The sequence below is a fragment of the Pomacea canaliculata genome, linkage group LG14, assembly GCF_003073045.1.
Source record: "Pomacea canaliculata isolate SZHN2017 linkage group LG14, ASM307304v1, whole genome shotgun sequence".
In the NCBI taxonomy this organism is placed as follows: Eukaryota; Metazoa; Mollusca; class Gastropoda; order Architaenioglossa; family Ampullariidae; genus Pomacea; species Pomacea canaliculata.
The window spans coordinates 10443662-10549088 of NC_037603.1; the positions used below are offsets into that span (position 1 = coordinate 10443662).

At 38.1% G+C, this 105427-nt stretch overlaps 4 protein-coding genes across 7 annotated transcripts; 3 read left to right on the forward strand and 1 right to left on the reverse strand.

Moving 5' to 3' along the window:
- The first annotated feature begins 21555 nt into the window (after positions 1–21555).
- LOC112555675 (FERM, ARHGEF and pleckstrin domain-containing protein 2-like) lies at positions 21556–77009 on the forward strand. Of its 2 annotated transcripts, XM_025224147.1 has the most exons (29): positions 21556–21745; positions 28865–29037; positions 34617–34721; positions 35193–35311; positions 35858–35955; positions 36135–36264; positions 36599–36686; positions 37537–37692; positions 38502–38555; positions 39695–39855; positions 40410–40484; positions 44841–45175; positions 60733–60958; positions 61275–61578; positions 61860–61949; positions 62631–62764; positions 63034–63118; positions 63677–63863; positions 64528–64578; positions 64982–65040; positions 66157–66228; positions 66789–66857; positions 67133–67222; positions 67503–67588; positions 67897–68006; positions 68291–68439; positions 68869–68976; positions 69726–69877; positions 70587–77009. In XM_025224147.1, exons 2-29 carry the CDS (start codon positions 28939–28941, stop codon positions 70669–70671), a joined length of 3477 nt encoding a protein of 1158 aa, XP_025079932.1. In that variant the 5' UTR covers positions 21556–21745; positions 28865–28938; the 3' UTR covers positions 70672–77009. The 2 variants fall into 2 exon arrangements, with proteins under 2 accessions (XP_025079932.1, XP_025079933.1); XM_025224148.1 differs by lacking the exon at positions 38502–38555.
- A 1104-nt stretch (positions 77010–78113) lies between these two features.
- LOC112555677 (putative tRNA pseudouridine synthase Pus10) lies at positions 78114–80337 on the reverse strand. The gene is made up of 2 exons (XM_025224151.1): positions 80207–80337; positions 78114–80099 (listed from the first exon to the last, which is right to left on the reverse strand). The coding sequence occupies exon 2, from the start codon at positions 80031–80033 to the stop codon at positions 78483–78485; it is 1551 nt and encodes a 516-aa protein (XP_025079936.1). The 5' UTR covers positions 80034–80099; positions 80207–80337; the 3' UTR covers positions 78114–78482.
- On the forward strand, positions 80203–96445 carry LOC112555676 (calpain-5-like). 2 transcript variants are annotated; one of them, XM_025224149.1, is made up of 13 exons: positions 80203–80331; positions 84057–84258; positions 85713–85844; positions 86954–87162; positions 87332–87524; positions 87808–88004; positions 88636–88713; positions 88877–89057; positions 89381–89494; positions 89771–89976; positions 90338–90453; positions 91190–91332; positions 91436–96445. In XM_025224149.1, the coding sequence occupies exons 2-13, from the start codon at positions 84088–84090 to the stop codon at positions 91616–91618; spliced, it is 1923 nt and encodes a 640-aa protein (XP_025079934.1). In that variant the 5' UTR covers positions 80203–80331; positions 84057–84087; the 3' UTR covers positions 91619–96445. The 2 variants fall into 2 exon arrangements, with proteins under 2 accessions (XP_025079934.1, XP_025079935.1); XM_025224150.1 differs by lacking the exon at positions 80203–80331 and adding an exon at positions 80353–80564.
- Positions 96446–96970: 525 nt separating this feature from the next.
- On the forward strand, positions 96971–102028 carry LOC112555678 (NKAP-like protein). 2 transcript variants are annotated; one of them, XM_025224152.1, is made up of 8 exons: positions 96971–97942; positions 98254–98331; positions 98742–98821; positions 99403–99460; positions 100320–100408; positions 100715–100790; positions 101221–101370; positions 101558–102028. In XM_025224152.1, exons 1-8 carry the CDS (start codon positions 97899–97901, stop codon positions 101721–101723), a joined length of 741 nt encoding a protein of 246 aa, XP_025079937.1. In that variant the 5' UTR covers positions 96971–97898; the 3' UTR covers positions 101724–102028. The 2 variants fall into 2 exon arrangements, with proteins under 2 accessions (XP_025079937.1, XP_025079938.1); XM_025224153.1 differs by having other exon boundaries at positions 96972–97942; positions 98735–98821.
- The last annotated feature ends 3399 nt before the right edge of the window (positions 102029–105427 follow it).

Genomic DNA, 105427 nt, shown 5'->3' on the forward strand with positions numbered 1-105427 from the left:
AAGTCTGTCACTTGTTCACTGTCCAGGTCTTTCTCTCTCTCTTCAGCCACTTTTCCTCCAATTCGTCTTTCGCCCGGATTAATTCCCAGACGACTTGTCTCAGTTTCTGAGAACAGATACTGTACTATTCTTCAGCTACCAAATCACATCATGCCGTCTGCTGGATAATCGGCACAGGATGCTCTGGGTAACATCGCAGTCTCCACTAATATCCGGTGTCTCCATGGCATGCGATGCATGTCATTGCTGCTGGTTGAATCGCACAAACTGACAACTGCGTCTGGACCTTGCACGAAGATAACTAAATTTTAATTCTGGACAACCGAATCTCTGCATCAGCAACTTGAAACTTAATTTTAACTTGCAGCAGTTTCGCTAACAGAACTTGTCTTGGAAGAAGATCTAGTCCAGCAGGGCAACATCATTTTTGAGGAAAGACGAGGACAGAAAACGAACTCATGAGTTTGCTGTGTGGTGAAAAAAAATTCTCCACTCTAGCTGGTTGTTGCATGATCTCTACATCCTCGTCCTTACCCTAAACTTATCCTACCAAGACTTCTAGTTGCTCGAGCGCCAACGAGAATACACAAAGATGGCAGCATCTCATGGGCCAGCTCCTCATCGCCTGACACCCGCTACTGCATCTCAGAATAACACAAATAATAAACATATAAACACAAACAGGAGCACGTGATTTATGTATGTCGGGCCGCAAACGATTGACGTCTTTTGGATCGTGATTCGCTATCTTGCCTGCGAGTAAATATGCATTGGGTCGGTGTGTGTGCAAGTGTCTACACTGGAATTGGAGCAAAGCCCATGTTTCAGGACCTCAGTCCTTTGCCCTTATATACAGCGCGAGATGGAGGCAAGGGGAGGGAAACAGGAGAGGAGATAATCAAAAGCCGTGTTTAAAAAAGGGATGTGAAATGTCGCAATAATTTGTCCTTAGCGCCAGTTACCCTCATCCGTCCATCGCCAGCCCAGCAACAATCGTTTGAGGAAGGAGCGAGGTTGGACAGCTGTGAGAACTGTATCTGTCCTACTTTCACTCTTGCTCAGTGACCCAGTCCTGTGCACCTGATGTCAGCGTTTTATTCCTCCCTTTTTATCAGATCACTCATCGGCTGCAAGGCAGAGAACTCGAGGACTTGTTATCTTAGCGATTTTACAGTCGTCACTGAAGACGATGTATAGCGAGTTACCACACCATCCCCTGAAACTATTTTGATTTCCCAATTTTTTTTTTCTAAACTGTTCTTCGCATAGGAATGAGAATGTATCGGGGGTTGGAGGGGAGAACTTATCCGAGCTGTGCAGTTTGCATTGATCTTTGCACTTTGCATTATTGCAGTTCTTCTAAACGAAGTGTTGCTGGGTATTTGCAGTGAATGCCACATAATGAAAATCGCTTAAAGAATGTTTGTGTCCAGGAAATGTTTCCCGTTGTGATCTTGAGGTCCATGGCAAGCTCAGCAACTTCAAGGCACAGAACAAAAGCGACTTGTTCGTCCACGTTGTCTCAAGGCCTTCTTTTGTTGTTCAAGAATGTCTGTGAATGATGCTGCGTGGTGTGGAAATGGTCTTTTCTTGTTCGGCATAAGCCTTCCTCGCTTTTCAAAGTGTTTTCGATTTAATGATTATCGCTAGTCTTCTCTTTCTCTCACTCTCTCTCTTTCTTTCGTGAATCACGAGTCCTCGTGTGTGTGTGAGAGAGAGAGAGCGGAGTGAACAACGGAGGAGACAAATGTACATGTACATCTTGAGGGTGCGCGCGCTCGGCTCACTTCGTTTTACAAAACTGACTTCCAGCTTTCCAAAGTGAAAAATGTCTTATTTGCTTTTCCCCACCTTCACACTCACACAACATACACACAGATCCCCCAGCGCGCACACACACACATACACACATGTACATTCACCACAAACATTTCCACCGTCAAAGAAAAGGAATGATGGAAGACAAGACAGACGTAGTAAGCACACAGTATGTGTGTATATATATAATTAAGAGAAGGGAGGCAAAAGATCAAGCTTGACAGGCTCTGTCCAAAGAAAGATAACCCTCCAGTGCAGCCTGGTTCCCTGATCACAGTCGCCATTTGTATTTCTATGGCAATCTCTCTCAAGTCGATACCCGGAGTGAGCCATCACGTGATGACTTGAGTCAGGGGACCAAATGCCGTGCATCTCCATGGTTTCTGAAATGCTTCAGATTGTGTTATTGTGTCTTGTGAGTGCTGGCCATGTGTCTGGAAGAAACAACAGCTATGCCAGAGGCTCGCCCCTCCCTCAACCCCAAGCATCTTTACATTCAGCAAGACAAGGTTTCGTATTTGTTCTAGGATATTTGTGTACACTGAGTTCCTGTTATTGTAGTTTGTGTGAGTTTAGCTGTAATATTATTCACTGCTATGTATGAAAAACTTTCTTCGTTTATTTACTTTTTCCTACTTTCCTTTGTTTTCTTGCGCCTATGAAAGCGCGATTCCCTACAACACAAGCCACAAGCATCTAAACAAAAACAGTCGATGACAGATTGGTAGGACAAAGGTCGACACAACATGCGACAGTAACCAGCTCTTTGCTCTCTGTCACGTGACATAGATACAATGGTGTAGAGACCACAGGTCACAGTAACCAGCTCTTTGTTCTCTGTCCCAGTACATTGATACAATGATACACAGACCACAGGTCACAGTAACCAGCTCTTTGTTCTCTGTCCCAGCACATAAATACAATTATGCACAGACCACAGGTCACAGTGACCAGCTCCTTGTCCTCCGTCCCAAAGGTAGCGGTGAAAGAAAGAAGTCGTCAAACATCTTTTCTTCTTTACTTCAGCCACCGGCAGGCAAATTGATTTCCCTCTATAATTAGCCAGAAAGCTTTTTCCTTTGTTTCCTTTTTTAAATTTTTATTTGCGTTGTTTTCGCTCCATGGTTTCTTTTTTCTTACACTCCTGTCGTCTAACATCGAAAGCTTTTTTCTTTCTTTGCGCTTCTTAGCTTCTAGCCTGTTACTTTGACTGTCGATTCTTCTTTCAAATAACTTTTAATATCTTCTTGAATGCTCATCTTTTATTTACAGTTACATTTTCTTCGATATTGCACTTACCTGTCAAGTCTTATATTGAAATGCAGATAAATGACATACTGTTTCACATTTCATTATTGTTTTGCAGTATACAAGCATCTCTCACTCGCATGTATCAAAGGTCAAAGGGTAAGTGCATCGTCTGTTGGAAGGTATATCGTAGTTATCTTTACACCCGACATCAGTACTCCGATATTAGAGAACTCGTGCATGCTCAAAGATAGGAAACAGAATTTGAATATTCGTATCCAAAATTCTTCAACGGGTAGATGAAATTCGTCAGTAATCGAAGGCATTCTCAGATGGCTGTGAACATTCTCGGGTGACTGAAGACATTTCTGGGTGGCTGAAAGCATTCTCAGTTGGCTATATATATTCTCGTGTGGTTTAAGGTTCTGTCAGATGGATAAAAGCGTTCTCGGGTGGCTGAGGGTCGTTTCAGATGACTTTCAGACATTGTCATCCAGGTGGCTGTAGTCGTTGTACCTCAAATGACTGAAGATGCTGAAGTGGTATTAGAAGCCTTGAAGATAAGGATTTTCCGCCCCAAGCGACATAATTCTCGAATTCTCTGACTGCGGTTTCCATTCACTGTCAAAAAAAAACCCAAATGTGGCTTCATTCTTTAACGGTTTCTCCAGTCACTTACGAGAATAGGTTACAGATGTGAACCTTGACACCCGGTCCTGAATGTACAGACAACGGAAACAACCACGTGACCGCGCCTTGTAGCACCAAGACAGATGGACAAGACCCCCGATGACATCAACATCATCTCCTAACCGTCTTTCAACGTGCGACTGCACAGTGCATTGTTCACAATATTTTTGTCACCTCAGAAGGAACTGCTCAGTTAAAAGTTACGGACATGAAATGCTCCCTACAGAAGGAAAGGACAGCACGCGATTCTATAAATTCTCTATAACTGCCCCCAAAATATCGAACAAAAATTCCGCACACAGAAGCATATTTTCTAGGGTTTTTTTGGATTGGCAGCGCTGCTGAAGCCTGATAGTTTCATTAACTTGTCTCTTCGATTGAACGTGGCTGACGAATCCGTCTACACTACTCCAGCCATTGAACACGAGTCTCCCCGGCACGCAGCCACAACTGGACGTCCACACACACAGAAATGAATTGATGGAAAATAATTGAAGCTCGAGCCCAGCCAAGAGACCTGTTGACCTCCGGTAAGTATGGGAAAGCAGCAGATGAGTTTTAAAATGGCAAGTCTGCGCCCCACCTCTTGGCGATTGCTTATTGATTGCATGGTGGTTCCGTTGTACCACTCAGCTGACCGAATTCTCTTTTTTTTCTTTTGATCTCTGTGTGTGTGTTTTGGCACCTATCTGTTCCTATATTTTTCTCTCTCTGTCTTTCTGTCTAGCTGTCTGTTTCTTTCTTCCTAACTCCCTCCCAGTACACTGGAGCCATGAAGTCCAAATTTACAATATATTAAGAGGACAAGACCGTGTAAGGCACTTTCTATCGACATCCAAACAGCTGTCAACTTCCTGTGACCTGTCGACCATAGACTTCTAAAATAGCAACCCTTTTCGAAACAAACATAATACATAATATTCATGATACATCATTAATTAAAATAGCTATACACTGTCTGGCCACACATTCAAGACTGCAGATGGCCGAGACCCTATGATGTCCTACTACATGGCCGACAGTCTGAACAATGTTCTTGCTTTGTTGCCGACGCGATACTTCGAGGGTAAAATTCCCCACAGTGTTTGTGGCTTAATGACTTTGTCTTCCTGGCTGTAACAAAGAAAAGACACAAGGCTTTTGAAATGCCAAAGGTAAGGTACATCTGACTTTCAGTCTTTCTTTTCGTATTTGCTGTTAACACTTCGATTTTTCACCTGTCCCTGGTTATTTGAATTCACACTTTTCTCTCTTTTATTTTTTTTTCAGCGGTTTTGCTCCGTGATTACACAATGCTTGGTTCCTATTTCGTTACTGTGGTAACCTTCATCCCTCAGGGGTACCTTCTCCCAGGAAAGGTTACCCGAACACTTGTTGATTCCTTCTGTACCTCGTCCGGGATTTATACGTGTTCACATCTTGCACATATCCCCCACATGTAGCCCACCCTAGGGGCTGGAGGCATGACAGTTCTTAACTCCTTCTCTGCCCTTCAAGTGCTTCAATAGACCTTTGACCCCTGCCCCTACCACAACATATTAATGGCCAAGCTACTCACCACTTATTCCGTACACAATGGGAGGGTCTCTGTGCTCTAGGACTTGTGAGAAACAAGCAGTTTTATATTATTTTGTGAAAATGTGTGTTCATTATTATACACTCTTCTGTGTGTTCTTATACTTCGCACAATTGTGAGATCCCTGAGACAAGGAGAACTTTTAATTGAAGTGAGAGGTTGCGTACTAAGATGGCGTCTGATTTGTTTGCTCACGGCTCCCACCGCTCGGTTTGCTCACAGGAAAGGCCTTAAAAATGCCCGTGCCACCATTATTGCTGTTGTTTTCTTTGGCCTCAGCGCAAGCAGTCTGGAAGTGAAGACTAACAATCATAAACTCTGGACCTGCAGGGCCCGTTCCCTTTATACCCGGCACCGCTGTGGGTGGTGATGACACTTCAGTCCCTCCACATGCACGGCACCGGGGTGCAGATCGTTTAGCTGATGTAACATCAAGTTTAGTCTTGTCCAAATAGTTTCTCTCGTTTTCCTCATAAACCACACATTCCCTGGGATTCTTGCCAACCTCTTAGCTGTAGTCGGGGGCGAAGGAGGAAGAAGAAGAAAATTGATGATGACGACAAGGTCTACGATGATCACCCTAGAGTTCTAATCACTTGAGCTGTTGTAATAATTTGTAATTATAATTAACAATTGTAATTGATGTAAATGTTCACACGGTGCAATGTCCTTTTTGACCATGTGTTCAGTTGTCCGAACTGCGTTTTATGTTCTCCTGTCCAGATTTGAGGGAGAAATATATTCTGTAAACAACCGTCTATATCCCTAAACTTTCTTGTTTTTAATAGCTATTAGTAATAAGAATATATAATATAATAACATTGTACCCTTTATAACATTGTACATATATGAAACTTTTGAGGTTCGTAAGTTGGATTAACAGTTGTCATTCGACACACTTGCTTAATTTTTTCTATGATTGTATTTGTGTGTAATTTATCAACAAGGTCAGTGGGGAGACAAACCGTAGGAGGTTGGCGAGACGAACTGGTGTAAGCTAAAAAAAAAAAAAACTAGTGGGGTCGTCAGAAGACAAACTGGTGTCATCGTCAGGGGACGAGCTGAGAGGCTATGAGGCAGAATTAAATATTCTCGTATGTTGTCACGCTAGCTCTGCCAGTACCATAGCAATCGATGTTTACCTGGACGCCACCTTCTTGCAGGTCATTGCAGGTCCTTTAATATTTAATAAATACAAGGTTCACCCTCTGTTGGACCACCACCGTGACGTGGTTAGGGCGCTGGTGTATCTCGATGATTCTTAGAACTATACCAACGGAGCACTAACTCCCGGCAAGGCCACCCATTTGGGAGAGATCAAGGGGTAGGAATCAAACTCAGTAGTCCATCGGTCCTCCAGGTTGCAGGGAATGGACTAATAATGCATTGTTGTAAAAACGAGATAGTTACAGAGACTAAAACTAGAGACAGCCCGTTAAACGGTGACAGTATCGAGATAGACCAGGTAACTGGAACTTTGATGGCTGGGGACCAAAGCCGCAAGGACGTGTCCGACCTGACAGCCGATCTGCTCTCACCCAAAAAACACATACTGTTGGTTGCTGGAATGTGAGAGCATTGAACCAAACAGGAAAGTTAGCACAGGCCGTCCATGAAATACCGATGATCTTCTTGAAATTACGGGAGCATGTTGAGACTTACCATTGTTCTTGATGACATCATCAGGCAAGAACAACCTCAAAAGGAAGGTCATGCAACGATCACATCTCCACCTTAAGACAGATCACAGAACAAACCACAGAATGGAACAGAACTCTTTACTGTGTTTATAGACTTTAAGAAAGCATTTGACAGCATACACCAAGACTGGAAAATCACGCGTCACTATAGAATACCACAGAAAATAGTAAATGTATTAAAAGTTTTGTATATACATTTTCATTGCCAGTGGGTTTGTAGCAACAACAAGCTAACGGAAAACTTCAACATTACCACTAGTGTCAAACAGGGATGGTTTCTGATACCGTTCCTATTTATACTGACTATGGACTGGCTTATGAAACAGAGAGCAGAAGACAACAAAGAGAAATCCGAAACTAGAGACCTTTCAAACCAAATGTCTGAGGAAAATTTTTAAGATATTCTGGCCTAACGTAATTACTAGCTAAGAAATCCTTACAAGAGCCAGCTGCACAAAAAAATGACAACCACAATCCAAAAAAAAAAAAAGGATTGAAATGGCTAAGGTATGTGTGCAGAATGAAACCAAAGGCTCCACACAAAATAGACCTTCACTGGACAGCTGATGGCAAGAGGAAGCATGGTCGGCCAAAAGAAACATGGCAAGAATTAAAGAACCAGAAACTGCCCTGAAATATCATGGCTAGACTTGCTACTGATAGACAAAATGGAGGTCTTTAGTGCATGCCTTATATACCCCTTTAGCTTTAGGGGTGAGGATAATGTGGTAGGGTGGTGAACGAAAATCGACTGATGTGAACTCAGAAATACAGGAGAGACAGTAAAGATTTCCTTTCAGACTATTTCTGATTGCAGACTGTTTATGTGATTTGAAATTTGGATCGTGCTTTCTGGACTTAATGCTAAGCGCGTAGCTTTTTCACCAGAAAAATGAAAAGGCAAAGGCAGCAGAGACAGGTTAAAGGTCAGACATAAAATCTGGTCAGGGTATTGGTCGCTAAATTAACAAGAATTTGTACTGTGATCTACAAAGACTGTTCAGTTCGACTGGAGTAAGAAGTGGGTACCTGACTGTGGAGGTTTAGGGAACTTATGCCTTTATCTCACCTCTTCACACACACGCGCATACACACTGTCACTTATGCAAGATCGCAGTCTTCATGAAATGTTCCTGAAGACAGGGCGACGATGCTTGTTTCATGGCAGACGAAGCAAATATGAAGTTACTCCTTGCAGGAAATATTGCAAAGACAATTCTGTGCATGACTAAACGAATTTATGCCTTCATGAGTTGGTGCAGACGAGGTGCACAGTTCCACGTCGGTTCTCTTCCTCTTTCACACCATCACTCGTCTGTCTTTGACCTTTCTCGGCTTTTTATCGCGGGAACGCTTAAAGTCAAACAGGAAGGTTAAAGTTCACACAGGTTTGAACCGTGAAACGAATTCAGTGGACCGCGTCGGAGTGCGAAGTGTAGTGAGAAGGCTACTCCTACGTCACCAGGCCTGCCTGAAGCTTGCACCGGAAGTAATCACTCTCATTTGAAGTGGTCTGCTTCCGGTACGTTTCAAGGCAGTGGAGAGAGCGATTGAGACCAGCCAGCGCGTGAAGCTCTTGTACTTTGCCTCTGTTCTCGGCGAGGACGTGGCGGAAGCTCAATCGATATCATGGAGGGTGGGACTTATTCCTCCTACCCTCCTTCATTCCGCGCACTGTCTTCGCTGGGCAAACCTTCGTTCCATTTGCGCACTGTGCTGGTAAATCTCTCACACCCTTGGTCGGTCGTCTCACCATTCCACTGACAGTTATCTCCTGGACACAAGATTTTCTCTCGGATTGGTGTAAATTGTGTGCAATTTTTTTGTCATGCAACCTTTTGAAAAGTGGAACAGACTTTGTACATCTTTTTCCATCTTTCCCATACCTTCATTTCTCCCTCCCAATCCTTCATTTTATCTTTTGTTCTGTTGCCTCTTGTTTCTCAAGACACCTTGTCAATCTGTTTCGGTCAAAAAAAGATCTGGCAATCATATGGTATCTATCGGCTGTCCAGGAACTGTCCCAAAATGAAACCCAAGGATTGCACACGTAAGTTATGACTGGTAGACTGAAAGGAATAAAACCACCCAGCTATTCACACAATACTGAAAATGAAGGACGCCAAAGTTGAGAGGTAGTATCCATAGTGACCACCTCCTTTCCACTTTCTTCCTCCAGTTTTGTTACCAATAAACCAGTCACAAGGGTTCTATTTTTTAAACCAATAAACCAGCCACAAGGGTTCCAATTTGTTACCAATAAACCAGTCACAAGCGGCGGTGTTTTGTTTCTATTGGCTCTAGTTAAGTGTGGAGTTATTATTATTTTTTTAAACAAATAATTCCAGTCATGAGTGTCTTTATTTTCTGCCATTAATACCAGTCACACGTACCGTTATTTAGCAACAGCTAATGTCAGCCTTGAGTGGCAGTTTTTGCTACAATTATTGCTGTTTATGTATGAGAGGTTTATTTTTGCTACAATTATTGCTATTTATGGGAGGTTTATTTGGAAGGCAGGGGTGGCATTACTGTCGATCATTAAGGACTAGTTTGCTACCATTAATAGCCTGTTTGAAATGCTAATGAGTCTCTCACCCCACACCCTGTGTGCGCGTGCTCACTTTGGTCCATTTATGCTGCAGATGACTGGGTTCTGTTTCTAATCGATTGTGGAATGTTCTGTTGAGGCAGGTTTTGTAGTTTCATCGCCCATGTTTTTTGTATATTTTTATCTACAGCAATTCATTCCACTTTCAGTTGGCTGCCCTGAGTTCATTTCTCGTCTCGGGCACGCTGATCTTTCTCTGCACGTGACATCTGTTTACAGGGCTGGCTGCTTGCCGTAATATAGCCTTAGTTGCTGACACGGCGTAAAACACCAATTCCCCCCCCCCTCATTCCACTTTCAGATACTTTCTGAAAATCTTGGGCTTTTCTTGTGTGTAGTTGATAAACTGGTCCACATTCAGACTCGTCCAAGCCAGTTTCTTTGAAATACCACGTTTACTTTGGTCATAAATCATGGTACCTGCAAGCCTCTCAGTGTCTTTGACTCTCTCTCTCTCTACACAGAAAAAAAGAGAGATGATCTGATCTTCAGCAAACGATGGGTTTGGGGTAGGAGAAAGAAAGAGACCACATCCCACCCCTCATACACTACACACAGCCAACCTTCAAGAAGAGACTGTTGCACTCCCCCACCATTGAGAATGCAGTAATGTGTGGAGTGAAGAACCAGATGTAACGCAATCAGTTAACCTAATAAGGAGCTGTACCTGCCGGGAGACGACTCTCTAGCCTCTAAACTTCTCACAGAGGGTGAAGACCCTAATCACGAAGATGTAGAGCGCGATGACACGACCGTTGGAGACACCAGTAGGTGGACAAACCTGACAACAGACGACCACGCAGTCTCGGCATCATTTCCTCATCACAGCAGATTGTAAGATGCTGTGGCGGGCTGAAGCTCAGGCAACGGTCGATTTTCCGTTAACTGGTGACGCAACCGACACCCTGCATCGTCACTAGCTCGGCACAGACCACGTGATACTCTTTTGAACGCTACCTTTACAGCGCATGCGCAAAGAAAGTTTACTTCCTGTGCAAGTCGTGATAGCGCTCAGAACAAATGTTCCCGCACGTGCACAGTACGTGATACATGTGATAAATATTATTATGTATTTGAATGTGTGAGTCTTTGGGAATAGGAAAATGGAAATTCTTTCCGATTTATATTGGAATAATCTGTACTCATACAAGTTTACATATTTATTTGTAGCTGAAAAATGTTTTAATGAAGCTAATAAAATTTATAAAAATAATAACTGCCAACCCCAAAGATAATAAGGAGCAAACAAAATTGAGATTAATGCTTTTATTGGTTACTTACTTATCTGAATTTACTTTCTATGTATTTTGTTTTCCATAGTTCGTTTTTCATTCTAGTTATTTATTGTGTATTGCAGCGTGTTTAAATGCCACCCAAGGGTTATAAATATACTTTATGGGATTGGTTTTAAAGTACTATTGAGGAACATTTACATTTACATATATATATACACACACAATGAGTGGCTGTGTTGACTGTGCCTGTTAAAGTGTATATCTGACTATGTGATAGTTAAATATACCTGTGAAAACGGATAGTAATTATACTTGAAATGTATAACTATACCAGTGAAAACATAGCTGACTATGCCTGTACAACCTAATTTTTTTTTCTTTGCTGGAAATTCTGTGTACAGAGGCAGGGCTTGCACTACCTGTGCCCCCGCTAACGGGGTAGGGGGTGAGGCAGGAAGGGGTGGAGCTGTGCAGTTACATGCAAACCATCAGCGATTATCACACGACTGCTGCACCAGCGCCAGCTTGATGGATGACATATCGTACATCATGCAAATTCACAGTAGTGGGCGAATTGATGATCTGAAGCCGGTGGTTTGAAACTACCTTTGACATTGTCCACATGCCCTTCTACAATATTCTGCATGCAGAATGCTAGTTTGCATTCAAAAACTCTGAGCTGCTCAAGTCACTGACTTGTGTCTGTTTGTAGATGACAGGATTTATACAAGGAGTTCTACAGATACCTCGTGTATTTAAACATTTGTGAGAAGTGACAAGTACTTGTAAGTAATGATAGTCATATTTTGTCAGTGTTAGCACCTGATTTGTTTCTGGGCTATCATTCATCACAAAACTTTTTCTTTAGAGCAGCTGCGGTTCTCACACTGAACAAGCACTTCCAACTGTTATTCTGATGATAAAGCCGTTGAGCCTGCTTTGAACCTCCTGCATCTGGACACCTGTACAATATCTTCACACTTTCGCACATATGTTATATTTAATCAATCACCGACATATCTAAGAGTATGTTTAGTCAACCTTTGATGTATTAACGAGAATATAATAATTATACCTGCAAGTACCGACACGCTCAATCACTTATCGAATACAAGCCTCGTCTTTTTTAATAACCCATGCTGGCAAGTTTTCCAACAACTTTTCTTTTCTTCATTAGTTACACTTCAAATGATGATGATGATGATGATGAGATGATGATGATACTCCCCGTAAAGGCGTCCTGTGACATCAGGACCTGAGTGGACCAACAATTTCTGATAACGACTCTTGTCGCCTTTGTTGTATATTCTTGCAGCTGCTTACTAAGGCAAAACTAAACGACGATGACCCATTTGTGACCTTTGATGGAAGTAAATCTCAACAGTGTTCCTTGATCCTGATACCTGATATTCGACAATTAAATTCTAAGTGAAGGAAGAACAATTTAGGTGGAGATCCCTGACTAGGCATACATAAAATGTCGTGACACTGACCGGAAGCCGTGGGGTAAGTGTGTCATGGTGTTCTCTCTGTTCAGGAAGCAAGCGACGTCGCCACCTTTGTTTCCCATCAGTGATGGGGCACTGTTTGAATAGTCCTGATCGTAACCATTGTCCATGTATACACTCGGCCCCTAGGTCGGGTCATGGACATGTATAGGTGGACGGCTGTCTGTCTGCCGAGACCAACGCTTGGTGCGAAGTTATCCGCTGTTAGTCTCGGCGACCCTCAACAATATGACTAAACCGGAAGCTTTGTAGTCTCATGCCTCGTTTTAGCAGTTAACTGAAAAAAAATCTTGTGCCAGCAGTCCACTTATACAAGTTCGTGGTCGGGTGAACCAAATGCAGGTTCCTTCAAGTCACATCGTTATATCCCAACAGGACAATGGGTCAATTAAACCAAGGCGTGGAGGTGTGCAGCAGTTTGTTTTACCGCTTATCTTGAAATTTGAGCAGTTTGCACGGGTGACTGATCAATACTAGACAGGTATCGATAGGTCGGTGTGAGCGTACACAACATGCCTCTTACTGAATGCATTTCATCAGCCGCGCAGAACTGCTGCTCGCCTCAGATTCTGCACACGTGTGTATAAAAATGTCCATGAGTGAATAATGTGGACACACACACAAACGAGAGGGGGAGAGAGAGGCCCTGGACAAGACAGCAAAACTGGGAGATCAAATGTGCAATTAATGGCAGGATAATTAGTCCCACGACAACGCCTGTGAAAGGGGGAGATAAGACCCCAGCGCCACAGGCCAGGCGAGGAGCGACAAGCCGCTGAGCAAACGGGACATCAACACTTTGCCGGAGCCTTTGAAGCTTTTGATGCTTAAATATTTGACGAAGCTAAATCTGTCCATACTTCGCCTCGTGAATAAGAAACTGGCGGCCATTTACACTCCCTGCACCCCGTCTAGACAGCTGTGCATCAACAGCTCATCGCAGCCGAAATTTCCAGGAAAGTGAAAGATAATATCTGAGAGATATTATTAAGCAAATTAAAGCTTAACTAAAAACAAAATAAACGATTCCATATGGAATGGTGTTGTTTAGTAAAAGACATGAAATATCTTTTTCTAAGCGATTTTTATCCAGCCTTTTGAAAGTGAAATATTGCTGACTGATTAGCACGTGGTCACAGAAGTATAGCTGACTGATTAGCACGAGGTCAAAGTTCACTCATTGGCAGCAGCCGTCAGCTCGCTCAAACAGTTGCTAAAAAGAATAGCAACAGATTCTGTGACAAACTATGTGCTATTTACTTTATCCGGATGATTGATTTTGCTCTTTGTCTTTTGTTTGCAGACAAACATTCCTTGTGTTTTCGCCAGTTATACATGAATAACAAAAGTTAAATATACATTACTTCAACACACGCGCGCACGCACGCACACACACTACTCAAACCAATTTAGAACTTTTTGAATAAAACATTTCAATCACAGTTAATTGATTTTCGTCGTTTTCTAGCAGGAAATTAGTTTAATGCTCAACTAACCAATTAATTAATTGATCTTTGTTGATCTTCATCTGGACAATTGACGCGCAAAGTTTTTAAAAGCTAAACATTGATGAATACACAATAATTAATACTTTATAAGACAATAATTAACATTCAAGTTAGAAGGCACTGTGAATGTTAAATTTCCATCTCATATTCTGAATCAGTGAATCCAGTCACCGACACAACACTTCAGGGAATCTCCACAAGAGGGAAGCTTTCCACAAAACTTGTATAAGGCGCTCTGCTGGGAAATGGAGTACATACATGTATATGCAATCAGAAAACAATGTCTTTCACTCAGCTGTTTGGTAAGCAGTTTAACAGTTTTCTGGTCCTAGTCCAGCCTATGAAAAAAAAAACAACAACAACAACAACAAAATCGAACTCCGTCGACACTAACTTCCCGGTTCGTCTGAACACTAACACATGATCGCCACTAATTATCTTGTCAACAAACTCAAGTGTCTTCTCGTGTTTTCTTTTGTCAGATTCCCCCTGTAGTCCCTGAAGCAAACATCACACAATTTCCACGGATAACCCCAAATATTCCACTCTTCTAATCTCAGGTAAAATATAATTTTTTTTTAAATATGTAATATGTGCTTATGAGAGAAAATAAAAAGTTATAACCGACTTTCTGTCTTCCTTTTGTTCCTTCTGGCCATTCTTCCTTTCTACAGTCGCCTGTATGAGGTCATTTTTCCCCTCGTGGGACAGCACAATGGCGAGGACTTAAATGTATTGCCTTGGAAACCGCTATAAATAAACGTTCTAGTTTTCACAAGCCATTTGCTGGCCCAGATTAGCCGATAAGCTGCGACATTTTGTGAGGAGAGCTTTGCGAGGGCGGGGCGGCGCTTGATTGTCCGGGCACAGTAAGGGTTAATGGTGGTTTAGCATGACAGTTTGTTTTATTTTATGATTGCTGTTGTTTTTTAAGCCATTTCGCTTACATTCTGGGCTAAACTAAATAGGTTATTGTGGAAAAATAGACGGAGAAACCGCACGATTTCTGTTCGGTATGGTCTTTATTTTTACTCAGAAACATGCATGTGGGGCTATTGTAACTCAAGATAGATGCTTTCATTTTTTATTTAACTTGGAAGAAAGTGAGTGTGGAATGAAGTCTTACACAGAAGTTGTTCAACATTTGCATTTAAAATGTTTTCAGTTATACGGTAAGCCGCTAAAAACTCTGTCATTTCAAAGTTATGTACAATGGTGAAGAATACATAATTGCAGCTCACTTAAATGCAGGCTTTGGTCTTTTAACTTTGATCGTTTTTATACATAACTTTGAAATGTCACAGTTTTAAGCTGCTTTCCGTGCAACTGCAAACCTTTAAAATGCAAATGTTGATGAACTTCTGTGTGAACATATAAATCATTCTCAATGATTTCAGGGATGTCATCAAGGTAAGTAACAGATAGGAAGGTAGGAAGTTTAGTTAAGACTGAGGGAAACCTAGTGAAGCACAAGTGTTAGAAAGAGGTGAGATGAAAGACTATCAACAATTATCAAAGTAATATTTGCATTAGTGCTTACATGGCTCTTACTTCTGACAGGGTTAGGGTTAGGGTGCTTTTCACAACTAACCGCCTCCTTCCACTATCTGTCTTTCTGTCTTAATGTCACTGCAGTTTTAATCGTATTGTCTTCGTCTTTATCCCTCGTAATGTCTTTGTCATTAACTTTTTTTAACTTAGTTGTCTCATTCTGTCGTCATGTCTTGAGGTAGTTGTTTTGTTCTATCGTATTGTCTTTCAATTCTCTTTTTCTCTTGTTTTGTCTTGAAGGTTTTGTCTTTTAAAGGTCAAGCGGGGTGCAAATAAAGATAAAGCTCAGATCAAGAAATTATTTCCCTACATATGGGTGACTACCCCTCTCACTCCTTTTGTTCTCGAAATACTTGCAGACATGGCCATTCACAGTGAGAGGTCTGCAACACAGAGGTCAGTGGACATGGACATTGTGAAGGTTTCATCAGTTGGAGAACTAGGGTTATATGCTAATTAGGCAGACTAACCCAAGATGCAACGAATTTGTTTTCTTATTGTTCAGTGGGATGCTTTGCATGTGTGTACATCGAAACAAAAGTTGGGTTTTCCTCCAGACTTGGCAAAATAGTATATGTTGCACTGGGCTTTATCTATAGGCATTAGAAAAAAAGTCTTCCCATTAGATCTTTAATTTCCCATGTTGCTCATTCGTTCAGTTCCTGGTCCTCTTTTCCTCTTCTTCTGTCTTTTGTGCTGTTTGTCCATCACTTCATCAGTCTGTCGGTCTGTTGTCTATGTTAAGGACAGACATTGCTATGTATTTTAAAGCTGTCACTCGTCCTGTCCTACTCCCGGACCGACTAGCGTGCAGGTGACTGGGCAGTCACGAGTCTCTAACTGGCAGCATTAATATTTCACACAGAAAGATAGTGTATCAACATACACGAACTTTATTGCACGGACATTTTATCAGCAAAACACTTTCCACAGTCCCTGCTATTCACCGCACGTGCGCTTTGTTTGTTGTGCTGTCGTGTGACCGTTGAACACGAAAATGCTGCTTTTGTCCTCAGTCTCTCATCACCTTTTCATTGAGAGACGGGAGTTGTAGCTCATGTTTGGAGTGAATGTTATGACTGAACAAAATAATGTTTTGGCAGTAAATGTTAGAGAGATTAGTAACTTGACACACGCCTGCGTAGTTTGGTAAGTCTAGTCATGGAGCCACGCTAAAGTTTGTTTTTACCAGCTGAATTTTTTTTTCTGCTTCTGGCTCCGAAGTTCTCGGTTACAGTTGTGCTGCTGGTGTTGCAGCTGCATCATTGGGGATTTACAACTCGATCATAGATGGGATCTCTTTCCACGCACACGCGATCTCTCTCTCTGACACTCACGGTCGCGCGCACTCTCTACAACGTGGACCCACGCAAACAAACACCTGCACATATTTATTATTTATTCTGGCTGCTAGCAGTGAAACGGGAGTCGAGAAAGTTTCCTAAACTACTTCTGGAAAAGCTGAGTTAGGAGACTTTGATGACGGCGGACGGATAAGATGACGGAAGTGCCCTGAGGCTGAGCGGAAATATTGAGTCACCATTTTGACTGGTGTTTCTGGGAAGGCTTCATAATTGCCATGACACCTAGACAGCGCCTATCATCGGTGCTGAGGAATTGCCTCCTTGGACGTCGTTCCCGACAGCAGGGAGTGCTTCAGCCATGGGTGCCGAGCGAATCAATACTTGCTGAAATCTGGGCGAAGACAGACCATCTCATTCATTGTCTAATCTCATTTACCTCGCACTAACGAGAGAGCTTTGTACACATCCTCAAGCTTACACCTCCACTAGGTTCCTCCTTCGTTTATCTTTCCTACCTCCGTTTCCGTTTTCATTGACTTTTGAATCGATTTTTGATCGATATTTATACTGATGGGCAAATAGTCATGCAGTACAAACAGGAGGCTGGGGATTCTGGTTTCATGAGCAGCGCAGTTTGCGTTCCTGAGGAAGGTTTGTCATGTGAAGGAGGGTAACGGAGGCCGATTAAAGGCATATGTACAGAGGAGTTCCTCATCGATTGAATGAAGCTTCCCGAGGGCCTTCAGCTGTGAGGCTGTGGGAAACACTGCAGTTATTCCACTTGTTTTGCTTGTCAGGGACGATCGTGTCAGTTAGAATTCCACGAACTTGACAGTTGTCTAGCTATCCCTTTTATGCCACAGACAGACAGATGGCAGGCAGGCAGACAGACAAACAGAAGGCCAGCAGACAGACAGGATAGAAGGTAAAAAAAAATGTGAAAAAATAAAATTATGAATGAGAAATAATAATCCAAACAGGCACATCAACCCGTGTATACCTTCATCACACATACGTGACGATTCCAACAAACAATTAAGGAGAGAGAACTTCAAACGCTAAACCTGGTTTGAGTGTGTGTGTGTGGAGGGGGGGGGAGGAGTGTACACGTGCGCGCAGGTATATCTGTAATAGAGGGAGAGAACTGAACCCCTTTACTGACGAAGCCATCGACCTGTTTAAGAGGTACACCTATACACAAGCATATAGCAAGGAATTAAAGTATCGACAGCATTGTAGTAACATGAAAGAGGAATACAAATTTTAAAACAAAAACCGTACTGTACGTTTCTGAATTCGTGACAAACACACCAAAGAAAACAAGCATGTGATAAATATCCAAAATACAAAATCAGCTTAAACCCACATTCGCTCTCAGAGAGAGAGAGAGAGATTTGGGGGTGGGTGGGTGTTCGGAAGGAAGGAGATTTATGGAGGCTCGTTAAGATATGAAAAAGTGCTTCCTTCACCTGATGGGTATTTATCCGTGTTGAGCCGGACATAACCAGCGACCGGCTGGCTGGGCATTATGGAGTGTTAGGGATGAGAAACAACCGCCTTGCACAGCTATACGTATATATATCACCAGACCACACCTTCACATTCTCCACGCCTAGTGGAGTTTTCTGCTCAAATACCCTCATCAACTTCAAAGCCAGTTATATGGCGCAGCAAGTGGAACTCCGATTACTTATCTGTAGGATGTTTTGCACTAAGTCATTATCTTTGAAATTTTATGCTAAAGAGCAGGATATCACATCAAGGTATATATATATACTTTCGCTACGTCTTGCTCAGAAAAAAAGGAATTTTGTGGTTGCTGACAGAAACACACAGGCCAGATGTGTGGGGGGGGGGGGGGGGGAGGAAGGTGTCGTGTGGCTTATCAGCTGTGTTCAATTTTGTGTTTCTTTGCTCAGATGATCAAGTAGTTAATGATTTTTTTTTATTCTTTGCTTTACTTTCGGAAACTGTTCTGGTTTTCATAGATTTTTGCTTGCAGTGCTTTAAATACCTTTTCTCTGATCGTTCGTGTGACATGATAGAATCAAAACCAGTTGTCGGAGCAGTAATCTGTATGTAAAATGTTGGCTTCTAAAATCTGTTTTCAAACCCGTTGCCTGTGTGACATCACTTCTTAAAAAACCTGGTCTCACCCCATTCACATTCTTTCGGTGATTCACAAAATTTTCTACCAACTCATAGTAACGCACGGTTTAGACATTTTTTAAAAGTCATTTACACTTCGACAGTTTCTTGCAAAGGTTCCATTTCAACATGGTTTACCTTTTTCACGGACAGTAACAGTGATTTTCTGTAACGCTTATGACCGGAAGTGGCGTGCTAGTGACGCAACGGCGGGTTCGTTTATAAAGCTTTGAAGCAGAGATGAAGCAACAACATTGTGGTGTCCCGTTGGCGGCTAGAAGATTCCAGCTTGTCTAGACTATAGACGTTTCATGTTGCGAACTGCGGACACAGCAGACTGCTTTTACGGGCTGTTAATGAATCGGTCCCCCAGGATGGATTCAGTTTCCTGTGTTATCAGTGGATGGCTCCGTTGTGTGCGTTTTGGTCGGAGGGCGGGATGAAAATCAGTACATCAAAGATCTGCAATAAAAAAAAGTGATGATGTGGTGACGAGATGAAGTGGTAATGTGGTGAAGTGATAATGTGATGTGGTGGTTGTGAGGGGTTGTGAGGGAAGGAGGTTTGTATTCTGTGTAAATGATTGAGACTGGTGGTATTCTTTATGAACAGGTCGATGATGATTGCGACACGGAAGTGGAACTCGAACAACTGTTCTCACACAACTGCCCGAAAATGTGCCTTTATGTGGAAGGAAAGCGCATTTGCTATATATTAAATTTCGAAATCGAAATATCGTCATTTGTGTGTTTTTCTTTTTGTGTAAACTCTGTTTGACATGGAGTTCACATACCAGCACTAGACATATAAACAGATTTATTTTGCAGCCTGTTGATGAACAGCTTAAGAAGGAATTATAAGCTTATAAGCAGAATGAATTTTTCGGGACTCTTAAGAGGCCGAGAAAACAATTTATGATTACATTTTGTATCTATATATATATATGCTGGATCGAATAAGTGGAATCCATCCTTCCAGTCTGCACGCGTTGCTGTGGTTCGGTTTCTCAGCCATGGTCATTGATTGGACATCATCGCCCAACTTGACTGGACATTGTCGAACACAGATTGGACAAAGTCCACCACTTGATTGGACAAACCTGCACACTTTGATTGACAGTGGCTACCGATCAAGTCCGACTGTGGTTTGCAAGAATTACTTCATTCCATTTTAATGGTCGATGCGTCTGTCCATCTTTATATAATCAGTGTTGTGGGTTTGACTGTTTTTTTGTGGGGGAATACAATAAAGGGTGATTAAAAACACACACACACACAGAGACTACAAAGGATGTTGCTAGCACATTTAAAACGAGTCTTGACAAGAATATGTCCATGCAGTTACAAAAGAAAGAAAACCGCTCACACAATCTTCCAGTCCATGGGTGCATTGATACTTCTTACTGACGGAAAAAGATCCAGCGACCTTTATACATGCTGGTTCAAATTACGAATAAAGGGGTATCGTTCTGAACTTTAAGAGAGTAATTAATGGTTATCCTGATAATTATTGGCCTGCGAAATCTTTATCCGCTTGTTTTATACAAATGGCGTTTCAAAATATTGTAAACATTGTGTTAATAACACTTACACTACAGGGCACCCTTAACTGGAGCAAGGCTATAATATGACCTTTGTCTTTACTCAAAATATCGAAGGTGTCCTTGTTCAAATTATCTTCTTCGGCTTCACCAATCGAGCACCAAGATCGTGGCGTATGCATTTGTTCGCAACAATACACTACCGAAGGTCAAATATGAATTCATTTTGCTTCCTTCCACCCGTCAACAGTGCAACGAGCTTCCTGGTAAGGTCTTTGGACAGAGGTCAGGAACAGGTCAAGATGATTTCCACCAGTGAGAATGCCAGTGATTCGCTTTCACGATGGAGAAGGAACTGAATAATGAATTGATGATTTCCGGTAAGCCAAGAGCAGTAGGCCTTCGTCATCAGACCCCATTATGATATGACACGTTTTGTTGATCAAAGTCTAACTATATATATATACCCAGTACTAATGCGCAATTACATTGTCCTTGATTATTGTCTGCAAGTGATCATCGTGTACATAAACTCTCTCAGCCGAAGACTCCCGGCCGCAAAGCGCTCGCATAAAGTCTCTTTTGTTATATATTTGCATAGAGGCTGGAAACTTTGAAAAGATTTTTACTGTGATACGTCCACACAATTAAATGTCTTAATTTCATAATGTGACAACATTTGTTAATTCATTGCTGTGATCAATTATAAAATTTAAGAAATCCTGTTGACATCTTTGGTGTCTTAACACACACACACGAACGTGGGCACACACACACACACATTTATGTACACTTTATTGACAAGTTCGCACGAGATTGAAATGAAAAACAACACCGTGTTTACCCGACTTACAGTGACTTAAATTCCATAAATAACACCAGTAAACAAAACATCACTGATGTGCATATAGTCCCGATTTCATTGCAGTGGACAGAGCGAAAATGTCTATTAAAATAACAAATGGTGAAAAATTGGATCAATGCGAGCTGTGTACAAGAGGAAGAAAAAACAAAGACCACGGGAACCCATCTACCCCGTCCCCCCTACCCCTTGATTCACAGACACACGCAGACACGCAGCACGCAAGCAGGGGTCAAGAAAAGGGGTCACAGAGTTCCCTCCCTTGAATTTCCCCACCGCTCGCGCAGAATTGTTCGAATGTGTGCGAGGCCTCGCGTATTCAGCTAAAGATCGCAGCTGTCGGGTGTAGCCTGTGCTTCATTTCATCGCATTCAACTGGGATTATTTCACGATGGATTAACTAGTTTGGATTAACGTATTTGTCGCTCCTTCTTCCTGCGATGAAGGTGAGTAGAAACTTCCGGACATGACCGGCCTCGCGGCGGTTGTAGCGAATGTAGTCCCACAGTTGTAGGCTGCTGTGGCGGTGGGAGTGTTTCGCAGCATTTCGCAGTTTCTCTTCCACTTGCCGACGGACACCAGCATGCATGCCAGCTTCATTTCCAAGCTTAGCTATTGAGTAACCCTGCCACGTTCATACACATCAACCCAGGCTTTGCTTTCCTTTTATCTTTCATCCCCAACTGGAGAGCCACGCCTGAGAGAGAGAGACGCAACGTATGGTGCAGTGGGGCAGCGAAGGGACTGGTGGTACCCCACTACTGCTACCCTTTACAACACATCTCGTGTAGCTGTGTTCTCCCACCAACATGGCCGCTAGGATTAAATACCTTTAGTGATGTAGAGTTGTGAGCGTGTGCTGTAAGGCGTTTTAATCTTGTCCTGACCGGAGATTCGGCCTGTTAGCCCGACAGCTTCCCTAGACATGAAAATGTCGTAAACTGTGATATCTGTGTGTGTGGATTAACCCGTTAATCTGATGCTAGGGCCGTGACGTAGCTTGTGTTCGAACTACCCTTCCACTCGTAGTTCTTACAGACCTAAATAGTAAACAAATGAAACGAAGACTTCAGTATCGCTGCGCTTTACTTATGTTATTAGGGTAGAAGTTGCAAACCTTATAATACAGCAAGGTTTAGTTTAAAAATAAATAAACTATTAAAGGTTTACAGTGTGTAATTATATGCTTGTTAAGTGTTTCAGAAATTGTACTTGCTGATTGAGAGATTTTTCGTTGCATCAGGCCATTTCTTTTACAGAATAGTGGAAGTTTTGGTATAATTTGAAGTCTTTCACTCCTCATAAAAGCAGGTGAAAGTGCTAACTTAAAGCTTAAAGGTACCTAGAGAGTCATATATCATCTACTGATCTAGTTAGAGTGGTCACTTGATAAGACAGTGGTCACATGTCCATTTTCATTGTTCACATGACAGTACACTGTATGTGGGGAAACATACTCTGTTATAGCGCAAGAAAGCTTTTGAAAAACATCAGATTTAGTAAGCATATAATGATATATTTTTATTTGAAATCCATATTTTTATTAACAAAAGTAAATGTCATTATGGATTATTAATATAAAAAGTGCAAACCATATCTTTCTACCTCTGTGTGAGTGTTCATATGTGTATGCACTTTTTTGTATAAGCAGTAGTATTTGCATCTTCATGAGTCTCATACTGCATTAATTCCTTCATATGCATAACCTAACTTGGCATGTCTATAAATGAGAAATGTTTAGAATAAAGCATGCTTCACTTAACTCAGACTAGTTTAGACAGCTGAAATAATGTTTTTAGACGTAGAATTTATTTTGAAATAGACTATCTTTAGATTGATAGGTAGAGTCCAATAAATGAGCAGTTAGTGTCTGTATTTGCTGATATTGTGGAGCTCCTCCTGTGTATGAACCTTAGCATAAAATAAGCTTAACATTTATGAGGTTTATTTAGATCATTTGGACAAAATGATTTTTCACTGTAGGACTGGGAGGCATATTTAGTTACTGACATTTTTAAAATAAAATCTGTGATGGGGCCTATTGCTTTGTTGTGGACTATTAACATAGCCTACTTATGCTTATCCTTGGGGTATAAGTCTGAGCCTGTAAAGGATGTATTTTAGATAGTGGTGTGGCCCATCCTTAAAATAGTTTCAAGGATAAACAACATTACCATTTCCTTGTCAACTTAGAGGGGGAATCATACACACAAATAAACTGTCCTGTTTATAAAAATTAAAAGAATACAGCATGCATGTCAGTGCTTAATTAATTAAAGATTATTGTTTATTATTTATTTTAGTATTTTGTAACCATAGACTAGAGACAAACCCATTTTAGAAATACCTGTACAAACTGGGGTATGTTGCACATTTCTAAGACCTAAAACTGTTCTAAAGAAGTAAACAGATTTTTTTAAAAATCGCTCCTGAGTCATTTAGATGTATTGCATGAGCATTTTAACATTTTCAAAGTAGTTTTTCCTCTTCTTAATTCAGAACTGGCTGAAGATTTAACAGTTATCATAGCTCTAGTGAATAACTCGAAAAATAAATGACAACAAACTGTTTCATTAGTTTGGATTTCGACAAACTGACACCACCAGAATTATTGCAGATTGTGATGACTACTGACAAAAGCACAGCTGAATACACCAGTTGTTATATTTTAAAAGTAAATTATATATATATAGTAATGTTTTGAAAGTTTGTCATTGACAGTCTTGTCTTAAATTTTTCATTTGCAAAGTATACCTTAACAAGTAATGTATTTACCTACATTTCCATGGTATTTTTTTCAAAAGTAGTACAGTCATTTCTTATTGTAATAACTGAGTTGACCTGTCAATTTATTTTCATTAACACTCTTCTGTTTTCATATCCCCTTTACTGATAGTGCTCGTCACATTGGCCATGCATGCAACTGTATTTGTTTTAAATTGAATGATTAGACAACCACTGTGTTTGAACAGTTTTCCTGTCATTGCTTTTCCATGGGACCAACCACTTTTACATTATCCTATTCTGATAGGAATAGAAATCCAGTTTAACAGTTTTATCTTTTTTTGAAAACAATTTTAGTTACAAAAGATCAAAATAAAAATTTTGTTGTGCACCACATTTAGGAACACTCTGTAAAATTGTTTTAACTAAATAGAGTTATGGCTAAACATGTTTAACATTAGAATTGTGTTGTGCGACTGCCTCCAGGGGTTAGGCTGAAAGGCTTTTGAGAAAAGTTGTCCAAGAGTAAAATCTTGTCTGTTGGCAGCTTAAAGAGATAATACTTTTATGTAATAGTGTAATAGATAATCTCTGGACACTTATTTAGTTATTAGGGTTTTAATCCATGATTAGCAGCAGATTTAACATGCTCAGAAAAATCTGCTCCTTGCTGTTTTCAAGTAAGTGATTAAAGCACATGGTCTGAACATACAGTAGTTGCATTGTTCAAAATATGTGAGTTTAGAATTACAGAAATAAAATAAAAAGTGAGCTGCCTGAGCAACATTGAACTCATACAAGGTTCAAAGGAGCTTGGCAAGCATCTAAACAGCAGTGAAAACATTTGCCATTTAACTGTGTTGCCAGTGCTGTGCTAATGGAGACTGTGTTTATATTTAAAAACTGCAGTTTTCAGAAACTATCTCATAATCCTATAATCCTAAAATTGAGGTCAAAAATAGGATAGAACTATAAACATGGGCCTGCTTTTAAGATAGCTTTAAAAAGCTTATACTTCAACCATTATGCTCTGATGAGAGAAAAAAAACCAAACTTGTTAGTGTTAGATGAAATCTTTATTAACAATGCTTTAATTCATTGTTTATCGCTGCTTTGAGCCAGCTTAGTTACTCTGTGTGACAGCAGCTCTTGAATGAAAAACATCTTTTTGCTGAATACCAGCTTTTAAAGTCTTGGGAGATAAATTTGTGATAAAATATTTTTTTACGACGTTTTTATTGTGTCTTTTCTATTTTCCATTGCTGTAATCATGTTTTCAGCATAAATATCATGGCATATATGGGGTAATAAAAAAGATGAAAGTTATTTCTCATCATAAGAAAACGATACATTTTATGCATATTCATTGAAAGTATACTTCCAGAAAAATGAATGTCTAAAACTATTACTAACACATTTTTAAGTTAGAATTTTTGAGTATTTTTGTATTACTGTATAGTTGAAAAAAAATTATGTGATTTTATGTAAATTTAAGACCTAATAATCAAATCAATAAATGGGGTACAAGGGACAGTACCTATAAGAAATAAAGGGAATGTTCAGAGATAGTATGAGAATACTTATCTTTTACATGTTATGTAGTATAAAGGAACAGTTGAAGTTGAAACACTTTCCTAAACCTATGGGGGCTTATCACTGCTTTTAACAAACCTTAATGATTACACTGTCACTATTAACAGCATGATGTTTCATATTGGCATGCAAGATGGCACATACATTCTTCACTTTGAGTCACACAAGTGGCACAAACGATCTGACATTATTTTCACTCCTATGTTTTTTTTTTTAACGGCAGAATGAAACTTCGTTGTAAGAACAGCAGAAAAGAATCACTTTGTTTTGTGGCTTTACTGATGTGAGTGCGTGTTTGTGTTTTCATTCTGATTACAACTGTTAGTTTTTCAGATATTGTTTTTTTTTTCGTTTAACTACATCTTTCAATGATACCAGTAGGTCTGTATAATACCAGTACGAGATGTATGAGATGTATGCGAGCTTTCTCAATTGAATGGGATGTTCTACAAGTAAGGACTTTGTTCTCATGCAAACAGTACTTTGTCATGTATGCTGTTAGTCTTATAACACTATCATGTTTATCAATGTTTCATCTCTCACAAGGACTGTAATTGTTAAGTAAGAAGTTACTTTTACCCCAAAGAGGGCAGAGGTCAAGAGTGGAGCTGCAAGAAGTGGGGAGGGTGTGAGGGAAGAAGGAGTTGTCAAAAGGTGATAGATTCAGTGTGGGAGAAGGAGAAACAGATGGAAGCAGGAGGTGCACATATGTATTGTACCTTTGTCTGTAGACCCCCCTCCCACTCCACTCCATATGTTTGTGAGGGGTATATATAGCACTGACCGTATGCCTTCAACACGTGGGAACAGAAAGACAGCTCAGCCTAGCTCAAAATAGATGGAATATGGTACTTGTGACTCTCTGTCTTTTCAAAGAGGGATAATAATAATAAATGCAAGATTTGTAAAGCGCATACTCACGCACCTAAGGAGTATGCTTTCAGTGCCTAAGAACAAGAACAAAACATGGACAATATACAAGGGACAGGAAAACAAATAACATATCAATTATAAAAGAATAAACAACAGTACTAACGAAGAATAAAATAAAATACAGAAAACACAAAGAGGAACCAAAGAACAAGAGCTGAGAGTAACATGATATTGCAAAGAGAAGATGTGCAGGGAAGGTTGTGACAAAGGACTAGCATAATGGGAAAGGCTTTTAGGAGTAATATTTATGGAAGAGGTGTGTTTTCAGTGCACGTTTAAAGGATTCAATAGTGGGTAGGTGGCGGATATGGAAAGGTAGAGAGTTCCATTGTTTTATAACTAAAAATACTGTGTCCATATGATGATAATCAGATGAGCAGAGTTGTCTAGCTGGGATGTAAGGGAAGAGCAGTTCAGAGAAATAATCAAGGCAGGGATAAAATGTGATGAGATGGCACTGATCTCTGTGAGCTAGTATTTCTTCATATATTCACAAATTGTTATCCACAAATCTCAGAAGGTTAATGTGCTTATGTTGAACTTAATGCATAGAATAAGCCATGAGTGGTAGTTTATAGAATCTACCTAAGGCTAAAGCCTCTTACAAATTATGGCAGAGAAGGGTGATGATCATATATAGTTGAAAGAAGAGTATCATTGTCACAAGTAATCTTGGACCTAATGTATGAAGCAAGACAATGGACGATGTGGGACACTACAAAAAGTGCCTTATCATTGCCATAAAGACTGTATGTATGAAGTGTCTTTGGGTTTATCCTATTTTTGGACTTCTGTGGTAGGGAAAATGTTGTACTGCCCAATCTCTATCTTATGGTATTTGGTCAGTGACATACAACATTCTGTTTAGTCTCTAACGTTGGCTATTGTCTCATTTCATATGTCAGGCCCCAGCCTGTTGTAACACATTTCCAAATTTTCAGTCTTTATGCTGTTTCATTTATTCATAATTTATTGTAACTACTCTCTGGTTCAGTAACAGCGCTTAGTATAAAAGATGAAACACAATAACATTTGGGTGCACACAACCATTATCTGCTGTCCAGATGGAAAAGTTAATGATGAGAAACTGTTTCTCATCTCTTCCTTATTCTCACAGAGGGTTTGTGTGTAACTTCTTGTGTCTTTGTGACAAGTATAGAAAGGTGCCACCTTTACCTCTAGGAGTGGGTAGGCAAAGGAGCTGAAAGCAGTGTGATCTCAGGGGAAATTGCTGTCTTGCACACCTTGACCTTTATGGCTTTGGTGTCACAAATGTGAAGAGTATTGACCCACATAGGAACAAAGTCATCATGGCATATTTTCTCCACTTTCTCCTAGAAAGAATCGTGAACACATCATTAGGTCACTGATTATGGCTACATAAAACAGAAGAAAGATTCTACAGAGAAGTCTTCTGATATGTTCAGTTCCAGCTGATATCTATACTTTGAGTTTTATTAGAACATTTTCAAGTGTTACCATAGAGGTAGTTTGATCACCTGTAAGTAAAGATGCCTGTTAGTGGCAGTGTGGAGTCAAGGTCTGTTATGTCAGATAAACACGAAGAGGTATTGGTAATTGTTACAACTAGAGCACTGGCATCCAAACCCTGACTAACCCTGATATTAAACAATTCTGTACTCCTTAATACTTGAGGATAAAGAGCATGAATGTGGTGACATATTTCATTTTCTCATTCTGTGAGAACAATAACTGAAAATTTCAGCTTCCTTGAAAGAAATTAAAATATTCAGGGTTTGCAACATTCTCAGAGAGAGGTGACAAAACAATATACCGTGCCTGAAGCTACCAGTTAGTGGTTGTGTTTGTTTAGTTTATTCCTTGTTGCTCCCTTGAGGAGCATAGGGTCGCGGGTTGTGTTTGTATTTTTGTGCATTTGATAAAATGGTATTACAAACAGTAAAATTAACAATGCACACCATCACCATCATTTTTACCTAGACCCAGATATGAGCAAATCCAATCACATGGTTTTATCCTTTGTCTTGTCATCCCCCTATGTGACTAGTACAATCATAGAACATGAATTGAATCAATGAAGTAGGTGCTCCTTTTAGAAGAATGTTTTATAATGTTGGATATGAACAATTGTAGGACACAAAGTAAGTCTTAATCAGTGCTAAAAATCCTGGGTTGGGGCAATATTCATAGTTTTAAATAGGCATGTATTATTAGATATTGTTGACTGAAATAAAGCTTAATAAATACTTCAAAATTTATGCTGTTAATGCTTTGTTGGGGCTGAAGATTTGGTATCTTAAACAGTTGTTAACAGGGGTTTGGTCGATTTTCAGGTCAAGGATATGGGTCCACTTTCATGAGACTGAGTCAATGCCAGTGAAGTAGACAAAAGTTATCAGTGGTCGCAATGGCCGACCCAAGATCACCCAAGTCACCTCGCAAAGGCAAGGTCATCAGCTTGCGTGTGAACTTTTTAAATGACACAGTTCATGCTTTCCAAGTACCTGTGAGTATTTTGTTTTTGTTATTGCATTGCTTCATTTAGTGTATTACCTCATATTTTATGTACTCCTGTCATATCATTGCATTAGTAATCTTTAATGCATCTTTAAGTGATGATATAAAGACCTATCTGAAAGCAAAATTCTTTAACTTTTAGTATTTAGTTTACTTTGCAAGACACTGATTTTTAGAACCTGAGCAAAACTTTTGAGAGACAAGTCTTCAGTCATTGTTATGCGCAAAAAGATGTCAGATTCACACCTTTATATTTAAACAGGCAGATGCTTAAATCTTTGGCCATCAGTGGCACAACAATTATCACCAGCTTAGTAAAGATTGGAGCTCCTTGTCTTAGCACAGTGTTCTTTCTCTGCTTGTGGTATTTGTTTACTGGGCCAGCTGTTTTGCCATGATATAGCCATAATTGCTGGCTCAACATAAAGCACTGTCCTCCCTTTCTCCACTGTCAAATTTACAACTATTTTAAGAAAAGAAAGAACTATTTATTAGACATGTCCAATCCAGAATTTCATCACAGACTTAATCTTCTGTGGCACACACATATATCAATTTTAAAAAGTCTTATAGACAAAAGGATATTGCTTGGATTTGAGAAATTTTTATTTTGCAAAGAATTAACCCCTTCACCTCTAGTCAAAAAATTTCAGTTAAGGTGGATTTTTAGCACTAGCACAGCAAAAAGCAACCAGTGTACACACTGGAAAAATGTGAGGAAGAAGGAATGGTGCTGGATGTATGAGTTGAAGCTTTTAACAAGCAACATTTATGTGCATCTAGTGGTAATTCCAGGAAATTAAGTTTGCCTGTGACAGTGGTCAAAGCAAAATTTAAAAAAAAAATGTTAAAGTTCGACCAATGAGTCATTACAGGCCAGTTCACTGTTGGATTTTAAATGAAGACTGAGTAACTCTAGGTCGCTTATACTCACAAATTATTTTAAAATAGATCTTTTTGATGCATGAGATGTGTCTTGAAAACTGTTTTGCTTAAAACCTCTTGTGAAGATTATGTCCAGATGAATGGCCCAGACAGCATCGTTAGTATTTTCCTGGTCCATTTCGGCCATTAGATTGATTTTTTTTATTCAGGAGCCATTAATGAACAGCAAAGAGTAATCTAAATTCATTTGCATGAGCTGCATGATCTAATCTCCTTAGTTCTGCAGTATACTGTAGTTTAGGTTGAACTTAAACATCGAAAAGTTTCAAAAATATATCTAAACTAGTATTATTATTATAATAATATTAATATGATAAAAATAAACCTTTCTTTCCTGACATGCAGCTGTAAAACTAAGCTTAGTCGAAAACAACAATCCCTGGTATTTATAAATATTAACAACAAACATTACAGCACCACTATAGGTCCAACATTTGTTCCAAGGAATTTTCATGATTAGAACATCCCCGCATTACATATTTTTACAGAAGCAGATAATGTATAATGAGTTTTGTTTGGTTTTCTTGGGGCTTTTTATTTATTAATTGTTGTTGTTGTTGTTGTTGTTGTTGTTGTTGTTGTTGTCTGTTTGCTTAGCAGAATTGTTGCAAGTGGTTTGTCATTAACTATATCGCTTAAAAATGAGTGGGTTGTTGAGGATTGTGGGTATGTGCATCTTTCATTGAGCATTGAAAGGAGCTCTTATTTGTGTGTTCTGTGTGTATTCGTGCTCAGGTGTGCTCAAAGACTTGCAACATTTTCTTACTTCAAATAAATGGTCTATTTGTTTTCATTAAAAAGTTTATCTTTGTCACATTTTTGATAAAAACCCATGAAGGAACAGAGCATACCATTTCTCTGAAGGTTCTTGGTCAACCTAAGATGGTCATTAGGTTATCAGGCAGTCTGTGTGGACAGAGGCTGCAAAGAATAATTATATCATTTCTTTGTCCCCTTTTGTAGTGATGGAGAGTGCAGTGAATTCTTGTGTAAATAGTGCTTTGTGTACACAGCAACGCAGGTTATGGCTCTTGACTTGCAGAAGTGACGTAATTTTTGCTGTTATTGGTAGTTGTCATGTCAGTGGGGATATAATATGTACTGTTGCTGTCTGACGAACACACATGTGCAGCACTTCTCACTGGGGTTAGAGTACAATAAACTAGGTAATAAGGGGACAATTGTCCTTCAAGAGTTGCAACCTCACTTTTTTGAATGTAATGCTTGTCATTATCTCTGCATTGGATTCTCCACTTTATCATGTGTGTGTCCTATCTGCCCTGTCTTTCAAGCTTTACAACTGCCAGGCCCTCAATAGAGATTTCACATTTTTCATTCTTCTCATTAATTTATAAGAATTATTGTGATGTTTGTATGATCCAAAAGTTCTCAGCTGCAGTATTCCAGAATTTGCAAGTCATAATTGTAATGATTTCATGTACACCTTTAGATTCTCGGTTGATTTTGGATTTAGCTATTTCCCTTTGTTGTTCTTTTGTACAATTGTTAGCCTTGAGTAAGGTATTTGGCATTCTGAAAGTGGAAAACCTTGGTAAAATTTATGCCTTTATGTTTAGGCAAGCTGTGTTTGTGCACCTGCAAGTATAACCCTATATTATTGGCTGTGAACAAATGGCAGCATTACTTAGATTGAAGCAGAGCACTTTGCCAAAGATAAGTTTTAGAGAGCAAGATGAGGATTGATCATTTCCTTTTAGTTTATATAACTGATAATCACCATTTAGATTCCTTACTGGTCTTAGACTTCAACTTTGAAGATAATGTCAGCCAGTAAATCAGAGAGACAGAGAAAGAAAGAAAGACAAAATAGAAGATTTGTTTTAGGCTGGATATCTTCTTCTTCTTCGTCGATCACTCAAATGGACACGCCTGCCTCCTGCACAAATGATGCTGTGCGCCGCAGGTCCTCCAGGCTGCCGTGTAGCTTCCTCAATACTGGCGTCTCATCAGTCCAAATGCGGTGCCTGAGTTCTTCGTGCATGGGACATTCTTGCAGTAGATGTGCTGTTGTCTGACTGCCTGTCTGGCACGGGCACTGGTCTGTCTGGCCGATCCGGAGCTTGGTGTAAAGGTGGTGATTGAGACGGTTGTGGCCTGTCCTCAGCCTGAAAATAATGACCTGCTCAGCTCTTGTAAGCAGGTAGTATGGGTCGTTTCGGTTGAAACGTGGGTGCTGCTGCAGCCACTTGTTGTGCTGTTTGGCCTTGATGATGGTTTTGACTTCACTGTAGGTGGTGGACCTGTCTTGCTGCTCTTTTGTGGATCCTTCCTTGGCAAGAGTGTCTGCGGCTTCGTTGCCAAAAACCCCACAGTGGGAGGGAATCCACTGTAAGACAACTGTGCAGTCTCCGCATAAGGAGGAGAGAGCAGTGGACAGGTCGTTCAATTTCTTGTCTCTGGCAGTCTGTAAGGCCTGCAGAACAGACAGTGCGTCCGTAAAGAAGACGACGTTGTTGGAGGTGTCTGGACTGTTTTCAACGTGGGTGGCACCGGTCTGAATGGCAACTGCTTCAGCCTTGAAGTTGGTGGAGTAGATGCCGGTTGCGAGAGAAAGACGGTCTTCTCTTCCTCCTGGGTACCGGATGTAAATTCCGGCGCCACCATTCTTCACGGCTTGTTCAGCTGACCCGTCAGTGAACACGTGAGTCCACTGATCTTGTGGGAAGTTGTTGTGGATATACTCCATAGTACAGGACTTCTTCACAGCATCTTGGGAGTCTTTCTTGCTGACACCAGGGATGCTGCAGTGAATCAGGGGGAAAGCAGTTTCATTCCATGCTGGGTTTGTCCGGCACAGGGGGATCTCTCTGAGGTCGTGTTCCAAGATGTCTCGGTGTTTTCGTTCAAGGATCCTAGCCTGGTGGATGAAACTTCCCCTTTTCAACCTTCCCTTCGTCGGCTGAGCCAGTCTGTTTCTCATGGGGTGATTTGGAAGTCTCTTGAACTTGGCGGCTTGGACGAGCATCTTTGTGTCACGTCGGTCCTCAAGTGATTCCAACCCTGTGATTGTCTCCAGTTCTTGTATGGGCGTAGACCTCATGGCTCCAGTGATGAGTCTGGCTGCTTGGTTCTGAACCTTGCTGACCTCAAAGTTGGATTTTGCTGCTGTGCCCCATGCTGTCATGCCATACTCTAGGACTGGTCTGACCCTTCCGGTGTACAGCTTCTTGAGGATTCTGTCATCCGCGCCCCAGTTCGTGCCAGCCAACTTCTTCATAATTGCAAGTCACACCTTGGCTCTGGCTTCGACCTAATGGGTCTGAGGCTTCCATGTAAGTCTCTTATCGAAGGTTACCCCAAGGTAGGTAAGGTTGTCCTCCAGTGGGAGAATCTGTCTATCGAACTTCAGAGTGGCCTTCTGTTCCCTAGTGGACAGACTAAAGATAGTGTAGGTGGTCTTTTTGGGGTTGACTTTGACAAGCCACCTTTTCGTCCAGTCCTGCAGGACATTAAGCGCCTCTTGGAGTCGGTAGTTGTCAGTTGTCAGGTGTTCTTCTGTGCACCAAAGGACCAGGTCATCTGCATAGATGGCTCCTTGGACATTTCGGGGGAGGTCCTTGATGATGTCGTTTATGAAGACAAGGAACAGGGTAGGACTGAGTACTCCCCCTTGAAGAACTTCTCTCAGCGTCTTCTTTCGGCTGTATGTTCCACCAACGTGGCCTTCCTATTTTTCAGGTATTGAGAGATCCACTGGTACATACAGCCGGTTACGCCACACTTCTGGAGTTTCAACCTCAGTCCATCTTTCCAGACCTTGTCGAAGGCCTTTTCCATGTCTATCCACACCGTCAGCGTGTGCTTCTTGTCCTGGTAACCATCTTCGATCTTCTGGGCGATGTATGCAACCTGGTCTTCAGTTGAGCGATGTTGTCTGAAGCCTGCTTGTTCTGGTGTAAGGATGTTGTTCTTTTCCAAGTGCCATGATAATCTGGTGTTGATGAGGCGCTCCATTAACTTGCCCACGCAACTGGTGAGGCTTATGGGTCTGTAACTGTCCACCTTCGCTCGGTCTTTGCCTTTCTTGTGGACGGGCACCATGTCTGCCTCTCGCCAGATTTGTGGTACATGGCCGCTGTTCCAGCTGTTGTTGAAGAGGTCGAGGAGTTTGGTCTTGGCTCGTGGGCCCAGGTGTTGCAGCATTTCATTGGTGACCTTATCTGGTCCAGGGGATTTCTTCTGACTTAGGGTAGGCTGGATATTACTGGTACTTTTATCTTGATAAGGTATGAAGAACTTTTTATGATCAGAGTTATTGCCAGTTCTCTCCCATTACCTTTTTCAGGTTGTTAGGGTTTCAGGTCTTAAAGACCTCACTTTTCTTAGGGTTAACTTGAGTGAAGGTGGTACCTAATTCCTCTCCTTTGCTGTGGTACCTTCCTCAACCCTCTTTGGAGTCAGGTACCCATTCCTGCCAGCGGGGCCCACTAGGAAGTGCTACAATGGTATCAAACTTGGTTTGGATGCCACTGAGCTAACGACTTGGCTATCCACTCCCCAACTGTTGTAAACAGTCATGTGAAAGATATTTGTTTTAAAATGTTTATGTGAAAATTGGGAATTTCTTGGAATTTAGTTTTGTTTTTGTTTGTTCTATTGCAGGTGAAAGCTGTGGGTCTTTTGTTATGGGATGCAGTTGTGAGTCACCTTCAGCTTTTGGAGTCGGATTACTTTGGCCTGGAGTACACCAATCACTATGAGGATGAGGTTTGTACAGCTTGATGCCTCTTTGTTCACGCTAATCTTTCATAAACTAACAGGTACAAATGTGTAAAATCAAAGAGTATGTAGCCTGCAATTCCTTGCATGATAAAATGTTATCAAAAGTATTTCTGAAAATCATGTTTGTAGGTATTGCTTTATCTATCGTGTCAACATATCTAGTCTTGGACATGACCTCCATAAATGTTTATGCTTTGATTCCACATTCAGTCTGCAGCAGTGCAACAAGTTAACAATGCATTCCTCTACCCATTCCGATTTATTCATTTTGCAGCAGACAAAATTTATTGTAGTGATAGCTGGAACCTGCTGGGTCATATTCATTTCAGAAAGAACTGTGCATAGTGCTTATAAATAGTGTTTGTTTAAACCCAACATCATACAGTCAGATGAGGCCAGTTTGGAGATCAAAGTTTAATTTTAATAAATTTGTTATTGTGCTTTTGTTGTTTGCAGAGCTGGCTAGACAACAATAAGCAGATTTTAAAACAGCTACCTTCTGCAGACACTCCACTGCGCTTTGGAGTCAAGTTCTACATGCCCGATCCCAGCATGTTAGAGGAGGAAATCACAAGGTATAAAACTTTATTACTGTGAAGAATTTACTACAATGACTCAGTGTGCACTATCATGATTGTTTGTATTAGTGTGTTCATATATTAGCATGTTTATATTTGCACTAAAACTTCTGTCTCATATTTATTTGTTTACACTTGCAAATACACTTGGGTACTTCTAAGTGCACAGAAAATCTTTAAAAGGAGCTTTAGAAGTATCAAAGCAAATTTCTCTAAAGTATAAGTGAAGATTTATTTATCCCAGAGGGCAATTTGGTCACTGTATAGTCATTGCTCTTAATACAAAAGAGACTTCTGTTTGTAAAACTGCAACACTTTAGCCCTTGGGCTTGTACTGTTTACAGGGCACATATCTGTGCTTTCTGCATAAGAATAATATGCAGAAAACATGTTATCAGTGATTGTATCTTTTCGTATGAAAGTCACAAATGTGCATAAATGCATATATTTACCTAGCAAACATGCATACATCTACAGATGAAATCTGCTGGAAGACTAATCTCTCTTTAATTATCAGATAACTTTGTACTGTTTCCAATTTAGGTACTTCTTTGCATTGCAAGTTCGTCGAGACTTGCTTTTAGGTGAACTACATTGTAGTGAAAACACTGCAGCTTTGTTGGCATCATACATTGTTCAAGGTACATTTATTGAAGCTTTTTTATGTTTTGAGAATGCTTTGCACATAAGTAGCATGGCTTACAAATTAGCATTGACCATATTAAAGTTTTACAGAAACTATAAGCTTTTTCTCTTGTTTGATAGAACTGTGAATAATAGATGGTCCAAAATATTGCTTCCATTATTGGTTACATTGCAGGAGAGATTGGTGACTTTCTTGTGGATGAATATAGAGACATTTCATATCTTTCTTCATTCAAGTTTGTTCCTCAGCGACAGCAAACAGTTGAGATGCTTCAGAAAGTCATGGAATACCATCGACAGCATGTGTATGTATTATCTTGACACTTTAAAACTTTATTTTTAAAGAATGAAAGCATTGAGACACTAATCGCAGAAATGTTTCAACTCAAGGCAGCACTGATCAATATCTTGCTTAATGCCAAAGGGAGTTCTTTACAATATTAAACAATAATATGACTACCACAAACTTTGAAACTAGATAATGAATAAACCGCTGTTTCAGGTGCTGAAATTTACGAAGTATATTTATATTATCTCTACCTACCAGAATCTGTTTATAACTCTGACTATTTGGGTAGGTCTTTAAGTTTGTGTTTCTGAAATTAAAGATGTTAGCTTTGTGATGGTGCCTGTGTGCAGAGGAGAATCCCCTTCAGAAGCAGACTCCAATCTCCTAGACACTGCTCGCAAAGTGGAGATGTATGGAATCAAATTTCATCCAGCCAAGGTACCTCAACTTCTTTATTCAGTTGGAGGTTTCATATTAACCAGAAAAAAGCATTTCAGGTCAAATAATTATTCTATTATGTTTTTTATAGGACAAACACTACCTGAGTTTTTCTTGCTTTATGAAGATAACTAACTTATGCAAAATGGTTCTTGTGAAGCAGATTTTGTAGGCCAGACAAATAAATTTGCATGAAACATATGCATTGCTGGTACCCTATCAAGGAAACCACAGATTTTCACTTAAGGGATAACATTACATTTATGGTTAACAGTGGTCAACAGTCTGATATGACAACTTCTGTTTGTTAATTACTCTGTAAGTTGCTAACCAGTTCCTGCTTAGCACTTGCACACATATGCTGTATACTGATGACTATGCTTACTTGTAAAAAGATATATTTGATATTTATTGTGAAAGTAATGCAGAGCATGTTGAAGGGAACACTGAAGAATAGAAGACAGCAAAATCAATAGGAATGTCACTCTTCCCTATCATGTTGAAACTATGAAAAGTGTGGCATTTGAACATTTTGATTTTGTAGCTGTTTCGTCTTCTTGATTAGAAAGCTTACTTTGTCAAAAGTGTTTCATTTAAATATGCTATTCTAGCCTATTAATCTTGCTGTGTTTTCGTTAGGCACTGTTTTAAAGACAGCATGAGAAGAAGATAACAAATACACAAAGAGAAAATGTAACAGCATTTTCCAAGATGACCTAGCAGTGACTAATGACATCTCAAGGCAGTCATGTGCCTGGAGACTGCACAAAATCTAAATCTCTTTTTGTGAAACTTAGGGTACTATTGCTCCTCTCATCATTTTATTCTCATTGTCTCATATTGTTTTCAGGACCATGAAGGTGTATCACTTAATCTGGCAGTGGCACACATGGGTGTGTTGGTATTCCAAGGAATGACAAAAATTAATACATTTTCCTGGGCAAAAGTGAGGAAACTCAGCTTTAAGCGCAAAAAATTCCTCATTAAGCTTCACCCAGAAAGCTATGTAAGTACTTGTTATTTTAAACATACATTGTGAGTGTCAGCTTTTGTTATTTAAATGGAATTCTTTATATCCAAAGTCTGTTGTATTTATTTCCCATATTCACAGCTTTTCTTGTGATATTAATGGCTGTGTGGGTATTTTGGGGAAAGTGGGGGAAGGAGTTTAAGCCAGAGAATGTGTGAGAGAGAATGTTTGCATACCTGAGTGAGTGACAGAGAGAAAGGTGTGCACATGTGCGTGCATCGTTGCATGCATGTGTGCAAGCCTGTTCTTTTTGTTGACCATTAGACATTGTCACGTTGTCTCTGGTGTGCAAGACTTTGTGGTAAATTCTCTTAGCTCTATGTTTGCAGCACAATTTTGGATAAAGGTTTATCATCTTGGAAAAATAGTCTTTAGAGATGGCATTTTCTGTCAAGCATTTGCATGTTATAAGCGAGAGATTTTTTTTCTCAACTTTGCATCTGCATCAGATATTTTGCACTTTTCATCCTGAGGTTGTTAGCATTGTCTTTTTTATGTCAGAAATTATAGGTGCTTTTTCTTTTTAAATGTTTTGTAGAGTTTGTACAACAGCACTTCTAAATCATATTGTAAAAAGCTTTTGTTTTTCTGACATTATGTGCTGTATGTTTGTGAATTACTAGTGGGACTTTACAAGAAGTATAAAAATGTAAATGATAACAAGATCTGTACACTTTCCAGTTAAGACTTTTTTATAGAGAGATTTTTCCATCGGAGCAGAATGTAGAATAGTGTTGTATTGATTGCTTTAAAACAATGGAAAAAGTTGCGTATTCTTTCTTCAGGCAGTGCGGAGAAGTGAAGTTTACCAACCCAATCCAGATGCTCCTCAGTGCTTGGTACTTGGCCTTTAACTCTGACCTTTGACCGACAGTGTTTTGCTGATTGTGACCATTTGTCTTGACTTTGATGTTGTGTCATGACATCTCAAGCATGGTGTTTTGTACAGGATGCACCAGTCCAAACAGTTACATCTTTAAGAAGTCCTTGCCCCAGTTAATATCTATTTTAGTTTACAGCATCCAATTAACTCATTCTCTCATGTAGAAATTTGCGTTTTCATAGCCATGTTTTCCCCAGTATGGGATTTGTAGTTACCCTGTAAATGGTCTGTGATGGAAATTAAGTTTGGGATTGTTGTTTGATGTCACATTTCTGTATGACTATGCTCTTATTATTTGCACCTCTGTTCAATAACAATAGAGGTATATTAAAATGCATATATATATAAACACATGACCTTAACCAAAATAATGTCTCAAAGGTACTGGTTATCTTTTAGCTCTTGCCAGCATTATGGTTATTGTTATTCAGTGCATGAGACTTCGCATGACAAACCCACTTTCAGAAAACATAATATAAGTGCATTTCTTCCAAGCATTTTTGATATTAACTTAATCATACTTGTTGCAATCAATAATGTCTGAATCATTCATGTAGGAGGACTGCTGGACAGGACTAAACTGAGACTTTAATTTTTGTGATTATTAATTATTGTGATAGTGCTTTGCATGCATTTGTAAATCCTTTTTGGAAAATACCAACAGTACCTGTGTATGAATGTTACTGTTGACCAAAGTTAAAGTGCTGTTATAGCTTAAGGAAAGTAAGCAAAGCTCATTATCAGACATTAATATAAAAGGTAATGTGTTGCTTTATACTGCCATGGCGAAGAAAAAGCTTTTGTTTATTAAAAACGACCTCTGTAAAGTGTTATATTCAAGTCAACTCTTTTCAACTTACTTTTTTGCCTTCTTAAGCCATGTTTTTGTTGCATATGCTTTTAATAATATACATAGTGATTCATATGAACAGAGTCAAAGCCCTTCACAAAAAAATGAGACATATTAATTACCATTTGCAGGTAATAGACACAAAAATAGCCAGTTCTAGAAAGTAATTATACAATGGTTCCAACATCCTTTGAATAATGCCTTAAAAAAAGAAGTTATGAGATTTTCATCAATTTCGTTTTCAGGGATATTACAAAGACACAGTGGAGTTTTTCTTTGATACACGAGACAGATGCAAATATTTCTGGAAAAAATGCATAGAACACCACAGCTTTTTTCGGTGCCAAACAATAAAAAAAATGCCCCGCAACAAGACGCGCGTCGTCAGTCGAGGATCCTCTTTCAGGTTAGTGTGTTTGGAATACAGCATGACAGCTGAATAATATTTTTCAATCTTTTGAAATATTCTCAGTAGGAGCTGGCTGGTGAACTGGTGTGGAAGTCTGTAAAAAAACAAATGCGTAACATTTCCTGAATAACTTTTAGAAGAAGAGACAAGAAGAAGAATTTATTTCATTAAGTGATATTTCACAATGAGCATGCTTTAATGAGGGCCAGTGCTTTGTGACAGTTGCCTATCACACACTACCAGTCACCACACACACACACTATTGACAACATTTACATTTTGCTATAGATTACATGCACATTTCACTGTAGACTTCACACACATTTCATGCCACTGCTTACACTGCTTTGCATTCCTTTACATTCACTGCTATTTTATTATAGTGGTTAATTGTCAAGTAATTGTTGTTTACCTTCTTTTATGTGGATCTGTTTGAATGAGACTTAGGTGTTATAAAGTGCATAATCATTAAATTCTTTTCCTTTTCTTTACTCATTTTCAAGATTTTTATTGATTCTTTATACTTTTCTTATGTTATTTTAAATGAACAGGTATAGCGGTAGAACTCAGAAGGAGCTGCAAGAATATGTACGAGAAAACATAGTCAAACGACCAATAATAGAAAGGTATGTTTTTTTGCATTTGATCTTTAGTTCTAATATTGATGGCTTCTAGTTCCAGCGTTGTTCCCATTTGCTGTCTAATTTTTGTAGTAATGTTGCAAAACTTCTTTTCACATATTTCATATCTTTTTTGTTTGCATGAATATTGATAAAGAAACATGTTAATGTGTTGACATTCACTCTTTTCAATGTGTTGAAATAAGGTTGAAGATTTTGTTTATTAACACACATGACTTAGATTTGCTATCATTGATGATATTGTTGATAAGTGCATCTTGTATCCTGTAACATACGATAACTTTGCTCTTTTTCTCTTTGGGTCATTTCACTTCTCATCTCTTCAGAGATACACATCAAAAAGATTGTCAAAAGATCCTTTTTGTTTTTCAAGTTGGCTAAAAGGACATTCTGCACCAAATCAGATTTATTTTGAAGTCTGATTCATTTCTAAACAGTCTTTAATACCTGCATGCTAATGCACCCATGCAAGCAAAATAATTAATAAGGACAAAAACAAAAAATGTTTAAAAGTTTCTTAACCTAGTGGTTATCTGACTAGTGAATGTTAAGTGCTTCACCATATCTGTCGATCTAATCCTCTCCTTTTGGCAACTTTACTTTCTGTGATAAATTAGGTACTTATGTCTGCAGGTCTTGAACTAGCAAACTTTGTTTTCCGTGATAAATTAGGTGCTTATTTCTGCTGATCTTCAACTAGCACACACAAACCATTGAGCTACAGAGGTTTCCCTTTGCTTCTTACTGTTTATACATACTGTGAACGTTGATCTACATTCAGTAACTAAATGAACTGTGAACATGGTTGCTGGGAAACAAAGAAAAAGGAGTGGGGATGGTTGCCCCTGTTGTCTTTTCTCAGTTGATATATGTTTTTGACCCTTTTTAGCAGGACCAGTAGCTTCATGACCACCAAAAAATAATAAAAGTAAAGGAGCTTTTAGTGCCCTGTTTCAAAAAGAATTAAAAACTGTTGTTTCCAAATATGAGTAAACTGCTGTATGTAATTGTATTTTCTGCATCCATATGTCCATATATGTCGGTCTGTGCATGTACAGGTCATTGGTTTTGATATCTATTGTTTTGTGGTGAGAGAGAGGCAACATTTGATTAACCCCACTCAGTAGGATATGGCTTGAGTGTGCATGTAATCATATTTATTTGTGTGATACAAGGTGAATTTTTGAGTTGATAACAGTGTATGTATTTTCAGATTATGAAGGAGAACTCTTTAGGGTTATTCACATTATTTCTATAATGGTAGTGACCTTTCATTTCCCCATTCACCCACCCCCCTCAAGTCATTCTTCCCTCCTCCCCTTTACTGCTAAATTCTTCTCCAATTTGCGACTTAAAAACCTGCTTAGCAAAGGAAGGTAGTTTGAAAAGGTTTAGAAAAATACAAATTAATGAGAAAGAATTTGTATTCCCAATAAAATGTAGGATTTGAACAGGCTTGAGGGTGTTGCAATGTGATACAAAACTACCACCTTGATTTCTTCACTATGTGCAGTAATGTACAACTGGAAAAAGTCTGTGCTGGTGAGAGAAAGGCTTATGCAGTCCATGTAATAAGAGCTTTTAAAATTGTGAATTGATTGACTAAGAGTAGGTGCAGTTGCACTTGTGGCTTCATAATTTTCTCTGCTTCAACAAGGCATTGTTAGATCTAGGCCATTCGACTGGCTGACCCAGACTGCCAGATGACCTGTGTCAAACAAATGTAAATTAAATATATTCCCTTGTGAGTGTGAGAACCTGCAATCATGTTTAGTTACACACACACACGTGCATGCACCCAAACATGGGCACCCTGTCACACACACGTGTATGTTCAGAATCCCTATTCCTCTTGTTCAGACGGAGAATGCGGGCAGCCTGCCATTCATGCTGTCTGTACCTGGCGGGGATGGATAGGCCTGGTTTCCATTAAGGTGGTGAAAGGATTAAATGTTCATTGTTTTTGCTTGTCATTGAGATAGAGGGCTTAATGTCTCTTCTCTCCCCCTTTTTTTTTTTACCTTCAAATAATATCAGCATTAGAAATAGCACAGTTGAGCATTGAAAGAAACCAGTAGTTCATTTGCCTTTGAAGTGAATGATATTTTCATTAAAATAACAGTTTTTGTCCAATAAAAATATCACTCGTGCAGTTGTATATATGGATGTAGGTTAACCTCTCTTAACCTTTGGGTGTATGTTTGTGGTGCATGCATGTAAGTGCTGCTGTTTCCCAATCATAAAATGCAAGGGGATTTCCGAGTCAAAATTGTTGGTTGTTGGTGTTATCTAGTTCCCTGCAGAAAACTATTGGGATTCTTATTGACCACAAGCTTTAAAAAAACCACACATGCACACACAAAGGCCATTGTGTTTTTCCCCTGATGTCTTGCTTTTATACATTTAACATTATTCCCTGACATTTGAAAACATACAGTGATGAAAATAAGCTTGCATGTCTGTTTGTTACATTCATGTTGCCATTTTCGATTTTCACAATACCAAATAATTTACATTTTCCTACTCATTTCACAACTGTTATTTGTGTTATTTAGAGCACTGTTACCTGACTACATACATTTCTGTGTGATCAGAAACGCGTGTGTGTGTGTGTGTGAGAGAGAGAGGAAGTGGGGATGGAGTAAGAGTAATTTGAACGAAGTAGATAAAGAATGAGAGACTGAGAAAGAAAAAGTAAGAGAATGAGAGAAAAAATTGCATTGCTCCGCAGTGTTTCTATTTTATTCTTTATTAATGTAATTTTTTGTTCACTTATGTTATTCTTGTCATCTTCCCCCAAACTAGGTCTTGCTCATATATAAAACTAAAGTAGATCTGAGAATGACTTAATGGTGATAAATTAAAACCAGGCATTATTTCCAACCCATTGCAATGCTATATAGGTGTTTGCATTTTATTGTTAAAGACCCATCAGGGTGATAATTTATTTCAAGTTAATTAGTGTTGTTCCAGCATTGATGTGTATGAAAAGAATTCAAAGAAAAACACCAACTTGTATAGATGAAGAGAACTCCTTATCCCTTTTAGAGTTGGGGAAACGACAACATCAAGAGGAGATGGGAACTGCCTTAATGGGAAAAAACTGATCCAAGATATATGCACTCTCTCTGCACTCCCCTTCGATCAAATGCTTATGTGACTAACTTTATTTTCTTTTATCTGGTAGTGAACTAATCTCATTAAAAAATAAGTCTCATTTTGGTGAGTCTTTAAGAGTTTTTGCAGATATGCTGGTTGCAGCATCTAGCAGGTCAACCAGTCACAGAAAACTGGATTTAACATAGCACTCAAGCGCCATTGTGTCCCTCTTAAAAGTCCATATAGCTAAGGGGGAAAATGATGTATTTGTGGGGTTTTTTTTCATCTGAAGCCTAAGTCTTGTTGGGCAGCTCATATTGCTGGACCTGCACTAGGTCAATGATGTTACAAGTATGCTCAGCAAGTTGATATCCTTGAAATAGCCATTGATTCTTCCCTCGAGATAATATTAGATATTTGCATAGCACTCATAATTTCACCATAATTATCACTTGGACTTCTCCAGTGAATCTCTCTCATCACACGCTGTGCAAGCACACACATATTTGTGAGGCATGTTAGAAGTTGGCATGAGAGAAGTAAGAGAGAGCAGATGAGTGCATTAGTTAATAAGAACTTGCATGCTTGCAACATTGTCTGCAATTAATTCTATGTACGGTGTGGAGGTAGTAAAATTGAACAACTACTCTGTGTGTAGAAAGAACTAAATTATTGGTAGCTGGTGAAAGGAGAGTTCATACTGTCATCTCATGTTCACTGTTATCACTTTTCGTTTGTAGTTTTTGCGTGTTGCAGTATATTACTGTCTTACATTTCATCCTGTTTTTGTTTTAAATTTCTGTCATTCATGCTTTCAAGGGCTAACAAAAAGTAAGTTCTGAAGCCAGTAAGATTTTTTTTCTTTTAAAATTATTTTGTTTTCATAATGTCTTGCCTTCAGTCATGTTACCTTTTGTGTTCACTTATTTACTCATGTTCCTGATTCCCATCAGTATTTCCTTGGCTCCATCTTTGCTGTCATACTGGAGGCTTTACATGTGAACTTAAGATGGCATTTAGGAACTATGGCAAGGATATGTGTAAGCAATTGTGACAAAACCAGTTCACACTCACATACAAATCCTGCTTTATTCTCTTGTCAGTCACAGCTAACTTGGCCAAACTATGGCTGGTTAGTAGCTGTGTTCATGGTTTTTGCTGCATGTCTTAAGATTTTGCACATGTAGAGATGATCACCCTCAAAGTTGTTAACACTTGAAATATTTTGTCTGTGTGCTTAAGGTCTGTCAGTGGCCGCATCTCCAGCCGCAGCACAAGTGTTACACCAAAAATTTCTGCAAAGCCTTCTGTGCACAACTCCTCAGATTTACACAACTCCACAGCATCAAGTGGCTCCCACATCTTGGAGACTTCATCCTCTGGGCTTCCTCCAATACCTCCAACAAGACTGGAGACTGCTGAGATCCATTCCGATTCCTCCATGTCAGGAAGTCGTTCACTTGGATCTCCACGTCTTGAACATGGACTGTCAGCAGATTCTGAAGGAGGAGAATTCATCAACCAGCCTGTGGATACTGCTGCAGTTGATGCTCGGCTGCCTCACTCCGACTCACCAGGTGCTGACTCAGATTTTGATAAGTTTGATGATATTCCTCTTTCTCTTTCTGACTCACAGCCCACTCTTGACTCTGTTTACGTTGATCAAAAGCCTGACTTTTCTGATTCACGTTTTTGTCACCAAGTGGCAGCCATTTGTGATGAGGACGTGAATGATGCTGATGTTGATGATGATGATGATGACGATAACAGAGTTCATAGGTTGTCTAACAACAAGTTGTCAGCCAATCAAAATGCAAATAACATTAAAGTGTCAGAACATATTGAACCATCTAATGCTGAGAACAGGATGGCAGGGAGTGAAGATGTGTGTGGCAGCAGGGTAGAGGAGTTAGCCGTAATTACTGACTCAAGCAATCAGACTGGTGTGGTAAGTCCAACAGGTGTGAGGAACATGGAAGAGGTCATGAGAAACATTGAAAAAAAAGGTAAGATTGTTACAAATGGTAGTGTTATCATTGATGTTCCATGCACAGACAGAACAGGTGTTACTGCTCAGGTGTGCTCTTCGTCATCTTCAGACGTCATCGTTGGGCAGCAGATGCCACTCCCATCACCACCACCACCCCCACAACCATCATCAGAAGTAGCAAGTGCAATATGTAACAGCAATCCATCTGTGTCAGTAACCCAGGCAGAGGTTCACACTGTACAGAGATCAGAAGTCAGTGGTCTGCGAGAAGCTCAGAAGAGCTCTGATTTGGAGACAACTCTTAGCAATACAACAGGCACTGTTTCTCATGTGGGGAGTGCTCCAGCCATCCAGACCAGAACACCAGTGGTAGTAAATGCTGATCTCATTGAGGATATCCCGTATGTTCTGCACCGTAGATCTTACATTGCAGCAGCTGATGAAAAGAAAGAGGAGGCTGCAGTGTCTCCTGCAGCGGATGGACCTTCAACCCGTCGCTCACGCAGCAAAAGCCCAAGAGTGCGGATGCTGCAGGAGGAGGGTGTTGGTGGGGAAAGTGCGCAGAGAGCCTACAAAGACAGGTCCCCATCGCTGACTCGCAGATTTGAGCTTGTACATTATAATAAACTCCCAGCCCGTGATAGCTACTCTTCTGTGGATGATACAACTAGTCCATCATCTGAACTAGACATCCTGAAGCAAATGGAGATGAAGAGTCCACAGTCTGGATCAGAGCAGCCAGTTGAGGCATCATGGGAGAAAGTGGGTGTAGATGTTAATGAATGTATCAGAACAGGCAGACAGATATCTGCCAGTGATGATGTTTGTATTTCTCAACAGCCAGTTGTAGAGAGTTTTGATGGAGATAAAAAAATGGTTAATATCAAGGTGGAGAGGGACTCAAAAGAGGAAATGGATGTTCTTCCGCTGTTGCCACCACAACCACCAATTCATATACCACCACAAACACCACCTCATATGCCACCTCCGCCACCAGTTCCTATGCCACCACAAACACAGCATCATATACCACCACAAACACATCATATGTCACCACAAACACCACCTCATATGCCACCTCCACCACCAGTTCCTATACCACCACAAACACAGCATATGTCACCACAAACACCACGTCATATGCCACCTCCACCACCAGTTCCTATGCCACCACAAACACAGCATCATATACCACCACAAACACATCCTATGTCACCACAACCACCACCTTATATGCCACCATCACGACCTCTTATGGCACCACCACCACCACCACCTCCTATAGTACCACAAACACCACCTCGTATGCCACAGCCACCACCTCGACCTCCCAATCCAACAGCTGAAGCAGAACCCCCACCAATGACTCCAATTTTGACAACAATCAGCACAAACACTGTGACTGTTACAAAGCCACTTGTTTCTCCCAAGCCACAGAAACCTCCTGTCATGCCTAAAACATTTCGCAAACCACCTGTTGCACCCAAGACCATGTCATCACTTAAACGAGACACCTCCCCAGGGACTGTGACATCAGTCACATCACTGAATGCACAACTACCACTGCCTCCTCCACCTCTGGTGACAGCAGTTGGTGTAACAATGGATCAGGAAGATTTCCCCCCACCGCCATGTGATTTGCTATTGCCACCTCCCTTGGGAGATAGTGATGTTGGTGGCATTGAAGAATCTGATTTAGATGCCTTTCCACCTCCTCCTTCAGAACTTCTCATGGAGTTGTCTCCCCAGTCGTCATTCATTATGTCATCAGAGTGCCCAGCAACTATGCCTTCCCCTCCGCCTGACACAATTGTTGCATCATTAGGTAGCTGTCAGTCCGCTGGACAGTGTCAGTGGCAAGAAGATCAGAGCACCAAATGCAATTCTGCACCCAACACTTGCACAGCTTTTAAAGTTCCAGCCACAGCAATAAACCCCTCAACAACTAGCCATAGAAAGGAAGAAATGAAAGACCAGCATATTAAACCAGGGTCAAATGATCAACCAAAGCCTACATTGCCAGATGACAATGACTCCCAGCTGCCTTTTGATTCGCATTCTGCAGCTGCAGCACTAATATATAGTGACACCGAAAGCCCTCCTTGTCAAGCTGAGCCAGTACTATCAGTGTTGACTTTTTCAACCTTCAGACCTGATCAATCTGAGGCTGAGACAGCTATTACCATGTTATCAACAGTAACAGCTGTGATGGGTGTTCCCACAACACTTGTAACAGACGACAGTGGAAACAGCTGCAAAGACCCACATAAACGTTGGTCATTGGAGAGGGTTGAAGAGGAACCTTCAGCAGAAGGTGGTGGACAAAAAGAAAAAATTGCTGCAAAGGCTGAGCCCAAGCGTGTCAGCTGGCATGAGGATACAGAAAGTACTCATAGTTTCCACAGTGATGTTAGCATGACAGTTATGCCTAGTCCTTTGGATGAAGGCCCATCATCCAGTCTTGGGGGCAGTTCTCACCCTGATGACATTGATTCAGGTGATATTCTGGAGACACTGGAGAATCTTCGGCATCAGGGTTCAGAAAGTGACATCACCTACTCAGGAAGCTCTGGGTCATCCTCCGACGAGGGTGATGTGGTCGATCACGGCACAGCAAAAGAAGTGTACCTGCAGTATGCAGCATCCAAGTGTTTGGCTGAAACAGGAAAGTTCAACACTATAGACTCTGGCATGGGCGAGATGAGTGAGGGTACCATGACAACAAATGCAAGTCACAATCGTGACACTTCCCCACTAGACACGCTCGAACGGCTGGAGTCTTTAGAAGGCAGCTTTGTAAGTGATGTTGGAAAAAGCAGCGTAATTGTTGAGGACTTTCCTCCCCCTCCCCTCTTTCTGCAGTGTGCAGGGAGCAGTAATTCATCTCTCTCCTCAGGGGAAATGACTGCGGGGGCGGTGGTGATAACTGGTGAAAAACGCCCTAGCGTAGACCCCTTGTTGAGCCTGGAGGGGCAAGACTTTGCAGACATTACCTACACAACAAGTGAAAGTGAGAGTGACTTTGATGAGGCCACCTACCTGCCAAAGAGGCAGCACCAAGTACCGGAAGTGGCCTTTGGTGATGGTGTGGGTGGTGGGACAGCTCCACCTGCATCGACAGCCAAGAGAAACTCTGACTTCCAGAATCAATGACGCTAATCTTATCAAGAAAACATTATCTCAGAAGATAGCAAGAAGTTGTGAATGGAGTTTTTCTTTTGTTTTTGATTTATAAGTGCTTGGTCAGCAGTGTAGTGCAGGTTTGATTCTAAGGTTACCAATGCCAGTACAATATACCCTCTGAAAGTGAACCTGTTATATGAGTTGTGACTGGGTTCTTTCAAGTGGATGTATCTTTAGATACCTCTGACAATATTTGAATGCAGTTTTGAAGTAAATTTGTGTTTGTGTTTAAAAAATATGTGATCCATTTGATGCAGCAGAGATGGTCTAGATCACTTATTCTTATTGATATCCCCTTATTTTAAATATTTAAAAAAAATGTTTCTTTGGTTGGGTTTTTTTTTAAATTTTTGCTTGCCGTCAGCAGTGTATAGACTTTTTTCATGTTACAACTTTGCTTTTGACAAATATGTTAAATCATTTTCATCGCTGAATTTGGTCAGTTGGTATAGAACAAGTGAATGGTATCTGGTAATAATCTGTTACCTTTCTTTTTTGTCTTGAAAACAGCGTCATGAGATAGATGATCCTTAAAATGTTGGGTTTTAATATTGTCATGTTATTAATGTATAATCTTTTTATTCCTTGTGTTAATGTGTTGCATATCTGCAAGCATGAAGTAGACAGTGCATGGTTGAAATGGGTACCAAAGGCTTTTTTATATGGTGGTGGGCTCTGGGTATTTATAAGTTACAAATATTTTTATTTCTTGCTCCAGATTTCATTGCACCCGTGATAATTTTTTGAAAAAAATGACACACAAATGAAGGTCATATTCAGTAAGCTTTAAAAGTTGCCTGATTCTGCACAGCTCAAGGCATATGAGCAGAGATTGCAGCTTTTATATGTGCACACGCTCTTGTTCATGCACGCACATGTATTCATATGTGTGTGTGTCCATTTTAAAAACACTTGATACTTCAGAAGGGGATGATTCTTAGTAAAATTTTTATTTGTAATTTTAAAATGCTCGTCAAATGGAAATTGTAGGTGTAGTTCTAAAAACTGTCATGTTTGACACAAGAGGGTGTCTAGAAATATCTGATACTATTAACTTCCCCTGAATTTTACTTCTTTTCTTGCCTCTGTGGCTCTAGTCTCCTGGTTGTTTCTCTGCCCCTGTCAGTCTGTTGTTATGCCTGCCTTTTCATACAAGAAATCATTCTAAAGTGTCAGCTGGGATGAGCAAGTTTAACTGGCAGACCCTTACTCTTCCATATTTCCCCCAAACTCAGCTCTGCAACTTAGAATGTGGGGAGGTAAGCGTGTGTTTATGTAGTGTTCTGTCAAGTCTTCACAACACTTACAACCAGCCTGGTAGTGTTGGGCTCCCATTTTAGAAGGTATAACTTTGGGGTGGTTTTTTTTTTAGATTTTAGATTAAACAACATAATCTGATTGAAGACAGATGATTTCTGGTTAGGGTATCTCTTTCTAAATTACATCAGAAGCAAAATTGAATTTTAAAACGTGCCTGACTTTCGAAGGAGTGCCCATGTTTTGGAGCTACGGCACATTTTTTTAAAAAATAAAACTCGACTGACTAATCTATGCTACAGGCAATATCTAGATAATAAATTCTATATTATATAATATACTTCAGATAGTCAAATTCCCTCTTTAGTCTTCCTGTTAGTTTTCATGGCTGTGAATAGACCTGGCGAAAAACATTTTAGCTGTTGGTTGTGATGACTGGAGGCTGTTCGGTCACTGGTTTCATTTGTTGTGGTTTCTTTTAATATGGTTGACATCCCTTCACCGACTTCTTTCACAATTGTTATCCCATCCTGTACTTGGTTATTATTTGAGTAAAATGTTGAAGAAGTGCTGAGCAGTATCCTTGTGGCTATGGTTTGTAAAATAGTTGATTTAGGGTTTGAATGAAATTGAGGAGTCTGAGCCAGGATGTTTTTTTCTAACTAGTGACCTACACTGTATAACAGGTACATGTTCATTTCACTTTGCTGATGTTCATTCGGTATGTGATGATCATGTTGTTTTTGGATTGTTAAGTTATTGTGATTTATTTTCCTTTTGTCTTTTTTCTTCTTTTTTTAACTATAGCTGCCAGTTAGTTTTCAGTCCTTGGATATTCTGGTTTGCCATTTTATTGTCTATTTTAGTTTTAATGTACTTTCCTTTTGAAAGCCTTTGATAGAGTGGCTTATTTTAGCACCTGTCTGGGGCTTATGGGACAGGTAAGCATATTTTTTCCTGCGAATGGATGCTGACATTATTTGATCATTCTTTGAACCCTTTTGCACTTCACAGAGGTTTGAGATTAACTTTTTGGTTTTGATTTTGTTGTATTGCTTGCAAAACAAGCATAAATGGAAACACGAAGTTTGTGTACTCGTATACACAGAAAAATGCAGAAATGTTTCTGGCAGAAGCAAATCATGTTACAGCTGTTATGGACTTGCAAACATAAACAGGAAAATCTTGCAGGCATCAGTTGTGATGGACAGATAATATACAAACTGATAAACCTTTTGTGGCCTTGTGCAATATCTGTTGATTCAAGTTTGAATTTTCCATCTGTCATTCATGAGATAATACGGTAGATGAGCACCATAACTAGTCATGTTCACAAGATGGACCATTCAGAAATTTACTGGCATAATATTTAAACCTGCCATAGACTTACAGAGCATTGCTACCTTCGCTATTTTTGTTTATTCAGAATAATCGCCTGTTTACTTGGCGAGCTTATGATGATTACCTTTCATCTTTATGGACTAGAGGCACGAAATAATCTCTTGAGTTTCAGTTCTATGTGACTTTTATTGTATTTATCTAAATACTTTGACTTCTTTGACTAATTTCCTTTTTTTAAGAAATACGGTACTATTCAAGCAATCAATTGCTATTTTGACTTTTTCAAGCTCCCTAATTATGCATGCATAATCTAGCTGACATTGCAGTCTGTTACTTATGCAAAGAGATCATAGAAGTCTTAGGGCTACATTCCTAAGTTATTAAATAAACTGTTTCTCTGTCTCGGGTGGTCAGTATTTCGTGCTTTGGCAGTTCTGATGGTTTTTATGAACTTCCTTTGCAAGAAAATCTCAGCGCACAGGTCTTGATTTACTAGGTAGGTTAATGTCCTTCTGTGTTGCCTGCACTCTCTCAGAACTGATGACAAAAAGGAAGAGGGTTTTCTGTTTGATGATAGCAGCAGATCAAATATTTTTTATTTTATTCCTTGGTAGCATTCTGCGATTCCACATTTTTCTTAAGGCAGGTTACTTTGCCAAACAATTAACTGTTACTATGGCATCTAAAATTGTAAAGTTGAAAATGATGCATTCTTAGGTGTGACCACTTTCAAATACAGTGGTTATGCATAATCATTATCCTCTGATTTCTAGCACATAATAAATTTCTATCATCTGTTCTAAAGGAAGCTGAGTTAGAAAGTAACTAGTATCAAAGAAAAGCTCTTTCATAAATATCTTTACAGTAATTACACAATTATTAATTAGATAAGGTGTTCAAGAGAATTTACAATGTAGACCACATTTTCACAAAGTCCATTTTCTTCCATGGAAGAAATAATTTAAAAAATGTATACTTACATTCTCACCCTTGATTTATCTCATTACATATTTATTTATAGCAGACATTCCATTTCACTTGTCTCAAGTCTGCTGATTCTATCAAGAATCACATAGAATCTTAGAAATTACAAAAAGTTGAGCATATTTTGATGGCTTTCGTTTTTAATATAATTTTCTTTAGGTAATAGATTTTTTATCTCTCATTATATATATTCACACATGTACCTGCACATATTTAAACTACTGTTAATGATTTAACCATGCCTTTTTGGAGGAGTAGTTGTAAGTTGCCTCTTATTCACTCCCTCCTATGAGTGATGGAGAAAGATCAGTAGATCAAAAACATTCTCACTGTGAAAATGTAGGGCACCATGCTTCAGACAGGACTGCAACTTGTGTTTGGTGTTGATTGAACACACACTCATACACCTCTATTGCTAAATATGTTGCTATTACTACCATTTGAGGACCTCTTAAGCAGATGGTTGTGAATATACAGTGTCTCACCTCTTGTCAAAAGTTTAACCATCCATAAAGGCTGTTTAGTGGTGTTTTATCAGTAAAAGTTATCTGTATGTGGTTGGGTTACCTCAGACCAAGAAAACACTTGAGAACTGACGAAAACAAGAGTACTGTGAGTTGAATTATAAGTGTGGTGCACATTTTTGTATGCGTTTGCTAATTACTCTTCTCAGCAGAACTTGTCATTTGTTATGAGGAAGTATCTACATAGCCTCATTATTTGAATTTAGTGTGATCCATTTAAATTGTGTTTCAGGCTTGTTGATTCCTATGGGTAGTTCAAAATGTACTGAAACAGAATTAATTTTTTCTTTGCTCTTTGTGTTAGGAAATGGAGTTAATTCAAAGGAGTATATGTTTTCTAAAAGTGCTTTCTGTTTCTATATCATTTACAAGCACAGCCAGACATTTGCATTTATGTTGGATCACTTTTCAATAACAAGTTTAGGAATAAAAAAAATGTAGGGGCAAAAATTGTCAGGTCAGGGCTCATGTCTTAGTCCCTTTAGCTTTGGAAAAGACTTCTTTACATCTTTATTTGAACTGAGGTTTTATTTTAGTCTGCACATTTATCAAGGCTGTTCATCGAATACTTCCTCCTCTTTTTTTAATCTTTTTTATCTTCATGTCCTGGAAACTGGTTAACAATAGGTATTTTGCACTTTTATGGTGAGCGACACGCCAGTTTGTAGAATACAGTCTTTTTTTTATAAGACGAATAAAATTTGTAATTAAATGTGATTTTATTTTTAACCTGCACTGACAGCTTTTAACATAAGATCTTAAAATAAAGACTTGTCCGAGTTTGTCGTGAGATTTTCTTGGGGATTACGTAAAGAGGCACTGTCCTTTTGTGTAATACTTGATGCCTTTTTTTAATGGATGCTAATTTACCCATGGAGTTTTTGTGTGCAGTGTAAATGTACCCATTATTATATTTCTTTAAAAAACTTAGATTTATATTTAATTCATTGTTAAAAGCCTTTATTGTGAACTACTTTAGATTACAAATTGCATTGCATTCAACCAGCCGTTGCAGTTTTTTATCTTCCACTACTTTTTAAATTTATTTATTATTTCCCAAGCATAATTGTTCATTTTTAAATAGTTACATTTGTCAACAAAGTATACATTTGGTAGAGTGAGTACATAGTACATGTTTATTTAGTGATGTTTGTCCCAGATTGTATATCTCAAGCAATATCAGTCTTCTTGTATAACAGCGAACTTAGTGATATTTGCGTGTATTCAACAAACATCTTCCACGTGTTCCTTTTGATGATGCTGATCAGTATTTTAAAAATACAGTTAATCTGTATTTCAAGTGTGAATGAAATTTCTGAGCAGCTGCTTTGAATCATAATAAGTATACAAAGTTTTATCTAAAATATAGAGTCTAAAGTTTATACATCGATTATTTTCAGTTTGTGGTTAAGCTGTAACTAGTTTTAATGATCACAAAAAAATATACAAATAAACAATATGCTCTTTTGTATGAACTGAACGGAGTTTTAACAAAGTCTTTATTTTTTTCTGCACATCAGAAACATTTGTCTGAAAAATAAGACCACCTTGACAGGCTTACCTTTCTTTGCTTCAAACAGAAGAAGGGAGATAATTACAACTTTTAACAAATTTTATGAATGTTGAAATATTCGCCTCATCTCATCGAAATAATAGAAGGTGGGCATTAAATGTCAGAAAGAAGATACAAAATATATGTATGCTTTTTGCTCTGTCCTGTGTTTTTGATAGTCAAAATGATGTGGACTGTTTCTTGGCTCATTTTTTTTTTAATACATTATGTTAATATTTTCAAAACAATTGTCTATAACTCAGACTAGTTCATCAAAGGAATAAAGGAATAGGGATAAAGATATTTGGTACTTGAAATGTGGAGAGAAAGATCCCATCAGGTTTTGAATTATCTCATGTTTCCCATTATCTTTTAAGGATAACAATACATTTATGTACGAGAAGAAACTAAATACATTAAAACAGTCAGCTGTTTTTGAAAGGAAAAGTGTCTTACATGTTGGCATAATTGTGAAGAAGACACTGGCCAACAGTTGGGTTTCCTCAAACTGCCACTACCTTTGCTGACCATAAAGTTTTATTTATTGAGACTTGCGAAGTTGTGAAATCACAAGTATCATTAATGGAGAAAGTACAATGAGGTAAATGTGCAGTGGTTGATTGGCTTTGATGAGTAATTGGCCCATTTGTTTTCATCAGTAATCAGTCCATTTGCTTTAGTCAATAATTAATCCATCTGTAGGAAGTCTTCTCCGTGTGGGTTCACCTAAATGAAGAAAGAAGGTATGTCTTGGGTTTGGTTTGCTTGATTTTCAGCATGGGCATGAGCTCTGCTCACTAGGCACTTCGGTGCTTATTTATTGACCAATTTCTTCAGCCTGTTTCCACCAGTACTTCTGAAATTTGGTGCCTTAGTGCGTCTGGTACTATTCTTTTAATGAGAAACAGTGACTGACATGGTTGACCAACTTAGAAATTAATTTTGAAGTGCAAAAGCTTAAAACCATTGAGAAAAAAATATTTTTCATCCTCTTTAAGAGCATAGATAATAACACCAGTTAAGACTGTCCCACTTGAACTTTTGCTGTAAGTCAAGACTTTAAATGCAGACAATTGCAGTTAGTGGTTTTCATAGAGAATGAGCGGGGAAACAAGCAATGCAGTGACTAAACTACAAACGGCCATATACATTGCAAAACAATCTTTTCCTAAGAATACAAATACACTCATATACTAATTATTAGAACACATGTATTAATCACTAGAGTAATAATTTGCTTTTAAGATTGACAGTAAAGAGATTTTAAGTCATTAGCTAGATGAATAAAACTTCACTTTAAAAAAAAGAGAAAGACATGAAATAGTTTAAAGGTATTTGCTTACATTAATGTACTCACCATCAGCTGTTTGTAACAGTCCTGCTTTAATTTCCAAATCAAACTTTTTGTGCAGAAAATGGCGGGATTGATTGCCGTGTGAATGAAATTGTGTCAGTTGTCTTAGTAGTGATAGTTTCTGCAGTATCTGTTGTCTTAAGGCATAGTTCAAAATGTAGATGGCCTGATATTTGTATTTCAGCACTTAGTGTGTCTTCATCGTTTAACCTAGATTGTAAACACTTTCACATTTGAATTCAAATGTGCTTAACATTTTCCATAAGTATTGCAGTTCTAATGACTGCTGAAAAGGAAAATTATTAAAACATGTAAAAGGTTGAAAATGTGTAAGAATAAATGAATGCATTCTCTCAAGACTAGTTGACTTTGTTGATCTGAGCACATAAGAAAAAAAAAATATGACGTGAAATCCCAACAGATTTTATGTCGTGTAGCTGATTATACTTTATCAACCAAATGTACAGACTACACAGTCTAACACTTGCACATAACATGCATACATGAATGATATGGATTCAAGTTGTCAAAATGTATTTCATAATCCCCCTAAAAAATATTTGCTAAAATAAAGGTCTATAGTAAAAGTTGTACCAAAAGTGAGTCAACTATATAATTTAGAGGAAGGAAAATGTCTCAGGATAAGCAACATGACTACAGTACTGTCGTATTTGTGGCCCTAAATACATGCACACTTGCACACAGACACACAATATGTACCTAAGAATCATGTGTGCAGTCCACTCTGTATGTGTGTGTGTGCACAAGCGCATGTGCACATGAGTGAGAAGGAGGAGATGGCTTTCAGATGTGAAATCCGCTTGGGCTTCAGTATCCAAAGTATTCAATATTTAGTTTAATTTTTTTTTGTTTTCTGTTATTTTATTTCTTGTTTGAGCATCAACATGTTCCATGTTTTGCTGTGCTGCAGGGCATCTTTTAATAACTTTTGCAAGCCCAGCTGCACTTATAATTTATCGGTTTTCATTAAATTTATATCACTTTTTCTCAGTATTTTTCACAATTCATTGAGTTCAAAAGTCTAAACTAAGTCATTTTTAGTCTATTTTTTCCTCATCCCCAATTATTTCATTAAAGTATTCTTTGGAATTTGGCAATAATACATTTTCCAAAAAAACTGCATGGATACAACTGTAATGTGTTTTGCCTTCTAAGAATCAATGTAGATTAAAAAAAAATTAGAAGTGTATGTTATCTGGCATCTTCATGATGAAAAGGTGTTTGCTTTTTAAATGTCAGTTATTTCAACAGCCATCTGTATCACTGTACAAGTAAACAAACTTCAGGCAGTGCATGTTTCAGATATTTTCATCAGGAGCTGAAACAGTTTGATAAAAATTACTGGCTGTAATTGCTGTTAACAGTCATAATTGGGAAACACAGATTTTTTCCTGAAAAACATTCATTGCAACTTTTGTATTTAACTCAAAATCCAACAAAATCTCATTCATATTTGATTTCCCAGCATTTTGGCTTTTATTAACACTGTAGTGTACAATTCTAAAACAATGATGTGAATGATTCTTTAAAAGGCTTTCTCATGTTTATGCAATAGACCATTTTCCAGAATGCTTTTGTAGAAAAATGATTGAATGCCAGCTTTGGTAGGTCACTTAATGTGATGTGTGCCTAGTTCTTATTGTTTTGTATTGTAATACTTTTTGTTTTAATGGCCAGTTTATGGTTGACATTCTTATGTTCTGCTTTTTTTTCAAGTCTCTTTGGAGTTTTTGTGGAGAATGGAAATTTTCTATTGTGAATGGTGATTGTAAGTAGCATCTCCTATCTGTTGTGACATTCACCAATGGTGACCAAATACTTTATTGTCACAATCATTTTGATTGGCTGAACAACATTTGTACTGCATGCAGCTGGTGTTTAATATTTTTTTTGTTTGATTGGGTTTTCTGGGTTTAGTTTTTTTCAAATTTTTCTTTGGTTCTATTATTTGTATTCTAGACCACACTTTTCTAATTGTTTGAATTTTAACTGCAGTCTGAAATTTTATCACTTGTGAAATCTTAGTGAGAAAAGAAAAAGAGTATATGAAATTATTTCATAGATAACATTAAATAATCATTTAATTCATTTTGTTTTCTGATAACAGTTGGAAAAAGTGTGGTCTTTTGGGTGTTTACCCTAGTGTTTATGGTGGGTTTAGTATAACTAGTAGTTGTACAGTTTTGTTATTTGGAAATGAAGCTTAAATTCATTTTTTTCCCCAGATTAATTTAAAGCAAAATGAATTTAAGATCTAGTAATAGTTATACACCTAACATGGTATTGCCCACTAAATTGTTGCCTAGAAGCTTGTGGCTGATAATTTCACATCATATTACCTTAAATCTCTTTTTATTTTGTGGGATTTCAAGCATATACCTCTGTTCATGCACACATACATTCTCTCTCACACACACTCTTGCTTTCTCTCTCTCATACACACATTCTTGCTCTCCACGCGAATCCTTTTCATACCATGGTTCTCTGGCTTGATAGTTTCACCTTGTACATTTTTCTCTCATGCACTCTTTCATTTTGTTTCAACCATCTTTCCACCTTCAGATTCTATGTCTCATATTTCATCATTTGCCAGTTTTGTTTTTATTTTGCTTCCAGCTCCTTTTGAGAACTTTTCAGAGATATATTTAGGAATCAGTTATCATTGCCCCTCAACATAGTGTCTTAACAAGTGATGAGACCCCAGCATCCACTTCTATTTTATGCAATTACCAGATTCACTTTCTCATCCATATGAACAGCCTTGCATCATGCACCGTGTCCTCTCAACCATGACATGTTGCCCTTAGAAGCACTGGCACCATTTGGTCTGACATTCTTATCTGTCTTTGACGTATACATCCCACCTATTGTCACATTCGTCAAATGTAGTAGGTCCCAGTTACAGCGACAGGGGGAAAATGTATTACATCCCAGATTAAAATTAAGGTTCCTGAAATAATATTGGATACACAGTCAAATCTACCACCTGACCAGATGCTTACAGAACAACTTTAACTCTTATACTCTTCCCATTTTCCAGAATAAAGACTTCAAGATTTTTTGTAATACTCCTATTGCATTGCTGTAAAATATTTTGGGAAATAAGAAGTTGTTAGCTTTAATTTCTTATGTAGTATCCCTGAAGATTTTTTTTTTTTTAAATAAATAAAACAAACAAGGTACATACCTTTTCTATCACCCCCTATCAATCTAATTGATTTTTCATTTATGCTTAGGGATAATATTGTTTGTCATACAAGGGAAAAACTTAAGTATGTTAGATTATATATCCCTTTCAGAAATGTATTTACAAAAAATTTTCAGTGAGTGTGTGGTTGACATTTGATCTATTGATGAAATTTAGAAGGCACTTTCAAGCAATATATGGTTTCAAATGTCATCATATTCATATGCGGTGAACCAGTGAACGCCAAAATATAAAGATGCAGAAATGCTCACAAAGACTAAAGGATGAGGCAAACACATGACACTAATTGCAAACAAAAATGTAAAAAATAGTATATTTAATTATAACTGCCTGGGAGGCTTTAGAAGGTTAACTTAAAAGTTCTTTAATATAAAATGGAAAGCTTTCAGAGCTAATGATGAGTTTTCACAAAAGATATCTGAGTCAAGGAATAGAAATTGATAAAGTTTGTGGCATCCATGGAACATAATGTCGATACACCACAAGAGCAAAGAAAAGTTTGATTCTTCTTATTGGCTGCCTTCTATGGGTCCTATCAGCTTGCTTGTTAAGGATTTTCTGCTACTTTGTTTACTACTAGGTGTCATTGGACCACACAGCATGTTATAATTAATAATAATAATTGAATCTGTAAGCCCATAACCCCATATGAAAGCAAACTCAACACTACAAACTAATTGACAGTCAACCATGCAAGAAATATAAGCATCAGCAAACAAATGACATCATGACAAAAACATGAAGTAAGTGCATGGATGAGGAACTTTTACCCAGACTTGCTAAATAAGGTCTGTACCCTAAACTCAAAGGCTGTCCTTGTACTTCTATTATGTTCTAGAATGTGTCAGCCTTAGGTAAACTGTATAATGGTCAGAACTTTGTACCAGAGCAGTTTGTTAACAACAAGAAGCAGGTACAAAAAGTAGATTTGTATCATCCATTGTTTCATGTCATCACTATATATTTTCTTGCCGTGCTTTTTCTTTTCTTCATCATCATCATTGTCATCATCATTCTCCCCCTGACCAACTTGTCATTCTGTCATTACTTCCTGTCTTATTAACATCTAAGCTTTTATAATTTGCGCAAACTATAAGGTCAGTGGATTGCTTCTTGGGTAGTTTGATTTATTTTGGTGCCTGTGGTGTTTCTAAATATGTGTTTTTGTGGAGTGTGCATGTTTATGTTCACACCTATGGTTTATACTCGGATGTACTTTTCTTAGTCTTCCTTGTGAAGGGAGGTAAGTTTGACACCTTTGCGTTGTTTGCATTAACTGACATTGTCAAACTTTTCTTCTTCAAGTTGAGAGAACTACTTTTCAATGAATCATATGTAATAGTAAGAGATACAAACAGCTTTCACATGCATATCTGCACGCTTGTCTGTACTGTGACATATTTCTTCTGTGATGCTCCATAGCTATGTCATTGTGACCTTACTACTAGTACCAGCTTTGTTAATTTCTTCATCATCACAGGTAGCTAAGCTCCATCTCATTAGCTCTTTGCTTTTTGACTCTGGCATCTTCCATTCACCTTTGTTGTTACAATATTTATGAAATTTTTATGTTATTTATTTATTGAGATTTTATCTGCCTTGTTTTTCATAATGAATCTCTCATCTTTCCGAATGTTGTGATTGGTGTTTAAAATGTATTAGAAAAAAAAGAAGTTTTGGGGGGGTTTTGACATTTTTTCTATTTCTCTTGGTCCTGCAGATCATCTTCATACAAACAATGTCAGTGCCACCTCAACTCCTAGGTTGTCAACTTCAGGGCTACAGGCCAAAGATAGGAAATTCTCTGCCCCTGTTTTTAGGTCAGATGAAGAGAAGCCTGACTGGGGGGATCATCGTCTTTCTCGAACCGCTGAAGTGGAAAACATTCCAGAAATAGTTGAGGAAGAGAAAAATGATGAAAATATTAACTCACCCAGCAGGAAAAGGTGAGATAATACACATATCTAAGATTTATTCTATGATTATTTTTAATTTTTGTATATGTTCAAATTTCTTGTGTAACTAGGTGAAGGCAGGAATGCCCAAGTCCCATTACAGCATGTTAAAAAACAATCTTCTGTGTAAGCTAACATTTTTTAAACATTTTGATCACTTTATTTGGCTTTTTTTTTTTTTTTTTTTTTGTAATGTCTTTTTTTTTTTTTTTTTGAGGTTCAGTCGCACTCACAATATCTGTTATGTACTTTAGCACACAGTGCAAGCATACATGTATGTGTGTTGATATACATGTGTATGTTTCAGTCTCACTCGCAGTGCAAGTGCAACTCCATGTGAATCCTTCAGGTATGATTTTGATGACCTACCCCCTCCTCCACCACCCCCTCCAGCTGATGTTGAGGAGGATGAGGGAAGAGATAGAATGATGGACTTGCGGGATGATGATGAGGAAGATGAGGATGAGGAGGGGGCACAGAGGAAGTACCTTGATGTTCCCTCAAGGAACCCAGCTGCTGATATTTCTGTCTCCAGTGCAGGATTTCCCAGCAACATGAGCAACATCTCTTCAGGTTTGGATCTGGAGGAGGACACCAAGCGACGTAGCAAGGCAAGAATTTGTGATGCGTTGCTGGAGGCATTGTGATATGTAATTAAGTCAAGGAATATTTTAGAAAATTTGAAGAAAAAACTACTTTATAAGGAACTTTTTATCATTGCGTGCAAAAACTGAAAGTACACAATACTTGTGAAAAGCACTTAAATGTGGCTTACATGAGAAAATCTTATTCGTGTACTCTGGTTATACTATTTTGTTTTAATTGTTGTACGTAACCAATATGATAAGTACTTGAGGCTTGCAGTGAGAGACAAGTTTGTAATTTTTAACAGCACCGACCTGCAGACACAGGATACTATATTGTGAAAGAACTCCTGATGACAGAAAGAACTTACAAAAAAGATCTGGAAGTGCTGGTTGTGGTAAGTTTATCTTTTTCTAAGCTACAGATTTTGAACCTCTCTAAACATCTTCATCTTACTTTCTTAGTCTTTTATAACCTTTTCTAAGTATATTGCAGAAAATTTACACCAGATGTTGTTGTTTTGTTTGATAGTGCAGCGTAACTGTCAAATTTTCTGGGGTGAAGTTAGTGTAAAAGTATTTTAAAGGAATGGTAATATTTAACAAAGACATTTACAAAGGAATCGAACAATGGCAGGTGTAATATGACAAACATACGCTTACCTTGCATGCGCACGACATATTACACACACACATAACACAAGGCTCGATGAGCCTCCTTCAGATGACAATAAGGATGAAGAGATTTGTAGGGGAATCCAATCAAAGAGGCACAAGTTTAGAGAAATGTCACGGAGAGAGTCATAAAGAAGATGGCAGAGAAGACTTATGTTTTCCCACTCACTTGGCCATTTTCAGAGCAACTCCTTTTCTCTTATATATGATGTATTTTTTCCCACTCTAAGTGACGTGAAACAAATGACCCACACAAGACGTCAGACACAAGACACCATTCATACACGAAACAAGACCTACCACAACTCATTACAGCAAACTTGTAAGTTATTTCATTGCTGGTTACTAACAATATCATCAAGATGACACTTACATAATAACCTCTTTTTTGTGAACTGTTATAGTGGTTCCGTCAAGCCATTAGTGGAGATGCGGATGCGCTGACTGCATTAGGAAAGTTAATATTCTCCATCTTGGATCCTATCTATGACTTTCATTGCATCTTGCTGAAGGAGATTGAGCAGAGACTATCCTTGTGGTGAATAATAATTACATTGTAGTATGCTTTTCTCTTATTCTTTAGATCTACTCTTAAACTGTCAATTGACATCCAGGCATAAAGCTATTTCATTGGTGTGAAGCCTTACGTGAACCATTAAGATATCAACTTCAAGTGTCATATATATTTTGTCATAAAGTTTGGTCAATGAAGTTGTAGTTTTTTGTTAACTTTATGATCTTGTAGTGATCTGTGTGGATCTTAAACTAAAATATTTAGTGTTTTGAATATTCTTTCTTTTTTTACAGGGAAGGTAAGGCCTCAGTGCCTATGAATGGTGATGGTCACTGCATTGGTGACCTCATGCTTCAAACTGTCAACAGCATTGAGCAGGTTTGTGTGGATACTTCAGTCCTGCTCACAGTGTAGTTGGCTTTGCATGTGATACAGGCTAAGGTGCAGATAAATGTTTACTGTGACATGCCTTCATTAGCATGATTTTGCATTCTCTAAAATGGACAAACTTGCTAATGTTTATGAAAATAAAAATTATATTTCTACATTTGTCAACTTAACTGCAGTTCATGTTCTGTAAACTCTCCATCGTAGCTCCCATGTATTTTTTTCTCCATTGTCCAGAAAATGAGACATTCAAATATTAACTAGGTTTCAGGCATTTACCCAAAAGCTTTGTAATGAGTTTTGAATTTGTTACCTGTCATTGTTAATCTGCTTTATAGGATTCATTTCAATCCTCCTTTTTAATTCAATTTGCCTGCCTGTAAAAAGTTGTATGAAATGAGATAATGGATAAGACATGAAAGCAAAAATCAAGTATTCTTGCAGTTTCATGTGTTGAACTGAAATAATTTTTTGTTGTTACTATTTTGACACAGAAGCATCACTTCCAACATCTTTTCACAAATATTACTTGCTTTGTTTTTTTTGCAGCTGTATCAACCATTTCTTGAAACACAAGAAAGCATGTTGCTAGAACTAGACCAACGAATTAAGGGAAGCAAACTCTTTGAGGAGCTCTTCAAAGAATTTGAATCCCAGAAAGTGTGTTATCTCCCCCTGAACACGTTCTTCCTCAAACCTGGGCAGCGGTTACTTCACTACAAACTTGTCTTAGAACGTAAATATTTATATTTTTATTTTCATAGGAGTTTTTTATTTATTTGGGGATGCTTGTTTAATAATACATTAATCACTTGTGCTGTAGTGCACTTAATGTAAATAACTAAAGGAAAAATCTAATTATTGTTAATTTGTCATTATAAAAACTTTATTAGAATCAGTAGTCCAGAAAAGTATTTTACTAATACACAGATTTAGTTAAGGCAGCTGCTCATCCCTCTGGTTAAGTCTAGAAGGTGGCATAAGTTACATAGGGCATGAAGGAAGTTTAATTCAGTTTAAATTATCTCAAAAATATTAATTAGCCTGTATTTCTGTTTGTTAAAGAAGGTAGTGACTCAAGACTATGTTTTTAGGTCAAATGTAGTGTTTAAACAGCCAAAATATGGAATACGGAATATTCTACTTTTTTCTTGGATTACTATGAATCATGGTGTTTACATCCATTTAGAAGAGTTCAGCGAAATACACAAATGTACTAGCAGGCAAAAATTAAGACTTAAAAACTGCCTTAGCTTTGATCATTTAGGATTTCATATAACATTTAATCAACAAGAATAGTGATAGCTATGATGATTATGCTGAAAATAGTAGTTATGACTATGGTGGCAGTTGTAGCTTTGATGAGTATGATGACAATGCAATGGTGATGTATTTTGCAGGTCTAGTCAAACATTACTCCCCTACTCACACTGATTCGTCTGACTGCCAAGGTAAGACTTTTCTGCAACATCACATTTTCTTTCATGATCAGTTGCAGAGATAACAGCAAGGATGTTCTGCAAAGTGTGTGGTCCTGTGATCTGCTGTTCTGCATCATTTTTTTTTTTTTTTTTTTAAGTTGGAAGTTAATTGCAAATAGTGTTGCCTGTTGAAAATTTTCACCAATTATTCTTTCGTTGTGTAATGTAGAAAAAACACTTAAAACCAGATCAGATGTTGTATTTACTGATTTTTAAATACCACAGTACAACTGTTTTATTAAAAAGTAGTCACATGAGTCTTAAAAATATTATCTTGTCCACCTCATACCAGATAACTTTTTTATCCAAGTTTAAAAGTGAAAGCAAGAACTGATCGCACTGATGTACAATTTTTTTGCATTTTTGCTGGCAGCTGCATTGGAAAAAGTCAAAGACATCACAAACACATACAAGTTTAAACTGCATCGTTTGGTGAGTTTTAGAGTTTGAACTAAAGAAGTGATATTAATGTATACACTGTCCTCATAAAGTCATATTGTGTAGCATTTGTGTATGGTCATATTTTCTTACTGTTTTATTCTGTCATTATTATGGCAACTCTTGTGCAAGCTCCACTGTTACAGGAATGCTAAACACAACAGTAGGCCTGATTAAGTAGACTTTTATCTGGGCTGCTTTGCATAGGTGGTCTTAATTTTTCGTCTTAAGAGGACTTTCTTAACTTGTTGACAGTCTTGGTTAAGTCATGATCTTAACTCCTGTCGCATGAGCATGCCCACCAACCTGCTTTGTTGAGAAGTAGGTTTAGTCCGCACAAAGGTCGAGGTCAGTGGTATCAATAAATTTTTCTAGGGATCCTCTGACATTTTGTTTGGCAACTGCATACTTAACCAATGAGAAATGCATTCTATCTTTGTTGTCCTAAGGCTATGACATTCATGCGTTCAAAAAAGCAATAAAAAGCGTTGTGGGTAGGGTGGAAGTAAAAACTGGAGCAATAGAGATATTCTCATACTATTAGAAGAAGTGAGAAGCGAGAAACAAATTGTTTTCCAGTTTTCATCATCCTGGACGGCTGACAATTGACCTGTGGATAACTATAACACATAAAGGGAAAATTATTATATTTATTTATATTATATTATCTCCACAAAACTAAAAATGATCAAAACAAATTTACGTCGTTGCTGACACATGAATAAGTGGCAAACATGATCAAGTGTCATTGTTAGGTGGGTAAGTGCTGTTTGCGCATGTGCAAGCTTTTTTATCTTGGCTAAGCAAGACATTAGGCCATGAGGGAAGCTGTCTTAAATTTCAAGAAACAGTTGTTAGGGATAGCCCATGCAATGCGCTTTTATGCCATCTTTGGCTAAGACAATTTTCTTAGCTTAATCAGTCTTAACTCAAGACCGCCTGTGCAGCACAGCCCTGGCCTTTCTCCCCTCTAGTAGCATTTGCCTTTGTTGTCAGGTTATGCAATTTTTTAAAATATCTTCTGTGAACAGACATTTTACAATAAGGCTGCTTATGTCAACATTCAAGCAGTATATTTTTGTTTTTTTAACGTCTTTATGCAATTTACAGGAAAATCTTCAGAAGCTAATGGAACTGCAGCGAGATTTACTGGGCCTGGAAAATCTTGTCAGTGTAGACCGAGTAAGTTCCGTCGATCTGGATATTGTCCCTTGAACTCAGTCTTGCATCTTTTTAAGCTCCTGTTGAGTAAATTATGTTCAAAACGCATAATGAAAAGAGTCTACTAATGTGTTTGGTTTATTTACAAATTATTATTGTTAGTTGGATTAGTATGAAGTTATTGTAAGATTGGGGGAAAGAGGGTCTTATAATTGAACTACATGTATTGAGGTAGGATGGAAGAATGTTTTCTCAAAATATTGTTCCCGATAATATGATTATGTTAATCTCTCCAAAAAAAATCAATTTGCCCTGTTTTCTGTTTCTAGTCATCTAAAATATTTGAGAATATTAAGAACAACAGGAGTCTTTGTGCACCCTCAAACAAAAGTAAATTTTATTACAAAGAAGGGAAATGCTGCCATTATATTAAAGTCAAATGTTATATTTTACAAGAAGCTATTTCGGTAGGTTGTCTTATTCTTTTTCTGATTCAATTGTTCCATAATTATACTTCAGTATTTCAGCATCGTAACCATTGTGTGACACCTTACTGAAATTACATTTGATCCATTACGCAGGAGTTTCTGAGAGAAGGCTGCTTGCAAAAATATTCTAGGAAAGGCTACCAGCAGCGCATGTTTTTTCTTGTAAGTTGCTTTTTCCCCCCTTTGTGCATTTTTTAAAACTTTATAGCTGCATTTTTTCTGTTCATTCGTACATTATGTACAGAACTTGTTCTTCCGCAAATTTTTTAGTCCTGTTTCCTTCTCTTGCCTTCATATGGTAAGTTCTTGAACTAACATATTTTATGGATGGGGGAGTTTTGTGAAAGGCATGGTAGTGACAGGGATTCAGATTAATCTTTTTCTTTAAATTTCATATTGCTCAAAAATATATTGTCATGGTATTCATCTTCTTTCAGTTCTCAGACATGCTGGTATATACCAGTAGATCTGCATCATCTTTGCTGCAGTTCAAAGTTCATGGTCAGCTTCCTGTCCGAGGCATGACGGTGAGGAGATAAGCATTTTACGAGATAAGTTATAAAAATAGATGGTGTTAACAGACATAGTAGTGAGCGGTGAGAGAATTTTCACATGTGCCCTGCTCTCAACAGTGTCTTATGTTAACAAGGAGACAGACTAAGGCATGGTACAGAATACTTACTTTTTTTTAAATGTGCACATTTTAATGCCAATGACATCATATCTTCATTTTTTTGCCATAGTTGCAAATAAAAGCAATTTTTTTTCAAAGAAATCTTTCATTTCTTTTTAAACAATCTGTTACAGATTGAAGAAACAGAACAGTCCAAAGTAGCAGTGCCAAACACCTTTGCCATTTATTCAGGAAGCAGATGTATATTGGTGGCAGCAAGGTCTGAATTTTAAGTGTGATTACAATACTTTCCAGGAATTAATATAGGTAATTATTTTGACTGTAGAAAATAAGGATTTAGATCTGTGAAAAAATAATCACTAATTGGGCATGTCTGATGGGTAAGTATATTTTTATTTGAATCTGTACTTTTGTTATCTTGCCACCATCCACAGGATATTCCCTTATATATATATTTAACTTTATATATTTGGCTTCTAGGGCAAAAAGCAGATGGTGCTGTCTTGCGTAAGAAGTGTATTTCTATGTATAACTAACTTGTACAATAAAAGCTGTTCATTGCTGCAGCTCAGAAGAGGAAAAAGCCAAGTGGATTGAGGATATTAACAACGCTGTTCAGGCTGCTGCTCACAGACCGGAGGCTGAATGCCCGCACTACCCTACCCTCAAGTCCTCAAGTGAGTCATCACTTTATAGGCACATTGAGACATCACATTACTGCCACATTCCTTGCCACACACTTTCTTTGATTTCTTGTTTTTAAATATTTAACCTTTTTCATACATCAGTCATTTGGCAGATCAACCTTTTTCACATTTTGATGTTTTTTTCCCCTTTAATTAACCTTTCTGCACATTTATTGTTCTTTTCATCCCTTGCTTTGATTGTATAATATACATGCGTGTGTGTGTTAAGTGGGGTGACTTCATTTCACTTGACAGGTGACATTTCTGTTTGACAGGTTCAGCAGAAAATGTAGATATATCAGGTAATAATGACGGTGAACGGTCTACAGAAAAGCTTATTCAGCATCGAGCCAACACAACAATGCATGTTTGCTGGCACCGCAACACAAGTGTCTCAATATATGACCATGAGAGAGCACTCAAGGTAAAATATGTACAGTGCTAACTTGGGAGATCCTTCATAACTGAACGTATTCAACATACTGTTTGTTTAAACAAGAGATCTCTTAAGGATGCATGTAAATGTACAAGTTTGTGATTTTTATTTTGGGGAAAAAAATATAGTTTGACATAAATCTACAAGTGCTAAATTACGTTTTTTTTTTGTTTTTTTTTTTTTTTTTTTTTTTTTTTTTTTTACTGAAATTACTATCAGAAAATGGACTACACTTTACCAACTACATGATATTTTGTAATAGTCCCATAGCAATGGTATGTTGTATGTAAACTACTGTTTACATTGGAAGGCTGTATGAGTGTGTGTGAGAGGGAGAGAACTATTGTGTATACATATTCTCACAGCTGCAAATTACCAAGGTTACAAATGATTTAAAATTTTGTTGTGTGCTTGCAGAATCAGCTTAGTGGCTATCTGCTTCGAAAGTTTAAAACAAGTAATGGATGGCAAAAACTGTGGGTGGTCTTCACAAATTTCTGCCTTTTCTTCTATAAAACTTATCAGGTAAGTTTGTTTTTTTGTTTTTTTTTTCAATGAATCAGAATTTATTAACTTTATTGCTTTATCAGTAAATAGTGTTTTATTGTTGTTTATCAGAATAAAGTGATTTGTGTTTGTTGGATGTTCAGTCTTCACTCTCTATGTAAAGTTCTCGCATCCAGTACAAACTGTCCGTGCTGTTTTAATTTCTTTGCTGGCACCTGCCCTGATTATTCTGATCTTCCCTTACGTCTCAGCTAGACAACTCCACTCATCTGGTGATCGTATTCTTACTCTTTCTGTCACCAAAACAACAACATATGGCCACAGGATGTTTAGTTATTGTGCAGCGAAACAATGGAACTCTCTTTTTCCATATCCGCCACCTACCCACTATTGAATCCTTGAAACGTGCACTGAAAACACACCTCTTTCATAAACACTACTCCTGACAACCTTTCCCATAATGCTAGTCCTTTTTCACACCCTTCCTTCCTCATCTTCCTTTTGCAATATCATGTTACTCTCAGTTCTTGTTATGTGGTTCCTCCTTGTGTTTTCTGTATTTGATTTTAGTCTTTGTTAGTACTGTTGTTTATTCTTTCATAGTTGATATGTTATTTGTTTTCCTATCCCTCGTATGCTGTCCATGTTTTGTCCTTATGCACTTTACAAATTTTGCATTTATTATTATAAAGTACTATGTAAAAATAGATAAATTTAACACCTCACTGCTATGCTGACTATTGGTTTATTTTGCTCTAAAACATTAGGATGACTTCCCTCTGGCCAGCCTGCCATTGCTAGGATATGCAGTGAATCAGCCAGAGCCAGAGGATCGAATCAACAAAGATAACGTGTTCAAGCTGCAGTTCAAGAACCATGTTTACTTCTTTCGTGCTGAGAGTGAATATACATATTCAAGGTAACTGCTCTTTGGGGTTCATCTGTGACAAAATCAATAGATTATTATTCAAAAATTGTATATATATTTTCCCCCTGGTGCATTGTCTTTCATAGGAATATGAAAGAAAGGGGAAAAAAACTTTGTGGCTGTTTAATTTAAAAACAGTCTGCATGTTTTATTTTCCTTGCATTATATGCATGTGGCATTTGTTTACAGGGCTGGCTACCTTGCTGTGATATAGCCTTAGTTGCTGGCTCGACATAAAACACCAATTTCTCCCCCTCCCATTATATGCATAAGGTGTTTTCTCCTTCCCCGATTCACACATCCCCCTTAGTCTGTAGCTATAATTAATTGCCATCATCCTTCATTGCTTTATCATCTTGGGTTTTTTCTTTGTTTTTTTGTTGTATTTTGGATGACCAATGAAAAATGGCCAATGACTTGTTCTACTTGCTGTCCATACTGGTTGGCAGCACTGTTTTTCTTGTGGCCTTTCTCTCAATTCCCTTTCATTCAACAAGATTTCTTCTTCATTCTTTCTGGGACGTTTTAACCATCCTCTTAATGTCTTTTTTGGTTATGTGCCCCTGTTTCTGTGCATATGTTTGAATAAGCGGATAAATACATGAAGTTGCTACAGCAGCATGTGGACATTTTTCTGCTACTTCAGGATGAGTGTGTGTATATATATTTTTTTTAAATAGAAGGCCTTATCTCTTTTCAGGTGGATGGAAGTAATAAGTCTAGCCACAAGCAGTGCTCGACGGACTCGCCTTTTCAGCCGCATGACAAGCACTCTGGAGAGCTAGTAAACGGAGTCTTGTCTTTACCCTGCTGTGTCCAAAAGAGTTTCAGCCACCAGAGAGACTACAAAAATCTTTGTGACTTATTTTAGCTTTGTGGATTAGTGTGGAAGAAGTCCTTAATGAAGAGAGTTGTGAGCTGTTGTTTTGAACATCATACATAAGAAGAGTGTGTGTTGGGGGTACCTGCTTTTTTAAAACTGTTATTTAGCAAGGGCTTTGTACAAAATACAGCCAATGAATTCAGATTGTCCTGGTCAAAATATATATATATATAAAATAATGAAATCAAGGTAAGGTTCAGTGTTTGGGGTTTTCAAGTTTGCTAGTAAGTATGTGGAAAAAGTGTGTACCATGTGAAATGTGCTGGGAACAAGAGGAGCACGGCGGTTGAACCAGTAACAATACGGCTATTTCGGGCAGCCTCATGTCCAATCTGTGCAACGAGACTGCAGCAGTATAACCATAACCTTCACCTCTCCATATATTTTTGTAAGTTTGTTGTCACCTGAACCACAGTGCATTTTCCAGACTCATTACCATCAGGAAAGGAGATGTTGTATTGATGCGATGAATGAGTTCTCCTAAAGTTTAGTAGATGGTAGTCCATTGTTACAGTGTTCCTAATAAAATTTTATTTATTTTGACCTTTTGTCACTACATACACAGAGTAGCACAGTACAGTTTCTTCTGAAAGCCATACCGTTGTGTGCATAGCCAGAACTGTATGATCGTGAGTGAGTATTGATATGTATATCACACATTCTACAACACTAGGTGGAAGACTGTTATTAAGTTAAGTGAATCTACTTTACCTTACTGGAATAGAACGATTTCCTCATTCACAATTTTTTTTAAACTTTGTTATTTCTATAATGTAAAATTTCTAGTTTTGCTAAACACCCAGAGATCTAAAGCTAGTTTAACACTCACAGATTTGAATATGTTTATAAACGCATATTTTCAGAAAATAATTAAAAGTATCAAGAAAGGTGGACTGCAGGTGTGAGAAAAATAAGGACACACACAAAGTGAAACATCTTTTAAGTATCTTTTTGCAATGGCTACTGTTAACAAGAATTATCCAGTCTTACCTCATGGTTATCATTCATTTTGATGGAGAGAAAAACTTTCTTTAGGTGTAATTATTTTGAATACATTCTTCACATTACCAGGCCATCCTTTATAGCACATACAGTTCTCTCTGTGTGTGGGAGAGAGTGAAAAAACTAGGAATTTTGAAATACTTGAGTGTACTTGACAGTGAAAAATGTCCTTTTTTTTCACTCTGCCACCTGAATGTGTTTCCCACATCATTATCTGTCATATATATCATAATTGTATGTATACCCTTATGCATTTGAGTGATATACTTTTAAAGGGAAAAAACTGCCAATACCTTTATTCTTTTAGAAAATTAATGTGTACATCTGAAAAAAAGAGTCAATAGCTTAAAGATGACTTAGCATTTGAAAGGGGTTGATTTTACTTTCCATTTCTGTCTGAAAGCATGTTGAATGCAGCCAAAACGGTTTCATAACTGCTTTAAAAAGTTTAGTAAACTTGAGCAGCAAAAGCAGTGGGTTTTTTAAAATCCTCTTTCTTGAGCTTCCATGTATGCCTTAACTTTCCAGCATTATTTTCCCTGTTTTGATGTGAAGTCCAATTTGTTGACAACAGGCAAGCAAGTGTGCATGCAACAAAACAAATATGAAAATGCTTCATCTGCAGTATTTATTACATCATTTTGATTATTGTTGTATTGAGAAGCTGTGACTGAAGGTCTCATGATGACTACTAATCTTTAGTGGCCTAGCATTCTGGTTGCTTTGCAAACTGTCTACAGATTGGCATAACATTGGCTGTGTGTGTATGTGTGAACACTGAGAAAATTTGTATCTGGGCATTTTGATTCATTTTTTAGTCATTCTGTTGCTCAAAACCTGCATCGGATGCCATTACTTTTACAGTAGCGTTTTTTTAAGAAAATAGGGAATTTTTTTACTTCTTATATTTGAAGTTAAGTTAGCTTAAACTTTAAAGATTGAAAGGGTTTGATGTGAGACTGCTGTTGATAGCACATTTTATACTCCATATATTTTGTTGTTTTCTGATATTGCTTCATCATTTACACATTAAGAGATTTTATGAAAAGCAGAGTTGAGAAACTGGTGCCCCACAGTTCTCTTTCTTAATCACTTTGCTTGTGATTTGGTTGTACAAATATGGGGAGGTGTGCGATTTGTTTCATGCAAAAAAGGAACTGGCAAGTGATTGTTAATGTTTGTGCTTTTTTACCTTTACCACTGCATTGTGTGGACAAGATGACTTGGTGACGGGAGCATGCTCTGTATATAATATACTGCCAGACCACTTTTCATTGACAGCATGTTTTCATTTTAATGGCCTTTGTGTGATGGCAAGATTTTGGTTGAAATCATCTTGTATTTTGTACATGATTTTACTTTAGCATATTGAAACACATCAATACAAGATTTTTTCTTTTGGAAGAGCGATGTTAGCTTATTGAAGTAAGGAACAGTTGTAACTCTATTTTATTGTTGTGAAGTAGTTTTGGGGTGAGCAATTTATGAAAACAAGTAGTACAAAACTGTGGAACAGATACAGACCTATTTAAAATTGTATGCTAGAGAAGTTCCTTGCAAAGTTGTGGCTTCAGAAATCCAGCCTGAGTATCTTTGTGTGATTTACATGCATTCTTCTTTGTTGCATGAGATGCTTTGTTTTTGTCATCATAAGTATATACAGCAGGACCATGGTTTATTTTCCTTTTCACTGATTTCCTGTTTGAAGAAGTGGAGGTTAAGTGTGCTATTTACAGTTAACTGAAAGAAGACTAAAGTGAAGTGAGATTGTGCATGAAGAAAGTGAAGGCTGTTAATTGTAAAAAATATCCATGAGCTAAAAAATCATTTTCACATTTCTCAGTTTTAAAGGATCTTTTCTGATCCTGCAGGTCCAGAAAAGCCAGAGATTTCTTTGTTCTTATTATTTGGTTTCCAAGCAAAAAACCTGTTAAGCAGTGAATGATAAGATAAAGATGTTACTTGATTTTTTTTCCACCTGTTTTTAGTTAGTAATATTTTGCTTACTTGGGAATTTTAAGCTTACATCAGATACGGCTGGAGTTTTTAGTAGCTTTAGTTTCAGTCTAGCAGCAAGATATTTGAATGTATCATGGACAGAGAATGTGCCGTGAAGTAAAATATGAAGAGTTATGGTTGGCTTTACTTCACCTACATTGCTTGAATGAAATTACTGGCATCATTTCTTGTGTATTGTGAAGGAAACTGTACAGTATTCTAAATGGGTGGTATGAAAACAATTGTTTGAAAACTTTTATGATATACAATAATAATATAAAACAAAAATATTTTGAATTTGCAACTGCTTTTTGCAGTATTTCTTGTCTCTTTCGAGACAAAAAATTCTCAGTTGGGTGAGGTCTTTTTTTTTAAGCTTCTTGAAGACTAAATGCTTTTATTTTCAAGAGACCCTTACATGATAAATCGGATGCCTAAAACAGCTGGCTTTGACCATTCTTGCAGTCACAAGTCCAACTTAGTGACCTTGTGTTACAAAGTTGAACACACTGGGCAATAGACTAGAAATTCCTTTACTTTTAGTCTGACTGAGGATAGCCTTTCATACCTTTACATTGGACTTTGCAGCTGTTTACATGTGTCAAGCGGAGACTGGTTAAACTTCATTGTAGCCAGGGTGCTGTTGCAGTCTCTGGCTATACCGTTTGTCTTTGATGATCTTGCCTTCATGAAAGATAGTAGACCTGTCCCTAACCTGTTACAAGTTAGCAGAGAGAGGCAAGATCTAGGAAGAGAAAAGGTAATTTAGATCATTTCTTTTTAAAGTCTGCAAGCCTGGCATACCCAACAGGTTATATGAAAGGCATCCATATTTACAATGACAATGACCAACTTTATTTGTCACAGTCAGCAATTTGAACATGGGAAGGTGCTCTAGTCACAAAAGTAAAAGTTAGAAATAAAAATAGAAATAAAGTTTGTTGCAAGGTGCAGGTTAAAAAGATGTCGACAGTGAAAAATATGAACAAATAAAAAGAAAAAAAAATTGATGGGCAAGTGACAATCATAATATATAACAACAAACTTACATCAAGGCTATTCATGCGTGCACCTACGACATCACACACAGACAACTCATCTGAGGTTAACAGGGGGACTGCAGATGGCATAAATGATTGCAGGTGCCTATTACTTCTACATGGAATAACGTTTACCTGAGCTTAATAATACAAATTCTCTCTTTAGTACATGTTCAGGTATGGAAAAATGCGTGAAGCTTTTCTATTTGTTGGTCACAGAAAGAAGTTAAATCCCTCTGTTTACCAATTATGTTAAAACAGAGGTGGGCAAAACTGTTCAGACTATTCCTATCATGGACCGAGAGATTTATCAGGTATTAGTGTTTTTTGTGCATGTGCACAACCACTCACTCATCAGAAAAGGGAGTTGCCTAGAGGGGTTGCTTTAAAACATTTGGCTGTGAAAATTATGTGCCACTTATATTAATACTGGTAGTGCTTATGTTAATCTTTAAAGCTTTTCAGGTGTTAACTCCATAGCTTGATGGTGAGAGTTGCTTCACCTTTGAAATTAAATATGTTGACTGTGTACTGATTTTGCATGCCTTTTCATTACTGATTTTTGCTTTTGAAACACTGTTGCTATTTTCTGGTATGGTTTAAGAGTAGTTTATGACTGTCACAAACTCATTTCAGCAGACCTTAACAATGAAGTCACTTTTATGATGGTATGTCTATTGGATTTCTATTGGGTTTAAGTTTTTGACCCATAGGAGTCGACAGTTTTTCAGTTTGTCTAGTTTACCTCAGTAAATGAAATCTTTAGAGAAAATTAATAGATGCAGATGTAATCCACCGCCTATTTTATCTCACTTTATTAATATCAGGGCAGAGCTTGCTCATATGTTGACATGGATGAGTGTGCCAAATTAGGGAAAGAAAACTGCACTGAGGCATAGATCCCATTGAAAACCATACCAATGAGAAGCTATCTAGTCCAGCAAGGATCTCATTTCATTGCTCAGTGATTATCTTCATTGCAAATGCAGGTGTTCTTTCTTATTTCCTTTTTTTTTTAATCGAATTTGTATCTTGATAGATTCTAAATGTCAATAAACTCCAGAACTGTTATTATTAGAGACATAAGCTTAATTTTATTGGTTTCTATCATCACAATGTTAAGTTGGAGTTTTCTCTATTTATATTGAGGTTTTGTGACATTTTGTCAGGGATGTAAAACACAAGTGGAAATTGAAAAGGTGCACAAAAAGAGACACTTGTCTATGTGATCAAGAGAGAACTCATTACTAGATAGTTTAACTTCGGTCTTTACTTTTTTGGGGGGATGGGGGCATTTTTAAAGACCTACATTATCTGTCTTATAATTTCTAAATAAAGTGCCGATAGCGACATTTAAAAGCCATTCCAAGCCTTTAACAGTGTGTTCATGTGACTTGTACTTTTCTGTGTGTGATACTTGGGCAAGTGAACTGTTCCTGAGTTTTATTGTTAAGCCAATGCACACAATGCAATTTCTTTTTTATTTCTTTGGGGCAAGTGGAAGGAACTTGGATCCAAAGTTATTTCTTTGTTGTAATCCTTGCAAAGGGAAATGTACTATTACTAGAATATTCTTAGGACATCACCTATTCCACTGCTTTAAATGGCTTATAACCAGTGTTAAATTCTCAATGCTGTGTGTCAAAAGTGTTGTGTTTTTATTTAGCTTCACTAGCATTTAGATTTTCTGCAGTGGATTTTATTTATGTGTTGTACATGTGCACTTTTGCACACATGCAAAGGATACCTGCTCTGTGATTGTTCTGGTTGTTTCCCCATCATCCCAATCCTAGCCATTAACTTGTCATTGCATTTTATCAGCATGGTTTTCCAATTGATTTGTCTACCAAGAGTCAGCTTGTTTCCTTTTAGCACTTTCTTCCAAATTCTATGGAGCCAGCCAGTCATCTGAGAACCTGAACACTAAGAGTGCTCCAAACCTTGTAGCAGCAACTTAGATAATATAGCACCTTTCTAAAATCATGCTTTATAGCTTGTATACTATTCTCTTTTGCTGTTTGGCTTGAATGCAGTAAGGAGTTCCCCATCCATCTTGCCACAGCAGTATTTGTCTAGACAATAAACGAGATGCATTGATAATTTAAGTGACCAGTAGGACTTTTTTAAATGCCATGTAAACTTGTGATTGTGCAGACAATGAATGTATTCATTGATAATAAATAACGAAAGAAGAATGCCAGAATGCTTTTGTTTCTGTGATACATTTGTGTGTATGGTTCTGATGGGTTACACGAGTTATTGTTGAAACTGACTTTAATAACTTCATCAGCATGGACACCAGTGAAGTGAGGCAAATGTAGCCTGAACGTGATAATTCAGAACAGAAGATGAACTCCTATCCATTACTTTAGTAAATCACCTTCTCATACTTTTTGTGAAAAGCAGCACAGTGAAACCACTGATCAGGTTGGATGGTAGAGGGAGAAAACCATGTGAAACATATATTGGAATATAGATCACCATCAGAGTCATTGGCTGATCTTTTTCATTGTCTGAAATCCTACAGAACTTTTGTGTGTGTTTTTTTTAACACAATAAGTTTTTAAAGATATCCATAAATTGAAGTGACAACAAGTTCATTGCTAAACAGCATAAACTGTTACACTGCTAATCTTGGCCATGGGCTAAATAAACCTCTAATTGTTGCAGCATGATCATAGCTAAGAAACAGCCCCATAAAAATAAATAATGAAACGAATGAATTTCACACAATATGAAATGGCCAGGCTTTATTTTTATTTCTGTTTAGTACATAAGTGAGGACCACTTTCATTTCACTTTTAATACTAAATTTCTGCTTTTCATAATCACTTGTACCTGACAATGCCAAAGGTACTAATTCAAGTGTTGTAATTATATTTAATTAAAGCACTCCCCTTTTCATAACAAAATTATTATGAAACTGATCAATCTACAATGGTTGACATTATTAATGAACATTTCACTAAGGGGTACATTCTACTAAGATGAAAAAAATCCTAAGCCAGTTGCCTATCATCATGATTAAAGATTAATTAAACAAGACTAAAGTTTAAAGTTCCAAGATGTATGCAAAAGGAATATTGACCCAACAGGATGTTCTATATAATGAGCAGCAGATTTCATTTTACTGCTTTTTATCAACAGCTAACAGAACTGTGCTTGACCAGCAGAACCTGAGGGGGGGGGGGGGGGGAATTGGTGTTTTACGCCGTGTCAGCAGCTAAGGCTATATTACGGCAAGCAGCCAGCCCTGTAAACAGATGCCACGTGCAGAGAAAGAACAGCATGCCCGAGACGAGAAATGAACTCAGGGCAGCCAACCTTCACTGTATTGTTGACAGGCGCTAACAGCGCTAACCGTTGCGCCACCGGACCGCTCGACCTGAGGTGGGATAGTTTTAAAAAAAATAAAGCAATAAAAAATGAACCTTTAATCATTACGGAAAATATGACAGCTTCATGTCGGAATGAAGCACATCTAAGTGCCACACATACATTCTACCCCCTCAAAGATCCTTGACCTTTAACACAAATTTGCTCCCCACAGCTGATGTAGCATCTCACAATCAACATATCAACTATCTACAATACCATTCTATTATAATGACATAAATCTACAAATATTATAGAACAATAATTCTTTTTAAAAAGCACTAAGTACATGATCACTTCAACTTTCTGTGGTTTCCACCTCTTGCACAGGGTCAACTGCAGGCGGCCAGTCAATCTCCACAGCGTCCACATCAAGTGCTAAAATGTCACAGTCTGCTTTGAGAAGAGTTCGCATACTGGGATGTGTACGTCCAAAGTCTCCATGGACAAATTCCTTTACGTAGGTACCAGCCTGAGTGCTGAGATGCAACCTGAAAAGATGTTCTCCAAGAACCTCAGCACTCATGCTATAAACAACTCTCTCACGTGTCGACAATGTCCGCCTGTGCAGAACCCTTATTGGTGTCTTTTGTTGAAGAATCAAGTCCTTTGTGCTGGAAATCATTTCTAGATCTTCCTCTGAAAGATGCCTTTTGCACCAGCATACAGCAGTATAAGACTTTGACTTATCAATTTCTCCTTCTTTCAGATTTCCAACATCACTTCTTGTGACTATCTGCAAATCTCTAATAGCTATATCTTTAGTCAGAACATTTGTACTTTTCTGTATTTCTGTCATATCTTCTTGAGTAAACTTGACCCGATGAGGGTTAATAAGCTCAATAACGAAAGGTCGACCAAGCCCCAGCATACGGACATCAACATCTTCCCTCCCAGATGCTGAGAACTTGTGATCAGAAGGTTTAAATTTCTGAAGTACAATCTGGCTGAGAAGTTCTTGCACTGAACCTTCTAACTTTGTTTCCCCATCAACTGTCCAAGGTGTCTGGCTCAGATGCCGACTGTATTTTTTGTATCGGCCAGCCACAAATACAGCATCGTATGTAACTGTGATGTCACAAGTGCATGGTTCATTCACAGTTAATGGTGGACAGAGAAAGTGTTCAGAAAATTGTGAATAGTTCATGTCACTCACAGCTTTTGCAACATTAGCTCTAGTAAACGTCTCGCCAAAAAACTTTCTGTTTTTTCTCTTGCAAAATGTGTTTGGAAAAACGTTCAAAAGAAAAGAGCACTCTCGGTCGGAAGAGCCGTGAACAAAGTTCAGCAGGATATCAAAGGGACTCCTTGATTGAAATGGTACGCCCAAGAGCTGGCTGAAGTAAGGACCGACACACCACTTCCATACATCCTTAACTGACGGAATCTTTTCTTCCTTTCCAGAATACATTGCTTCATACTTGTTAAACAGAAACACGTACAGAGCATGCTGTCTGAGAATGACATTTACCGGTATCATCACTGAGAACTGAAAATCGGAACATTCGAAATCTTCTCTTATCACCTTAAGGTGGACCTTTTCGTAAAACTCTTTGCTCGCAAAATTTTCAAGTATTCCCAAGCAACCCGGGCAAATTTTATCGTCTGAGTTTTGCTCAACATCTTTGTCGAGATCCACCTGTAAATGTCGCTCAACGAGTTCCCACGGCGAACATCTGTAAACAAATGGTTGACGTGCGCCTAGGAATCTCATAATGCACCGCGGGCAGCATCTGATATTACGAAGATCTTTAATTATTTGACATCTATCTTCTGCATTCTCTACGAACAGTTCCAGACCATCAGATGTCATGCTGATATTCGCTGGGATGTTCTCGATGTCTGCCATGAGGACTTCAGTCTCGGTGCACCTTGTAAGGCGTGTAGCCGACTCACGTGGTGCAGGACTTGAGATCTGTAAGATAAAATTAACAGCTCAGAAGTTACCAAGGAAGCCCAGTGAGCTTTATTGTTTACTAATTAAAATATTTTATTCTGATGAGAAATTGCGCTACAGCGTACCTGAAAAATACTCTGTGCTCCTACCTCTTGCGACGAGCTGCTGTCGGCAACTCTCGGGTGTTTCCGGAAATGGCGGGCAGTGTTTTCGTCATCAAGAAACCCAGTCCTCGCTGAGCTGATCGGCGGTAAGTTATAAGAAGTTTTCTTGTGGTTGCATTTTTCTAGTCTCAGTTATCTTAATCATCAGTTTGCTGTAAACTCGCTGTTCTGGTTCTAACGATCTGCGTTGATAAAATCGTTGTCCCGTTTAAAGCGAAGTTGCTACTTCCATAAACTGATCAGAGCAGACGCCAAACGAAGACAGGCTCCACGTTCACTCCACTGTGCAGCCGACTCGCTGTAAACAGTAAAACAAGATGTATGCATAGCTTGTTTAGAGTTTTTATGACAGAGTCGTGGATGTTGTTGCCACTCAGCATACAACGCAGTTGTAATAACTAATCCGTGGTTGTGTTTGCAATCTTGTTGATCTGTGTCAAGGCCGCGAGTTACCGACTTGATGTAGATGTTGTGACAAAACCACTTTTATTCTAGCTTAAATATAATTATTTTTGTTCCTCACAACGTTTTCTTTTTTTTTCTAGTAGCAGAAAACTTTGTTAGGGAAGTTTGGATTGTTTAAATTCGTTTTCTGCGCGCTTTGCATTCAACAGTTTTATTTACAGTTCTAAGGAAAGGCCGGGTGGGTGTGGTGATTTTTGTAGCATTTCATTGTATTTTCAGAAAAACTGATTGTATGAGGAGTGGAAAATAAGTGATCGTCATAGCATTTGCGTGTTTATGTGACTTTTTTATGTATGAAGTAATTTAATACTGTTTGGTACGTTATGTATTCACAATCTGACAATGTGAAAATTGTTGAGCTCAGCTGGGTGGGGTTCATCAAACAGGCATTGACTTTGACTTAGAGCAAAGTAGCGTATATTGACACATTGTGGAACTCTCCTGTGTAAAATTTAAGCAAATATATAGATTTTTCTAACATTGATAGAAAAGTTTTGCTAAATGAATACTGGCAGATGCCACTAATTTTTCTTTGCAACTTTGTGTAGTAAAATCACATTTTTTAGTCTCATATACTTAAGCTTCTATTTTAATACCACATATTTCTTGCTGTTGATTTATAAAAAATACTATTTTTGGTTGTTTTGTTTTTTAAAGTTCACTACACAGACCAATGAAAAAAAAATGTTTTACAGACACCAATGTATTGGTATACTGTGTACTGTGGTACAATAATGACAGTATGTGTAATTTTTAAAAGGCTGTTGTAGTATGTAGTAAGAAACTAGAAAAAAATTACCATGCTGTTCATGCTGAGTCACCTCAACACTGCAAGGAGGGAAAAAAATTAGGATAACTGAATCTAATTCCAGCACAACAAGAAACGTCTTATAAAAGGTTTTCCTGGTGTCTGGCTGCAAAAATGCCAAAGATGATTGAAGCAAGGCTCTGGTTGTAGAGAGATATAGCTTCTGGAACAGAATATTCCTACATCATGTTGTTTAAATGTTGTCTACCTGTAGTACCAACAGCCAATCTTATATTTATCAAAGATCCCATTAGGCCACCCAGTTTGTCACTTTTTTTTTCTTTTTTTTTTAATGGGAGGGATGTTCTGTCATACTGTTTTGAAATAACTGACCACGCTATTTGTGGCTTAGCGATGTAGACTGCTACTATTGCTCCATTATCTGTGGTGCATTCTGGCTCTTGGTACTGCTTTAACCCTCCATGGTGATCCCAACCCACCATTTTCCAATGGAACAGACACAGCCTAAATCTAGATCCACTATCTGGAGGAGAGGGGTGCCGATAGTTGTTGATGCCCTGTTGATGCCCTATTAAGCTCACATTCTCTTGTTAGTCTTGTAGAACCAGTGTCTCTACCTAAATTGTAAGTTGAAGCCATTGTAGTGTGACACATTGTAACCAGATGCAGTTTTGTTTACAAAATATATAGATCTATTCGATCTAATTGAAACCCAGCTTAGGTACATATTTGTTCTCAGTAGCTAATCCATCTTCATGGGGAAGTGAGCGGTCCGGTGGCGCAATGGATAGCGCCTGTCACCAAGACAGTGAAGGTTGGCTTCCCTGAGTTCATTTCTCGTCTCGGGCACGCTGTTCTTTCTCTGCACGTGGCATCTGTTTACAGGGCTGACTGCATTGCCGTAATATAGCCTCAGTTGCTGGCACGGCGTAAAACACCAATTCCACTTCATGGGGAAGTGGATAGCCCATTTGCTAGAGTGCTGGTATCTGCTCGTTCAATACCCACATAGTGCATCAAACTTGCACCAGTTCACCCAGCTGGCAGGAATGGGTACCTGACTTCAAAGAGGGTTGGAGAAGGTAAAGCAGCAAGGAAGAGAAGATGGACACCGCCCTCACATAAAGCTGACCCTGAGTCTCTAACACCTCATTCCCAAATGACATGAAAAGGTCATTGGATGAGCTTTACATTTTTTTAACCTGTCTTCTTATGTAGTACACTTTGTTCACTTCAGTCTCATGCCCCTCTCTTCTTAAATAGAGGGCCTTCTTCACCTCTTAAAGAACATTTTGCTAAACAATTTTGATTGGTTCCACTTAGATGTTTAGTGCACTTAAATCATTGTAAGCCTTAAAGGCCTACCAAACTTTTTTTTTTTCAAATGATGGGTTGGTTTATTGCAAGATTTGTGTCAAAGGTAAAGGTGAAGAATCTTATATCCTCTTGGCTGGCTTAGCAGTGAACATATATTTCATTGTAGCTAACTCATTGCATGTGGAAGATAAAACCCAACCCTTTCCTTCTAACACGTTTTACATGTTTTCCTATAATGCTTTGCACATTTAAAGTCTCTTTGCACATTATCATACCACTTGAACTTTTTTTTTCTCAGTAATATAGCCTTTATTGTGTGCACAGCATTAAACACTGCCATTAACTGTCAGACCCAATTGGAAAGGAACGCCCAGAACCAGGTGCGATGGTGGGGTGTGGTTGCAGCCCTATGCTCCACTGAGGGGCAAATGGGAGCAAGAAGAAGATTAACAGTCAGACATTATCTTAGTCTCTTGGTCCTGGTACTGAATTCTTTTTCCATGTCCTACCTGTTACGCACTCACTAGTCCAGAGCTCCCCATACACTATCAATCTGGGGACTGCTGCAGTGTATCCTTTAAAAATTATTGTTCTCATAGTGTCTCACACCAGTGGCTGATAGCCTATATAACTAGTTGCATGGCCACAAGATCACAGATGTTTCCACTGTTTGCATACTTCTGTGTACACTGTCATTATGCCGTTTATCTTTATAGTAATCATTAACTCGACTTCAACACCTGACACAAGCATGTCCATTTACCAATAATGTGATTTCTTTGAACAGGTGAAAATGTCAGTATTTAAAAGATTGTATTTCATGAACACAAAGAAATTGTTGGGAACTGTCATTTAATGAACTGAATCCAGCTATTGTGAGAAAATCTGCTTTATGTTATGTCTGATAGTTTTACCTTGGAAGCATCAGACCTACTGGTCAGAGTGATGATGTCCAAACCTGAAGAAATATAGCTAGCTGGTTAGTTATACTGTGAAACTATCATACCTACTGGTTAAAGTGATTGTGTCCAAACCTGAAGGAATGCAGCTAGCTGGTTAGACATAATCATGTGACCCAGCTGTGGAATAGGTACCCGACTCCTTACAGGGCTAGAGAAGATTCCAGAGTCAGTGGGAACTCTAACATCTCCACTTACTTTAAGGTCATGGGGTTAATATTTTTTATGCATTCATTCTTATGTAAACCAAGAATAGAAATGATCTGTAATTCTTGTTGGTGACATTTTTCCAATATTTCAGGAAGTGTTGAGCAGTAGGGAGAAGAGAGGCAATGGGGTTGTTTGAGACTGTGAAGAAGTACAAGAACCAGGACTACAATGCTCTCAAGAAAGAGTGCAAAAAAAAGGGCACATTATTTATTGATCCAGAGTTTCCACCAGATGAAAGGTCTCTATCATCAACACCTGGCAAGTTTGGCAACATAGTTTGGAAACGACCAAAGGTTAGTTTTGCAAAGTGCATCATGAACTGAACAGCAATGAATCATAAATTGTGTACGTTTACAGTTTGTTGTCTTTGCCCAATAGCTGTATTTTAATGAGAGCTTGAAATCAGCTAAATTTCCATTTCTTCCATTAAGAAATAAGATTTGTGAAAATGTACTATATTTTATTCTACTAATAGTTTTTATTTTGCAATACTTTATTGTGTCCGAGCAAATGATTGAGACTTGAAATTTTATCAAAAAGGCCTTCGGTTCATTTCAAGGGGAATAAAAACAAAACAACAGAATAAAGTATGCATCACAAGTTACATATATACAGACAGCATACTTTATTTATATTTAATAGTCAGCTATTAATTTAAATGTTGAATTTCAAATGCCTTATAGATATAGTTTGTTGCGTTGATAGATGTAGACTCACTAACATTAGCTAATAGCAAGGACAAACAAAAAGCTAGCAGATGATGGATATTTTTATAAATGTGCATCCTTCTCAAGTCTACCTTGGATAGAAGAATGTAAAATGCAATTCTGGTTCTGTAACACCTGAACAAAAGGAACATAATAGTACATTAACATTTTACTAATACTAAAATATGAACAATGTGGCTTAAGAAATGAAATCTCAAACCAAAATTGAATTAATGCATTACAGACCTGTATGTATTGGACATTGTTCAGGTATTTATGTAAAGGTGTCGAAAGGTCAGAAGGTTGCTGGACACCAAACATGTTTAGCTTGACACAAACATGAAAGCGCTGACTAGTGACAGTTCTCTCTCCCCAGCCCCTCTACCCTGCCAACCCACCTCACTACCCTATTACACCTAGGAATAGTATATTGCTAACTTATAATTTGATTTCTCTGTTTGGTATTCTTTCCCCAGACATTTGTTTATACAAAAAAGAAAAAGAAAGACAAAATTACCAATCCTCCCCAACCCCACCAACTCTCATCAGGCCTGCTCATAGGAATGTGCATGTGTGCGTTTAGAGTAGAACATTTAGTTGTTACTTGTTTTAGTTTCCACACAAATATGACATGCCTTTAGACATTTTTTTCACACAGCAAAAGCTACTGCCTTAATTCACATTTTTGCTGGTGAGCCAATTGCAGTAGGCAGTGGGCTACACAATGGGCACAAGATGTATGACTGCTATAAAGTTAACTGCAAGCTAAAAGCCTCTTTAACCATTTACAGATGTAATTGCATGTCCTTCTAATTTTTTGTTGTTGTTTTTTTATTTGCAAAAAAGCATCTGATGATTTCCCCCTGCCTCCCCCCCCTCTCCCTTATCATTGTTTCAATGAAACAACATGGAACAAAGTGACGAGGACTTATTGTAATATCATAGTGTTTCATGTTGTTTCTCTAAAAAAAAAAAATACAATTTAAGAGGAATTGGCAGTGGGTGTCAGCTGTTTATTGTAAATTTTGTTTTGTACACAGCAAATCTGTGACAATCCGAAATTGTTTGTTGCTGGAGCGAGCTCGGGGGACGTAACTCAAGGACGACTAGGCAACTGCTGGTTTGTGGCTGCCTCCTCCTGCCTCGCATCTTCTAAAGCAATTTGGAACAAGGCTAGTTCCCCTTATAGTTAAAGATTATCCAACTAGCAAGGTGTGTTTAAATGGTACATGTTAATGTTCTGAATCATTTCTGCTAAAATTTTCAGGTTGCAGAATAATTATTTGTGGTCATGTCTGTTCCTGGATGGTTCATGAAGGCTAATATGTTTTGGTGTGAGTTTATTTAAATAATTTTTTGGAGTGAACTATCATCATATGCATTAAGACACTCAAGAGTGCATTTTGAATCTTATTAGAGAGGCCATGCCAGAAAGCCGGCAGCATGGATCTGGGGACTGTGCTTAGTTGTGCTCCTAAAACAGGAGTGTAGTGATGAAGTTAAGTTGAGTGTACTGTTCAAAGAAAGTGTGTGGGCAAAATATATTATGGAATGAAGTTCTGCAGCTGTGTGTTTAGCATGGCATTTGTTGCTGAAGAGAAATGTTGTCGTGCCTTTGTCCAAAATTGTGTAACAGAATTCTTCTCCATATCATTGTTAAATTCAGTGAAACTGGAAGTCGAACTTGTGTAGACTTTCATATACAACAGCCAGTCTCTTGGTGGCATTCTTCTTTCTCAGAAGTAGGACTTGAACCCAGACAAACCTGGTTACTCCATTCAAACTCTTCTAATGCCTTTCTACAGATTACAGCCTGAGAACAGTCTCCTAGTATTGCTCTACAGGTGTCCATTGATGAATGCTATGTCAGGGGTATAGACAGATTGTCTTCTTGAGTGATCCTGGATCTGTGCTTTATTAAATGACTTGGCTTTTCCTTGTCTATTTTCTGTCATCTCAACCAGAGCATGAACGCTTTCTTTGCTATTAACTTCTGTAAAAATTCAGTTAAACAGAGCAGTAGTCAAAAGTAAAAACAATTTTACAGTAATCTTTTGACCAGTTTATTTAGCAAGATGTATAAAGCAGAAATTAGCTGAGAGATAAAAGATTGTAATAAATGTCATTTTTTTTCTTGCATATGTGTTTAGCTGGTATGTATCATTGCATTGTTGCCCATTTTTGTTCATGATGCCTATAGACTATCGAAGGATATTAAGAAAGAGATATCTACGGTCCTATACTCTGAATTATTCTAAGACCTCATGTTGTTATGCTACAGGTGATTCCAGACTGCAAAAGCCAAGAGTGGGATGAACAAAAGCCAGAAGAGTATGCTGGCATTTTTCGATTTCAGTTTTGGCGGTTTGGCTACTGGACAGAAGTGGTCATAGATGACTTTCTCCCCACGGTCAATGACCAGCTGGTCTTCATCCATTCGCAAAGCCGCAACGAATTCTGGTCTGCCCTGTTAGAAAAAGCCTATGCCAAGTAATTTGATTTGCTGTCCACAATCCTTAACAATATTCCATAGCTTGACAATGAGATGCATTTAAATACAATATGAGTGTTGTTAAATGAAAGGGCTGTATTTGTGCAAATTTTTATTTCCTATGACTTCTTCATAGTAAAGTCAAACATATTGTGTCTTCTGTTGCAGGCTGTTTGGAAACTATCAGGCTTTAGATGGAGGAGAACTGAGTGAAGCACTGGAAGATTTTACTGGTGGGGTTTCCGATACTTTGGATTTGATCAAGATGGAAGTGGCAGCCAAACCTGAGGAACGTGTAGCACTCTTTGCTCGCATGCAGAAAGAGATGGACAGACACTCATTAATGGCTGCTTCTATTCCAGTAAGTTAGTACTGTACCACAAATACCACAAACAAGTAAAAGTATTATGTCTAACAATATTGTCAATCAATAACAAGAAACTCTTATGAGCCAAATATTCTTCATAAGACACTTATTACATCTGACAACTTATAGTAGCTTGTGGTAGACTTTATCGTCAAATCAGTCCAACATGAATATTGATTCGCAAATAAAACATTTTCCTCACAACAAAAACAGAAAATTTTCTTGGTAAATGTTGATGCTGTTTAGACATCTATTTGATGCATGCTTCCTTCAACAGGCAACTTCCGCAGAAGATATGGAGGTCACCACTGAGAGTGGGTTGGTCAAGGGACATGCATATGGCATCACTGCAGTGAAAAATGTCCATTTGGAGGGCTCTGGGTTGTTTGGACTGTTCAACAGGGAAAAGCTACCAATGATACGTCTGAGGAACCCCTGGGGACAGGGCGAATGGAAAGGCGCTTTTAGTGATGGGTAATATTTTACTCAAAATATTTGCATTCATTACCTGAGATCTCAGGGTGGCTTTCTGCTCAGAGGACAAGTGTACTTTAGCAGTACTTGGACCTACAGTTTGGAATTCACAGCCAGTACAGTTACCATGTACACAGACACATGAAACTTTCATCCAATACATTAAAGTACATCTTTTCCAAGTATGCTTTACAGAAGACCTCCCTTGTGCAAATGTTTTTGTGTGTATGTGCACACTTCTGTGTTGTGTGTGATGAGTAGTTTTTAGTTAGAAGCAAGCACAGTATTTAAATTGTTATGTTCATGGGCTGGCATCTTTATGCAAGTATCAAGATTGAAGCAATGCTTATAAATAAAGTATTTTAGATTTGTACATTTACATGGTTTGTTGTTGCTGTTGTTCCTGCTCAGCTACTTTGCTGTTACAATAATATAGAGACTGTATTTCCTTTCTTAAGATATAGATTCCTGGCAATTACATATTTGGAAATGAGAATACCATGAAATTCTGTCTAGGTTATTGTGTGTAATTTTCTTTGTTATTTGTGGATGCAGTTCAAACATTCTGAATTGATTACTTTCAAGATATTTTGCTATCAAATTTGTCAAACAGATTTACATTTGTTGGCAGGTCTGTTGAGTGGAAGAAGATCAGTGGCTCAGACAAGGAAAAACTAGGACTGACGTTTGAGGATGATGGAGAATTCTGGTAAGCCAGATGTGTCCTGAATTACACAGAATCAGATTTTGCAAACAAAATGTAATTTTTTATGAAATGTTGGCAGCCATGTAATGTGCATCTTCATGTAGTTATTTTCTTTCCATTTATTTTAATCACTAAATGTTATCATGTTTGTGTTGATGTTAATCAGGATGACTTTTGAAGACTTCTGCAAGTACTTCCACCAGACAGCCATATGCCGTGTTGTGAATACCTCATTTTTCTCAATCAACAAGACATGGCATGAGGGTCTATCCCATGGTGCTTGGACTAAACCTGAACGAGCTGGAGGTTGCCCAAATCACAAGGACACTTTCCTGAAGAACCCCCAGGTTTGTACGCTTTAGCTAAGTTGAGAGGCTGGATTTTACAAGCAGAACTTGAAGAACTGAAATTTGATTTGTAGGTTTTGTTTACCCAAACAAACAAAAAAAAAGAAGAAAATGATTTGTTCTTATCATTCGTATTTGGTTTCAGGCTACTGTTCTTCCTTTCTAGCAAACTGTTACTTTGTTGTAATTTACTTGTCCTATCACTTTTGCTTCTTGTGATTTATTGGTGTTTTAAAAAATATGAAGTAAATATAATGAGGTCTTTAGAGAAATAAACATACAGAAACTTGATCTGACCTCAGTTTGTTCTGTTTGTTGAACAGTATGCATTTGACGTCACAGATGATGACGATGAGTTCATGATTCAACTAATGCAGAAAAGTACTCGAGACAAGGAAGGGACAGCGAACAAAACCATTGGTTTCACTGTGTTGAAGGTGAGGCAAGTATGAAAATGTTTTGCATGATTATGTATTTGGACTGTGTTAAGTTATATTAGCTTAATCTGATATATTCCATGAAACCATAAGCAGATTTTTATTTTAACAGCTAAGAAAGGAAGCAGAGCTTGAATGCTTTTGTTCTTGTATAAGAAGATAGTAAATCAAAGTCAGTGATGAGAGTATCGCACAAAGTTACACATGAATTTAAATATGTTACAAATTTGTTTGTGGGTCATTGACTTTATCCTGACCTGGGTTTTTATGTACCAGGTGGAAAATAACAGGAGATACCGTATTCATAACCTATCACTTCAAGAAAAGGTCTTTTCTACTGTGTATCGTGACAGTCGCTCAATGTTTATGCGATATGGTCCAGTAAAAAAAGGGAGATATGTGGTTGTGCCTTCAACATTTGAGCCAGATCAAGAAGCGTCTTTTTTGTTGAGAGTCTACACAAGTTCAGCTAACAATTTTATGTAAGAGAGCATGCCTGTACAATCAGCATGGTTCAGAATGAAATGCTGTTTTACAGTATTCTGTGATTTAAGTGTAAAGTTTATTGTACGCTGGTTGTGAAGAAATCGCTTACATGCTAGATTTTGATGTTGCTATTTTGTTAATGGGCATTGTAGGGAGGGAGTTATACATGGGCTTTTTTTTTTTCAAGCAACACATTCATTATTGTGTGTCTAATGCCCTCTTTTGCGTAGATGCATGCAGTGTAAACAAATACTGAGCAGTTTTAAATTTGTTAAAGTTTATCTTGGTGTGCTGTGCTCAACTGTGTTAATTTTTGTGTTGAACTGTTAAATTATTATGGTGAACTGTTTCTGGCAGGGTGCTTAATCATGACAAGCCTGTCAAGCACTGGTGGAACTGCTGTAGCAAGACTCCAGTCATGGTTACCTATGTCAAGGTCATAAAGGCAACAGGATTGGAAAAACAAGACACACGTGAGTCTCATATTGACGTAGTTTTCCACACTAACCTTTACAATCATCTACTATCTTAAACCTGGCCATATGCTACAGCATTGTCAGAGATGCTTGAGTGTAGTGCTTGCTGTAGTTAAAGAGCTACAGATAGCTTTTCATGCAAAACATCTTGTACTTGACTATTGGTCATAGTCACGAAAAAATGTGAAAAGTAGCCTTTAGAAAACAAATCATCACAAGGTCATTAGTGAAAGCATGCATATATGTTGAGAAACAATGTAAACTTTCATGTTTGAAGTGGCTGTCATAGTTGAAAGAGATTTCAACAAGGTTTCCTGATTTGATAACTCCACTTGACTGGTGCCAATAGCCTTTATTTGTGAGCTTGCTTTACAGTAACAGCCAATAATATAAGCTCAGAGGTTATTCTAGAATGCAGCTTTGCAGTATTCCAGAAAAAACTTGCAGAAGAATACATGGTTTTAATTAAAGCACCTGTGGCAATATCCAAGTTGATAGTTGGCACACATTTGAAAATAATTGTAGGTGTTCCTGAGGATGAGTTAATAGATTTTTCTTTTTACCATTGTGTTGCTTCCAGCGATAATAAGATATTGATGCAATAAGATATCTTGTTATCAATATATGGATATAATATATAATAAGATATCTTAAGAAAGTATTGATAGGATATCTTGAGAACATGATATTAATATATTTTAAGACCAAGATATTGTAATCTGACCATGTACAGGTGGAGCAGACCCTTACTGTATCATTAAATGTGAGGGTGAAACAGTGTACACACGTGCCATCCCTAACACTGTTGATCCTGAATGGGGAGAATCTGCACTATTCTTCCGCAAGAATCCTGTGAAGTCTCCAATGAAAATCCAGGTATTTTTCTGTTTTTGCTAAAACTTTAAAAGAAAAATGTGTTTGTGGTTACAAGGGCAGTGGTGATGATGTTGCACTGAGATGTTCCCCATTACTGTTTCAGATTTGGAATAACAATGTTCTTCGAGATCAGTTCATGGGCAAGCATGTCTTCTTATCTGCAGATGATATGCAGGCACAGGTTCTTGAGGTTGATCTCTTTGGACGCAAAAGTGAGAGCACTGTGCAGAAACCTGGCAAGTTGTACCTACTCATAACACAGTCCCGCCAGCTTCTCTCTGTCTAACACCCAGCTGTTGACCATTAGTTCCTTTCTGGCACGTGACGTGAACAGCCCTTAAACAGCCTGAAAACAATTTTATTAAAGTATTGACTATTATTTTACTTTTTTATTCATGCGCCTGTCATTCTCTAGTCTCTGCATTCTCAGATTGTCATTCATTTCCTCATAGATATTTGCAAACATGCTAGTCTTTCACTTTTTTCATTATTGATGAAATTCATTTATATCATTCAAGAATGACATCTGGCTCTACAAATGTACAGATGTGCACTGTTTTGGCACCCATAATAAGTTCTTCTTGAGGACAACAACGTGTGTTGACTTAATTTATTAAGGCATCTTGAACATCATTATTTCACGAGCCATACTGTTAAGCCTCTGAGATTTTGTACTGGTCTTGATTTTAAGATTTGCATCATTCACTTCACAGTCTTAAGTTACATTTTTTTAGGCTTTTTTATTTTTGGACATGTATTTGTGTAGACTGAATTCTATTACTACAGCTAAATGCGTCCAATAAGATATTTTTCTAAAAAATACTTTAACTATTTGTTATTGAAAATGATGCTTCAGAAAGATTCACAAATGTGATCATCAGTCCTATGTCTTAGTGCCTTGCTTGTTGAAATATGCAAAACTAGTGAGGTATAAAACACTAGACTTTAGGATGAGACTTTTTGCAGTGTCTAACTGCAGAGCTTTGTGCTCATTAGAGTGTAAAATGAATAACTGCTGTATTTATATATTTATATCTACATATAGAGAATATGATTACAGGATGAATGCACATTTGTTATTTCAGAACTGCTCATATGTTCTATGCAACTTGTAGTAGACATACTAGTCATATCACTGATGGGGAGGGTGGGAATTAGTTAAACTGATGGTCAGTTTTGTTTTTGTTTTTTTAAAGTGCATATTATTTACACACCAGAGTTGCTATCCTTAAAAATAAGGAAAATAAGGCTCGGCCTTGCTTAGGAGAAATAACATAAGGGGAAATCTGTTACCAAGTCTATTTTGTGTTGCTCTCACATTTCTATGCGGTTTATAACTATAAAGAGGAGATCAACTAAGCTACCCCTTTATAGGCTAAATTCATTTAAGTGCTCTCATGAGGACTGTGACTTGTCACGGACACAGCCTCTCACCAGAGCAACACACACATGACGTCCATACGCGTTCTTTCATCACACAAAGGGATTGCCTGAGGCTGTTCAAATCATGTTATTAAGTTGCTCAGGATTTTACGGAATAGAGCACAGATAATTATATTCATACAAAAATGTCTCCATACACAGTTCGTTGGGGAAGATGGTGAAATCTAAGATAAGTAAACGTATGGTATTGCGATAGTTTCTACTCCAAAGGCTATCGAATAGTCTGGGAAGGTGATTTTTCCTCCTTCTAAAGGGCTCCAACTCAATGAGCCCACGCCGCACAAAACAGTCGGTGATGTCCAGGGACATTCACACTAACACACGTCTACCCTTCCTTGAATAATCTTTTAGGCAGACACACCTGACTGCCGACAATACACTTCAGGGTCTCAGAGCCAAAGGTGCTGACTCGGCAGATACACCCGGCTGGTGATACACTTCAATAACCGGGAACAGCGGGTGCTGACTGGGCAGATACACCTAGTTGCTGACAATACTCTTGGAGTCGTCTTTCCCTCTCTGGTTAATTCCTTCTTCTAGGCGATTCCTCGTCTAGGCAAGGTTAATACACCAAGGGTCAGCATCACGCCACCTCCAGTGTCGATGGACACTGCTCTGCTCTGTTAAGTAATCTCACTAGGGAGATTTACAAATCGTGACTCAGGCACGTCTTCCTCCCTCACTATCTCGGGCCTGAGTACTTTGCTACCCTTGCTTTCGCCGAAACTTCTACCACTGAACATTGCACACCCATCACTCTGTGTCATGGTTAACCCTTTTCCCACTAACATTCTCATTCATTCTCCACTACATGTTATCCACCTTTACAATTCATGGGTAGCAAAGGAGTTAAACTAACCTAAAAACATGGAGGTACGGACTGGTCCGTGACATGACTATAGCATGGCATAGCTAGTGATATCTATTTTAGCAGCATTTTAATCTGAATATGCTTTTGTTATTTTTTTTAAATACTTGCTTTTTTAATTTTTATGCTTGCCTTTTGAAGTTGACTTTATATCACTTTCTTGTTGATAATGTGGGTTTCTTTTAAAATATTTAAATATTTTAGAACAAACCTAAATAGTTCTCTGTTTTGCTGGTGCTGAAGATTCTTGTCGCAAACATATCAGAACTTTCTGAAAATCCTTTATGGTCATCTCTTCCTGTTCAGTTTACATGTACATACTACTGTTATTGCTTTGAATTGTGTATTCTTTTATAAATCTATAAATACACTTTATACCATTGTTTATATATACTGTGAAAATGGAAAATACATTTATATTGTTAATTTTTTTATTATAGAATTATGGGGTATCATGGAGTGGTTTATCATGAAAGATTTAAAAAGAAACTTGAGACATTGTTTTGCAGATGTACCTGCAAACATAGAACAGGCCAGTCCATTTAGTAGTTTGGCTGTGATGGGTAAATTAAGTTGCAATAAATCTTTGTTGATTGTTAGCACTTTGTAACTACATGTGTAAATAAACATAAATAATAGGGAAGCTTTAATGTGGGTCTTTACAAAGTGACACAGATGGACAAGCTCTTTCCATTATCTTTTCTAATGCAGCCGTGTCCAGTTTTCAAGTTGTGTTATCATTCACTTGTCTTGCACCCAATAGAACTAACAGGAACTCTAGTCACGATATTATTGTAAAAGATATAAATAGCCTAACAAGTGTAGACAGAACAAGTATTAATTGTTGAAGTTAGTACAACAGTACTTGTTGATCATTGTTGTCATCTGCCCATTGCTGCTGTAAAATATCTTAGATGCAGTTTTTGATTTAGTCTTGTGTAAGCTTGGAAAACTGAAAGGTTATGGTTGTTCATAGACTGTAAATTAATGAAATGTCAAATCTGCAAGTGCACAACTCTGTGTATTCTCTGACACAAATGCTAGAGGGCAGTACGATTGATTTTTTTTTTTTCATGACAGATATTGTTGTGGAGAGAAGCATTCATGTCTTTGAGCATAATTTTTATTTATAAATGGAATCTTAGGAAGTGAATGACATAATGCAACTCACTGTTAGGCTCAGCATCTTTAGATGTGTCATTTTTTAAAAGACTCCATGTGCTATTTTTGTACACTTGTGTCCCAGCAGGAGAACTTTCACCAGATATAGAAATTCTGGAATCAAACAGATTTGAAGATATGTACTGTTAGAAGTCAAAAGAAGGTACTATTAGAACTAAAGCTGACCAAATTTGGGGGGGGAAAACTTATAATTTGTTTTTTGAATTGAGTCCTTATCTTCTACCTTTTAGTCTCCATAAATATTTAAAGCTGTAGGTGGTTTCCATGTATTAATAGATTTATTTAAAAATAATTGAGGAGAGAGATTAGAAATGGCAGGTTTCTTTGCCTGGGTTTGCTACAAATAAATAAACATTGATATCTTTATTTTATCATGCATTGAAAAACATTGGCTAAGTGCCCTTGTGTCTAGCAGTTTCACTGTGCATTTTTCAGATTTTTTTTAAATACTGAAAAACATTGATGGCCTTTCTTGCTTACCTGATTTTAAGTTTGTTGTTATCTGCGTTTTTTACCAAAACATGAAAGACTCTGGTTTGTTTTCCTGACATTTTGAAGTCTTTTGATTTAAGCATTGCTTTTGCTTTCACTAAAGCTATTAAGTTATGTCACTTTATATTCGGCATTATATGTCACAGGCATCTTTTGTTTGGACCACTCAGGCAAAAACATCAAGTCCCATCTACAATTTTTAACGGTTTGGTCAAAAGTCTTTTGTACACAAATGTGCCATGAGTGAAATCCTGTGTGTTTTTTTTCATGTCTAATTAAACACTTTAATGATTTATAATTGTGCTTAGCAGTATCATAAAGGTTTTTATTGTTTTTTCCACATTTCCTTGCAAGTTATTTATGGGATTATTTTACAAAATATATGTAATGCTTATACCACAAGTGATCAGACTTGGTTTCCTGTGCCAGTTATATACAAGTAGCACCTTTATTAATAGTGTTACAGTTAGTTGAGTTTAGGGCACTCTTGGTTCCATTTTCATTAGAAATAGCTGCATATATCTTTTCTTTTTGCTATTGCTTGATTTAACGCTAACCTAAAGAGGTTTAGTTCCATACATTTAAATGGATTGAAGCATTTGGTGCAAATTTTTTTATTCATTTAAGCTAAGCAATAAACATGCATGGTGTACATTTTTCCCTAGTCCACAGTATAGTTTATTGATTAGCATTTATTTGTGGAAAAGTAATTTTTATTTAATTTATTGGAGGAGTGTTGCAACCAACTTTGTCCATGAAATGAAGATCATATATTGTGAGGATTGGGTGCCATTGTTTTCAGGAAGTTGCATATAGTTCTTTTAAACACTTTTTTTTAGCAATCTGAATATTTTTCTTTGAAAGCTGAAATTGTTGCTTAGCATATTTGCTTATTTTAGAAAGCGATTTGTTCTCCACACAAACATGCCTGATACTTTTGTGATATTTATAAAAATGTATTTTTTAAAGCTTCATAATACCCTTTGATCACTACTTTTTATATTTCTTATATTACATATAAAAAAAAATTTTAACTTGCTTTTGGAAATTTTGACATGGTTCCTTAGTGTGGCTTGACCATTCAATTAAAAATGAAGGGTCTGTAATACATGCTTCTGTACACATCAAGTATTCTTGTGTCTGTGGTAAGCTTGACTTCATTACATCTGAATGAAAGCAGCAATATCCAGTAGCACTGAGCTTGTTGAGTGGATGTAATGTTCTGCTGGTCCTCCTGTTTCTTATTTTACTTCGCACATTAGCCCGTCACATACAGCGAGGAATGCCATTGGTCATTCACTCACCAACCAATCAAGTAGTGTTCACTTGTCCCTTACAGTTTGTCCTCAATCATCAGTTTGTACACAAGGCGGGGATGGGATAGGTCCAAAATCAATGAGTGCTTATATGCCCTCTTGCTTTCGTTGACTACGCATTTTTAGTCTTTTGATTGATTAAATTTCATAATGGAATTCGATAGAGAATATTTTAAGAGAAGAAAGATTAGAGCATGTGCTAAGAAACATTGAAGAACTAAATACTGAACACGTGTTTGTGAGCGAGTGAACTAAATTCTTGCACAGTTCGAGTGTAACTCAGTTACAGTCGTAAACGATGGGGAGAAGTTTGAGAATCTCAAAATAATTGCGAATCCGATTTAATGGGTTCTACAGTTTCATCAGGTGTTAGAATCATTATTCTAACACAGTAGTATAGTCATTTGTCTCTAAAATGAAGCACACCTACATGTAGATAAGTTTACCTTGCTTTACCTGAGACAATGATGCATCTGCCGATATGCTAGACTCGTTTGTAGCAATCAAGTTTATTATACTACCATCAGCTCTACTAAGTTTAGTGTAAAATTCTAAAAGGTGTGCAGGTAGTGGTCATTTGAAATAAACATATTGCTTACTGGTTTTATATCTTTTCGAATAGGACTGTAATACTATCAGCAGGTTGTTTTTACAGTGTGTTTCATACTTTTAAAGCTCTTTGCAGACAGAAACTTTTAGTTTAACTCAAGCCATGAGTTGTGTGTGTCTTTTAGTTATTATGCTCTCATAAACTGAGCAGGCTTCCTATTAAGAAGATTGAGGAAGCTCTCAAAACCCATTTTAATGCCCCACAGTCTTAACCTTTTGACCTCCCGGTTGGTGGCACACGGAATCCCAGGTGAGCCACGTTAGATTACTCTGCTTCTCTCCTGATGTAATAGCAGTTAAAAGACAGCATGACATGACGATGACACAACAGCTGCAGGTGAGCTCAGTGTACTCAGGGTTGTGTGACTGCTGGACCGTGGGCTTTATACCCCCGAGCCACTTGCCTGATGTCTGTGGGGTATGACAAGCCTGCGGCCTCTCCCCTTCGTAATTGCTCCTGTGGGGGGTAATTATTGACCCGGTGACCGCGCAGAGCGGGGTGGGTGGACTAGCGACCGGATGTAGGTGGGGGGATATGTGTGTGATGTCGTGCGTGAAGGTCCGGGAAAGAGGCCAATGGTCAGAACGTGAGGAGACAGCGCCGAGGTGTGAGCACAATTCATCGAGAGCGCGAAAAAGTATTGTGTTTGGTTTTTATGGAGAGAAACTGCATCTACCGCTACATTGATGAGATGGAGAGGTAAGTGCATGATGAAAAAAATTGCAAGGATACACCTACATTTATGCATGCTTGTGTACATGTAAACATAATCATTTTTGAATATCTGTAGCACTCTCTAAGCAAGCAACAGTTTATCTTTCTGCCTTTTTTTTTTTTTACCCCAAACCAACAAGTTTGAATCTTTAAGCCCAAGACGCTTACATAAATATATATATAAATCATTTACATGTTTGGATCTGCTAACAAGAATTATAATAGTAATTTACTGGTTTATTCAGCAGATTATAAAAATATACAATTTTATAAAACATTTTCTTCTGTTGATACAGGCGACGTGAAGAACGTGAAAAAATACAAGCATGTGGTGTTCCAGAGGTATGGGGAGACTCTCCCCCACCTTCTGACAGGTTAGTTTATAGATTAGAAAATTTGAAAAAAATTCCTCATATATTGTAACAATAGTGTAACAACAAAGCTAGAGGTTCCATGGTAGTGGTCTTCAAGATGGGATTGTAAGTAGTTCACATAAAGGGCTCTGTGGAAAAAGTGGAGGGCAAGTATCTATCAACTGCTCAGTGAGGAGAGTGTTTGCCAGTCAGTGATATATTGTGACTTTTGCATTGTGTCCTTCGCTTGATAAAGTGAGAACACTAATTGCATGTATGTAGTGATGATACAGATAACTGATAACTTGCTATAACATTGTACTACTGTATAAAATAGTTATTAAGTGTATACAAACAGCTAATTGTGGTGCATTCAGTCAGCTATGTGTGCGGCATTGACCTGACAAGATTGAAATTCTGTAAGTTTTCAGCTCAGAGGATGAGATGAGACACGAGAAGAAAAAGAAAGGCGAGCAGAAAGATAGGGAATGCGATGTGCATTCTGAAGGAGGTAAGAAAGTAAAACTTGATCTACTACCTCCTGTCTTAAAAAAATTTTGAACATACAGCGAAACTTGGGTTTTTGTTTACCTTGATTATTGTCAGTTTCGGTTTTCGTCGATTTTTATTTCTCTCAAAAATTTATCTTTGGTCTTGTTGGCGTGCCCACATGATCTTGCTGCTAATTTTGTGAAAAGAACGTGCGACCCATGTGTTCTCCCGCTCAGTGAGGCGTTGTTTCTCGTGTGAGCATCACGTTTAGCCAATAATTCTATTGCTTCCCTTGTTTTTGTGTTTATTTTTGTTTAATTTATTGCAAGTGCTAATACTATTTATAGCATGACTTTATTGTCTATTCTCATTGCACTTTTGCAATGCTAAACAAAATCACACAGAAGTCACACAAAGGCCTTCTAAGCACATGAGCACCACTCTTTATACAAGAATGCACACGCACAACGACAACACACCTATTAAAAAAATGCATCTTCCAAATTTGTTTTTAAAAACTGTCCGCAGTGCTATGATGCTAATTGTACATTTGTCTCACGTGATCTCAAAACTGGCAATCATGATGAAACAATGTTTCAGGGAGAAAGAGAAAAAAGCATAAGAAAAAATCCAGCAAGAGCAAGAAGCATAAGAAAAGGTAATTACTTTTATCCTAAAGTTCTTTTATTTAACTTTTGATTTTGTTACCTTTATTAAGGTATGTTTTGTAGGCTTAAAAGCTAAGTGAGATTAAAAGCGAAACTTGGAAAAGACCAAAATCAAAATGATATACTTGCAATCAACTGCCTAATTTTGAATGCCTTTGTGCATTAGGTCATGAACAGATGGGCGGACTTGGGCATATTAAGACCTGGGTGAATACAAAACCCCTTTCTTCACTTGCTGTCAGTGTACACACATACATACATGCAGTGAAAGAAGTTAGCCATTATACTTTTAAGATTACATATGGAGATTATCTCTGGTGTAAAATGGAAGTTTACCTATGATTTAAAGGTCAGTTTTACCTACTTCTTGTCTGTGTTTGTGCAAGCTGTTTAACCAAGACAGGCATAACACTTGGGGTCCAGGTTCTGGGAGTGTTTTGACTTCCATGGCACCTAAAACCTTTCGACTCTGTTTAATAACAGGCAGACATTTCTGAAAGTGTCTGCAGTTCCATGTGTCCTGTCGAGAGTTTCCTCCACTTTTATAAGGTTGATTCTGTGTACCGACATGCAGGACACAAATTGTGACTGTGCTTTGTTTTGGCTGTGCAACTTCTAAGCGCTACTTTGTGTGAATGATTATTAAAGCCTTAGTCCAGAACTACAACTCTTTTTCAGCGCAGAATATATCAAAGGTGATTCTATGGAATTCTGATAGGAAAATTCGATATAGAATAAACAGTGTTCAGACTGTTTTGAAAATTGATAAAATAATAGATTATATATATTTATGTTGAAATCCACAAAAGAGGAAAGCCTAATGTTCTTCTGATCAATTTTCATATGCAGTAAGAAAGCAAGGACCAGCAAGAAGTCAAAAAGCAGGGACTATGCGCCGTCCGACAGTGAATGGGAGTTCGTATGGGAGGAAAAGAAGAGTAAGTCTGTTACAAAAACTGGCCAAAAGGACAGACTTTTTTCTAAACTTAAGTTTGTCTTTAGGATGGGAACTATCTCAAAAATGCACATTTATCGTTTTGATTTAATTTTTGATGTGTGGAAAATGTGTACAGATAATGTTGAATTTATTTTTTATTTATTCTATGGTTTTATGGATATTGTAGGTAAAATTCTTATTTACCAGATATTTCCTTGATAGATTATGTAAATCTGTAGAGTAGCCTCTTGGTTTGTGATCATTCAGTAAATTGAATCTGGTGTGCAAAACTTGTCTGTTCCAACAGAACCTGGTGAGGAGGAAGAAGAAATATTTATCGGTCCCAAACCTTATGTAGAAAGCACTGCAGAGAAACCTTTGGAGTAAGTAAACATAATTATGATGTATGGCTGTCAGCTCTTTGGTGGTGCAATCAATTTTGTAGGCATTTAAAAAAATTATAAATATATATAAGGACCAGGGGAACCTGATCCTATCTTTATTCTCTTGAATCAACATTGCACACTATGAAAAATCAACACTGTATGCCATACCTCTGATTTTCACGAAGTATTTTGCGATATAGTCACAAAATATCCTTGACTTCCACACCAGTGTTTGTCAGTTATGAGCCTGGCATATCTGTTTTCTTCTGCCTTACCACGTAGATCTTGTAGTCCAGTGGGTAATTGGACAACATGGTTTTTAAACAAGTTCGAAAATTGTGTGTTCTGTTTTATATCATTTAGAAATATTTAGATATATATATATGCTATTAAACTGACATTTTGTCCTCTGACTTAACATTAACAGCTATGGCAAGGCCTTGTTGCCTGGTGAAGGAGCAGCCATGGCAGCCTACATTGCTGAAGGCAAAAGAATTCCCCGTAGGGGTGAGATTGGCTTGACATCTGATGAGATCCAGGCATTTGAACAAGTTGGCTATGTCATGAGTGGTAGCAGGTATGAACTTTCTCTTAATACTTTTTTGTCATCTTTTAGACGGTTATTGGGAGAAAGCTAATAAGTTACATAAAAGTGGATTTCTTTTTCAAGAACTGATAAGGTATTTATGAAAAATAATACTGTCATGCAAACCGTGTCTCAATCATGACTTTAAAATAATATAAAATACTATTTTGTATTTCAGACATAGACGTATGGAAGCTGTACGTCTTCGAAAGGAGGGCCAAATTTACACCGCGGCCGAGAAGAGAGCTCTCACTCAGTTCAACCACGCTGAGCGACGCAAGCGAGAGATCAAAATTCTTTCGCAATTTAAAGAAATGGTCCATCGCAGGACACATAAGGAATAGGCTTCCTTCATGTAGAGAGCTTTTTTTTGTCTGGCATAACGATGACTTCCATATAGTATACACATCATAAACAGAGATTTATATTTGAAATATTCGAAACTTCAGTGTTCTTATGAAGTAGAGGTGTACACACAGACTGTTTATGTCTTTGAAATGAGATAGGGCATTTGTGATTCAATTTGATTTTCATAAATGAAACCTACGTTGTTTACATTGGACAGGCACATTTGATCATTGAACTTTGTATTTGTACAGCAAACTGCTGGATGGTAATGTTAAACAAGTCATTTGTAAATAAAGTTGTCAAATTGATTGTAGACTCCATCATATTAGTGTGCACATAAAGTATGGGTAAGAAAGAGCATGATGCAGTACCCAGTTTTCTCTATTTTTCCAAGATTTGCGAGTTTTTCTTCTCGTCAACTTTGTAGCAGAAACCGTTATATTGTGTGTGTAGATTAATCATGCAGAGAATAATAGGTCATAACATTAAAATGATAAAATATTTGCAGCAGCCAGATAATATGGCATTTAAAGAGTAACATTTGGAGACGAAACCAGCAATAGGAGTATATAAAAGTATACACATTTAAAATAATAATAAATCATGCATCATTTGTTCTGATTCCACGCATACACAGTCAACACAAGTCACATATAATTAAATACAAAAACTTTACTTTTTTAAAGCTTCAGTCATTCACAATTTGAAAAAAACAAAGAGACCTAACTATAATGTCAAGAAAACACTCGTAACCTCCAATCAAAGCAGTCACATACATGTTGAATCATACACAAATGAAAAAAAAACCCCAGTAAACAGAGAAATACTGACTTTTTTTTACAAGCTGTTTCTGGGCTATTAGAGGTTTTCCTATAAAAAATTGAAAAACAGAACATTTGTAAGGAAAAAGCCATGCAGCTAACTGACTTCAGAAAAAAAAATGGTGTTGGTTGCAATTGTCTCTTACTGATGTTGAATGATGTGACTACAATAATGGCAAAAGTAGCACTGAGAAAAGATTACTTATGGAGATTATCTCTGGTGTAAAATGGAAGCTTACTTTCCCCTATGATTAAAGGTCAGTTTTACCTACTTCTTGTCTGTGTTTGTGCAAGCTGTTTAACCAAGACAGGCATAGCACTTGGGGTCCAGGTTCTGGGAGCGTTTTGACTTCCATGGCACCTAAAACCTTCGACTCTGTTTAATAACAGGCAGACATTTCTGAAAGTGTCTGCAGTTCCATGTGTCCTCTCGAGAGAGTTGCGTCCACTTTCACAGCGTCGATTCTGTGTACCTACATGCAGGACACAAATTGTGGTTGTCCTTTGTTGTTTTGGCTGTCAACTTCTAAGCACTGCTTTGTGTGAATGATTGTTAAAGACTCAGTCCAGAACTACAACTCTTTTTCAGTGTAGAATATATCAATGGTGATTCTATGGAATTCTGATAGGAAAGTTCGATAAGCAGTGCTCAGACTGATGAAGTTTGATAGGATAATACATATATTTATGTTGAAATCTCCAAAAGAGGAAACCCTAATGTTCTGATGATCAATTTTCATATGCAGTAAGAAATCACGAAAGACCAAAAGATCAAAAAGCAGGGACCATGAGAATTCTGACAGTGAGATTGAGGATGGTGAATGGGAATGGGTGGAAAAGAAGAGTAAGTCTGAAACAAAAACTGGCCAAAAAGACATACTTTTCTAAATTGAATTGAAGTTTGTCTTTAGGATGGGAACTATCTCAAAAATGTGCATGTATCATACAGTTTTGATGTGTGGAAAATGTGTACAGATAATGTTGAATTTATTTTTTATTCATTCTATTGTTTTATGGATATTGTAGGTAAAATTCTTCTAGATATTTATCAGATATCTCCTTGATAGATTATGTAAATCTGTAGAGTAGCCTCTTGGTTTGTGATCATTCAGTGAATTGAATCTGGTGTGGAAAACTTGTCTGTTCCAACAGAACCTAGTGAGGAGGAAGAAAGACTTATCGGTCCTAAACCTTAAGTAAAAAGCACTGCACTCAGCTCTTTGGTGATGCCATGAATTTTGTAGGCATTTAAATAAATATATTATATATACCAGTGTCGTCTTAGTCACCTTTGGTTGCTGACAGCTGTAACAGAGACTCGTGAGAGACTGTCAACCAGTGAACGACGGCGGCAGTAAAGAGGAAAACAGCCCCCTACCCTCATCTGACACCAGGGCAACAGGCAGCTGTCTCGCCGATAGCGGAAGACATGGCAAAGGTAGCAAGTAAGAAAGAAATGAACTCTGGGCAGCCAACCTTCACTGTATTGGTGACAGGCGCTAACCGTTGCTCCACCGGACCGCCTATGCGTGGAAGGGAAGAATGTGAAGGAAAAAAAAGTGCATGACGGATGATACATGAGACTAGTGACGAGAGTTCACCCAGAGATTTTCGCTTGGGCAGGAGTGTGTGGGGGGGATTCCCAAGGCAGCCGCGGAGAGGGTTGGTGCTAACTGTACAGGTGTGAATTCAGAGAGGGGAATCAGTGGATTTTTTTTTCTTGCCGAGTAAAGGAACTAATGTGGAGGAACGATTAAGGAAGATTCCGAAGACAGCCGCCTAGACGGTTGGTCCAAGCTGTACATGTGTAAATACAGACAGAGGAATCTGAGCATGCAGTTTCTTGCCGAGTAAAGGAACCAATGTGGAGGAACAGTTAACGAGGACCCACTGAAACGGATCCCTAACTACAGGAGGACCTGAGAGCGTGGAGTGTAATGCAGTTGCAAGTGTGACAGCGTACCTGCCTGGCAGCGATAGAGTGGAGGAAGAGCGTTCCTGGCGCTGAGGTTCGTGAGAGTATCCTACATCGGGAGGGCAGATGACGGGAATTGAATCTACCCCAGCTGTTCAAGGATACTGTGTTTATTGTGATTATTTTCAGTAGTTGGAGTGTAAGTCGAATCAACCCCAGCTGTTCGAGGATATTGTCTTTATTGTAACTATCGGAGAGGTCTCGTCACTACAAATTGTAAGTTGAACTATTTTGTTGAACCGTTGGGACATTAAGGTGTGATTGTTGTGGAATCTACAAACTGAGTTGAACTATATTTTGTGGAACAGTTGGGACATTAATGTGATATCTGTGGTTTATAGTCTCATTTATGTATTGATTGAACATTGGGGACTTTATGTGATATTTTTGGTATATGTCCCCTTTATGTATTGCTGTTGAGTTTTGTAAATTTAGTCGTTTCTCCCCCAATAAATTCAAGCTCCCATGTAACAGAGAAGTAAGCCCACGTGCACCCCGTCCCTGACACTAATCCAATTTTGGTGTTTTACGCCGTGCCAGCAACTGAGGCTATATCACGGCAAGCAGCCAGCCCTGTAAACAGATGCCACTTGCAGAGAAAGAACAGCGTGCCCGAGACGAGAAATGAACTCAGGGCAGTCAACCTTCACTGCATTGGTGACAGGCGCTAACCGTTGCGCCACCGGACCGTTAGGTAGACGTTCGACGCCAAGGTCAGAAGTCGTTGTTCTCAAAGGAGAAGATGAAGAAAAAGAGAGAAAAAAAAAATCAAGCTTATATGTATCTTAGTCAAGTGGATCTGCTAAACGAGTAGGCCCCGAGGACATGGGAGCCACAGCATTTTTGGAAATTGAGACTGAGTAGAAAAGCATGCGCAAGCTTATCACGGCACTGGTGGCGAAAC

Excerpts from the sequence above, each read along its gene's own strand:
- LOC112555677 (XM_025224151.1), bottom strand. The coding sequence starts at position 80,033 with ATGGCAGACATCGAGAACATCCCAGCGAATATCAGCATGACATCTGAT.
- LOC112555675 (XM_025224147.1), top strand. The coding sequence starts at position 28,939 with ATGGCCGACCCAAGATCACCCAAGTCACCTCGCAAAGGCAAGGTCATC. Across the intron at positions 36,687-37,536 it reads TCAAATTTCATCCAGCCAAG|GACCATGAAGGTGTATCACT; the intron begins GTACCTCAACTT and ends TATTGTTTTCAG. Across the intron at positions 60,959-61,274 it reads AACTCACCCAGCAGGAAAAG|TCTCACTCGCAGTGCAAGTG; the intron begins GTGAGATAATAC and ends TGTATGTTTCAG.
- LOC112555676 (XM_025224149.1), top strand. The coding sequence starts at position 84,088 with ATGGGGTTGTTTGAGACTGTGAAGAAGTACAAGAACCAGGACTACAAT. Across the intron at positions 88,714-88,876 it reads GAGGATGATGGAGAATTCTG|GATGACTTTTGAAGACTTCT; the intron begins GTAAGCCAGATG and ends GATGTTAATCAG. Across the intron at positions 89,977-90,337 it reads AGTTCAGCTAACAATTTTAT|GGTGCTTAATCATGACAAGC; the intron begins GTAAGAGAGCAT and ends TGTTTCTGGCAG.
- LOC112555678 (XM_025224152.1), top strand. The coding sequence starts at position 97,899 with ATGGAGAGAAACTGCATCTACCGCTACATTGATGAGATGGAGAG. Across the intron at positions 97,943-98,253 it reads TACATTGATGAGATGGAGAG|GCGACGTGAAGAACGTGAAA; the intron begins GTAAGTGCATGA and ends CTGTTGATACAG. Across the intron at positions 101,371-101,557 it reads TATGTCATGAGTGGTAGCAG|ACATAGACGTATGGAAGCTG; the intron begins GTATGAACTTTC and ends TTTGTATTTCAG.